Source organism: Medicago sativa, chromosome 4 (genome assembly GCF_051527215.1).
Source record: "Medicago sativa cultivar Bolivia chromosome 4, Bolivia_mono, whole genome shotgun sequence".
Lineage (NCBI taxonomy): Eukaryota > Viridiplantae > Streptophyta > Magnoliopsida > Fabales > Fabaceae > Medicago > Medicago sativa.
In genome coordinates, this window is record NC_140752.1 from 101,301,530 (window position 1) to 101,429,799 (window position 128,270).

Genomic DNA, 128,270 nt, shown 5'->3' on the forward strand with positions numbered 1-128,270 from the left:
TAATCCAATACATCCCCCTAAATTGATAAAAATTAAGATGGGGTGAACAAGTGATAAAAGTTAAGATGCAGTTACAAAAAAAAAAAATGACAAAATCAGTACTTATGATCATATAGTAGAAAAATGAACAAGTGATCAACAAGTTTGAATCAAAGTTCTGTCCAAATGAACAACCCACAGCAGCAGTTTGTTTCCTCCTCTCTATGTCCATATCAACAATCCCAATCTTCCTATTGTTTACAGATGTGCAGAAAGAGAGAAAGAGAATGAAAAGAAAAGATGTGCAGAAAAACAATTTCCAGCGGTAGTTAACTACCGCTGAGTGTTCAGCGGCAGTTAACTACCGGCGCTTTAATCAGTGGCCGTTAACTACCGTGGGGGTAATTTGGTCATTTCCATGTGTCAATAAGAAGTATTCTATGTCAAAAAAGCAACTCTCTTTCTCTATTTGTATGTATTAAACGGGGGTGTAGAAAAGTTGATGAAAGTGTGAGGCCCATAATGTTAAGCCCAAAAATCCAATCCAGTCATCCATCCATCTTCTTACCAGTGGAACAGAACAGAACAGAACAGAACAAAGAAACAAACAGGCAGCTTAGGGTCTGTGTTCTTCTAATCTAATCAGACATGGCGGCGGCAATTCAGGCTGAACCGGCGAAGCTAAGGTGGGGAGAATTGGAGGAAGACGATGGCGAAGATCTGGATTTCCTGTTACCACCACGTCAGGTGATAGGTCCTGATGAAAATGGAATCAAAAGGGTTATTGAGTACAAATTCGATGATGATGGTAATAAGGTTAAGATCACTACAACCACTCGCACCCGCAAACTTGCCAACGCGCGTCTCAGCAAACGCGCCGTTGAGCGCCGTTCCTGGCCTAAGTTCGGAGACGCCGTTCATGAAGACGTCGGTGCCCGCCTCACTATGGTCTCCACCGAAGAGATCCTTCTCGAACGCCCCAAACCACTTGGTACTTTTTCTCTTTATCTTTCTCTTTCTAGAGATGCTACATTTCAATTTCAATTCAATTGAATCTAGACTAGTTATCTAGCGACCAGGGGATTTACACAATCACACAAGAATGTTCGGATTGAATCTATACAAAATTCCTTCCTTACTTTAGATGATGAATTACTGGGATTTCTTGCATACACATGAATTTAGCTTAGTTGTCTTAATTAATTTCACTTTCAACCTAGTCTAGTCTATTGTAGCATTTGTCTATCAATCTCATCTCATGATCTGTATCAACAACAGGTTCCAACAAGGAGGATCCAAAGACTGCTGACCCACTGTCTCAATTCAATAAAGGTGCTGTTCTTATGGTATGCAGGACTTGCGGGAAGAAGGGTGATCATTGGACTTCAAGGTGTCCATATAAGGATCTCGCACAGCCGCCTGAGACTTTTGTTGATAAACCTGTTGCAACAGATGCTGCTCCTGGGGCTTCAGCTGCCTCAGCAAAGGGTGCATATGTACCTCCTAGCCTGAGAGCTGGTGCGGAGAGGACTACTGGCTCTGACATGAGGCGGAGGAACGATGAGAATTCTGTTCGGGTAACCAACCTCTCGGAGGACACAAGGGAGCCTGATTTGCTTGAGCTTTTCCGGCCTTTTGGTGCTGTCAGTAGGGTCTATGTTGCTATTGATCAAAAGACTGGCATGAGTAGGGGCTTTGGCTTTGTGAACTTTGTTAGCAGGGAAGATGCTCAGAGGGCTATCAACAAACTCAATGGATATGGCTACGACAATCTCATCCTGAGAGTTGAATGGGCCACCCCAAGAACAACCTAAGCATTGGGTGCTCTTGAGTTTTTTGCCCCCTCTCTTATCTCCGGAAGTCTACCAGTTTTTGTAATCCGAGTTCAGGACCATCTATTTCCTTTGTGTTGAATTGTATTATTCAGAAGTAAATGTTTTCTCAAGATCACTTGTTGGTTATTTATGATAATCAGTATTATAAGGATTGTTTACTCAAAATTGCTTGTTGGTTATTGATAATAATTAGTATTATGAGGATTGGTTGCATGGTTCACAAGGTGGCATTCTTTGATTTTTATACTGGGAAGAGAAAAATATGAAAGTGGTTTTGATATTTGTCTGTTTATTTTTCAAAAACATACACATTCCGCCCCTGGTTTGCAGTATCTGTGTGTTTGTCAAATTCCTGACATGATCGTTACTGTATTTGCTTGGTATTTTTTAACCCATGTTTGGATGTGGGTTTTCGTCCTGTAAATGCATGTTAATTCCTTCACCTCACGTCTGCTTTTGCTAGAAAGGTTTTTGGTTTTTCTTAGAAACAAGCAATTCTTGTTTATAGAAATGATTCTGCGCAAATCAATTCTACGTTGGCTCGTGATGTATCTTTTGCAATTGCCTTTTATTTAACTCTTCAATGACTTTAGTAATTACAAAATCCAAAATTAATTTCACTGGAAAACGAAAGATACACTTCGTTAATGATGAGATGCTGTGATGTTGTTTGTTTGTTGCTGTTCCAATATTTGATTTTAATATTGTTAGCAAAGACCAAGAGCAATTCCATCGTTTTGGCCTTAAATATCAAGCACACATAACTTATGGATGACCGTTTGAAAGAAACATGTTCTTGTCTGACACTGCAGAGACCAAAGATACATAATAAAGAGGGAAAATAACATAAATAGGTGTGGAGTGAGGACACAGCAAAATTCCAACTAATTACAATGAGGAGAAGGTCATTGCAACTCCAGATCTTTTACGATCTTCAGGTCTGTGCTCGTAAGAGCGACGGGGGAAGTGGGAGAGTTGCTTTTGAGAGAGGGGAGTGGGGTAGAGATGTATGCAGATTGGACCAAACCAATGAAGCCTGAAAATCAAACAAAAAGTTATCCGATATTTATGATTATGTTAATGTTATTATAAATTGATTTTAGCAGAATTTGTTTTCATGTATTTTTTGTTTTTTTTGTTTTCATGTGTGAATTCACAACTTTATTCTAATATTTTTATACACGTATTTGTCGTCCATGTTTGAATTGGCGGCGAGATGGTAAGAATTATGGCAAACCATTATTATATTGGCAAAAACAAAAGTAAACTCTAGAGTATTACTGCTATGATTTTGTCAAACACACTGTCCATCTAAGCATACACTCAAATAAATTGTATACAATGTTCTTCTTTGAATTAAAACAATATCTTGAAAAGTGCTAGAACTCTTTTTCTGAAGAAAAAAAGATAGTGGTCGGATTTGATAAGGACCACGGTATATCTCCAACAATAGGTGTGGAGAGAAAGGTGGAACTCCATCTAGGGTGGTGGAACATAAATTATCCGATATTTTCTAATTCGGTTTCAAAATAGGTAGTTGTTCATAACTTACCCTTAAACTCGTGTGATTATCCGAAACTGAGATGAACCTCTTTATATCTTCATCTAGGGTGGAGCAAAATAGATTTATGACAAATATATTAGTATATAGTCATTCATATTTTTGCTCTTACTTTCTCCTGTGTCATCAGTTAAAATAAAACTGAAAAAATGTACTGCAAATTTTACTGTCGTGTGAACATACTGTAATAAGATCTCTATCATCGTAGATCCAATGCCAGCTATTTCATGAAAATGTAGATTTAATGCTTTTCTCGTGGTGTTATAATTGAGCTTCTCCTGTGGTAAATATTGTCTTTTCATTTGAGGCTTCACTATCTAGTCAAACAGTATTAACTATTCAGTGAAATTAAGCCTACATAGATAAGCAATGGAGGAAAGGCATTGGATTTTATACTGTGGCGATAAGGCAACATATTACAGTAACGTGGTCAAGCGTATCTACTACCTTGAATCTAGCAGGCAGTGACGTGGTTTTCCATTCTTTAGAGTCTTGCAAATGCCTTGGTTTATTTATTCTTCCAATTAGATGCAGTTAGAAAAACATTAAATCTTGGCAATGGTTGGTGAGTGGTGGATACTTCAAAAAAGTTTTACCTTTACAAAGTTTATGGCATTGCCGTGAATGATGGTTTTATCAGTAGACTATGATAAATATACTTGTTTGATGAAAATGAAGGCTTTGTACCAAAGGAAAATTTTTAGTATTCTACAAGATAAAATTGTTATATAAAATTAACAATTACATGTTGAGTTGTATAAATTGGATGCAACAGTTTTCATTTTTTTAAGTTATAAAATTTATCTCTTCTGCTATTGTGAGTGGGTGGATGCTATGTAAAATATTCCCCAACATGAATCAAGATAATTGCAATTGAAATATCTAATTACAATCCCAAATGTGCTTCCATAGTCCAAACTAACCTGGCAGTATTGTGTGGAAATATTTACAAAACACGTGCCGGGTATACCGTGTTGAAATTGTGTCCAGTTATCAGTGTTTCACCATTAAACTGCTAAAAGTTGCACTACCAAAATACATGTAAACTAAGTATATCAGCATCATCTATTACTTTGGTTTGACAAATAGAAATTGTCATCTCAGTCAAATGACAACAGCTCGTTCAGCTGTTCATCTGTCCATTGCGGAATTGAACTTTTTGGATTCATGGTCTCCTGAGTTTCCATGTGGTTTTCCATTCCAGTTTCTGGGCCAACAGATATATGTGCCGAGTTTGATGAAGAACTATTGGCTTGAGCATTCCCCACCAGACTGACTCCTTCGCCCAAATTAGGATGGTTTTGTTGGTCTTCCATCTCACTTTCAAGCTCACCACCACAAATTGCTTTGACAGGTCTAACAATATCCTGTCTCAGCGATAAGTTTTCTCTATCTGAAGCAGTTTTTTGGTTTTGATCACCTCCATTATCAAAATGACAGCCACTTAAAACCAAAATTTCATCCCTTTGTTTACCATTACCTGCTACTTCTCTGAACCTTGAATCTACTCTGAGATTATCCAGGATTCCTTGAGTTCTTTCTTGTGGCAAAGACAGCACACTGCTTGGTGGCATCCATGACTTTTCCTGTCTTTCTGTTTGCAAATAAAGCGAACTAATGAACATATGAACTCAGTGTAGTCAACGAATAGTACGATTTCCATTCCTCTATTGAAGGCAAGAAGTTGTAACAAAAGGAACATGAGTCATATTGGTGCTACAGGGGAAATTTAAATATCTACCTGCACTGCTAATAGGTGTAGTTCGTATTGCCGAGATTTGTTCTGATGGAGGTCCACTGTCCTTGGAAAAGACCTATATAGAATGAACAAGCAATAAAGCACACAAACAAATACCTGCTAATGAATCTTATTGATCAATCAAATTGTGAATAATGTAAGCTAATTGAAATGTGAAAGCAAAACAGAAAAAATGACAACATACCTTGAGTATATTGCTGAGTGTTATATTCAGATAGCAAGTAGAGCCATTAGGTGAAAACACAGCAACCTGTATTTGTTTTGTTGAGTATAAGGAAAAAAGAAAACAAAATCAATGAATGAATCAAGCAAGAGAAAGTTAAGTACCTTTTGGAGAAGTAGAACAGAACCAACAGTTATATCCTTTCCAAATCCTCCTTCAGTGAAGACTTTGCGGTGGATACTAGCACCAATAGAACCCGTAGGATCCTGAAATTCAAACTCTTGAATCAGAAGCATATTGAATTGAATTGAAAAATGAATAGAACAGGACCTTTAGGGTAACCGTCATGTCTCCAAAACCGTTAGGAGTGCATGATTTGATAACAGCGACAATACTTGGAACTTTTCCTTCACCGTTCAGATGCTTCTTGATGGAGTTCAAAGGAGTAACAGATTCCACATGGACTATAAGAAAAAGAAGAGAAACATGAGCAACAGTTGAATTGAGAACGAAAGGGAAATGAATTAAGAAACCTTACCTTGAGCAGAGAGCCATGGATTGGAGTTGAAATCGAGATCAGAGTCATGGCCATTTTGTAGAACGTGCCTAACGAATTCTTGAGTGGGAAGGGTGTTGGAGGAACCTAGGGTTCTGCGTTGAATCATGGCGGACTGAACAGCACCGGCTGGACCGGGAATGAGAGGAGTATCGGCGGTGATGCGGTGGTTGTTGTTGTTGCAAGGGCGGAGGAAGTTGGAGAGATCAGAATCGTCGATGTCAAGAGATTCCCATGGTTCTTCCGTTTCCATCTTTGCCCCTAAATCGACAAAACCCTCGCGCGGGAAGGCAAATGCTTTTTCTTCTTTTTCTCTTGGGCTGGGCCAACCCGCACATCACTAAGATAATTTATGTAGGTGAAAATGATCAAAAACATATGGGAGAAGAACAATTATTCATCGCTAAAGGCCTGTTTACCTTTCAGACCAAAACAAAAATCCATTTTTATGAAATTAAATATCGTAATATTTAAAAAATTGCTCTTCTTCCATCAAAATTTGCTCATTCCCATACGAACTAATTAAAATGCCCCCAGCGTGGCATGTATACATCTTTGGAACTTTGGAAGGAACTTTGGAAATAGTTCGCATACATCTTTGAATTTCAATAATGCACTTGCATATGAACCCTCCGTAGGAGATTCGACCAACTTTTTCCAAGCCGTCATGATTTTTTCAACATCACAATGTTTCTCCTCGTTCGCTTCCTTCACTTCTTTCTCAACAACTTTTAAATCCTTGGGCTTCGCTTTGACTCTACAATTCGTGATGCACTTAGCTTTTACATTCTTCATAATATGAAAATAACAAAGTATAGCGTATGTTTCAGGGAGAACTTTGACAACGATATTCATCATAGCATTGTCCATATCGGTGACTGAAACGTCCAATTTTAAAGTTTTAATTAATGAACGTTACAGAAAAATATCAAAAATAATTTTGGAGAAATATACGAAAAATTAATTATAAATTGTTTGATAAACAAACTTCGAAAAATTCTGAAATAATAATTATACATCCAAAAAGCTCATAACCGATTAAAATACTCAAAATTGGGCATTCAGTAACTACTACCAAAATCGGAGTACTATGTAGGCATTTTGTCCACTAATTCTCAAACTATCAATCTATTATAATGAAGTGGCACTTCTAAAATGTCGAGCTCCTCAGCTTTCGATGTCATCAGTTGTCTTCGTCTTAGTCTCTAAATCTGAAAACAACACTCTAATGAGATACGAAATCCCACTGAATAATACACACAAGTTTAAAAAGGAGTATTGTTCTCAGCCGGCGCGGTAACCGGAAAAATCTACCATGGTATCCGCTTTCTTTCTAAAATAGTCTTTAAAACATACATAGTAAATACAATTAAATCAATCAAAATATCATTATTAATAACATTGTTATATGGAGCATTAGCTCATCTAGTATGGGGTACAAAAATCATCCATATATGGAGCACATAGCTCATCTAGGTAAGTAACTATGGGGTACAAGACCCATCTATATGGAGCACATGGCTCATCTCATATGGAGTACAAGACTCATTTATATGGAGCACATAGCTCATGTGGGTAAGTAATTGTGGAGTACAAGACTCATCCATATGGAGCACATAGCTCATCTCATGTGGAGTACAAGACTCATCTGTATGGAGCACATAGCTCATCTGGGTAAGTAACTGTGGAGTACAAGACTCATCCATATGGAGCACATAGCTCATCTCATGAGGAGTACAAGACTCATCTATATGGAGCGCATAGCTCATCTGGGTAAGTAACTGTGGAGTACAAGACTCATCTATATGGAGCACATAGTTCATCTCATGTGGAGTACAAGACTCATCTATATGGAGCACATAACTCATCTGGGTAAGTAACTGTGGAGTACTAGACTCATCCAAGTGGAGCGTATAGCACATCTCAAACACATTTACAAATAGTAGACATAATTTGCAATATATTAATTATCTCTATAAAATCCTCTTTACGTCTACATAGTATATTACAGTAACTAATACATTAGCAATCCTTCACGTAACACGTATATGTAGATTCTCATAAAACCTCCAACTAATAGGGTTAGGTTTTCATCAAATAAATCATTCAAATAAACTATAATTCTTTTCAAAATCAATATACCATGGAAGGGTTAAAGGGTGTGATTACTCACCTGTTAAAATCTAGAATGAATTGAAACTAACGGCTGATTTTCTCGTCACCGACCAAAGCATATTTTCCTCTTGTTTCTCTTCTTTTTCTTCTACGTGTTTTAGTAGCTAAGTAACATGTCTTTGTTCCTCAAAAAAAAAAAAAGTAACATGTCTTTGGTTTTATTTATAAGAGTGCTTTATAAATCCCAATAGATCCAATTTACATAATACTAGGTAACTAACTCATCTTGTTGTTCCTTTGATATTAATTTTAAAAGTTTAATACATTGTCTTTTGTTAATTAAAATCATCAACTATTGGTTAGTTTTAAAAGTAATACTTTGGAAGTAGTGTGCATAGTATTAATTGGAGGGTACAATTGAAAAGAAAAAGTTATTATTGCATTGGAAACTGAAAGTGACATTCATTTTGAAACAAATTTTTTTGGCTAAAGCGACACTCATTTTGAAACGGAGGGAGTATTATCTTAATTTTTCAAAGTTTAATAATTTATACTCCTTGATTTTGGGATGTTACATTTTCTCCCATCCTTGAAGAAATTTCGTCCTCGAAATTCTCCACTCCTTATGTTAAATTAAATCATCAATCTAATTAAATTTGAACTTTTAAATTATTATCTTAATTTTTCAAAGTTTAATAATTTATACTCCTTGATTTTGGGATGTTACAGTGACAACCAAATTAGACATATTGAGTTTTGAAGACACAAGACCAACCAACATCTCAAGTGCCACCTGCTAGTTCATGGTGGATTCTACGTGGACGAGCTGAGCAAGTGGTCTACCGTATGTAAGTAACTAGTGTGCTGCCCGTGCGTCGCACGGGTGGAAAACGGTTGACATTGGACTGCACGTCGTCCATTTTCTACATGACACATGATCATAAATTAATATTATGTGAGCTACAGCCGACGATAGGCTACATACTGAACGATGTGCATACCACACGGACACAAAGTGTAGAACACTAAAACTTTAAAATTTTCTACACAATATTCTTGCATCAATTCTCGTATTTCAAACGTGTTATCTAACAATTAATAATTTTTCCCTTGGAACATATTCATTTTTCTGGGTTAAATAAATGTTTGGTCCCTAAAAAATATAGTCAATTTTGTTTTTGGTCCTCATAAAAAAAGTAACAAACCAACAATTAATTGCGATGTTCTTCAATTAATCAAGCAATATGGCGGAAAAAAAATAATCAGTTTTTATACATTACGAACGAAAAACAACCACTACATATCAACAAAATATCATCAATCACCTTCAACTCTTTGAATGTAATATCAATATCCACCATTTTTTGCAGCAACTCCAACAAAAATCTTAAACCTGAAAATTAAAATAAGAAAACATATTAAGCAAGATTCTTATTTCATTTCCAATAATTAATACTAATATTAATAACAGACATTCAAAACTAAACCTGTCAATGATATCTTCTCGTCTTCATCCTCATCGTTTCCTTGAGACTGCGGTGTCGGAGGAGAGGAGAATAGAGAATATCAATATCCTTGACAGGTTTAGTTTTGAATGTCTGTTCACCGTAATATCAATATTTTTTGCAGTGAATAGAGAATAGAGAAACTCTTTTTTTCTGTTTTGAATAGAGAATAGAGAATGTATTACGAAAATGTGATTGATGATATCTGTCCCCGTGAGCTTAGCTCTGTTGCTAAGGACAATGCATAATATATGCAAGGTCCGGGTTCGAACCCCGGACACCACAAAAAAAATTATACCATATATTTGTTTTTTTTTTTTGAGGGAAATATATTTGTTTATTTTAAATAATTGAGTGTTTTGCCGAAGGGTCCAATAAATAAAATGGTAACAGTTGTTTTTAAAGTAGAAACGTATTTAGGGTTAAGAGTTAATTTATTTATTTATCTTATAATTTATTTTATTTTCCCTTGAAAAAATTAAATAACTCACTTAACAATATCTAGAAGCTCTCCTCTTAAAAAAAAAAAAATCCAGAAGCTTTCCCTCAAAAAATATCTAGAGACTTCTACGTTTTACCAACGTCTCTATGACTCTCTGTCTTATTTCTTTCTCTCTTCTCTCCTCTCTCTCTCTCTACATATCTCCACCAAACACAGCCGCCTCAACATTGCCATCCAGCCGCCTTCTTAGGCCATACCACCACTAATTTTGAACTCATCTCTTCCTTCTCTACAAAGCCAACCTTTTTATTGTTCAGATCTGTTAAGTTAATTTTTTGTTGCTGCTAGCCGCGTTCATTTATCCCGCCACCGTGGATCCGCCGTGTTCGTTTGAATGGAGGACATTTGTCGACGACCACTACTACCGACAACCCTCTATCAGATCGTGATATTAGACGCCTAGAAGCGACGGTGGTACCTACGACAGCTTCTAAGACCTTAACCACACACAGAGATGAAAACTGCAGACGACACCGGAGCATAGATGAAAAAAGATTCAACACCAAAGCTTAGATCTAAAACAGTGAGGGTTCATCTCTGTCTTTAGCTTCGTTTTTTGTTTTTTACTGATTATGCATGTACTTTCATTGGTCTCTGATTTGTTGATTTTTAAGTTTTGAACCTAAAAGGTTTGTTATTATACTTGTAACATAGGTTTTTTTTTTCTTCTTCTAAAATCCTAACCACCTTGAATCGATTGAACCTAATGTCGGGTTTTGCGGGAAAGACTTTTCTCTTAGAGTCTGAGATTGAGTTTTGGAACGTCTTGTTTTGGTAATACACTCCTCTTTTGGCCCATACAGCTTCAAAATGAGATTTTTATAAAATTAAATGAAAAATAAAAAAGGACGGGGAATGGGGTTTTAAAAAATAAATGAATAAATAATAATGGTTAGGGTTTTATAAAAAAGAACATGTTCTAAGTTGCATACAAACCTTTTTGACTTAAAAACTGTGATACTTCTCTTTGTTGCATTAACATATGTATCTAAGTTATACATGATTTAGGTAGAAATCGTTTTATCAATTGAGTTTTTTTGAACTTCAAAATAGAACATGTGAGTAACTTGATATGCTTTTAGATTTGTTTTGATACATGAACTGTCAGTGTTATAAATTTTTCATCAATTTAGTAGTTTTTTGCAAGTCTTGTTAATACTATGTTTTGCCATTGGCTTTGTGTTCTTCTCTCACAAACTTTATTCCCTATCGTGTTCTTAGATTTTCCCACTTTCCCTTAACTTTGAGTTCATTTTCTTTGTTTGAACTTAATTTTCCTAAGAGTTTAAGAAGGTTGATTTCTTTTGAACAGGTGTTTGGGGTTAGAACCCACGCTGGTTGAGGATGTTGGCATAGTTGGTGCTCCAATGCATGGAAAAGTACACTCTTCAGTGTTGTTAGTGCTGCAAAGTCACAGGTGACAAATTCAGGAAACCCATTCATGGAGGGGGGCATGATAAGAGACAACCATTTCTCCCCATCTAGATGGACCTTCTGTAAGTTCTCTTTCCTCTTATACTCTTCATATTTTCATTTCATGTAATAATAATAATAATAAATTCCTGAAACGAACAGTATGAAATGTTAACTTTATGGACATGGTAAGGGTTAGAAAAGGATGGATATGCAAGTGAATAAGATGGCAAGACTTTAAATACCACCAAATACTACTACATGTAAGAATATATTGTTAATATTTAGGCTTTATTTGGGGAAGGTAAGGGAATTGAAATACAATGAATACTTTTGTTTTTTACGGGGAAGGTTGAACTTGATATGGGGAAGGCTTTATATTCCTGACCTACACGGTAGCTCTTTGTTTTTTCTTCCCACATTTTAAGGCCTTTTCTGCTATAGCTGTATTTTTCTTGCTGCCATATCTGACATACAATCTGGCCCTTTTTTTTCAAACTATGTTTGCTGCCATAGCTAAAAAATGTTACAAATTTTGTCCAAGACTATTTGTAAATCGTCTTTTGTGAAACTTTTGGCATGTTTGCAGGTAACAAATACAAAAGAAGACAAAAAGTAAGATAAGATTATAAAAGTTCAGGAGAGCACGTCTTTGTGGAAGTAGTCCTGGCAGGAAGGAAGAGTAGCCATCAAAATGATGCCATTAAACTTGGAAATGAATTAGGTATATATTAATAATTCAATATTCTTGAAAAAAGTTTTTTTTATCTGTTTTTTGTGGAAGAGGTGGAAATGGTTAAACTTTATCATATGACATATTGAATTTTGAAATTCGTTGCAAACTTCAGTTGGGGGGTGAGTCCCTTTTTAAAAAAAAAATCTTATTGATGCATCGTTTTGCCTTTGGATTTGTGTTTCTGCTCTTATCAATTTTTTTTTTTAAAGCCTTGTTAATACTTTGAGTTTTGCTAGTGCAAAGCCAGAGGTAGCAAATTATCCCTTTACAACATTGCTTCTGAATCTGGTTGTTGTTTCCTTTGACTTTAACTCAAATTCTTTGTTTTACGATTCAAACTTCCCATGAAACCTTGTGTAACAAACACACTCACTTGTTATGATCTTTTTCATAACCACAAAAGTTTTCAAAAGATGGTTATGGAGAATACTTGCAAGTCAATACTTCTTTTGCCATGCCTTTTAATCGACTCTCTTAGTCAAATTGCGAACATGAATTCCATTGCATGCTTCTAGGACTTGTCATATCTTCCTTTCATTTAACAATTGAAATATATAATATTAATAATAATATATGAATAAATTACTGAAGCAAAAATTAATAAAATGGCAACATATGTTATACTTCCTTGTTGAAGCTAATATCTTATGGCAGATGCTACTTTTTTAATCTACACAAATCTGCAGGTGACACCTTGAGAAACTATGAGATGAAGGAGCTGTCAAAGCTACTGATGAGGACTTGTTTACATGCTTGCTTGCTGCTGTCCAAATACACATTATCATTGTAAGTAAATAAATGAAAACAATTGTGTAGAACTTGTTTTAGTGAATCTCTTTTTTATATTAAAGAAAGTGTTAGCCTTCCACTTTTGTGTTCTTTCTCATTTATTCACTTTATTATTCAATTGTAAGCTGTTACGAATTTGAAGAAAGTTTATTATTTTTAGCTTGCAATGGGTTATGGAGAATACTTGCAAGTCAATATTTCTTTTGACATGCCTTATAATAAACTCTCCTAGTAAAAGTGTGAACGTGAATTCCATTGTATGCCTCTTGGACTCCGCATATTTTTCTTACAATAGACACATGTTTGGTAACATTGGTAAAATTATAATTTTTGGAGACATCTTATGGATTAGACAGAAAAATGGGTAATGTTTTTTCGGAGTTTTCAAGCAACTATGACATCTTTTCATTAATCAAGTCTTGATTCTCTACTTCTTCTCTACAAATTCCATGCAAGAATCGAACCAAAATGGGTATCCAAATTTTTTTCATTTTATTTCGATATACAGTTCTGCATGCCTTCTTTTGATAACGATGAATACCTTTTTCCGGTATTCCTTTTTCATAACTGCTGCATAGATCTTTTTGTGGCAGCTAAATCCAAGGGCATCATAATGATTAAGACTCTTCAATATCCTTTTCATTTCATCAATTGAATTTGTTTGATTTTTACAACTTTGTTATACGTTATTCCCTTGATTATGTGGAATTTGTGGATATGATGTCAGTGCTGCAGAACTCTTGTTGATTTTTTTTCTCTAAAAAAGTTTGTTAATACATTGTTTTGCCTTTGGCTTTGTATTGCTTTTATCACACTTTGTTTCCTTCACTTTGAGTTTATTTTCTCTACTTTAGCTTTTAATTCTCGCAACAGTATAAGAGACGGCTGGTTTCTTTTGATCAGGTGGTTAGGACTCAAGCTTGTTGCATATGTTGGTATAGTTGATGCTTCAAATGAAGAAAAGCACAATTTTGAGCTTTGTTAGTGTTGCAAAGTTAGAGGTACCAAATTTTCCCTTTACAACACTACTTCCAAATTTGGTTGTTGTTTCCTTTGACCTATGAATCAAAGTCCGATTTATTTGTTCAAACTTCTCATGAAACCACACACATATTTAAATTAAATTTAAATTATTTAATTGGACTTATCTTTTGAATTTGTTTTTCGTTTAATACAATTGTAACCAACATATGCTCAAAAGTTTTCAAATGTTGGTTATGGAGAATACTTGCTAGTGAAACACATGACTGATAAACATGATTAACCATTATAATGGACTTGCAAGCCAATTTTTCTTTTGCCATACCTTATAGAAAACTCTCATAGTAAAAGTGTGAACATGAATTCCATTGTATGCCTTTTGGATTCCTCATATTTTCCTTACATATAATGATTGAATGAATACAAATAATAATAACAATAATAATATAGGAATAAATTACAGAAACAAAAATTAGTAAGACGACACATGTTTGCTTGTTGAAGAATTAATTTTATTAATTTTATTGGAGACACATGTTTAGTAACATTGGTAAAATTATAATTTCTGGAGACGTCTTATGGATGACTGATGCATCTTTCTTAATCTACACAAATCTGCAGATCATATTCTTGTCGACATACCTGCTTGGCTGCTATCCAAACGCTTTGCGGAATTGTCTGATGAAGGATCCACACAAATCTGCAGATGTGATGAGGACTTGTTACATGCTTGTTTGCTGCTGCCCATAATACAAATTATCACTGCAAGTAAAAAAATGAAAACAATTGTGTAGAACTTGTAATCTAGTTTTGAGTTGTTTTTCATTCATTCACTTTATTATTCAACTGTAAGCTGTTGCGAACTTGAAGAAAGTTTATTATTTTTAACTTGCAATTGGTTTTTGATTGTTTTGTGCAGGATAGGGTATCATTTTTTTCACTTAATAATATATGCAAACACACACGCACACACACACACATTTAGCCATATACCTCTGTTTTGTACTAAGAATGTTGTGAATGAAGAGAGACTCTGCATAAGACAATAATGGGTTAAAAGTATAATTATAAATATAATTGTTAGGGATAAAATAGATGTAGCTGTCAATGTAGAAAAGTATAATTCTAATTATTGTGTTCTTTTGACTTGCCTTCATACTGCTTTCTGCTGGCGTGGTTCCTCCTTCAAGAATTCTGGGAGACAAAGAAGAGGCATAAAGTTGCATGATGGAGAATGACATAAAGATGTTCATGTACACTTCTACTTATGCTGTAAAGAAGAATAAAAAAGAATGCATACCAATGAGATAAGCTCTTAGTTGTATCACATATAATATTAGACATGCATCATCAATTGTAGAGTATGAAAAATGGAAATTTATCAAACATCATGAAAATGCATAATACAGCACAATATGAAGTAAAAAGAAGCATAGATTTTGGCTTGCAAAATGTGATGGCAAGGCAAGGCTCTTGCCTTTAAATACTACATGAGGGAAGCGAAAGAGCCTTGGAGAGAAAGGAAGGGCTTGGAGCGTGAGAGAGAAAGAGCCTTGGAGAGAAAGGCCCTGCGCTGCACTGCAAATTCTGCAGATGCAGATGTTGATAGGTTCATATAGGTTTTATGTTGTGGGACATCCCCTATAAAAAATTTGAGGATACTATAAAATTCAATTTTTATTGTTTTGGATGATCCTTTTGGAGATTTACTGTATTATAATAATGCCTTTATATGAAAAGAAATTTAAAAAACGGACACAACAGTCGAAGCTCCATATTTTAATGATATATTGATCCCTCAATGTTTAAAGTGCCTCGAAAATTTAAAAAGGCCACTCGAGTTATGACATTTGCATGAAATAAGACAAGATACAAACTAATAAATTTAATCTAATGTTCAGCCAATTAATGCAACAGGACAAAAGAAATTAATTTTAAACATTTTTTTAACAATGAACAGTTTCTGCGGGTAGAAACTGTCAATCGACCATTTAATGCAAGCAGATATAAGCAATTGTAGCCATTGTGAACAGTTCTCTAAAATTTTACTCAATATTGGGTATATTGATAAGAACCGTCTAATATCGAGAGTGCATCAATCATATCATAGAAAGATAAATTAATCCTTCTATAAATAAGCATGACTTTGGATTGTAACAAAAAAAAAGTATGGCTTTGGATGGACAATGTCCTTTACTTTGCACCGTGAGTAGATAGAGAGACTAGTTGACTTATAATTAAACACAATTGTTTTTACAAAGTGACTAATAATAAGATGGTATTTAAGTTGCTTGTAAAGATTATATATTTCCTATTTGTAAGAGATGTTTTTTTTTTCTTTTTCTAATTTGGTTTGCGTAGATATGGTATGAAATGAAACAGGGAAAAGGGCTTACGTTACCCCTTCATGATTTGGGGGTATTTACCCTTCATAATATCAACCAATCAAATTGAACAATGTATACTCTATTAACTAAATCAAATATGGAAAGATTTTTTACATAGAATTTGTTATTTGCATCTTTACCCCATATTCAATTAATGTGCTTTTATTTTTCCAATCAAAAAATTTGATGAGATATTTTATTTCCACATTTCAATTGTTTAGACAAATTTTTCCTCAAAAAAAAAAAAGTGTTAGACAAATTTTGTTCTTCTCTATTCTATAATGTTTTTTGTTTCAAATTTTTATTTTTCTACAATTTTTTTGTACCAAATCTTGTTTTTTTCAACCTTGGATCCGGAAAAAAAATAATTCCAAAACATTATTTTTTCTCACATCAATTACATTTTTTTCTTAATTAGATTATTATATATTATCATATGCTTTGTTTTTAGGAAATATTATCATATGCTTGTATATATTACAATATTAGTCTAAACGTTATCTTATTTTATCTATAAGATGACCAAATGCTATTATTTTAAACAAATATTTTTTTGACAAGTTATAAAAAACGAAGACTCGTTTTAGTTCTTGAGAAAAATTATAAAACCTAATTTAGTCTCTGAAAAATATATAATTCACTTTTATATTTCCAAAAATATAAAGAGATACAACTTAGTCTCTACTTTCTTTACTTTTTTTATCAATGAAAGAAAGATAAAGGAAACAAAATAAGATACTAGTAGCAATTATTTAGTAGTATAGTATAAGAGAAAATTAAATAAAATCATGATAGGAAAGACATGTGTATTTATAAAATCGAATAAATATATTTAAACAAAAATTAGATATGATAAAAATAAAAATAAAATTTTATTTCATTACAATAAATATAAAATATATTCTTTAACAATTTTCAAAATATATCATCCAATTCAGGGGAAGTCGAACATTTTTCAATCAATGTGATAACCACAATTTTTATTGATCTTTATTTAAGTCTCATTGTTGCTCATACATTCAAGAATAAATTTCAAATCATCGTCAAAAAAGGAACAAGGCACATTTCGACTAATCACAGGTTAAGTCTCATTATAGTTCATCTGATGTACAAGTAAGCTCAAACCATTGACATAAAATAACTAACAACAGTTCGATCAAAAATGAGTTAAGTCACACAATAGTTAATCTGATTCAGAAGAAAGCTCAAACCTTTGTCAGAAGAGTAAGGCTAGCAACACTCTCTTTTGAACACCCTCCCTAATACTCACTCTCTTATTGGTTTAAATCATTGTGGGTCTACACTTTGAAAATTGAACCCCCACAAAGTGGTGGGACATACATTGATTTCATCCAATAAATAAATAAGTGTTAACCACAGTTCGAGTAATCGCGAAGGCTCGCTATAGTTCATCTGATTCATAAAAAAGGTTTAACCTAGGTTATAAAATGATATGACCATATTTTAATGAATAAACTACACTCCTCTCCCTTGAAAGATGTTTGAATTACACTCCACTCCTCTCTTATGTTAAATATACACTCCCCCGCCTCTTATGCAAAACATATTAGAAAATATTTCACATTTAAAATGTATTTTATATTCTAAGTTATAAAATTAATAACAAAATATTTAAATTTAATCATCATTGACACTTAAATTACAAAGAAATGAATTATTTTTTCTTCTTAAATGGTGTTTTCAAACTTGTAGATATTGTAAAAATATTTATTTATGTTAAAATAGATTAAAGTGTAGTGCGTTTACTTATTAAGGGAGGGGGTTGTAATTCAAGCATCTCATGGGGGTATAAGTTTTATTTTTCAAGGGAGAAAAGTGTATATTTTAACTCAAGAGGAGAGGGGAGTGTAATTCAAACTTCTTTTAGAGGATGGGAGTGTAATTTGCTCTATTTTAATTGATCGCATGTTAAGTTTCATTTTGGGTTATATGATGCAGAAGAAATGTTGAACCTTTGTCAAAAAATCAAATCACAATTTAACTGATAAAAAGTTAAGGCTCATTATAGTTCGTTTGATCCATACGAATGACTCATTATAGTCATTCATCTGATAAAAAGTTAAGTCCCACTGTCGTTATATCCACAATTTGGTAGAAAGGTCGAACCTTTGTCGGTGAATGAAAAAACCATCATTCGACTAATTAAAAGAATAATTAGTTCATTTAATTGAACATTAAGTACGACTTAATCGTGAGACTTCAATAATTATAATAGCACTATTCTTAAAGAATCCTCAGTTAAGGTTCATTGTGAAGTAGTGTAACATTAAAGCGTAAAGATCATTATGTGGGTATACTGATGATCACGTCTCACGGATCATGGTCTAATTTGATTCACTCCGATTTTAATTTCGATGGTCTAATTTGACTTATTCAAAACAAAACAAAAAACAAAAAAATATATTTCAAAAAAAATTAAAATTAAACTTATTGAATTAATTATTTCATAGTTAAAATTTAAATTAAATTACGATGCTAAAAGATAAGAAGTGATAACTAGTTAAACATTATTTAATAATTTGGATCCAAAGATAATTTGGTGATATTTCTATGCTAAATAGAAAATAAATTTTAGAAAATAAAAATCATAGTAAAATAGAAAATAAATTTTAGAAAATAAAAATCAGAGTAAAATAAAATCAACAAGGGAGCGACACATGTACATAAAAATATAAATACTCGATTACTTTTTATTGAAAATATAAAAAATATAAATTAACAAAAGAAACTAAAAGCATAACAAAATTTGTATATTTAATATAAAATACACAAGTTCCGACACAATTTTACTATTTTAAACTTCTTAATATATGCAAGTTTAACATGTGCAAACATGTACACGGTAAAAAAAAATCCATATAACAAAAATCGAGTTCTATGATTTTAGAAATTTAGGTGTTTTAAAATATATTTTTTAACAAAAAGGTGTTTTAAATTCATTAATTGCATAATGTTTAGACTAATATCTTTTTTATTCTTATCAAAGAAAATAATTTTTAGACTAATATATTCTATCTTAGGAAAATATAATGTTTATTCATCATGTCAAAAAACTGGCGTTTAAACTAGTATTGATATATAAACACACGAGAATATATATTCTTTTATGGGTGCAAGGGAGTATATAATCAAACAGTTGTAAAAGAAAATAACGTTTATACTATTTTTTTTAGATTTTTCTAGAGTAGAAAAATAATGGATTTTGTGAATTTGTAAGAGAAGAAGAACCAAGATTGAAAAAACACTAAGACACGGTGTAAAAAAATTCTAAAAAAAATGGTGTAAAAAAATTTGCAGAAAAAGAAGAGATGAAACAAAAGAACAATAAAGAAAATATAATAAAATATGCTTAAACAATTGAAATGATGTAACAAAAGATTTCATTAGATTTCTTGATTTAAAACATAAAAACCCATTAATTGAATGTGGGATAAATATGTAAATAACAAAAATATATTCAAAATACTTAAAATGTATGTAATTATATGTTTGACTTTATTTAATGTATTTCACATTGTTCATTTTAATTGGTCCACGTTATTTATCCACTAATTTAGAGAGGGTAATCTAGAAAAAACAGTAAAAAAATAGTTTTGACAAATGAGATGAGGACACAAAATTAGAAAGTGAAGAGCGTGATTGACGGAGAGATGAAAAGAGGGTCGAACACGTTGATGGCACCATGCAATTGTGAAGCCATTACCTCTCATTCATTTTCCTTCTTAGTTTTAAAACTACAAATGAAACCTTTGCTTGTCAACCTATCTCAATTTGACCCTTCCTTCCTTCCTGTGTGCCTCGCAACTCACACATAATCCCCCCCCCCCCCCCCCCCCCAACCTGAGGATTCAAATATTTTACTGTCAACTTTCTATAACAACCACCTGAAATAACCGAATTCTGGTTGGCTCATTGTTCAATATTGTTTCATTTTCCAATTCTGGATTATTATTTGATGGTAACTAGTCATGAATCATTCTGGTTTGTTTCTATTTTTTGTAGTGTAAAAGAAAACGAAAAAAATTAACTTAAGGGAGAGGGAGAGAGATATATATGGGAGGTTCGCCACATAACGGAGGGGGAGATAGCGGTAAGTCATTGATGGAAGACCTCCTCGGACTTCTAAGGATCCGCATTAAGCGTGGCGTCAACCTTGCCGTTCGTGATGTTAATACTAGTGATCCATATGCCGTCGTTAAGATGGGCAAGCAGGTTATCTTTCTATTTCCATCATCCTAAGTTCCTTCCTTTGATTTTATCTATATATATGTACGTGCATGTATGTATTGTGTAGTAATGATTTTTAGCTTGAGAGCTATTGTTGGTTTGGTGCTGAATATGTACATTACCATACCATGCTAATTAATGCACATAATTTATTTGATGATCAATTGAATAGAAAACTTTGCATAGTAAGTTTGTATAAAATATATTTTCTAAAAATACACTCAAACATGATTTTTTTTTTTGTCCTTCAGAGACTTAAGACTCATGTGATTAAAAAGGATGTCAATCCTGAGTGGAATGAAGACCTTACACTATCTATCACAGATCCCGTTCTTCCATTCAAACTGGTAAATTTTTCGTCTTTATTTATTGATGGAGACGTTGAGAATTAAAAAAGAAAAAAACTAATTTGCCTAGTTTAACTGAATATTGAATATTGCAGACTGTGTATGACTACGACACATTTAGCAAAGATGACAAAATGGGAGATGCTGATTTTGACCTCTCACCATATATAGAGGCCTTAAAGACGAACTTAGAAGGCCTCCCAGATGGTACTATAATCAGCAGAATACAGCCGTGCAGACAAAACTGCTTGGCAGAGGAGAGTTGCATCACTTATTCCGATGGCAAAGTTGTCCAAGATGTTGTCCTTAGATTGAGAAATGTTGAATGTGGTGAAGTGGAAATTCAATTGCAATGGATCGATCTTCCCGGTTCCAAGGGTTTATAAGCTTCGATTAAATGAAAATTTTCATTCTTTGCTTCATTAGTTGTTACTAGAGACTGCATATAAGGCTTGTTTTGTTGAACAAAAATATCCGTTCTCTATTGGATTTTAGGGCATTGTTTGTAGGGTTGAATATATGATTTTCCCTCATTCTCCTCTCCTCCGGTTTGTTTATTGCATGTTATTGGAAGCTTGTTCCATTGGTACTCAATTTGTATTTCATGTATTTTGCTAGTCAGTCTGCTACCGGATGTCAACAAGTATCATATTGTTTTTCATGAAGAAAAAAATATGTATCGTATTGTTTAATATAATTTGGGAAACATTATTTTGTTATTGTTTCCGACATATTTTCAAAAGTTCTTGAGAGCCATATGGTTGATCCTAAAGTTTAACTTTGTAAAGCGAGTAATGTTATAAAATTAATTATGAAGGTGAATAAATATGTGTAAAAATAAAATGTTATCACAGTCTCGCCTAGTTAGTTGCTAAAGTATTAGAAAAATAATAAGGGTTTTAGATTAGTTGCAGTCAGTTGCAAATTTATCAAACTTTATGTAGTCCCAACAACAACAATAATACAGTAGAAACTCTTTAATTTAATACTCGGTAAATTAATAAACTCTCTAAAATAATAAATTTGTCCGGTCCCGCCTTGGGCCAATGTAAAAAATTGAAAAACTCGATAAAATAATAAGATAATAATTTTTCGGTAGATCCCTTTATAATTTTCGGTCCCAAGAAAATCATAAATTAATAATTCATAGAAACTAAAAAAAATATTAAGAATACATTGAACACATTTGTTCCTCTTGTTTACATTTATTGTACTTCAAAAGTCATTATTGATTTCCAATGCATATGAACACAGTAGTTACTAATTTACGTTGAGTCCCAACGTTCGCTGCAACGTAATTCTAAAAGGCATAGACTAATTTGCCTTTTTGTTTGGTATGTACAGTATAATTACTTAAAAACTCTTTAAATTAATAATTATTAATTTATCGATAAATTAATAACTCTCTAAATTAATAAATTTCTCCGGTCCTGACATTATTAATTTATAGAGTTTTAACTGTATATGGTTTATAATCCGGCTTTAAATGTCCCAAAAAGTAGACGGTGGGATTAAATCCATCAGATTAGTCGGTCTTTATCTTGGATATTGAGTTAAAAAAATGGTTTAAAACAATCCCCTAGTTTGGAGGATAGAGATTATCACGAGTTTATTATTAGTACTAGAGAAAAGATGGACATTGACGTGTCCGTCTATCTGCTATTTTTATTGTGCTAACATTTGAAAATTATGAACGGTGTTTCTTTATGAAATTTTGATTTTGATTAAAAGTAAAAATGTAAGTGCTTTTTTTTTCTTCAAATTATAACAAATCAGACTAACCATGATTATTTATTTCAAAGACACCAACAATATAACAAAAAAATATAATTTAAGTTGTTTTTATTTAACGACACCAACAACGATCTTTATTATAGAAAAAGTTATTTAAGAGTATAATTGGGATAATTAAAAATAAGTATAAATATACCCATCTAGTTTGTTACACTTTTTATAAATAAAAAAATTGGACATATATATACTCATATCATGTTTGTCACACTTTTATTTTAATATTTTTTACTCTTATCTATTTGTTACTTATGTTATTTGTATTGAAAGTTGAGGGTAATTTTGGAAAGAGAAAAAATCAGTCCAAAAGAGCCAAAATATGTCATTTTCTTTATATATAGTATAGATTATTAGTGAGTCAAAAAAGTTTAGGCTTAAATGCAATTTTGATCCTCATATTTTCAAAATTGTTAACTTTTGATACCCCGTTTTTTAAAAACCAGCATTTTGATCCCTCTAGTTTCAAAATCAACGAAAAAATTTGGTCCTCCTCCTCTCATGATGATGTGGCATGTTCGTTAATGATGTGGATCCTACGTGTCATTGTCTACATGATATATTATTTGACACCTCATTTCCATGTCATTTTAATTGAGAATTATATATTAAAATATCATAAAATTAAATTACAAATTAATATTGAAATGAAAAAGAAAAATTGGAGGGAATAAAATTATAAACCCTAAATTATTCTTCTATTCCCAAATTGAAGAGAAAATTCTCAAATGGAAGAATACAAGAACAAATCCGGAGATGTTCATCTTCCTTCTAAATTCATTTTCGTCTTAATATTAATTTGTAATTTAATTTTATGATATTTTAATATATAATTTTTAATTAAAATGATATGGAAATGAGGTGTCAAATGATGTACCATGTAGTCAATGACATGTAGGATCAACATTATTAATGAGCATGCCACATCATCATGAGAGGAGGGGGACCAAATTTTTATTTTATTTTTTGAAACTAGGGGGATTAAAATGTTGGTTTTAGAAAATGGGATATCAAAAGTTAACAATTTTAAAATAGGAGGATCAAAATTGCATTTAAACAAAAAAAAATTATCAATGCTTCTTTCAAAAGTTAAAGTAAAATTATTAGTATTCTAAAAGCTAAAAGGCATGCACTAACATATCATTCTATCCATTTTATGTACGGAGTTAACTAAGAAAATGATCTTCATTACCTTTCATATTTATAGAGAAGACAATCATTGTATCGATAAAATTACTTCTCTTCGATTGGTTGCAAAATACTGGTTTTGGTTGGTGGGATACTACTCCCTCTTGTACATGGATTTATTTATTATATATTGATAGTAGGTTGGGCTTTTAAGATTGTTGTTTTTATTGATTTAATTTTCAGTCAATGGTTTATTATTCTCTTATTACTAATTTGCTCGGAACTATTCTTCCTTCATCGTGATTTTATCTCTATAGGTTTCATGAAAAGGTTTTTAATAAGGCATATGTTTTTTTTACCCTTGACTGTTTATGTGTTCCAAAAGTCCTTGTATTTTTCTTTTTATTTTAATTTAATTTATTATTTATTAAGGTGCTGCAAATGATAGGTGGTAGTTTTGGGATGACAACATAGTTGAGATTTTCCCTTAAAGAAAACACGGTTGGAATTTCATCATTATCATATGATGTTTTTTCACTATAATTTTGCTTAAAAAACTTGATATTGATTAATCACAACTAGTGTTCAAATACACACTTGAAATTATGGTTAATTAACGTCGGTAGAATGCTTATGTTTAGGTTCAAGACTTTAATTGTCGTCAATATTTTGGATTCTATTCTAACAAAATGAGCCAAAAGGTTCTGACAGCAGTGGCAAGCCTTATTAGAATGACAATATTAGTATATTTTCCATTTTATCTTCTATGAACTTGCATACATTTAAAAAATACATACATAAAAATTAAAGGGTTAATTATGTTTCTAGTCCCTATAAAATAGCGACCTTGTAAGTTTAGTCCTTACTTAATTTTAATAGCATTTTTAGTCCCTATAAAAAAAATTACTTATAATTTTAGTCCCTGCTAAAACAAAGTTTGATTAATTATCCTTAAACTCTTAAATTTTTGAACGATTTTTTTGAGACAAGATTAGAACACTATGAAATGTTCGTTTACTAAAATTTAGAATTTTCAGACATGAAATGAATTAAATATGAATTTTTTAAAACGACAAAAGTTAAAGATAAAAAGTAATAAAATCTGAATGTAGAAATCAAATTTTGCGATAATTTTTTGCGGAGGAACTTTTAGTAATGTTCTAAACATGTGTGCAAAAAATTGTTCAAAAATTTAAGAGTTTAAGCATAAATTAAACAAATTTGAATTGAGTAGGGACTAATACTCAGGGCAAAAAAACAAAATTAGGGACTAAAAATGCTATTAAAATTAAGTAAGGACTAAACTTACAAGGTCGCTATTTTACAGGGACTAGAAACATAATTAACCCAAAATTAAAAGACATCGTATCAAACAGTTATCTGGAGTCTCCCCCTTTCAATTCAAAATGGTTTATTTTGTCCTTTTCCCAATTCAAGTGGGATTTTAAAAATAATTTGTCTATCTTTTGTTTGTTATGTTACAGTTATATGTAGTTTGAAGAATTTGTGTCCTTTGACCAGAATATCCGTGAAATTAAATGTGTTAACTTAATAAAATACTAGTTTCCAATATAGTAGTGGTAAATAGCTAAAAACAATTTTAGATTAATTTTATAAGCAAAAAGGTGTGGAGAGGAGAGTAGTAGTGAGATGTTGGTTACAAAGCTTAAGGAATTGTCTCCAAAACAAGTTAAAAGACAAGACCAACCCAAAATGCTTTTTAATTACAGACTGAAAAATTCCATTCAAGGTAGGGGTAGAGCATCCAACCTAAAGTTATCAGATAATAACAGTAACACCTCTCTTTCTCCAAAGCATCCAAACCAAAGCTGAAAATAGTATTTTTCCTGTATTGTATTGTATTGTATTGTATTCTGCTCATTACATACAATACACATGCTCTTCTCCAATATCATATCCTCATAATTTGTTGAACTCACTCTCTGTCAATTTCATTCAAGAAAGATGATAACGTTAACAGATTTCTACCATGTGATGACGGCAATGGTGCCACTTTACGTGGCTATGATATTAGCTTATGGTTCAGTGAAATGGTGGAAAATATTCTCTCCCGATCAATGCTCCGGCATCAATCGCTTTGTTGCTCTCTTTGCAGTTCCTTTACTTTCATTCCATTTCATTGCCTCTAACAATCCTTACAAAATGAATCTACGCTTCCTCGCTGCAGACACACTTCAAAAGATTATCGTCTTACTTGCTCTCACCATTTGGGCCAACTTGAGCAAAAGGGGTTGTTTAGAATGGACAATAACACTATTCTCCATTTCAACACTCCCAAACACTTTGGTTATGGGAATCCCTCTTCTCAAAGGTATGTACGGTGAATTCTCTGGGAGTTTGATGGTACAAATTGTGGTCCTTCAGTGTATTATTTGGTACACCTTCATGCTCTTCATGTTTGAGTTTAGAGGAGCAAGAATGCTTATCTCTGAACAGTTTCCAGACACTGCTGCTACCATTGTCTCCATTCATGTTGACTCTGACGTCATGTCGTTGGATGGAAGACAGTGTTTGGAAACAGAAGCTGAAATCAAAGAAGATGGGAAGCTTCATGTTAAAGTGAGGAGATCAAATGCTTCAAGATCCGATATATACACAAATACAACACCTCCTCGAGCTTCAAATCTGACGAATGCAGAGATATACTCTTTGCAGTCATCAAGGAATCCAACTCCAAGAGGTTCCAGTTTCAACCACACAGATTTCTATTCCATGATGGGTGGTGGTGGTCGTAATTCTAATTATGATAATTCAATGTCTACGGGGGGGAATTACCCTGCGCCAAACCCTGGAATGTTCTCTCCCAAAAACGTTGCTGTTGCTGCTAAGAAAACAGAGGATCTTCATATGTTTGTTTGGAGTTCAAGTGGTTCCCCTGTTTCTGATGTGTTCGGCGGGGTTCATCATGAATATGGAACTGGAGTTCATGATCAAAAACATGTTAAATTGAATGTCTCTCCGGGAAAAGGTTGCTTCTTTTTTTTACTAATACTTGTTTGCTTGTGTGGTTGATTATTAATTAATATTGATTGATTGTTTGTTATTATCAGAGGAGCACAAGAGAGGGGAGGAAGTTAGAGCACAAACGATGCCACCAGCAAGTGTAATGACGAGGCTGATATTGATAATGGTTTGGAGAAAACTTATCAGAAACCCAAACACATATTCCAGCATTATCGGCCTAACTTGGTCACTCATTTCATTCAGGTATACATACATTTAATTATAATTAATTAATAATAATAACAATAGTAATCTTTGGTGTCCGTTGCATTGCAGGTGGCATATTGAAATGCCTGTTATCATAGCAAAGTCCATTTCCATATTGTCAGATGCAGGGCTTGGCATGGCCATGTTCAGTCTTGGTCAGTATTCAATGGAATCTGGTGTGGGAAACAATAACAATATTTAAATAACAAAAACTATACTACAACGTCTTTACTTGTTTGTTTTGTTTATTCTTCTTCCGACCTTTCTTTGCTTGCAAAAAATAAAAGAAAAAGAGGGGGCACAATTCCATCATCACTTTGAATATTATTATTTAAATGCTTTTTTGTTTGATAAAGCAAGCAAGTGTTTCACTATAGTACTCCCTCCGGTTCTAAATATAAGCAAATTTAACTTCTTAGATTCATTCAATTAATGATGTATGTGGTCCATATTATGAACCACATACATCATTAATTGAATGAACCTAAAAAGTCAAATTTGCTTATATTTAGGACCGGAGGGAGTAGTACATACCTTGTGAAAAAGCAAAGGAAACAGTGTAATTTAGTATTTTTGATAGGCTTTGTGTTGGTGGGTGGGTATGAATATGATGATGAAAGAAAGGTGTTTCTTTCACAATCACAAGACAAACAAATTGGAGAGCATGCTTGCCTTGTCTCCTTTTCCTTTACTATGTTGTTGGTGAAATGAATCGATGATGATGATGATGCATAATGATAATGACAGGTCTGTTCATGGCTTTGCAACCGAGGATTATAGCATGTGGTAATCGCGTAGCAGCTTTCTCTATGGCCGTTAGATTCCTTACTGGTCCAGCTGTCATGGCAGCTGCTTCCATTGCTGTTGGACTCAGAGGAACCCTCTTGCACGTTGCCATTGTTCAGGTACTCCCTTTCATTTCAACACAACCACCAATACAACAACATTTTCAATTGCATTCAAATATAAAGTTACATTGTCACTTTAATGTGTGAATAGAAGAAAACTCACATACCTAAGTTTGTGTTTGTGAATGTACAAACACAAACATCATAGTTGACAATTTGGTTTACTTTTCCTATGTTTGAAATCTTATTGTAGGCAGCACTTCCACAAGGAATTGTCCCATTTGTCTTCGCCAAGGAATACAATGTACATCCTGATATTCTCAGCACAGGGTATGTAGTACTACTATAATTTTTGTCTTCCATCAATTCAATTCAATCGGTTTCTTCATTTAATGCTAATCAATGGTGAATTAAATGCAGGGTAATTTTTGGCATGTTGATTGCATTGCCCATAACGCTCCTTTATTACATCTTGTTGGGGCTATGAATATCGGCCTTCATGCAAGCTTGTTTAATAGCTAGACCAAGAGAAACAAAATATCAGCAGCACTGTGTTGGATGAAATAGGAAAACATCGCCATTATTGAAAAATAGGACGAATCATCCAATTAATCAGTTTTTATTATTTTCTTTTTTAATGAATTGTCTTGCTTAGTGAAAATGTAAAATCATGCTAATAGCTAGAGGAGTAGTTAGTTTAATTTATAAAATGGTTGTGGCTATCTCGTAAAATTTCAAATTAAATTGTCCTAGATTCAACACCACTCAACTCATCAAACGAAAGAAGGAAAACAAGCAATTTAAAGAGTTGAAAATTGGAACCATTATCCCGGTTGTTTTACTTTGATTAAAAGGTCCGTTAGTTATAGCTTCTTTCTAAAATATATTTTTGTAGAGCAATATGTTTTAGTTATAATTTTTAAGGAAAGTTTAAATGAAAAATTCGTTTGAATAGTTTAACTTAAAATGTCATTTTAAGTATTTCATCATTTTGTTATAATTTTTTTTTATACTAAACTTTTCAAAAAATCTCTAATAAAAAACTATTTGAAATAGCTTTTCATAAAAATCATTTTCGAAAGATGTAATTTTGAAAAAATATTTGATTTTTACTATGTAAAATCTCAAACAATTAATATTTAAGTTAGTGAATGTCAAAATCTCTTTTTTAACTCTTACCAAATGAGTTTGAAATAACTTCTACTATTTTTGAGTAAATTTATAAAAAATCCATTTTAAAAAATACAAAGAAAAATCTTTTTTTTTTTAAATCTAAAACAAACGGGCCCTAAATTAGAACCATGAAAATTTGTCAATTTAGTCCTAAAATCTTAACAGTAAAGATTAAATTGACAAATTTTGTATATTTTAATAATGTAGTTTAGGGTTCTTTCAAACAAAAAAAATGTAGTTTAGGGTTGCTAAAAAAATTAATGTAGTTTAGGGGACTACATTTTTTGTACCTAAACTTCTTATAACATTCTAAACTTACTTGCAAAAAAAACTATTAAGAATTTATGTTGACTTGATTACTTGTAGTATAATTTTATAGGTACTAGAAGTTGCAAATCGTTTTTACATAACAGTAGAAAAAAAAATGTGGTAATGTTAAGGGGCAAAAAATTTAACCATTTTATTATATAGTAAATCATCAATTTGTCCCGCGAAATTGTAGGGATCCAACGTTTATCTCCTGGAGATTTGTAAATCTGCAATGGTGATCCATATTTTGAATAACGAAGACCAGCTTGGTCTTTATGTTAACTAGAACGCTGACCCGTGCAACGCACGAGTCTCACGGGCCGGAATAATTTGATACATAATAAAACGAAGAATTAATTAAGTTTTTAATCCCTATAAATATATCAAATTTCGTTTTTAGTCCTCATAAATTTTTTTGATAGATTTTGGTTCCTATAAAAAATTTCAGCACGTAGTTTTAGTCCCTATTAAATTAAAATTTGTTTAATTATGCTTAAAATTTTAAATTTGTTAATGATTTTTTACATACTTGTTTAAAACATTATAAAATGTTCCTTCGCTTAAACACATACTAAGCAAAGGCAAGCATACTAACTTGGTTTTGTCAATCTGTACTTTTAATTTAACCTGTGAATGCGCGCGATCTAGTTACTCAAGCCAAATCATTATTGAGTTTTCTTCATCAAGCATACCAACTTGGTGAATGACTATCTAACATTCAGAAAAATATTAACACCTTCCGGAGGTAGATCTAAAAATAAATTTCGTACATTTAGAGGTCGAAGCGCTAATAAAAGACAATGATAATAAATTTTTGAAATAATACTTATGCCAATGAATAAATTTATTTAGGTGGACTGGAAAAAGTTTCCTTAGCTAAGTAAATATAGCCGACACAGCAACTTGAAGAAAATTAAAAACCAAACTGTAAAAAACAAAAGGAAAAAACACAGATTATTTAATGTCTGATTTATGCAGATTGAAGGAATTCGATAACAAAGCAAACGGCTCCAGCATTCGAGCAAGCTAAACATCTTTGTCGTCCTTGTGCTCAATTTTGACACGAACAACTCTGGTAGGTTTTATGACCGACGTCTGGGCAGCTTCATCATCATCAACAGCCACAAAGTCAATGTTATTAGAGAACCTCTTAGCACCTGTTTTGGTGGTTGGTGTGTCAATCACACATGTATTGCTGCATGAGTCCTCAGCCTCTGGTACATCCTGCAGACATTGGCGACAAACAATTTGATCAATTGTGTTACAGATTAAACCTTTACGGACTCATGAAAGATTAATGTAATAATTACCATCTGAACATTTGAATTGTTTGGCGCAACACCATCCACACTAAGCTCAACAACAGATCCATCGTCGGGTTTCTATCACGTATACATCAATAAAGGGAAGCAATTAGCAACACGATTCTTCCTTTATGTGCATTATTCTATAACAATTATAAAACTGTAATATCAGTTATGTTCTACCTTCAAATTATACTTAAACATAAACATAAACAGCTCAATGACACCAACAACATTAGATGCCTTCTTTACGGCATAATTCCGATACTTCTTTACGACATTTCCTTCACCAACCTCAACCTTGAAAAGAATTTGCTTGTCAATCAGCACATTAAAATCAGCAGGATAATCATTGCCTACTGCTCCCTGCTCAAAAATAATAAAATGTTAGTACAAATTTTCGTCGGTAGATATACCTCATATATAGACCGCACATTTATACAATTATATAATACACGACTACCTCATCACGTTCATTGATCAAGTCTTGCACATTACACTCAATAAACTGGGTCACCTGGCGATCAAAAAGAACAAAAGTGGTGGACCCTGTGTCGTCCATCACGATGACATGCAGCTTGAACCTATCAAATAATCAACTATATCAATACAATTCCACGCATGATAAAACAAAAATTATATTCGGATAAACTTTGTTTACCTTGGGACTGCACCCTTGCAAGTTTTACACTTGCAACAATGGAGCACTCCATTGTCAACGGTGGCCAATGAAGCACACTGGGTGCATGATCGAAAGTACCAATCAACCCTGATTCGATCTCACATATAGTGGCAAGCACCGAACCTTGACAGATCTGTAAATATTTCGTAGCCTTTTGCATAAAAATATTGAACAAAAATAACAAAGATGAATCCAAAAATACATCTAAAAATTTCATTAAACAGATAGCCACCTCAGTTGACTCAATCATGCTTTCAATTGTCATTCGGTTGGTGTTGAGCAAGTCATCTGATAAAGACGCGGAGCTGTTCGTTGAAATCTGGCTGACACTTCGGGTTAATTGTATTGATGTATTTTTCATTCTAATAAAAGGGCACCAATGTCAATAGAAGAGTAGCGAGACTCAAGTAGCAAGGTAAGGGACGACAACATATAACTCATGTAACCTATTAATAATAATTGGACAATAATATTTGACAGTGTTACTATTAATATTGTGCTGCCCTTTTCTGTGTGCACATCTTCTCAAACTTTCTTACTTATTATAAATTCTAACATGCCATCAGAAAACTATTGTTAGTGGATATCTTTAGGGTCGTATGCCAAATAAGCTACCCATAAACGATGGGAGGACCTCCAGACAACTTAATTACGACCAACAAAACTTGCCTTTATTCTATAACATATAAAAATGTAAATGGTTACCCTGTCATGTACGCAGCGACTTCAGGCAAATCGCCATTAAGTATCAGCTTAGTCCCATTAAAGGCATTAGCAACTCCCATAGCACCTAATTTTTCAAAAATTCAACAGCAAGTGAACACAATTTCACATTTCATTCTTGATATCAGCAGAAAGCACAAACTTAAAACATGACATACCTAAATACATGCATGTCTTGCAGAACTGCAATATCAATATAGTAGGTGTGTGGTTGTCATGGTTGCCAAAAAAGGTCACAATTTTGTCAGCATGTTCACCCCAAAGAGAGCAATGCAAGTGGTTGTTTATGTAATAAAATATTACCAAAATATCAATTCAAGAACATAAGGTATATTAAAATTATATTACATGAACCAGCTACAAAGAAACAGACAAAACTTACTCAAGATCCTCTAAAGTGAGATCAATAACCCTGATTTTCGTTCCATCCTTTTCAGTTTCCCTTATATCACCTCTTTCAATTACATGACCAATACCATCTGAAATTACGTATACAAAAGCAAAAACAAATAACAAATGTATGAAATTCCTAAAGGAATGCTTATAGGTAGTAATAATGTACAACGCACATTCAGTATTGAAGTCTTTGAAGTCTTACCCGTAGACACTTGCTCGACAGTTGAAGAGAGAATTTCATTGAATGGCTTGAACTCAAAAACGTTCATAGGGATAGCAGGCGAGTGTACTTTGGTAAAAGTTGAATTGTGCATCATACTAAGCTTATGTTTGTGTGAAGTTACCTTATAAGGACCTTCATTAAAACCTACAATTGCATTTTCAAGCTGATATGTACCCCCTTCTTCAACCATGGACCTGAACTTTGCCACCAAATCTTTTCTAGCTGTGGCGTGAATACGTCCACCCTATTGACGACAACAACATCAGTAAACAGCTGGTTAAATTACATAACTAAAAAACAACGATGACATTAGTTTAATTTTAAAGCTAAGAGTGCAAACATGTAAAAACCTTTTCATCGACCAGTAACATGTTCATGAAAATGATGTTAGTGAGGACCTTCTTCTCTCGAATCAACCAAATGTGAGCAACTCACACACACATTTTGAGGTTCTTTCTTCATCCAGAAACAGCTGAGATTGGAGTGTATTTGGCAGACATCATTGGCCGATTTTTTCCTTTCCAAGAAAGAGAATGCTTGCTTAGATTGAGAAGGTCTGGCTAATAGGTTGTGATGTAATTATAGAAAAAGGTGCAATACGTGTGAGTATGATATGATGGTTGAGTAATAAAGAGTATTACTTATCACGTTAAGCACAAAATAGTGGAACAAAATTAGGAAATGGCCAACATTTTAGGATAAGGATTAATATGAATCAGCCTGAAATTAATATTGACATATTGTGTTTACTAAGGATTGGCATCTTAATAAGCATGAAAGATTGAAATACTCACTATTTTTAGGAAATAGCATAATTTGTTATGCACATTGTGTTGACTTCTCTGCATAAAAAATAGGCGATTTTGTTTACTAAAGATTGACATACTGATAAGCATGGAAAAATAGGACATTCTGTTAACTAAAGATTGACACATTGATAAGGATGAAACACATGACACAAATTAATATGAAAGAGTTTTTGCGTAAAACGGAAGAGATAATAGGGCCAATTTGTTTCGGAAGTAGAGATAAATATGAAATAGTTGTTTCGGAAAACAGAAGAGATAAATATGAAATAGTTGTTTCGGAAAAATAGGGCTATAGATAAATATGAAATAGTTGTTTCGGAAAACAGAAGAGATAAATATGAAATAGTTGTTTCGGAAAAATAGGGCTATAGATAAATATGAAATAGTTGTAGGGCCAATTTGTTTCGGAAGTAGAGATAAATATGAAATAGTTGTTTCGGAAAATAGAAGAGATAAATATGAAATAGTTGTTTCGGAAAAGAGAAGAGATAAATATGAAATAGTTGTTTCGGAAAATAGAAGAGATAAATATGAAATATGATCAATGGCTAAAATTGAATGGCGCCTAAATGTGCAAGATCCAATGGCTTAGAAAAGTGGAGGGAAAAATGGGGGGAAAATATTAGGGTTAGGGTTAGCTTTAGGGGTTAAGCTTTAGTAAGTAAGATTTTTATCTAATTTTTATATAATTATTTGATTTATGTAAAATTTGCAAACTTCGGTTTGTTTTCATTAAATTTTTTACGTGGATCAGCTGGAAATAAACAAGATTTCGAGATTCCATTGCATGGAATTTGCATGTCACTCATCCATGCCGATTTATGTCATCAAAATGCATTTATGTGGTGATCATCAGGGTTTAGTCACGTTGCGTCGCTAATGACAGTCGTGGTGGTCCCGATATTAATTGTAAGGTGTACCAGATGGTAAGAGAAAAATCTAAAGATAAATAACATTAAGATGCACGTCTAAGACTCATATATATTTTTGATCAAGAAGAAATGATAAAAACAAAACCAAACTACAATCTCAAGCGAGCAACTCCAAGAGCATCATCCAGAAGAGAATATTGTAGTTGAGGAGGGCAAAAAATCCAAGACTTTAGATTATCCGAAGAAGAAGCACCATGCTTAGCAAGCCAATCCGCACACGCGTTGCCTTCACGGAGGGTATGATAAAAATTAACAATCCAAAGTGAGCCAAAGTGACAAAGTGTTGGAATATTTTATAATAAGTATATTATATAATAAGTATATTAGCTATTTATCAATTATGAGTCTTGATTGATTAGTGATTGAATTAACTAACAAGGCTAATTAGATTTCTATTTGAATAGTTAATTATTTAATTAATAAACACGAGAAACTCTAATTGACCATAGCACTATAAGAGGTTATGATCCCCTATATAACAGACTAACTTCAATATCATTGTCTCTTCTCCCCATATGAAAAGTTTCTAAGGCGTTATGAGTCTCGAATAAGGAATAATTAAACCAATCGCCGCTAACTCTTGATTGTGTGTTTTATATCCTATTTACGTCTCAGATGATTACTGTTGAGAGGCCACCATCAAATATTTATGAGGTATTTCTAATATTTAATTCCTAATATCTTCATAAATCAAACATGTCGTCATAGATCCTAGCAAATACTGGAATTACTCGAGGAAACCAACATTTATTTTAATCATATAAGAGATAATTTCGAAAATCTTCGAGATGTATCTTTCAAGGATAACTTATGGGTAAAATAGTCTTTCAAAAGATAATCTTAAACCCTTTAGGATGTATCTACCTGACACATGTATTAAGGGTAAAAACATAATTTTGAAGAGTATAAGAGACATGGATGAGGCCTAAAAAGAACTCTTTCCAAAAGACTATTATATTTTTTTAATAAAAAAAAGGGTTCATCGGTTGTGTTAATGGGCCACCCATTGTGAAGATAAAAAATGATTTTTATGTCCAAATGGTTCTCTACTTTGAAAATTGTTCTTTAAGCTTCCTTGTTTGCTCTTAGACACCCTAAAATTATCCTTTTACCTCCAACGATTGTTACATGTCGTTCGCTGATCTACGATAGTTGACAGTCGTTTCAGATCCAGAGTTGTATATAAGGTATGGGTGTTTATGGTGAGGTTTGGTTCGGTTTTGAGGCTAAAAGTCATCCGAACCGCAAGATAAAAACCGAACCAAACCAGTGCAGTTTGGATTGGTTTGGCTGTTGCATTTTATTGCGAGCCAATACAATTTTTTGTTTTCAACGTTAAAATTAAGTTAAAAGTTAAAAACAACTTATGTTCAACAATGTTCCCATCAACATAGACCAAATTAATAACATGGACCAGAAAACAATTCGGTTAAGTAAGAAATTCAAAAGTATAAGAGTTTATCATTCTCTAAAATTTCTCATTGAGTTTTTATTCAAGATATATCTAACATAAACATATATCCAGAAGAGCAATTATAATTAAATTAAAGCACAAAAATATAAATTTAAAATCAAAACCATAGGAAAAACTTAACAAGAGGAAAAATATGTCGTAGTCAAAAAAACAAAAAAGGAAAAAACATGTTATTCTATAATTTTTCTCATTGAATTTCTATGAGTACTAGGTTGGTGACCTAAGTTTTAATTAGTGTTTATCTTATGTTGCGGTTTAGTTTGGTTGTTAAAATAAAAACCGAACCGAACCATGCAGTTGAGTAAAACAATGATCCGAATACATTCGAACCAAATGCGTTTTTCAGTTTGGGTTGGTTCGGTTTGCGGTTTTTCTTTTAGGTTGGTTTGGTTTCGAACACCCCTAATATAAGGAACAAAAAGAAAACACTCACGTTTTTTTTCTTTCTTTTCTTCTTCCAGTTTTTGTATATACATGTCGATCTCGAACAAACATTAACTACCGTAGACTAGTGAACAACTATTAACTGTTGTTGGGGGATAAAAAGGTAATTTCGAAACGTCTAAGTTCAAATAAAGAAGATTAAAAAGCACATTTGTAGTTTGTCAAACTTCTTTGTCCATTTTCACTCCACTACCTTAAAAACACATATTCCAGTATCTGACTCTCATCATCCATTTTTGCGACACCCATGTCTTGGCCATTTCAAACAACTTAATTCACACTTGTTTTAACATTGACAATGCACTCACTCTCAATCTAATTCCCTAATGTGTTGGCTAAGATTACAATGTCTTCTTCTGTAAAAAAAAAAAAAGATTACAATGTCGTCTAAGATGGAGAAATTTGTTGTTGCCAAAAAATATGTAAATCAGTAATTATATATCTGATGACATTGTCTTCTCCGTACTGTCAAAGTTGGCCATCAAATATTTGAAGCTATTTGAATGTGTATGCTGTATGCAAATCATAAATGCTCTTGTTTTAAAACCCTCTTTTCATGTTATAAAAAGAAAAAAAAACTTTTCATGACCATATTTTGCACCAATATCAAGGGGGTCTTGGTATAAGAGATATTCGTTATGTTAACCTTAGTCTCTTAGCTAAGTGGAGATGGAGAATTATTCATGGAGAGGAGGCTCTTTGGAAAGAAATGTTGAAGGAGAAATATGGTGCAAGGATATGTGGTTTATTGGAGGTTGAGGATGGTAATTGGCCTAGGTATATTTCTAAGTGGTGGAAAGATATAATGACTCTAGAAGATAGAGAAAGTCCTAGTTGGTTTAACGAGGAGGTTGTTAGGAAAGTTAAGAATGGTTTAAGTACTTCCTTTTGGAATACCAAATGGAGGGGAGAGGTGCCTTTATGCCGTAAATATCCTAGACTTTTTGCTATTTCCAATCAAAAAGAGGCTAAAGTGGCGGAGGTATGGCGGGAAGGTGGTTCTGGTCCCGATTGGAATTTCACTTGGAGGAGAAGGTTGTTTGTTTGGGAGGAGAACTTACTTAATAATTTGCTTCTTGATTTACAAGATTTCGGGTTGGCCCAAGGGGAGGATGTGTGGAGTTGGAAGTTGGAGGAGGGTGGTGGGTTTACAGTGAGCTCTATGTATAAGAAGTTGGCAAAAGTTCCGGTTCTAGAGGAGGAGTGGGGAGAGGCGGAGAATAGGGTCTTCACTCAAATTTGGAAAACTCCGGCGCCTTCTAAAGTGGTGGCTTTATCTTGGAAAGGCTTACTTAACCGAATTCCAACTAGAGCAAACTTATGGCGGAGAAATGCTTTACAACCGGATACTAGTCCTAATTGTGTTTTATGTAATGAGGCGGTGGAGTCAACCAATCATCTTCTACTACATTGTCGTGTGACTTGGAATATTTGGATGAAGGTGCAATGTTGGCTAGAGGTGAATGTCATCACACCTTCTAACCTTTTTGCTCATTGGTGGTGTTGGGATGGGCAGCTGTCGAATAGGAAATATTTACAAAGGGGGATGAAAATTATTTGGCATGCGGTGATTTGGGTGATTTGGAATTGTAGGAATAATATTATTTTCAATAATGTTGGTGTGGATGTGGAGGATGCAGTAGAGAATATCAAATTGCTGTCATGGAAGTGGAGTCTTTCGCGTTTGAAGATGCATCCTTGTTTGTTTTATGAATGGCAATGGAATCCGAAGTGGTGTCTCGATTATAGCCGTGCTTGAAGGCTCTTTTGGTGTAGCTTGCGCTGCTGTAGGGACGTGGAGAACCGCTGTTGTGGTTTTGACAGTAGCCTTATTGGTTGTCTGACTGTTATGCATTGGCCCTGCTGTTGTTTTCTGTCTGGGAGGCGTCTGCGGCCATTTGTGTATGTTTTGGCAGTGTATTGGAGTTTACTTTGTACTATAGTGGAACTTTGTTTTTAAGAGGTTTTTTATCGAGTGGTGTATTGGGGTTGTGTCTGTTATTTTGGCACAATATTGTACTCTTTTTCCTCCTTGCGGGTTTTGTGCATCTTGCGCTAACCTAGCCTAATAATATTTGCCGATTCAATTTTTTTTTTTTGCACCAATATCATGTCTTATTAGGATGATACATCACTCATCCTTGAGCAGCAAACTGTACCTGCCATGATGGGTGATCAAGTCCACACAAGACTCTTGAAGCTCCGGTGTTAAATTATTTTGATATCAATCTAACAATATTATTATTTTTTTTGACAAAATCAATCTAACAATATTTAAATTGTGTATCCTAAGTACTAACGCAATCTTAAAATTATTTATATTTTGATGTTGTACTCCCTCCGTCCCACAGTACATAACACAATTGACCCTATTACGCATACCAATGCATAATTTTGAGCTTAAATATCTTGAATAATATATTAGAAAAAATTATGAAAATTTGATATTTTGAAAATACTCATCGAGACGAACCTAACGACATCTTATATGATATTATTTATCTTTGTATATTAGTATAAAAATATGGTCAAAGTTAGTTAGGTCAAAATTGCAAATTTTTAAAGAGGTCGTCTATTGCGGGACGGAGAGAGTATAAGTTAAGATAGATATTTTGTGGATGCATCAATTATTGGTTATTGTATGACTCAATAGATTCTACTGCATGTGTTGCTCCAAAAACAAAAAGATTCTTTTAATCATTTTACCCGATATATAATTGGTAATTACACCCTCCGGTCACTATTATAAGCAAAAAAACTACATTTTAGATTCATTCGTTAAATGATATATGTGGTTCATAATAAAGACCACATACATTATTTAATGAATGAATCTAAAATGTAGTTTTTTTGCTTATAATAGTGATCGGAGGGTGTACTCCCTAATAGAAATAGAAAATAAAAGCTTGATGTGGCTGAAAAACCATGTGGCAAAGAACCATTGGCCCAACGGGATCCTGATAGATTCCGTTCAAGAATCGTTTGTTTCTTTTATTCGTCTCGCATCATCGCCATCGCCATCGCAATGCAAAAGAATCTTTGCCAAAAAAGATCATTATTTAACTTAAGAGCCACGTATTAGATGATTCATTAGTTTTTGTCTTAATCTTTCTCAAAAAACACCACCAATAAAAATATGTATTAACCACCCAAAAAATATCTTTCTCAAAAAAGATTTGGGTAGTCCAAAATTTAGTGAAGAGGTAAACAATATCTAGAAGTAAGAAAAAAATATATATACTTGAGAAGTTTATTCCAAAATTGTATAATTTTGATCCCTTATTTTAATTTTTGTCGACCAATTCATTATTTTGGTCATCCTGTTTAATGGTAGTTTAATAGTAATGTCGTAACAGTAAATTATTCTTTTCGATTAAAAAAACATAAATTATTTTATATCTTTTGTATAATTTCAATTGATCTTGTTTTATCTAAAGATGATTGATCGCAACCAGATTTAAAGTTTTGTTTTTAAAAACTTTCAACAATTAGGCCTTTGTTTATGTTAGATCATCTAATATACCGACACATCGTTGGATTAGGTGATCAAAATTATTGGTTAGTTAATTTTTTAAATGGGCCCAAAATTGCACATCTAAGCCCATTAGTTTTTTGAAAAAGAGGAAAACATCATTATTTATATTTTAAGGTCATGTTAACTTGTGCCCTTAGGGCCATGTTAACATCATTTTTAGGGCACAAGTTAAGAAGTTTAAAATGGAAATTAAAAATAAATTTTATATTGAAAGTATAACTTTTGCAACTTTTAAGACATTGAATGCACAAGTTACAAGAAAAACCTTCTACATTTGGTTTCTTAACTTATGTCTCAAGGGCACAAGTTAACATTTCCTATATTTTAATAGATAGATGAAATGACAATAAAGATAGTAAATTTAATTATTAACCACAATGATATAATAAATGATAAAATAAGAGAAATGATATTTGTACAACTAGTAATATTATTTAATTATCGGGGCGGGGTGGAGGTAAATGGTGTATATAAATGAAGGTAGATTGTGTGGTGTGAAGAGGTAGGCAGGCAAGGCGGAGAGAGAGAGAGAGAGAGAGAGATCGATTAATGCAGCAGAGAGGAAGAGCTTCTAACCGTAGATCCAGGAGTTTCTCAAGGTCTCGCCTCGCTATCGAAGGCACTTAATCAAACAACACAACACAACACAACACAATTCGCATTTCATTCTTCCATGGCTTCACCAGGTATTATGTCACTCACTCACTCACTCACTCACTCTTTTCTTTCTCTCTTCTTCCTTAATGTCGTAATAATAATGATTCGCATTTCAATTTTGCAGGTATGACGATGAGTGATGAACGTGAAATTCAGAAATCATACTGGATTCAGCATTGTGCTGATCTCTCTGTCGAGGCTATGATGCTTGATTCCAAAGCTTCTGATCTCGACAAGGAAGAAAGACCTGAGGTCCGTCTCCTCATCTTTCACATTTCTTAATGTTAATTTAATAATAATAATAATAGATCTAAATCTAATCTCAGCTACATTAAGATCCAATTGCACCATCATATTATCATCTTAAGCTCTGTCTCTTGTTCTCTCCCTCTTCAGTTCACCCGTGGATGTTAAGAATTATTTTCATTTTATAGGGAATATCATTTTTCTTGATTCATCTAACTCTAGATGACGTGTGTATATGAATCAATTAAGTATAATACACTTTTCCATTAATCTGATATATCATACCATCATCTACCATTTAGTAGCCGATTCATTTGGTTTTAATTTACACACACATATCGTAGTATTGTGCTCTGTCTTTCCCCGTTTTCAAACTTCCACACTTATACTTTGGACTCCTAATTTTCTCTTTGCAATATCAACAAGGAATTTCATCCAATAATGAACCAATCCAATTCATAGTCTAATCAAAATCTCAAGTAAGAGCATGACGTCAGGAAAAAGAAATAATTTTACTCAAACAAACTGGCATCAAATTTCGCCCACATATTTCCATAAAATTTGCCTGTCAATGTCATTACGTACCTTTTTCATTTCATTTTGTTTTCATCTTCATTTTTTTATTGCCAGACATTGCTTTTGTATTCATCTATTTTTTTTTTTTTATATACATAGGTACTTTCCCTGCTACCAGAATATGAAGGAAAATCAGTTATTGAGCTTGGAGCCGGTATTGGAAGATTTACCGGAGAATTGGCGCTGAAAGCTGGTCAATTGCTGGCTGTGGACTTCATTGAGAGTGCAATAAAGAAGGTAATTGCACTGTCTTACCATTCTGAGAATTGTTATTGTTGATACACGCACGTGTGCACACACACACACACACATACACAACACACTTATCATGAAGTAACTTGAACAACTCATAACGTTCTGTAGAACGAAAGCATTAACGGACACTACAAAAATGCCAAGTTTTTGTGCGCTGATGTCACCTCTCCAAAGATGGATGTTTCTGAAGGATCTGTTGATGTGATTTTCTCAAATTGGTTACTGATGTATCTTTCAGATAATGAGGTCAGTATTTTATTTTTATTTTAGAGCACACAACAAAACTTTAATAGTTTTTTTTTTCTTTTCAATTCGGACATTTTGAAGTCAGCATTATGTATGATTGTATGAACTGTGGAGTAATTGCCCATGGTTCCAATTGACAGTAAACAAGCTGTAAATAAAAAAATCAACTTTGGCATTTTTCTACATATCTTCTATCAGTGCTTTGTGGTATCCGTGAATTTAAGAACATGTTAAGTTACTAAGCAAAGCATGGATATATTTTAATTTCCATTGCAAATAATTATTCTAGTGTCATCAGACATTTTGTTTAATCTCAATTATTGGGGAGAACCGCGTAGTATTTCCCAATGCTGTTAAACACGGGTAGTGGATTGTTAAAATTCCACTACACAACAGTGCTATAGTGCTGTTATAGTAGCTATTTGACAACATTTTGTACTAAATAGCATATTGCGGAACAATAGTGGTTTGTCCAAATTCCGCCACACTATACACTTATAAGTTGGAAAACGAATATTTCATTTAACAAAACATGACTTAGTTGGCTTCGTATCACTAACCTTTTGTTTTTCCCTTGGTGCTTCAGGTTGAGAATTTAGCAAAAAGAATGATGAAATGGTTGAAAGATGGTGGATATATATTCTTCCGAGAATCCTGTTTCCACCAATCTGGGGATTCAAAGAGAAATTACAATCCTACTCACTACAGGGAACCCAGATTTTACACAAAGGTTTGTTCTTTGTAGTTATCTCTATCCCTTGGTCTCTGCCAGATTATTGTTTGATTAAAAAAAGATTGACATCAACTTTGGGCTAATTCTAGTGTATGATTTCTATCTTATGGAGATAGAACCTTTTGATTAAATAAAACAGCTTCAAAACATGTTTGAACCTAATTAACGGGAGTGTTTTGTGATGGTAAAGGTGGGCTATAGGTCATGGGTTGCTTTTCCAAATTTTACGGTTGGTGTCTCATGTTCAAACTTTTTCAAATTAAATTTTTCATTTATAATGTATTTGAAGTGTTGAGCATTCATTAGATTAGAAGTGCGTGATTAATGTGAGTTAATGTTGAGCACTCATTGGATTATATTTTGTAAGGCAAATAATACCTTTTGGTTTGGTAACTTTGATCTGTAGGCAAATAATACCCTGTTGGTTTGGTAACTTCAATCCGTCTTCTCCTTTGTTCATGCAGGTATTTAAACAATGCCATATGAGTGATATCTCTGGGAATTCCTTTGAGCTTTCTCTTGTGGGCTGTAAATGCATTGGAGCATATGTTCGAAATAAGAAGAATCAAAACCAGGTAAAAAAGCAGGATTAAATTTCGTGTAATTATTATCGTGAATTTAACTTATCCAATTGACTGATGTATACATGTGTACAATAATATTTTCATGGTGCAGATTTGCTGGATATGGCAAAAGGTTAGATCACATGATGATAGGGGATTCCAGAAGTTCTTAGATAGAGTTGAATATAGTGAGAAGCGTATTTTACGATATGAGCGCGTGTATGGCCAAGGCTTTATTAGCACTGGAGGACTTGGTATGCCTTTATATTTTCCTTTCTCCGCTTCAAATTAACATGTTAGAATGATCTTTCTTGACTTGCTGAAAAAGTGATGTTCCGTTGTCATTTACCTGGTCTAGTAATTACAAGGTGTTAGGACAATTCCCTTACCTAAAAACACAGCAGTCGCAGCTGTTCAGTATTATTTTAGATTCATGAGATAATTGACGTGTGCACAAGAAATAGTTGGCCAATATTTTCTACCTTTTCATTCTTTGGTGACTGGGGTGACTAGCTTTATTATATTATCATTACATTTTATTTTGGTGTATTTAGCATACATACATACATCATACGTGTTCAATTTTCCATTTGATTATTCTTCCTCTTATAATTATCGTGTAATGTATATCTGTCTAAAATTGAAAATTATTATGTAATTGTACCTGGTTGCTAGTATTGAAGTATCATTGTTCTTATGTTACTATATTTTTTTACAAAAAAAAATTTGTTTTTAATTTTTTCTTTTCAATTTTCAAGCTATTGGAAACTGCATGTTTACTTAAAATTTTAAAACATATTGATTGGTGTTTTTTTCAGCGAGAAGCGTGTGATCAGGAGAGATATGATATAAATTCAATGTATTTACCTTTTGAAATGCCTAGCTTTGATACTCATTGTTGAAGAATTGAACATGAGAATGAATGTTCTTCAAAGAAGATAAGAATAAAACATAACAAATTTGTCATATAATTTTTTAGAGCATGGCTTCTAATAGCACAAACAAATATATCCATTTGGATCGTATCTTGAAATTATGCCAAAGATTCACCGCTGCTTATCACTTAATATAGTTCTAATTATGATATGTTGCTCTTAGACTGGTGCATGTATGATGCCATACTTGGTTTTCTTTTCTTTTTTCACATGAAGAATCTATCATCCTGATCAAGGTTAAGTTCTTTTGTTTCAACTTATTGTCTGTGTTTCTAACTTATGAGTTGCTTAATTCTTGGGCAGAAACGACAAAGGAACTTGTAGCTAAGCTGGAACTAAAGCCTGGTCAGAAAGTACTGGATGTTGGTTGTGGTGTTGGCGGAGGTGATTTCTACATGGCTGAAAATTTTGATGTTGAGGTTGTTGGTGTAGACCTCTCCATAAATGTGATTTCCCGTGCTATTGAACGTGCTATCGGACTGAAATACACTGTTGAATTTGATTGTGCTGATTGCTCCAAAAAAACATATCCTGAGAAGACCTATGATGTAATCTACACTCGTGATGCCATGCTATACATCAAAGTAAGGAATTATCTTGTTAAGCTTTGAAATATTCAATCAATAGATAGCTTTATCCTTTTAGCCCCAGGTGTATGTAACTGTAAGCATGAATGAAGGACGATTTTATCAAATTAAATTTCCTTCCTCTGTAACAATTGCTTGGAATAAAAGAATACCTAAACTCTAGGTTGAAAGTGATTTGGCAGTGGCCATCCACCTTATTACTCGTAAATGTTATTCCTTTTCGGTTCTTACACTTGCAAGCAAATTAAACTATTGGTCTCGTTGGCTCTCCATTAAGAAGAATTCTGGATTTTAATTTTGATCAATCATTTTGTTGGCTAAAGGGATACCTTTTTATGTCTGTACTTTGTAATTCATTTCATTTAATATTTTTGTTATTGTTTTATTTGATAGTCGTGAAGATCCTGACCTTTGTATTCTGCAATGTACTCTGGATTTGTTGCAGGACAAACCAACATTATTTAGATCATTTTACAAGTGGTTGAAACCTGGAGGTCAACTTCTAATTACTGATTACTGCAAAAGTGCTGGAAGTCCATCTTCAGAATTTGCTGAATACATCAAGGAAGGAGGATATTATATCCATGACATGAAAGAATACGAGCAGGTCCGTTTGTTGTCTTACTCTCTTTCACCCATTTGATTTCAGCTGACACTACTCGAGTTTATTTTTCTTTTATGACAATCCCCTTGTGTTCTAAATCTGCTGCAGATGCTGGAGAATGCTGGATTTGATGTCATTGTTGAGGATCGAACTGATCAGGTTTGTTTGATCCTTTGGTCTAGTTTGCTTGGTATTTGCAATTTTTGTTGTGCTTCTTAAGTTCTAATAACTTCATTGTTACTTGTGGTGTTTAGTTTGTGAAAACACTGCAGCAGGAGCTAATTGCTCTCGAGAGCCAGAAGGACGACTTCATCAGTGATTTCAGCAATGTGGGTTTCTCATTATGTTTCTGATATGACTTTTGTAATACTTTATTTTAGGTATCTGTTTCCCTTAATTTAAAAGCTTTGATTGTTTTCAGGATGACTACAATGAAATTGTGGAGAGATGGAAGGCGAAGCAGATCAGGGGTGAACGAGGGGAGCAGAAGTGGGGCTTGTTCATTGCCAAGAAAATATGATTCGCTTATCATATATCCTGCTTCAGTTCTTGCTATTATATTACTCCAGTGTGAAAGTAGTTTTCCTAATAATGTGTATGTTGAACAATAAATGTGTTTTGGATGCTCTTCTTCAGTATCGTGTTTTTCTTGATTTGACATTTTTGTTAAGTTTGTTGGTAATGATTGTTCTCCTCATTTGGATCTTTGAGAAGAAAACATGTTTCCCTCATCTTGTTTTCCATCTCCTTGTTGAAAAACCAACTAGTAAGGATTTGAATCGGCTTAGATATCTATTCCCTTTCCTTTACCTCTCTTTATTTCTTTTAGAATTTCTATCAACACTCTTTTGTCACTCGTTTTCTACTCTAGCTCTATTCAATATTGATTGCTGGATATTTATGTGGGTCTTATGAATTTTTGTGATTTTTTTTTAAATTGGTGAGATCTGCATAAATTTCAACCAATATCAAAGAGAGGGTTGGTGCTTAAGCCCTTTATTACCCAATAATTATAAAATAGCGTGGTCTTTGTGCATGCTTATCAAATGTGGCAACAAGATTATACTTTTGGCAAAATTAAGTTGTTTTGGACCAAGAACCACTTATTCCTAATATCTACTATATCCTTTATTTAACTTGGAAAACAATAGGGCCTAAATTTTATAACCATATTATCTGATGAATTTAATATTGAGCACCATCAGGGTAAAGATTTACATTGTCAATCAATCTCTTTTTTACAGCAACCATCGTAATGGATAAAAACTAAGATGGTGGGACAAGCTCAAAATGGATAAATCAGACTCGAACAGTGTTATTATGAAGAATCTCGTGGACCATCCCCAACTGGAGGTTTCAAATTTTAAAGACTTGCTACCTATTACTTCATTGAGGAGAATTTTTTTGTTAACGAGTGCTCCCGGAACACTCTTTAAGCATTTTAAAAGAAGAAATTATTCCATAAAAAAGTCAAATATTTCAATTTCCAATGCATTAATTACAAAATTTAAAAAAAAAAGTTACCATTTTAAGATCTTAAAGAGTGTCCGTGCCCCGAGGCACTAGTTAACATTTCCTTAGACCTTATATAAATATTTTGCAATCTAACCAATACACTATTGGGATCTATCTATCTCATTTTGAATACAAGGGAGAAATACAAAACCTCTTATTAAGTGTTGGTTGGTTGAAGTTGAAAGGTGTTGAAAAGCGAAACCCTAACCCTAAAAAAAAAAAAAGAGGAATGGGAGGAAGGAAAAGGAAAAGTAGGAATGACTACGCGTTACTTCGATTGGAAGATCTTCATGCTTGTCTGCTAATGAAAGTTAATATCATTGCTGTTGTTATTGAAGCTGGTCTCCCAAAGTTCACTAATGGAACGGATCAATGTTGTAACCTTAGAGTGATTGATGAAACACGTTACCAAACATCTATCTCTGTTAACTTGTTTGCTCAAACTGCTCAAAGCCTTCCACATGTTTCTCCTGGTGATATCATTCTTCTTCGTAATGTTACCGTACGTATGTTCTTAGCTTTTCCTTTTCCTTTTCCTTTTCTTCAACAATATCATTCTTTTTCTCTATTTTGCAGGTAAGAAGACATGACCAGGAAGTAAATGCTGTTTTCTACAAAGACTCTTCTACTTTTGCATTATATAAAGGGAAAGATACTGCTCTTCACGATTTTGACCCTTATCAACTTTTTTCAACTAATATTATCCTCAGAGAACAGGACAAAGAGCAAATTGTTAAGCTTAGAAGATGGTTACCCAATTTTCAGATTCCTCAAGGTATTTAACTCATTTCATTGCTGATTTCATAATACTTCATTTCTTAATATTTAAGGTTTTTTATATCTTGTGTAGAACCATTTGCTTTTTCTACGCTAAGAGAAATCAAAGAAGGTTACTTAAATTTGGCCTGCAAGGTAATTCACTCTCAATTAGTTTTGATATTTATACTATCAGTTTAAGACCTTTGGATAAATACGATTTTTTTACTTGTTACCTTTCCAAGGTTCTGATCCTTAAATGTTTTTTTGTTGCTGTTGTTGTTGTTTTACACCTCAAGATACTTCATTGCTGGGAGTCTGCAAAAGATAATTGGTTTCTCTATGTTTGGGATGGTACAGATACCCCACCAAATGTAATATATACAATGTGAGTTACTTTCATATTGACTGTTCAACTACTTCTCCCCTGAATCCATGTGGTGGGTTTGAATAAAATTGTATTGTAATTTGTTGATGGAAATCTCTTGTTGATTGAGCAGTGGTGCTTTCTAGTATTATTTACACAATGTACTTTTCAAAGGCAAGTTACTTGACATAGGATAGGCATATGTATAAATTTATAAATGAGAAATTGTGTTTTATTGATCTCTAAAGCTTTGAAAAATAATAAATGTTTAGGTTCTCCGCAAGTGTCCCGGATACCTGCAAGTAATAAAACGGTCAAGATTGAAGGTTCCCTTATTTCAGGAATTAGGATTTGAATTGAAATAGAAAATTCACTGACAACTCGGAACATGAATTCTTGCTAATATGGCCATGGATTTTTGGCAGGCGATTCTGTTGAAAAAACCAGCTAACTGCTAAGAATTGTATATGGTATCTTAACGGCAGCATCTGTAACCATCCATCTTGAGATTGGAGTGTTGCTCTTTTTCATTTAATCAGTTTCAAGCCTGCGTGCTGTAGATTCTTCGCAATCTGTCTGTACAGAATACATAAATTTATGTTTGCAATCCTAAAAGGAATTTGATATGTTTGTTTATGAATGCAGGCCTGAAGATGAAATTAATTCTACACGTACATTACATCCGGAGCCTATGCCTTTGCCAAGAGATATACTACGTACTTTTCCTACCGTTGGCTCAATCTTGAGGATTACTTTTGAACAACCGATAGAGGAAGATCATCTCCGTGTCCTTAACATTGATAAATGGGTCAAGTTTGTCAATATACATCTTAAAGTGTATGCAGGACTATGGTATGGCGTTTTTACCTCACAATCAAAGATTCGATATACCTCAAATGTGGACCATCAAATTATCGAACGCCAAAGGTGGTTACCAAATTAGTGGAGTCATAATATATATGGTTTGTATAGATTAGGTCAGTTAACCAATGTCATTATATTTTTGTTATGTTTGTGTTGAACCAGGTTGTATGATGAACGAATATCGTTGAAATCAGGAACAATTGCTGTTGGCAACTTACCTGAATCTTTACGTATTACAAGTAATAATTCATTTTTCTTACACTTGTACTAAACTTCTATATCACTAAAGTTTTAGCTTTCCTTACGGGTTTCCAAACTGTGTTTTATCCTTACAGAGGTTAATCACGATCATGTCCGGCATCGTACTTTGATGGATGTACTCACTCATTCAGAGGTACTATGCTGCACTTTTGTCACTTGTACCCACACTTGACATCAACCTATGCAATGATCAATATTATGTGCCCTCTCAAAACACTATTGTTTTTTTGCTTAGTATACTCGTTCATTTATTGAAGGTCACAGCTAAGTTCACGTGTGTTGTTCGGGTGGTAGCAGCAAAGCCATGGCAAGCTGAAAAGTTATGCTCTCCTACTAGGAAGTATATGACAAGACTGACCCTAGAGGATCCAACAGCTAGAATCCATGCTTTTGTAATTGGTGAAGATGGGGTCAGAACAAATTTTATCGTCATCAATTTTAGAATATACATGTTTCTAATTATTTATTATTCGTCTGTTTATTTGTCGACCATATTCTGTGTGGCTGATTCTTTTTCTGCTATAATACCCTATGACAGGAGACTCTTTTTGATGGTTACCCGGGCATTGCAAATATGAAAAGGAAGTTAGACAGATTACTTGGAGTAACTGAATGTGGTGACGGTATTGTGGTAAAGGAGACCCCAAGAAATCCTCCATGGGTGATAGTTTGTATGAAATCATACTATACCTCCAAAACTGATGTATGGGGAAGTAGAACTTTTGGAATATTTGACACCAAAATAGTGGGCGAGGTTTGATATACTGATATGATGTGGAAAACCCTTTTGCAATAGTCTTGGGATTGGTGCACTAGAAGAAGATGCATCTTTGTCTTGTAGAGATAGAATGTGCACAAACTCTTTCCTTTTTTTATTGGTACAAGCTAAGCTCTTCTCTGTGAGAGCTGTGTTGTTACTATATTTTGAATACATTTATGTAAATTATTTGTATTTGGTCCGAGGATAGATCAAAAGCGTGAATTTCCTTTTCTAAAGTCCATTTTTTTAAAATTGTTCTCTTGTAAATCCTTCATTTTTGGTGGAGTTTTGATCTTTACTCCTCTCTTCCATTAAAAAATTTGAAAAAAACAATTTTAGTTTAAAATAATTTCTCTCCTCGTTGTTTTGGGTTGTTTATAAGCTACGATAATTCAAAACCAAACAGTTAAACAGTTAAAATACAATTATGATTGGATTAGTTTTCGTTTTAAAAATGGTGGTCAAAGTACACAACGAGCAATTTTCATTTATAAATTACAACCTGATGTTCATTTACTTTCCTCAATTCATTTTGGCAATCTGTTTTTTGTTGTAAAATGTTCTCAAGATTGTTCTCCAATAACTTAATTTTATCTTTTACTTTTTCTTTCGAATGACAAATGTTAGTATGTGTAAGTATTTTTCATTTAATTTTTTTTTCTTCTCTTTGTCATGACTGAACCCTTAACTCCTTTAATCCTTTAGCTTAAATCAATTAAGCTGTCCAATCTCTCACCCCCAATTTTATTTTTGATTGATTTGTTTAAGTTGAAATAATGCTCACTTTGAGCGGAATTTGTCATTTTGGTTTCATTCTAGCGGAAAGCTTCTTCTACATCTAGGACCCGTTTAAAAAAAAGTACCAAAAGGATAAAATACTTAAAATGACTTTTTACGAGAAACTATTCAAACTAATTTCTCATTTTTAGTTTTCTTTAAAAAAATTATAGCAAAAAGATAATCTACTATAATAAAAACATTTAAAAAAAAACTATAAAGGACAGATTTTTATTTAGACTATGAACAATCATTATTTTTAAGAGTAAATTACCCTCCTTCCATGAGAGATGCTTAAATTACATTACCCTTCCCTCTTATGCTAAAATATACACTCACTTCTCTTCTACAAAAAAAAAAAAAAAATATAATCACTTCTCTTAAACAAAACATATTAGAAAAAATTACGCTCCCTCCCTTGAGAGAACTTTAAATTACATTCCCTTTCCCTCTAATGTTAAAATTTACACTTCCCTCTCTTAATATTTTTTATTTCTATTTTTAATAGTATAGCAACGAAAATATAACGCACACAAGCAAGTGAAAAAGGGTGCGGATCCATTTTATTATAATCAAAATTCAAATCATATTTTTCTTTGTTTTTGATATACAAAATCATTAACATATAGTATATTTTAAGGTATTTTGACGCCTAAAACCCTTGCTTGAGCCACGTGACCCGTGGACTGACCCTGAGTTTATTATTATATTAATATTTACTCATTCTTCCGGGCTTAAACCCAAAACCTCCAACTTCTTTAACCCTTAGCTCAAACCAGCTGAACTACCATACCCTCAACATTATTTCATTAAAGTTAAGGAGCTTAACATCATAGTACAATATGTCAAAACATATGAACCACCCAACCTCGAAAGTGTTTCATTAAAGTTACAAAGCTTCACATTATGTTTACCCAAAAAAAAAAAGAACTTCACATTATAGGACAATATAAAAAGTTACAGAGCTTCTCTGTACAAAAAATAAATGTAGTTGCACAGCCAAATAAACTTGGGTTCATAAGAAGAGACCTTGACTCATGTGGGGACATTCTCCATTTTTTTTTTTGTTTCAGTAAAAATTCATACTGTTTCTTTCATTGAATTTTTTAAAGTCAGAGGCAAATAAAAAATTTACGAAAAATACATAGAGAGATAGAGAAGGGTTTCCTAATGAGAGGTCTCAAACACAATAGCCAACATTGTGACCAAAGAATCACAAATTTGGTCACAGCTACACTGAAGAACAACTGCTTGGAATAGGGTCTGAGAGGTAGTAGAACTTAACCAGTTGTGAGATATTGATGGTTTGGGATTGAATCGAAACATTTGGCGTTTAGGTAAATCCCCAAAATGTCGTTTGGTAAACACAAATACAACGACGATAGTAGAATATACTCCACATAGTTTTAGAAATTTACTCTTCTCACGCTGAAAAAATGTCGAGTGAGTTAACTCCCGCTGAGATAAGAGAATGAGCAATTTTAAAAGGGAAAGAAGCAATTTTCCTAGTTTTAAGCAGGAAGAGGAGGGCATGAAAGTCAAGAATGAAGAGGGATGTCAATATCAATACTCCAAACATCCAAAACAGGCTGGGCTTAAGCCCTATTTCATTAAAAAAAAAATATAACATCCAGAGCAAGATGCTTCCATCGTACGAATGCCACTGCAATGCCCTTACCAAGACTCAGAATATGCAATATGAAACCTTGATTAATCATATCAGAAAGCAAAATTGGTAAATACTAATAAAGAACTGAAGTGTCCAACTGCATAATTGTTTCTCATTTTCAAGCTATGCCTGACCAGTGATCTTGGTTTCTCTATCACAAAGTTCCATTAAAAGCAAGGCTACTTCATTTTTAACAGAGGGGGCACAATGAGAAGATTATGGTGTACTATTTCTCTGTAAAGTTCATCAAATAATCCCATACAAAAAAACTTGCACAACAGTGTATGCATCTTTACTTTTTAGCTTTCATCTCTTTACTGAATACATAAGGAATATCTACAAATCCACTTGTTATTCCCACCGCTACAAGTTCTCTATGGTACAATTTGACCTAAAGTTATAAACCCGTTTCTACCTAAAAGGAAGGAAAACCTGACACCCTATCATATATATTGCACATGAAATCGACCCCATCCAAGACAGTCTTTGTACCTTCTGAAACTGGTAGTACATGAACTAGATGGGTGCAGGCACACCAAGTTCATTAGGGCGATTTGGCTGAGCGACCTCTCCAGCTACAACAACAGCTTGCCTTCTTTGCCTCTCCCGCAGATACAGCACAGTTAGGAGGCACGCAAAGAGGGTTAGAATTGTTGCATTTCCCTCCTCCAAAAGCACATTCTCAACCCAAGCTTCTAATTTGGGATAGACATCCGGCAAAGAATCAATTATGTGGACCTAATAAAAACAATAAGCACATCACAATCAGGATCTAGAAGTGTGAAAACTGAAATATTGTTTAGAAAAAATAACACAACAGAAGGAGTCGACTTAAAGGCAAGTCAGGTTAAAGAGAACATTGAATGAACAAAATAATAAATAAAAATAATATTCATTGGAGTAAAATACAAATTGGTCAAAAAAAAAACTATTTTTCGATAAAATAGGAAAGAGATCTATCTAAAAGATCTTTTTCCTTTTTTTTTTTATTACCATTCCCCGGGAATGGTTTTTATTTTATTTATACCTAGGGTGTGTTTGTTTCAAGTTATATTTGTAGATTCCTAGGAATAAAATCATAAAAATGCATATGCCTATGTTTGTTACAAGTTTACTAAATTTTATTCCCGGGTATAAAATGTTCCTGGAAATAGAAAAGTTTTCCAAAAGAAAATGGTGGGAATAAAGTTCCCATGGAGATGGGAATAAAATTATGTGTAATTACATATTATATTCCCTATTTTTAAGGTTCCTTGGAATATTATAATGTTAACCAAACATCTTTTTTCTAAATACCTTGGAATAAAATTTCTACCATTATATTCCAAGGAATGCTATTCCTAGGAATAAATTTGGTACACTTGAAACAAACACACCCTTACTTAGTACATTTTTTGGGGGTGGGTTAGATAATCCCTTTGATTATTATTAAAAAATTTCAAAATTTCTTTCGATTTTACAGTTCATTTTCTTTCACCAGTGGAATTGTCCTATCAGACAAACGCTCCAAGTGTTCATATAAATGACTGAGTTGTGTTAAGGAGAGAGAAATTATTTCAGTAATTTTACACCGCAATATTAAAAACTTCATCAAATATGTGAGTTGCTGCCCACTACATTGGAGAAAATGTTGCGACATATTCACGTAGCAAAAATACAAGTTATGTTAAAGATATGCAAACTGCTTGATTAGCCATTTAAATAGATCATAGGTAATTGAGACAGAATATCATATCAGGATCTATAACCTAAATGAACATAAACTACAACAGGTAAGTCTAGACATGGCAACGGGGCAGATCGGGGGCGGGTTTAAGCATCCCCGCCCCCGCCCCCATCCCCAAACCATATCGGGGGTAAAATTTGAACACCCAACCCCGCCCCCAATGGGGACGGGTCTCCCGGCCCCGCCCCCGCCCCCACCTGCGAAAACTCTATTTTTTATAAAATATTTAAAAATGAATATTTTTTCATTATTTCCATAGCAACAAAACACAATAATTATATTAATAATTAAATATCTAAAAAACTTTTTTCAAAAGAGGAAAATAATTATAATAAATATGTTTCTAAGGAGTAATAATATATTAAAATAGGTTGGTACTTATGGAAATAAGATTATAAAATTTAAAAAAGTAAATTTTAAAAAGCGGGTGCGGGGCGGGGGTGGGTGCAGGGCGGATGTAAGCATCCCCCGCCTCCGTATTAAAAATCCAAATTTCCCCCACACCCGCACCCAGTTAAATCGGTTTTTCCCCGTTAAAATTGGGGCGGGGGCGGCTTTTGTTGCCATGTTGAGGTAACTGAGACGCTATAACAAGAAAAGTAGATTTAAACAATGTCAACTTCCACTTATTGGTTGTTGCTACGAAGTATTGTAGCGGGTAAACCAAAGAAACTCACCAATAAACTGTCAGCATGGTTCTTCCGAACCCACAAGCTTGTAAGAGCCAGTGTGACTGGCAACTTAGCTGCAGGATCATGCTCTAGAGCTTCATCATAGTAACGCTTGGCTAGATGAAGGTCAAGAGGAAGTCCTTGGCCATGCTCATGCATGTACCCAAGATTGAACATGGCTTGTGCATTAGATTGTGATTTGGCATGCATGTAAGCCTCAGCAGCTCGGTCATAATCTCTGGCAGTTCCCTGACATAAGAGAAAGACAAGAAAGTGAAGTTGTAGTTAAAGAGTGCACCGTGGCTTAAATTGAATGTTCAAAGCACACACATGCTTAATTCATTCCAAAGTCAATCGCATACCCGGCCATAGTAATATGCATCTCCAATTAGTAAAGCAGCATGTTCATTACCCTGCTCAGAAGCTTGCCACCACAAAGAATGTGCCCGCTGATGCCTTTCTGCATCAGTGCAAAATCCAGATTCACCCATGCACATGCTTCGTTCTCCATATTTGTCGAGAATCCAAGCAGCATTGCTCTGTGCCACCTCATAGCCCATCTCAGCCATTCTTGAGTACAACATATAGGCCTTGCCAACATCGCCTTTTAAGTATGCTTCTAGGGCCCATCTGGACAAAGAACTCCATGGACCTCTTTCTGCAACTAATTTGTATAGGGCAGTAGCCTAAGATCACAAATTTAATATTATTAGCACGTATATTTGTTGGCAAAGACTTGTTTTATGATATAATAGTCATTAGGGAATGGAAAACATAACGATTCATAAATTTAATATTGGGATAGTACTCTAGATCCAATAATGACCATCATAATTATGTTCTAATGAATTATGTGGTACAGACCGGAGAAAACACAGACAATATAAACAGTGAATACTGAATTAATGGAAAACAGCTGATATATTACTTCAAAAAGTGAGAAAACTACAGTTGAATGAAAGAAATCGTACTTCCACAGAGCTACGCTCCTACAGAGAGCAAGTTGTCTTCCGCCCATAACAACTTACTAATTCCCAAAAGATGCCTCCTAGGGGTGTGAATGGTTCAAGAACTAAACCAAACTTATAGTTCGGTTCAGTTCTTAAACCTCTTTCATAAAAACTTTTTTTTTTGCAAATTCGGTTCGAAACCGGATCAGAACCAGTGTATAATACAAAACAAAAAAAAATAACCTTCAATATCATTTTTAAAGACACGCTGCCACTGAAAAACTCACGATCACATCACGTAATAGATATGAGTAGGAAACAAGGTAATCAACAAGTCTAGTAAAATATAGTATAGTATAGTATACTAAAATAAATTGCAGAGGAGAGTATCATATTGACATCAGGCTCTTACCTAAGCTAATCAACAATTTTTCATTAGCACTTGCATTAATAAAAGAAGACAAATTAAGAATTAGCTTACCAACGGAACGTTCTTCTTGAACCCAACACCAAGATGGAAAATCTTTGCGAGCTGGTAGAAAGCCTTTGGTTGACCGTGGTTGGCAGCCACAATAAAGAATTTACATGCCAACTTGACATCTCTTTTCACTCCAATCCCTTTGAGATACAAGACACCCAGGTTATAATGGCCTCCAACCTCTTCGTTATCAGCAGCCTTTTCAAAATACTCCTTTGCCTGTAACTCACACAAGAAACTGCAAATTAAGCATAGACATACAAAGATAAAAAAAATCTGTCCCCTTTGCATTCCCCAAATAATATTAGTCTTCATTCCATACAGAATGAATGTTATGTAAATAAAGAAAGGAAAAAAAAATGTAAGGATGTATCGTACTTTAGTGTAATTTTTGCTGTCGACTCCATAGCCTTTGACGTACAAATAACCGATGCCATTATAAGCAGAATAGAGGTGGTGTTTGGATGCAAGAGTAAGCCATTCAAAAGCTTTGGTGTAGTTTCTCTCAACACCTGCTCCCCTGGCATATATCTCTCCAAGAAGTTCCATAGAGCGAGGCTCTCCTTTGTCGACAGCCTTAAGGAACCATGAGAGTGCCTTAGAATGGTCACGCCTCAAACCACGAAGGCCAAAGTAGTAAAAGAGACCGACTTTGTACATAGCAGCAGCATTCCCTTTCTGGGCCTGATACTCGAGAATCTGAAAGTCTTCATCCTCTTCCCCTTTAGACTTTCTGAGTGCTTCTTTGTTCTCTTCAGCTCCATTGTGTAGCCTAACAGGTTCGATGACAGGAGAATCTTTGGAAATGAGAAAACTATTTACAGCAACTTCTGCCAATTCAGCATAAAGCTTAACGGATTTATCAAACATCTGCAAACATTTGAAAGTTCAAAATTTGATTCATTAATTAAGAATAGGATAGAATAGAATAGAATAGAAGAGAACTGACATCTTGGCGAGTGTAGAGATAAGCGAGAGCCATTTTAGATTGCATATTGCCACCCTCTGAAGCAAAGTGATGATAAACAAATGCTTTCTGTTTGTTCCTCTCTCTGAAAAGACCTATTCCCCACAAAAACCCTAACACTGATTGTGCAGCCGGGTGACCAGATTCTGCAGCTGTTTCAATCTCGCCGGAGCCCTCTTCTATGATCCTAGCATCCCCAGTCATTAGCTTAGCCACGGCGGAGTAGTAGAGAGCGTCGGTATCGGATTGGGATTGGGGGTCGGTGGTTGAGGGTTCGAAGATTTGGCGCCATGAGCCAGGATCGAGATCTTCTTCGGATTTGTGGGAGTCAGAGTCACCGAATTCATCCCACTCGGCGGAAGAGGAATCGGAATCAGCGGGGACTTCCTCTTTGAAGTCTTCCTGGGAAAGGACGAGAACGTAGGGACGAGCGGCGACGGAGAGGGTGATGAGAGAGAAAGTTAGAAGAGAGAGAAACAACTTGGGTGGCATTGCTCTGATAATTACAACATTCATTCAGAGAAGAGAATGAAACAAAGGATTTTGGAAGCAAATCAATCAAATTCAGACGACAATGCAATTCAATTCAAATCACGAACGAGAGAGAGATAATAATAATAATAAATAAATTGTACTATATTGTTGAAATGTGAGGGCCATGACACGTACATTTGCGTTATTCCCACCAATACCAACCGTCCAACTCATCACTCTTCACATATTTTAATTTTAATCACACAAACACAAAACAAAAGGTAAAAAATTAAGTGCATTTTGTTCCTATGATTCTCACTAGTTTAAAATAATTTTATTATGAGAATTTAATTAGAGTCTGTTGTATTTTTGGTACATAAAAGGGAAAAGATAAAAGAAAATTAATTATAACACTTACTCCCTCTGTTTCAAAATATAAGCAAAATTTACTTTTTAGGTTCATTCATTTAATGATGTATGTGGTCCATAATATGGACCACATACACCCTCCGGTCACTAATATAAGCAAAAATCCAATTTCTAGGTTCATTCAATTAATGATGTATGTGGTCTTTATTATAGGCTACATACATCATTTATTGAATGAACCTAGAAAGTGGATTTTTGCTTATATTAGTGACCAGAGGGTGTACATCATTAAATGAATGAACCTAAAAAGTAAATTTTGCTTATATTTTAAAACGGAGTAAGTCATTACTCTAGTATATAGTATTAAAGAGAGACTTCATCTTCATCATTTTTCTTTATATTCTTTCTTTTGGTTGATGGTCCATTTTATAGATGGTTAAGAGTATTTTTTTTTTTGTTAGTTTCATTCCCTTAACCATTAATCAAGCAAAACATGCCTCATGTGCTATTTTGAATCATAACATATGATTATAAAAAACTTTAAAAAATTATAGATTTTAAAAAAATATCTCGCTAACAAGTGCCTTAAGATATTTTTTAACGAATAAAAAAAATTATCTCAAAAATATAAGTCAAATAAATATAAAACGTCATAACTACACAATTCTCAATATAAAAAATAATACATTTGGATGCTTAAACCATGCTCGAAAGGCACTTTAAGATATGAAAAACCTAAAAACTAAAAAGCATCTATTGGTAAAATAAACATAAAAAAATCTAAATTTGTCCAAATATTAAAGTGATTAATTGTATAAGAATTACTCCCTTCGGTCTTCATTGTAAGAGAAAATTCAATTTTTAGGTTTTTTCAATAAATGATGTATCTAATTTAGAAAATAGATACATCATTTATTGAATGAATCTAAAAAATGAATTTTCTCTTATAGTTGAGACCGGAATAGTGGTCTCTAATTTTGCTAACATTTTATATTCTTGACATTCTATTGTTAGCGATTTCCTTACAATTATGGTGGATGAAACTTCAATATCTTGCTATTCTACTTCCTCCTGTATGAAATTCAAAGTTTGTTCTTAATCTTAATCTTGATAACTTATTGGTTTGGGAACATGTTGTTTCAGGTGATTATTCTACCAAAAGTTTTTATATTTGATTGATCCAGCAAGATTTCCTCTCTTGTGTCTAAAGAGGACTCTAACATTTTATTTGACTCATCTTTCCTACCAATGCAGTTATATATGCCCTCAGTCATAAAACTTAGGATTGTTCTTGTTGCATATGTGAGGATTCTTCTGAGACTATTATGCATGCATTGCGAGATTTCCCCTTCTCTATGGGTATTTGGAGATTGCTTGATGGATGATTTATAAGTCTTGAAATCAAGAGTTTTTTTTTTTTTTTTTTCCTCATAATAGGTGGACAAATTGAGAAATTACAAACTATATTATATTAACTCTCTAATACGTTCTTTCACGCTTTTTATTCGGCATAAGCTTACCATTTGTTATAAGTTTCTTCAATAAACATAAACTTGCTTATATGTCCCTGAACTCAAACCAAGAGCTAGCTGAAGGCGAAATATACAACGACTTATAAGAATAATCATCAGAGTCATCCATTTTTGTGTTGGCCAATGTGTGCAAGATAATAGACAAAGTAGCACGTATATATTTTTTGAATAAAGTAGCACGTGTATAGGATTGAAGCACTCAACAACTTTCTTTTTTTTATAGACTTTCTCTAGGTATATTTTCTTTAGACAAATTCGATGGCTATACTTGAAGGTGTAATTTAGAATTTTTATACTTTTAAGCAAGTAATTAGAGATTAGTCTTTGACTAAAATAAAAATTTATTTTACTTAAACATAGTTTTTTTTTTTCATCCTTCGGTTCCTAACTTAATTCCTATATGTTTAATTCCATTTTTTTTTTGAGAGGGTTTAATTCCATGTGTGTGTTCTCTTTATTTTGTTCTAACGTTTCTTGCTCTTTTCTCTTGCTTTGTTGTGTTTTTTTTTTTAATATTAACAAGCCTTTTACTAGTTTCTTGCAATTCGTGTCTTAATTGGTTATTTTTAATTATTACAATTTTTTAAGGAAATAAGATTTTAGCAATAATATGATTTTGAAGGAAATTAAAAAGTTATAATTTGTTTCATTTCATCCACATTTTAAATAATATAATGAAAACATTTCACAACATATGCAAATAATGTATTTCTATTATGTTGGATTCCATTTCATTTTATTTCATCAATTCAAAGAGAACCTTAAAAAAAATAGAAAAGAAATATTGTAGGGGGCCGGGGAGGAGTTTATTTCATCAATTCAAAGAGAACCTTAAAAAAATCTAGCATAAGAATCAGATATGACCGGGGAAGGTTGTTTGTGGTGTGGCTCTTTGGTTTCACATAAAAAATTCATATTCCTATATTCATATGGTCACCATACAATAATACATTCTCATTCTCTCAATCACACGCCCAACCCAATTATGTCTTCCGTCTTAGGTAAAGAAAGGTTGAGTCACTAAACGATTCAATCTCTAATAAAACTTGATTTGATTTCTTCTTGTTTTTTGTTTGTTTGTGTTAATTGACAGAGCACTTGTTGTTGGATGTGGAGGAGCAGCAGCAACAACCGAAAATCAAGATAAAAAATCTGAGAAAAGAATCGGATGATGGGAAGCTTGAAATACTGAAAGGCATCACCGTTGACATCCCAAAAGGTATGGTTGTTGGGATCATAGGTCCTAGTGGCAGCGGCAAGTCAACCCTCTTAAGGGCCTTGAATCGCCTCTGGGAGCCATCTTCCTCCTCCGTCTTCCTCGATGGCGTAGACATATGTAACCTTGACGTTCTTTCCCTCCGCCGTAAGGTCGCCATGCTCTTTCAGCTCCCTGCTCTCTTTGAAGGGACAGTTGCGGACAACGTGAGATATGGTCCACAACTGAGGGGAATAAAGCTAACGGACGATGAGGTGGGGAAGTTGCTTTTAATGGCGGATCTAGATTCTTCTTCTACTAATTTCAAGGATAAGTCAGGTGCTGACCTCTCTGTTGGTCAGGCTCAAAGAGTTGCACTTGCCAGGACTCTAGCTAACTCACCCGAGGTTTTGCTGCTGGATGAGCCTACTAGTGCATTGGATCCAATATCCACAGAAAACATTGAAGGTGCCCTCATGAAGTTGAACAAGAATCAGGGCATCACACTCATCATGGTTTCTCATAGCATCAAGCAAATACAGAGGATGGCTGATCTAGTGTGCTTGGTTGTTGATGGTCAAATTGTTGAAGTTCTTAAGCCTAATCAACTCTCTCAAGCTCACCATCCCATGGCAAGGAGGTTTCTTGAACTCAGTTCTTAATTTATTCACTTTCACTTTCACTTTCACTTGTTGGGTAAATTAACCCCATATGTTCCTACTTAATTTATTACTGCTTTATCAGCCACATATATATATATATATATTTGCTTGCTTTAAAGGCATTTTTTTGTTATACTCCCTCCCTCAACTGACATGTGCATAAGTGGTAATAAGAATGGAAAGTAAACAATAAATTTTTAAAGATTGTGTTCCAGCACTAATTATTGGTACTTTCTGTCAAAATAACAAGCAAACGAAAATGCTTATTATTAGTACTAGCATCGAACTTATAATTAAGCATTTTTCTTTTCAGAACTAAGAGAAGACACCAATGCAATACAACAATGACCGTGAGTAAAATCAACGGATGAAAGTCGAGTAGGGTCTAAATCCTTCCATATGTCATAAAGATTTTAAATTAAGAAATTATCCATTAAAAAAAATCAAATACTTTTAAGTACAGTAGAATTTTAATTTAAAAGCGTTATGTACTTCAATCTTTAATACATTTTTTTAACGATTCAATCTTTAATACATTGATGATTGAATATATAAATTTTTATAAAAAGTTACTATTTAAGAATTTTAAAGAGTTCTTATAGGACACTCATTAACATTTCTCATATATTAATAGTAAGAAGAAAATACAAATTATATAGTTTGATCTAGAAAATTGTACAATTCTTTTATTTTACAAGGGAAAATATGAAATGGTTATTAGGGAGTCCAACATTTGGGTGAAATTGTTCGGAGAGGCAGATACTTGAGATAGATATTTTATCGAAGGGATGACCATTAAGAGAGCGTTCAGAGTTGTTGAGTTAACGCATCTTCTTCCACAGCCAAAGGATCCTCAAAGTGAACTTCTTCCACTTCGATTCGATCATACATGAGTATCGCCAAATTGTTTTTTTGGCCTAAGGGTGTGCCTAGCCATTCACTTGGAGGAGGCAGTTGTGTTCTTTGATAAACAATTGCTTTTAAGAGTATTGCATCGATTTGTTATAAATTTTTTAAAAAATTATAATATAAAAAAATCTAAAAACAATTTCAAATGAGAAGTTGTTAGCATGTTAAGAAGTAACTTTTCAAAAATTAGATATTTTAGAGGAGAGAGAAATTCAATGTCAAAAGAATGAAATAATTTGTAACAAAAACATTCCTTTTTATATAACTGTATCCTTAAAAAACTAAATCATTTTTTTAAATTTTTTTTTATTTTTGTTTAGATATACAAACACAAAATAGATTCTGATGTTTTTTAGGGGAGATTTTGATTTTTTTTTTATATAAAACATCTAAAACATAATCTCAAAATTATTTAGTGTAAAAATTACTTTTATTTTAATTTGTAACAAACAGACTCTAAACTCTAAATAGAACCATTATAAAGTAAAGCACGTGTGCTATCATGATTCATAATATCAAATATGATTTCTATCATTTACCGTAGAAAAGTAAATCTATCATTTATAATTATAGTAACGATATCCTATTTATTAAAAGTGTTGATAATATAAAATTTAATTTTTCTCAACTTTTACTCACAATAGTGAATATTTATTAATTTTCACAATAAAATGTATTTTTTAGGGGAATAAAATATAAAATATATATACTATATATAAAGAAAATACATGGATGATTTAAGCTTGCTTTTTTATCTTTCCAATTTTATCCTTCTTCTAATGTATTTTATTTACTATTTTATCCTTTTTATAATATTACTTAAATCATTAATTGAAAAATAGTTAAATCATATTAAAATAGTAACAAACTCATTAGAATAACAAGCGAAAAGACGGGCACTCACGTGTCCGTCTTTCTGCTCTTTTTATTGAACTCGCGTTTGAAAATTATTAACGGTGTTTGTTTTTTTATGAAATTTTTATTTTGATTAAAACTAAGAATATAAATGTTTGTTGCTTTTAAATTATAACAAACCACACTAACCATTTTTTTTAACAACAAACCAAACTAACCATGATAATCTAATTCAATGATACCAACAATATAACAAAAAAATATAATCTAAAGTCTTATTTTTTAGTGACACCAACAACAATCTTTATTATAGATTTGCCAAAAAAAAACAATCTTTATTATAGAAAAAGTTGTTTAATGGTATAATTGGGATCATGAAAAAGTAAGTATAAATATACTCATCTAGTTTGTTACACTTTTTAAATGATAAAGAAAAAAATCAAATATTTATATATTTATATCGTGTTTTTTACATTTTTTTAATATTTAAATTTAGGGTTAATAGTGTTTTACCCCCTGCAATATAGGACACTTTTGGTTTTGCCCCCTGTAAAAAAAAACTTTTAGATTCCGTCCTTGTAAAAGTGAGATTATCTAAAAATACCCCCTAGACCATCTGACTCACCAGATTCCCTTACGTGGCGCTGATGTGGCACATGATTGTGTATATCATTTTTTTTTTACTCCTTCCACATGTGTTATTAAGTGCCATATCATTATGCAATTTAAAAATAAAATCTCTATTATATATATTTGCGCTATTTTTTTTTCAATAGTACACGTGTCATTCTCTCTATGCTAATTGTCATTAATTGTTATGATCTTGGCATATGTTATGGTAGTATCAGTGCGTTATCATTGATTTTATTAATAAAAAGTTTTAATTAGTGAATTCTTAAAAAGGTACCAGATCATTGTTTTTATTAAGAAATGATTTTAATTTTTGAATTCTTAAAAAGGTGTGTATGTAAGGGATACAAAAATGGTACAATAATGTTTGACTTATATATCATTAATTAAAAATCTTTTTTTTTGGGTACAAATTAAAAATCCTTTTATTTTGTATCTCTTATTTATCTTCATCTTCATCTTCATAGTAAACATTTGCTACGGGTGGCATGTTTATTTGCTTATCAACATGGACTACTTGGATTATAAAATAAAACCGTGTATTATTATCAAAGTTGATTTTACAGGTGTTTGGAGTGAAAGGAAAATTATTTCGTGTATTTATAGAGTAATCAATATGCAAATCACAAATACGATTCGAATTTGGAATGTCATTGAATAAAAAGATTACAAAGATTACAGGTGTTTGAAAAGGCATATTCATTCACTCATTTTTTTTCTTCATTTTTCATAATAAAAGAGGGGTGACACCCGATTCTTTGGTGCACTAAACAAATGAAATTAAGAGGGCTGAAATTGCAGATCACAGATTCCATGAATCACGCATGAATCATGTTCTTCATTTTTAGTGTTTAGGGTGCTATATATACATACCACTATTTACTCATCTCGCACAATAATTCATCATTCATCTCTCAGCATTAGCAGATGCACACACAACAACAATTTTTTATTCATGGATGCATCTTTTTCTGTATTATTATCACCTTTGAAAGAAAAAAAATTGTCGAGCATTTTGGTATCTCAACGGTGTATGTTAATGCTATTTTATTGGGAGTTTAAGGTTATATAATTGTTGTGCATTTCTATTTGGATCTAGATGTATGTTTCTCTTTAGCTATGTAGTGAGTTTGAAATGTTCAATTTAATTTTTAATCTTCAGGTGTGGAAAAGAAGTTTAAAAAGCCGGAGAAGAGATACCCACTTCATTTTGTAAACCTGTTGATAATTGAGGAATAAAGACTGATGGACTTAAGGAGTTGTTCATGTCACGATAGCAACCACTCTAATTTTTTTAGAGGCGGCCACAAATGGAGCACAATACGTTGTGTGAAGACGATCATCAAAAGTTTTGCTAGGATTCACAATTTTACAAGCTTTTTTTTTTTTTTACAAAGATGGTCATATGTTTTTACTCCTACATTTTGATCTATATATAGGTTAATTCTTAACGCTAAGTTACAAATTCTAATGATTTTTCCATGTGTGTTTTTGTATTCTGATATATGGAATGAAATCAAAATAACAATTCTATGTAATTTTCTATTTGAACGTTGATATTAAATAAGAGATTAAGAAAAGATTACGAGGTTGCTGAATTTGTTTTAATGGTTTTCATTGTAGCTCTTTGACAAGAAGTTCTATGAGTAGATAACCAGGAACATAGTTTAGCAAATATAGAGTCTGTATTTCTACATGTTCTTTAACTATATGGCTGCTTAGTCCGATCGCTTTTTATGGAAAAACCTACACCATAAAATGAATCAGTAATATGTGAAAAATAAATTAAGCGATTATTGCTTCTTCTTTTCTCTTTTTTTTTTGTAGAAGAGAGTAGTAAAACAATGATATGCACCTGTAAAAAATATAGAGGGCAAAATTATTTAGTGAACCACGTTATTAATCATTTTTCTTTCAGCCGCGCTATTTATCGTGACACCTTTTCTCGCGAATGCATCACAAATGCATTGTGAATATGTGGTCAAACTTTCAACGAGAAGAACGACCTTGCAAATTGTTTTAAATTTTTTTGACATTTTTCTTTTATTTTGATCAGAATGTGATTTTTCAAGCATCTCTCTTTATCCATCATCACCTCTTTAGACTGGTGTTGTGCTTTTTAGGTTTAATAGAACGTTTTCCTTTTTTTTTACTTTAAGATTTCCACGCTTACCAAAAAAATTAGTGTAATATTTGTCGAAACTTATATATTAATTTGGCAATTAGATTAGTTAAAACTTAATTTAAACTTATTGTACAATCTTGACTATGAAATCGCCATCATATTAATTTGGCAACATTATGAATTCATTGTACTATTTCTTTATTTTTATTGATTTCTTTAACTAACCGTGTCTTTTTTTTTTCTGGGTACAAACTAACCGTGATCTTTATTTTGCTAATAATGGATACTCATTTTTTTTATGGGTAGAGATACTCATTTTTAAATTGAAAATATCAATTTATATTAATATATCAATTTCAATATATATTTATACTACGATAAATATCTTCACCATTTTCATATCATGTTTTGTTAAAATGATATATTAATATTAATATTAATATAAATTAATATAAAAAATGCGATATTAAGATTGAAAATAGATTAAATAGATATTCAAATGGTAAGACACTTTGTGATGCATTCCCGAGAAAAGTTTCACGATAAATAGCGGTTGAAAGAAAAATGATTAAAAACGCGGTTCACTAAATAATTTTGTCATCTATATTTAAATATATATTAAAGTATGTCCAAAATATATTTAAGAAAATTGAAAATATCTTCACCATTTTAATATCTATTTATATTAATATATCAATTTTAAATGGGGTTTCCTTGCTAAAAATGTGATTTTGAATCTCCTTTACGATTGGATGTAATATGTTTATTGTCTTACAATAATCGGTTTAAAATTAGGGAAATTCTAACCGGTTTAAAATTTCTAAAGTACACATGACACCTCTTCTTTCTAATGAGCATTAAATACTACTCCATCTCATAAAAAGAGTTTTCACTTGTGATTCAAATAATCGGTTTAAAATTAGGGAAATTCTAACCGGTTTAAAATTTCTAAAGTACACATGACACCTCTTCTTTCTAATGAGCATTAAATACTACTCCATCTCATAAAAAGAGTTTTCACTTGTGATTCATTTGGCAAGGCAATGTATGTAGATTAATTTGTTACCTTTATTATGTCTTTTCATCATTAATTTTTGCTTTGTTATTAAAATAATTTAGGGTTAAATATGTTTTTAGTCCCTATAAAATTGTAAACAATTTTAAGTTTAGTCTTTACCTAATTTTAATAGGTTTTTTAGTCCCTACAAAAAAAATTACTTCTAATTTTAGTCACTGTTAAAACAAAGTTTGTTTAATTATCCTTAAACTTTTAAATTCTTGAACGATTTGTTTGAGACAAGTTTAGAACACTATGAAAGATTCATTTACTAAAATTTAGAATTTTATAACATGAAACAAATTAAATATGAATTTTTTAAAACGACAAAAGTTAAAGATAAAATTAACAAAATTTGGACTTAAAAATCAAATTTTGCAACAACTTTTTGCAAAGGAACTTTTACTAATTTTCTTAACACGTCTGTAAAAAAATTGTTCAAAAACTCAAGAGTTTAACCATAAATTAAACAAATTTGAATGGAGGAGAGACTAATACTGAGTGCAGGAAAAAACTAGGGACTAAAATAACAATTAAAATTAAGTAAGGACTAAACTTAAAAGGTCCCAATTTTATAGGGACCAAAAACATATTTAACCCAATAATTTACTTCAATATTTTAATAATTATAACTAGGAAAAAAAAATGGTTTCAAAATTTACATTAAGTTTTGGCTTATTGAAAACCATTATTCTTAAGAATTTGTGTAAGGAGTTCGAACGAATTTATGACACATATGTTTCATTTAAATCCACTATTGTTTTCTTTTGGTGAAGATTGATATAACGTTGTTGAATTGTGTTACTAGCTTCGTTACAAGAAGGATGAGATATATTTTTCACAACTTCAAGGATGCCATGTAACTCAAATTGAAGAGAAATATAAGATTTTATCAAATCTATGGTTTGAAGGAGAACAAAATATGCAAGAATTTTAAATGATAAGAGATTGAATAAAAAAACATAGCATCAAAGTGAATGACAGCCAAAAAATAAATTTTAGATTAAAAAATTAAACAAATGACATCCAAACACTAACAAAATAATCCATCATAATGTTGAGACTTCGGGATGGAGTCTGCATTGGGTTGGACCATTATATTAGGGTAAAAGTAATCACACAAGTGATATTGATACCATGTCTTCACTTAAAATGTCTAAGAAACATGTATTTTGTAAACTCAGCATAATACATCTATATTTTGACATTGTTAGATCTCATCAAAGACAAAAAATGAAGGAATTTGAAATAATGGAGGTGGGATAAAAAAATAGCATAAAAACGAATGACATAAAAAAATAATTTTTTTTTTTAAAGTTCATCGGGGGGGGGGGGGGGGGGGGGGGGGGGTTTAAACTAGGTTGGATAATCGCATTATGCTAGGCGTAACAACAAAAGTGAAATTGACACCACATCTTCATCCAAATTGTTGATGCATTAGACATATGGGTCATTTAACTTATATGTTTGTCACCATCTACTCTTGCATCTAATGTGAAATTTTAACTCACATATGACTTATTGACATTTCTCACTTACATGTGAGACTGTACATATGTAATCTGGTAACATAGTCAAATGAGATCAAGGAATGCATAACAGTGTAAAAAGATGGGTTGGTGATGAATTAATAGAGGGAGGTTTTTGTTCATTTCTTTCATGCGAAGAGAGAAAATAAATTAGAAATAAAGATTGTCTGTAAAAGTATATAAAATAAACTGAATATATGGTAATTTACGGGATTGTCGAAGGAGTTAGAAATTTTTGAGTAAATATTTTACCAAAAAAATAAACTAAATATATAAAGCGCCATATTATTTAAAAAATTCTAATAACCATTTATTTTGTCAAATTAGCAAAACTCATATAGAGTTTTCCATTGTAAAATCTCACCAAAGACCAAAAGTGAAAGAATTTTAAATGATAAAGGCTGAATAAAAGATTTAATATGAAAGTGAATGATATCCAATAACCAAAATTTAAAATAAAAAATTAAACAAATGACATTAAAAAACTAATAAAACAATTTACCATAATGTTGGGATAATGTTAGGACTTTTGGGTGAGCCTACACTGGGTTGAATCATCATATTAATTATTTTACCAAAAAATTAGACTCAATTAAAAAAAAAGTCACATCATTTTAAAATTTCTAATAAGTATATATTTTTATCAACTCAGAATAATAAATATGCATTCTTCTAGGGGATTCTACACTGAGTTTGATCAAACATTATATTAAGAGAAACCACACAAGTGAGATTGATATCATATCTTCGTCTAAAACCTTTAGGTATCAGGTATTTGAGTCATCACACTTATATGTTGTTCAAAGTCTACTCTTCCATTCAATATATATAGAACTTTTTAACCCACATTCGACAGATTAACATCTCTTAATCAAGTGTGCAACTATCCACATCCGTAATTACAAGACATATTTAAATCAGGTCAAATTAAGGCACGATTAAACAGTTTGGTTGGTGGTGGTTTCATGGAGTGAATTTTAAGTTCATTTCTTCCATAAGAAGAAAGAAATAAAATTAAAAGGAAAAAAAATATGGAATTGAAAAAGGAATTTAAACATGAGAAGATAGGAGAAAGACAATAAATATTATGTGTTTTGTTTTCTTAAAAAAATAAAAATATTATGCGTTTTATTGTGGGTGTATAGGGAATAACGTGAATTGTCGGTTATTTTATGGGTTTGTTGAAGGAGTTGGAGATTTTTCGGTATGGACAAAACTTAGGTACAATTCTTTAGGTGCTTTTCGTATGGTTCTTAACTAAAAATACACCTTTTTTTGGATATAACAAACTTTGATAAATTATGGATTTAAGGAAATCATGGTAAATTTTTTTTTTGAAGAAATCATGGTAAATTTAGTTAAGAACCATACGAAAAGCATCTAAGGAATTGTACCTAATTAAGTTTTATCCTTTGGGTAATTAGTTTACCAACAAATTAGATTAGTTAAATAATTTTAAATTGTCTAATAAGCATATATTTTTGTCTACTTAGCATAATGCATCAGCATTTTACCATTTTCATTTGCCACCAAAGTCCAAACGTGAATAAATTTGAAATAATAGACTTTGAATGAAAAATTTCTTATGAAAGAGAATGACATCCAAAAATTAAAAAAAGAACGGTTCATAACAATGTTTTGACTTTCAAAGAATACTACATTGAGTTTGACTATCTCATTAGATAAAGAGATTCCACACGAGTGAGTTTGACACCACACCTTAACCTAAATATTAACGAATTAGGTATATGACTCATACCACTCATATGTTTCTCAATATTTACTCTTGCCTCCAATGTAGAACTTTAGTTGACACTTAAAACACTAACGTCTCTCACTCATGTTTGAGACTCTCTACATCTGTAACACCCGGAACCATACATGCTTCCTCCGTAAAATTGAATTAGGATATTATACCATCGTTGAACCTTATAGAGGGAGCCAACATTAGTGTGGATCAATCTATTGGACATAAAACAACTATATAAATGAGAATAATACCACATCTTCATCCAACATTTTAATTACAAGGGAATTCTAGCCCGTGCTTGGCACGGGTATCCATACTAGTAAAAACACAAATGCATTAATTAAAAAAATCTTCTCTCTTTAATCCTCTCCTACTCTCTCGTTTCTTCTCTTCTTTTCCTCTTCTTTTCTCTTCTCTTCCACCTCTCTCTAACAATGAATCAAAAGAACAACAATAATGATTATATGCTAAATCAATTTTTTCACTTCAACTTCAATAAAAAAAACCAATTTCTTTCTTCCATAAACCAATTTCTTCAAACCCTAAATCCAATCTTGAAAACATTGCTCCATCAAATTCAAACATTCCCATCAAATTCAATTACAAAGATGAAGAATTCCAGATTCAATAATTTTTCAAAAAATCAGACAACCCATTTTTTTTTAATAGACAAAGAACACATTTTTAATTCGTAAGAGTAATATGTGTTTGGGTTGCTCAGATATGGTAGTTGTTTTGGCAATTCTCAAAGGTTAGACCTGGGTTCAAATTCAAGTTGATGGCGATGTTTTTAGAGAGATTTTTGGATTTTTTGGACTGAAATTTAAATCTTCAAAATATATTTAGAATTGATGTTTGAGTCTTGTTGTTATTGTTGTTGTTGAGTTTTGATGTTGAAGTTTTGTGAAGAAGATGAGAGAAGATGCATATGAAAATCTGGGGATGAAAGGGAAAATAGAAGAGAAGGAAAAAGGTTGAGGAATATAATTATTTTTTTCTATTTTCGAAAATCAATTTTTATAATTTTTAAAATGAATTTAATTATTATTTAAAAAGAAATTGTGGGAAAATGCCAAGTGTATAAAAAAATTAAATATTTTTTAATTACACAATCACCATGCCACGTAATCAAAAACCGCTGACTCAGTGTTGCCACGTCAGCGAATCTGGTGAGTCACATGGTCCAAGGTCTATTTCTGAAGAATCTTGATTTTACAAGGACGGAATCTAAAAGTTTTTTTTTTACAGGGGGCAAAACCAAAAGTGGTCTATATTACAAGGAGGTAAAACCCTATTAACCCTTAAATTTATTCTTTCTATTTGTTACATGTGTTTTTTTTACAGCAATTTGTTACATGTGTTATTTGTATTGAAAATTGAAGACAGTTTTGGAAAGAGAAAGAGTTAGCCCAAAAGGAGCTGAAATGAGTTATTTTCTTTATATATAGTATAGATAACAATATTATCTATAACAGTGTACAAAGAAAATAGAAGATTTTGTGTTACATTATTTATTATTTCAATTATACTCTTATACAAATTTTTCAACAGTAACGCTATATTGTTGGTGTAATATAAAACGATAAGCTTGTTGTTATAATTTGAAATCACAAACATCATATATAAAACTTTAATCAAAATCTAATCAACTTTTTAAAAAATATTGTTCATAATTTACACGCATTAACGTAACAAGAAGAGCGGATAGACGACCATAGAATGCCTGTCTGAACGCTAGTTTAGCATAATATTTATAAACAATAAAATAATTGTTTTAAAGGTAGCATTTTTTTTATGAAACGATATTTTCTAAAATATAAAAGTGGACATATAACTTTTATTTTATAAAAAAAAATGATTTTTTAAGAAGCTGAGGACTTAAGCCCATTTGTTATAGCTTTCTTTAAGTAAAAAATCTCTTTAAACAAAATCACTTTTCAGAGTTTTGCATCCGTTTGTTACAGTTTAAAAAAAAATCAGAATTTAAAAAAAGAAAATCTAAAAATAGCTTCAAATGAGAAGTTATTAAGGACCCGTTTGTTACGGATTAAAATAAAAGAGATTTTGACATAAAATAGTTTAGAGATTATTTTTTAGAGATTTTATGAAAAATCAGAATCTATTTTGCGTTTGTTTACCGTAATAAAAATCACTTTTTGTAAAAAATAATTTAGTTTGTTTGGATATAGCTATATAAAAGCAAATTTTTTGTTACAAAAGTGGTTCAATATTTAGATCCATATTTTCTCTCTCCTCTAAAAAAAATCTATTTTTTGAGAAGCTGCTCTCAACAGCTTCTCATTTGAAGCTGTTTTTTAGATTCTGATTTTTTAAAAATCTATAACAAACGGATGCAATATTCTTAAAAGTGATTATTTTCTTAAAAAAAGTGATTTTTTTCTAAAAAAAGCTATAACAAACGGGCTTTAAGAGCAGCTTCTCAAAAAATAGATTTTTTAGAGGAGAGAGAAAATATGCTTTAAAAGATTGAGGGCCCATTTGTTACGGATTAAAATAAAAGTGATTTTGATATAAAATAATTTAGAGATTATATTTTAGAGATTATGGGCCCGTTTGTTACGGATTAAAATAAAAGTGATTTTGATATAAAATAATTTAGAGATTATATTTTAGAGATTATATGAAAAACCAGAATTTATTTTGCGTTTGTTTACTGTAATAAAAATCACTTTTTTTAAACAAATAATCTAGTTTGTTTGGATACAACTATATAAAAGGGATTTTTTGTTACAAAATTAGTTCAATCTTTTAAATTATATTTTCTCTCTCCTCTAAAAAAAAATCTATTTTATTTTAAGCTGCTCCTAACAGCTTCTCATTTGAAGCTGTTTTTAGATTATTTTTAGATTCTGATTTTTTTAAAAATCTGTAACAAACGGATGCAAAACTCTTAAAAGTGATTATTTGTTTAAAAAAAGTGATTTTTTTATTAAAAAAACTATAACAAACGGGCTCTATATGAAAAATCAGAATCTATTTTGTGTTTGTAAACTGTAATAAAAATCACTTTTTTTAAACAAATAATCTAGTTTGTTTGGATACAACTATATAAAAGGAATTTTTTTGTTACAAAATTAGTTCAATCTTTTAGATTATGAGCCCGTTTGTTATAGCTTTTTTAAGAAAAAAATCACTTTTTTTAAACAAATAATCACTTTTAAGAGTTTTGCATCCGTTTGTTACAGATTTTTAAAAAAATCAGAATCTAAAAATAATCTAAAAACAGCTTCAAATGAGAAGCTGTTAGGAGCAGCTTAAAATAAAACAGATTTTTTTAGAGGAGAGAGAAAATATAATTTAAAAGATTGAACTAATTTTGTAACAAAAAAATCCCTTTTATATAGTTGTATCCAAACAAACTAGATTATTTGTTTAAAAAAAGTGATTTTTATTACAGTAAACAAACGCAAAATAGATTCTGATTTTTCATATAATCTCTAAAATATAATCTCTAAATTATTTTATATCAAAATCACTTTTATTTTAATCCGTAACAAACGGGCCCTATATTTTCTCTCTCCTCTAAAAAAAATCTATTTTATTTTAAGCTGCTCCTAACAGCTTCTCATTTGAAGCTGTTTTTAGATTATTTTTAGATTCTGATTTTTGTTAAAATCTGTAACAAACGGATACAATACTCTTAAAAGTGATTATTTTTTTAAAATAAGTGATTTTTTTCTTAAAAAAGCTATAACAAACGGGCTCTGAATTAATTTTGTAACAAAAAATCTCTTCTATATAGTTGTATCCAAACAAACTAAATTATTTGTTTAAAAAAATGGATTTTTATTACGCTAAACAAACGCAAAATAGATTCTGATTTTTCATAAAATCTCTAAATTATTTTATGTTAAAATCACTTTTATTTTATTCTGTAACAAACGGGCCCTTAAGCCACTTGGATTCGAGGAAAGGAGTATTCCCCATCATTCAAGCCATCAACCAAGTGAATTTTATATATAAAAAAACTATAGTTGATTTATTGATCTACGAACGAGTGTAGTATAAACTTCAATTTAACATGTGTTTAGGGGAACAAGTTAACACTATTTAATCATATGAGAAATGCTAACTTGTGCCCGCACAAGTCAATGAATCAAATACAAAAATAGTTTACTGAAATGTGAGTCTTATATTTAAATATTTAGATTTTAATGAATTGAATGTACACAATTTTAGAGAATATTTATTATTTTAGATTTTTTAACATGTGCCTTAATGACACAAGTTAGTACTACCCTAATCTTATAAGCTCCAATAAAATAAACATTTATAACTTTAAAAAAAAATTCCATGAATCAAAGTATTAAAAAAAAAGTTTTTTTTTGGCGCCGCCGCTTTTTACGCTACACATGCGGACCTCCAAGGACTACAGAGGAACGACATGCAGACATTGTTTGCTGACAAAAGAGTTCTTCCGCTGTCTATCGTTGACGACGGACCATCCACTTAGGGAACTCTTTGAGTCCGTTTGGTTCGGGGGTTTTGATGGGGAGGGGAGGGGAGGGAATATTTTAAATTTGTTGTGTTTGGTTCAATGTTTAGAAGGGGAGGGGAGGGAGAGGAAGGGGAGCAAAATCCCTCATAAGCTCATTTATTGCTCCCCCTCTAATTGGAGTTTTTTGGAGGGGAGGGGAGAGAAAGATAAATGAGTTATTGCAATTTTAATTACATTGACATAATTATCCTCATATTTATTTTTAAATGACAAAATCGTCCTTATTAAAAATTTAAGTGTTTTAAATATATTGCTTATTACCCTTTTTTCTTAACGTACCTATATCATCATTTTCTTCCTTTTTTTAGTAGAACCACATATTCTTCTCTTCTAATATTTTTTTACGAGATTTTTTTTTGTACTTACGTTGTTCTCATTTTTTTTATTTAATATTTTTTTAATTGTATTATATATTAAAACATTATCAACAAATTTTGTGCTGGATTTTTTATAAATATATTTTATAAATAAGTTCTAACAATAATTTTTTATAAATATTTTTATATTTTCCTAGATTATTTTATAAATATATTTTATAAATCAGTGCTCTAATATTTATGAATACCTAATATCTTGTCAGAAGTTTTGTGTATGATTATTTATGAAGTTTTCGGTTACTGAGTTTTCATGTTTAATTTTTTATGAAGTGAATAATTTAAAAATCATGTACTATTTTAATTGAAATATCTCCATTTCCCTCCCCTCCATTAAACCCCTCCCCTCCCCTCCCCTTCGTTGAACCAAACGGACCGTTTGTAGCAGATGTCCGGTTTCCCTCGCCGGAATCTGTAGTGGTCTCGCTGGATGAGATCAAGTTTAATTTTTTATTTATTAGTAAATTATACAAAGACTAAAAATGGCTCTTTTTTTTTTGTGATTGAAGGATGGCCTTTTTGTTTAATTAATCAATGGTATATTGTTACAATTAGGCTTATGCCTGTGAATTACATGGAAAAAATAATTGCTTGCAATTTCATTTTACTTTCTTAGCATTGACTTCTCAATAAAATGCAATCTTTATCAACGTGTTTTGTAGTGTTGGCGTATCTTGAATGTGCTGCTTTCAAAGCTTAAATTCGATTCTCCCCAACTCCAATTTTAATAACTAGTGTAACTTCTTAAAAAAATGTAATCTTTATCGTAATTGATCCAACAACTATCTAAATTTGTCCTAACAATAAAAACCTAGTTGCTTGATATTTCAAGCATCTATCGTAACTTGCATAAGGATCATGCAAATATTCAATTTACTAGTCATTTTGGCCATGTTAATTTGTCAGACACATCCCTCTCAGGCATTGGGTACAAAATTTCTTTAATTTTGACGAGATGATCCAATATATATTTTTTAGAATTTGGGATCCTGAATTATTAGCTAACTCATTAGCTTCACGTTTTGATTCTCAACGATGGAGTTTAGAGCAGAATCTTATCTATATGGTAAAAAATTTGAGCAAAATCTTTTGCATTAAATTTTTGGAAAAGTGCCGACCACCCCAACCCAAATATACTCACCTATTAGGGAGAATTAATAATCAAGCCCTCCATGTTAGATATATCTTCGTAAAAGAGGGATTTCTTGCGCTAGATGTGAAACGAAAATTGAATCTGTAGATTAAACCTTCAAAGAGTGTGTTTGTGCTAACTCCTTAAAACTAATTTTGAAGAGGTCTAAACTAATTTTATTTCCTGACTTGAGGTATATATTGTAAACCCATGCACTTTTTCAGCCTTAGAAGGTTGAAATACCTTTCATTTAGTTAGTGAGTAAGACAATCAGCTATCTATCTTGCTTCGCCTTCAAGGAGGGGTTGAGATGTTTTTCCTTTTGCCCCTAAGCCCTGTTCTTCATAGAAGAATTCAAACCCTAGCTCAAATCAAGTTTTGCGTTGGATTCCCCCCACCCTTGATACTATGAAGAACAAGGTTTATGTTGCGCATCATATTTCTATTTGGTGGGGTTTTGGTTATGGGATTAGAGATTTTGTTGGAGGTTTTTTGGATTTTGTATATTGGACTAAAGAGTTCTCGTTTTATTTATTGTTGAATCCCTTAGTGCGTGTTAGGTCTCTGTTTCGCTAGTGACATTTTGGGAAAGAATTACATTTTGAAACTTGACTATAAATCAATAGTTTAGGGATTGAAAATAGGAAAGAATTTCGTGGTATATGTTCATTCTTTGCTTTTGGAGCGTTAATCACTCATGAATAGTTTCAAGTCTTCACACTTTAGTCGTGCGAGAAGCGGTAGTGATATTCTATAGTAAAATTTTCTCTTATAGTATTTGAGAGAGGTGTGATTAGAATATATTCTCACCTTTCAGGGCCTTCTTTTGTTTGCGATGTACACTAGCCCATATTGAGTTTTTTTTTTTCTTTCTTTTTCTTTCTTTCAATATTTGAGGTATTTTAAAAAATAACATATATCCATGAATGAGGATGAGTAGTATAACTATTGCAAAAATATTTCAGGCACACCCACCTTTTAATGCATCCGCGCAACTTGGTTAATCACATGCAAAAATACGATTAATTCAATTGAAAATATGATTAGTTCAATCCAAGTTGAAAATTGTGGTTAATTCATGCAGTTAAATAATACACAATTTTTGTCATGGATTGGATTAACAATATATTTTTTGAACGTGATTAATCATCTGTCGTGAAAGTGTACAAAAAATGAGTGTCCGTATATCACTAGTGTAACTATTGCAATGGCACATAATCCAGTTGAAACCCTAAAAGAAAAGCAACAGTTTGCTTATACCATAAAAACCCGCATGGAGTTGCACTTAATAGCTATTGAAGCCTCTAATCTCAAAGCTTCATCAGTTTTTTCCTAGCAATACTAACATGATAGTGCTACGCCTACAGCCACCAACAACTCAGGTTTCCAGAAATAGAAAAAAGATAGTACAAAGTAGTATTACACATTTCTTGAGTGAAAATTCCAATAATTGTTCCGTAACTAAACAAACTATGGAGAGACTACAGGGAGGATTTACATCTCAAGTACGGCTCAGATATTTTGGTTACGCGAACGCCAGTGGCGTAAAAAATCATATGGACTAACTCTAACTTAATCTTACAAAAAATACAAGAATTTCTACCAAACACAAATGAAGCAAATTGAGGGAAAAAGAAAAGGAAAGGGAGTTTCATTTATTGCCTTGATGGAGTTTCATCAATGGTCTCCAATGCAGGTCTCCAAGATCTCTGCTTGGAGTACCTTTTAACAGGTTCAGCCTCCCTTAGCATCTCATAATTATCAGATTCTAATACTATTTTCTTTGCCTCCGAAGGGAACATGCAGAACTCACTAAAAACAGGAAATATCTTTCCCAAATTGTTGAAACTCGCATGCTTGGTGGCCCTTGACGCTTTGTAGTTAAGAGCACTCATTTCTTCATGGGTTAACACAGAGTATAGCAGGTCCATTGGTAGAAGAAAGTAAAACTTGCGTGTTTCAAGTTCTTCATCGGCTAATAGTCCTTGAATTCGATGGCCAACTTTGAGGTAGCTTGAGTCACAAACAAACTGTCCAGGGTATTCTACCATCAGCTCTGCAGCTCTTAATGCTTTTGAGTATGCCTCTATTCTCCCATCTAAGAGTAGCACCTTAAACACCCCTTTGGTTGGAGTACAAGAAGCGACATTGCCCATTTCAAAGAAGCAGCTTAATTAGAAATTGGATGGTTGGAGTTGAGTTGAGTTGGAGGTTGACAGAGTTTCTTATTTATTAGACAAGCTGCCTATCAGTTTAAGAAAACAAAGAAAAATAGTTGATTGTCTTTTTGTGGCCAAAGTTTCATAGTTGGTAATCAGTTGGCATATCTTTTAATGTTAGTGATTAAATTTGTCATACTCTAAATGATATCTTCAAAACAAAGTTTCCCAACTGGCAGCAGCTTAGTTTTATTTCGTACTAATATAATAATATATACAGATATAAATAATAAGAAATTGAGAGATACTACTACTAGTAGGTATGTTTGTTTGTGTGTTTAGACCTTTCAAATGTTTGTCACTTTAAATATTGTCTGTCTTCCTTTTTAATTCAAATCATCAAAGGTTAGTAAAGCCACAAATGAAGGAAACAATATTATTATTATGGACAGACTGGAAAATTTGGCCTATTTTGACTTTATGTGTGTGGAAAAAGAAACTAGGCACACAACTTTGCAATTAGGGTGCACATGGGAAGATATGGTGAGAATGCAACCGGATACAGATAACCGCACTTAACGACAACACCAAACTAATCATTAATTTATCTGATTGCATATATATAAAACCATTATAATTAAATAAAGGTCTTCCTAAATCTTTTAATAATTTATTTACACATGCACTTTTATTTTGGACTAAATGAAAAAGGTTGATGGAAAACGTCAAATCTTTGCTTGGTATACAGTCACTATCCGATGTTAGCTTGCAATATATCCCATGAACTCATATTATATTGTTGGGTCATGGTCTCTTCTGGTACTAGCAATATTTTCCACATCATTGGTAGATTTTGGAGCTAATTCGTCTCTGCTTTGTCAAGTCTTGGGAGTAATAATCGATCTCTCACATTAAGGATATAATTTATTGATTTCAATAGGTGGCTAAAAGTTAAAACCAAAATTCATTGGTATAGAATTTGATTGAAATAAGTTGGTACAACAGAGCGAGACTGGGAAGTATTAAATTTGCTGGCATTAACAACAAATTGAAGAATATTTTATAGGACAACTAAATGATTGGTGGTTCATAATGAAATTAGCAAATAATTATCCAGTTGTTAAAGAAGCTGAATGTTTGATTTGGTGGATTTTCTGCTTGGAATGATAACCAAGTAGTAGTTGAGTTGTTGCTTAGATGGTTGACATCAACATCAACAAAGACAAGCGCGCCAAACATATCAACTAGCTGTACTAAAGGATTACAACATACTAGACTTTTCACCCGTGCGATGTAAATGTAGTATGGAGGCGCAAAAATACATCTTATGGTTCGAACTTAATATTCAAATGCCATAACTTTAAATTCAACGATAAGGAAGTACTATCAATGCAAGCACCGGCTTCATCTGTTAGCAAAATTTTCAAACCGTTTCTTATGCCATGGAATTCCTTACTTAGATCAAAAGCCAATATATACCTGTCAAATTAAAATTACAAACTCATATTCCAATGAGAGGAGCATCTTTTATTGTTTATTATAAGTTTTATTTTGGTCTGTTAAAAAAAAAAATCTAACACAAACACAATCCTAAGTAATGTGGTCAACAAAACAATAAGAAGCTACTACACTATTATACATATTAAATCTATCATTGCTTCCATGATAATATTCTTCAATTTAATCAATCTTCAAGTTTATTTAGAATACTAAGGTAACACGTATCAATTCTAACATTCCAGCAATGTAAGTGAAATAAAAGCCAAGTAAAACAACGATATAAAAATTATACATGCAGAATTAAGTCAATAAATTATAAAATCATTAACAACATGAATACAATGAAATGCTACCGAGAGTGAGGAACAATATAATACCCCAAATTTTATAACAAATGACATCATAGTATACATGAGCTCAATCTAATAAATTAAGTTGCCGAGAAAACACTCATTAGAATATGTGTAAGTTTGAACAATCATATTAGAATGTATTAAGCTCATTTTCATTGTATTTAGCAAAGGACATCATCCTTTCAACAAAAAAACAAAGGACATGATATACATCAACAAAAAGTTTAGAGCAAAAGACTCATCCAAACATGTCCAAATTAAAACCAACATCATGAAGAAGATTATCATAACTATTAGAGAGAAAAATAAACACAAATTAGATGATAATCTTAACATCATCTAATAATTTAAAAATAAGCATTTTTTCAATATATTTTCATTTAGCTTTGAAAGTTATACATTAAGTCGCAAAAATTTCAGTAAGTTTTCTTAAACAATTCATACTCTTTATTTGAAATATTTTTCATTGTCCCACCAACAGTGCGACACCCTTCATGATAGCTCTTCAAGAAATGCCAAGGTTGATTAATATTATAGACATGCAAAACATAAAAATAGAACAATGAGCCTTAAAAAACAATGATCATTAAAAAAACAATGATTTCATGCATAATACAACTAACAAATTATACAAAAAAGTTGTGTGATGAAAATAAATGAAAATTTCAAGATGCTGTTTGTTAAACCATGCCTCTCAAACTTCAAATTTTACTTTTTGTGATTCATCCTTAAAATGTAAATCACTTTATCAAACAAATATAAAGTGAGAGAAAGGAACAACAACAAACCGTTACTTGGACTCCATCTCTAGCAAACGCCTCATTCACTACTGCAAGCGAAAGGGATGGGAAACCAAGTTAAATGCATAAATAGTGCAGAGGAAAACACAAAACCAGCGACATGATCATCAAACAATTCATATATAGAGGAGAAATATGGGTAGTGTATTAAAAACAGTCTTAATTGTGTATTCACATGGTAGATGGTTTTGTGGGGCAGAGTGCTTTGTAAACTGTAGAGCAAGCATAGAGCCCATCAAACTTTTGCAATCAAAACTGCAAGTATGCTTATAGTCAAGCGATGCACCGTTTTGGATTTTTTATTTCTTAGATTTACGATGGCATGGTAATTCTCCATAACCAAAAGTGTAACAGGTGGCATTTATTATATGTCCAGTAGCTGTCAGATTGGAATTATACCTAAGAAATATGAAAGGGCTGATATGCATTTGGTTAGTGGAAGAATTTTGGAATTAATTTGAATTTGAAATATTGCAATTAATGAGCTTAGCCATTCGTGTGAGTAGGTTACACATGGATCAGTTGCCGTTAAATCAGCTAGGTTTAGGGTTTTGTAATTAAGGTATGCATTGTACCTTAGGATTAGATATAAAATAGATAGACATGGAATAAGCATACCAACACTCTAGCTAGGTCCATGAAAATCGCAATGATCATACGTTTTCGATCCTTTATTTCCATTTTCTCTCATTCCCTCTCTAAATTTTACTCTCTCTTCATTCAATATTATCAAAATAACCAAAAGAGAGAGAGCAAGATTAAGAGAGATAGAGAGTTAAGGGTGTCATTTATAATACACAAGTGAAAGAATTTGTGTATCATACGCAAGTGTAATATCAGCCATTGATCTATAATCTAACATTATGAAACTAATAATAAATAGGCCAAATACCTCCCTGGGTCCTTTAAGTTTCACGTTTGTAACAGATAGGTCCTTTAAGTTTCAAAGGTTACAGATAGGTCCTTTAAGTTTCTAAGGTTTCAGATAGGTCCTTAACGGAGGTTGATAGAAAGGACCTATCTGAAACAAACTCGAAACTTAAAGGACCTATCTGAAACCTTAGAAACTTAAAGGACCTATCTGTAACCTTTGAAACTTAAAGGACCTATATGTTACAAACGTGAAACTTAAAGGACCCATGGAGGTATTTGGCCTAATAAATATTATGATATATAGATTAATTATTTCTTCTAAAGGAAATTTGAAAAAAAAACAATATAAAATTATTAATAAATTTAATTGTAGTACAGATTTTATTAATTATTGTGTTTTATGAGGTGTTTATTTAGTGGCAAAAACTTGAATTTATAACATCAAACTATGCAATTAAATTCAACAACACAATAGAAAAATGATAACTAGTGTCACCATTATCGGTAGTTATTTCCAACGGTGAAAAAAAAGGCATTGAACACGTGATTTAGTAAACAAATTAGATTGTGCTTATGGAAAATGATAAATAATATTTCGATTAAATTATATTTTTGGCCCCCTAAATGTTATAATTATGTGAATTTGGCCTCCTAAATATTTTTTATGCGATTTTGATCCCCTAAGCTTTCCCTTTTCTGATTTTGAGGCGCCAAATAGTGTCAAATTGAAGGGGGATAAAAAATGAAAAAAATTTGGAGGACCAAAATAAAAAAATAAAATACGTGGGGCCAAAAATGTCAATTACAAGTTTTGGAGAGAAAAAATGCAATTAAATCTAATATATAATCATACTACTCCCTGAGTCTCATAATAATTGTTTCTTTACCATTTTTTTTTTCTTCTCAAAATAATTGTCACTTTAGAATACCAATGCAACATTTATTATTATTTTCCATTATTATACCCTTATTTATTGAATTTTATCAAACTTAACTACTCCACTAGCTACAATTAATAAAGGTGTTTTAGTAAATGAAACAAATTTTACCATCAAAATCAACACAATTAATCATTTCCTTAATAATCGTGCATAAATCTTAAACGACTATTATTTAGAGACAGATGAAGTAGTAGTATCTTGGGGTTAAAATCTCTTCGTTAATTATTCTTTCAATTTCTACTTTTAGAGAAATAAAACTACAAAATAAAATTTAAACAACAAAAATAATTAATGGTGGTGAGATTAGGACACACCGAATAATAATAAAGTGGAGATGATATTTTAGTAAGTATCTTGGGTGGGACCGGTGAAGAGACAATAATGAAGTGACACGTATGGAGGAGGAGAAACACACAAATACACGCGTTTGTATTGTTTGGTTGGATTGGATTGGATTTTGAAGAAAACCTGATCTCATCTTCTCAACTCTTCAAGCGTTCTAACGATGATGGCTTCTGCTAAATCTTTTACAATTTCTGCTTTACCATCATCTTTCTTACTACGGCCTGCTTCTTCACCTTTCAATGTTATTAACACAGGTACAAACTTCATTTTTGTTTAATTTTTAATCTTAATTTGCCACTCTTAATAATTTATTTAAATTGAATTGCTCATCATCAGGAACACTCAGAAAGAGCTTCAGTGGCACCAAGTTGTTTTCAATGAATCATCATCATCATCATCGCAGATTCTCTATCCCTTCTTCAAACTCCTCCAATGATTTGGATCAGGACACCTCCTCTAATAATAATCAGACTAAGGCATGATGTATCTTCATATATTGTATTAATCGGAACTTGCTTATAATAATAATAAATAAATACTATTTATTTGTTACAGACTAAGGCACCATTTGGATATTCAAGGAAAGATGTCATATTAATCGGACTTGGAGTTACTTTCCTTGGCATTGCCTTAAAATCCGGACTTGAGGTATCTCAACTCAACTCAACTCAACTCTGCTATAATACTCTTATTTTCCAATTACCACACACATTCAGAAATAGGCACTTATGTTTGTAATAAAACTGAGATTAATAATCATGCAACTATTCTTTCTTGGATATATATATATATATATATATATATATATATATATATATATATATATATATATATATATTTTGCAGTTTGCCGGATTTGATCCACTACAAGCTGGAAATGTTGTTCAACTTGTGCTGGTTTTGGGCCTCACTGTTGGATGGATCTCAACATATATCTTCAGAGTCTCAAACAAGGAAATGACATATGCACAACAGCTACGTGACTACGAAAGTAAAGTCATGGAGGTAAAATAATACTAACATGGTTGCCTTTTATTGTTTTAAGCATGCCTGGGCTTCTTGTTATTCTTTGTCAAATTCTTGTTCTTGCACAATATGTATGTAGTAGTCTGCGGTCTTCAAAATGCTGAAATGTGGTGTCCCAAAAAGGAAAATATCATGCTAATTTGAGCGCTAGTCATAAATATGTTTTGTCCTAAAATTGTTTACAGTAAATATGTTTTGGCCAGAGATAATCAGGCCGTAAGTCAGAAGATATTATTCATCACTTGTTTTGTACCTTTTTTTTTCGCATGGTACATTTTATGACCAAAGTTCTTGCGCTCTCTGCTTGCATTTTGTTATGAACTCATGATATACTACTGCTCCTTTTCATTATTGATTTATTTGGGAAATTATTCTTTGTGCTAAGAGTAAAAATGAGTTGAATAGATGTCCAACCTTATTCAAAATGTTTTACATTTTCCTTTGATATCTGAGTTAATAAGCTTATTGAAAATATCTCAGTGACTGATTGAAAATTCTCAAACTTGAAGCATCTGCGCACCATGTATCAACCCTGAGAGACTGTTAAACATTCAGATGTAAAAAAAAAAAAAAAAAACTTATAATGAAATATTTCTTTCCGAAGGTATAGATGACTGAAGTTATAAACTTGGGTCTGCAGCAGGATGTGTGTTTACATTGTTTCTCATATAAAATGCCATAGAATAATTTTACCTCTATTGAATCTGCAGAAGCGGTTAGAGTCCCTAACAGAAGCAGAGCTACAAGTACTGCTTCAAGAAGTCGAGGAAGAGAAGAGTCGTTAGCTAGTAATGAAGAGGTGAATTGAAGTAGCTTGTTTGTATATAAACACTGCAGTTTTACAGAAGTATTTAAACCGAAAACATAATATATATGGACTAGTTTAGAAAGATCTGCTATGTTTGCTACAGTTCACTCTTAGACAATGTAGAGAATTCCAAAACTACAGTGCTTATGAAAAACTCCATATGAAAATAACTCTAATGATGTATGAATATATAATTTAGGACTTTTCTTATTGCTGGTCACCTGTGGCAGTGCACCTCATGCCATGGTGGAGCCATGTTGAAGGCAGCATTGGAATTCGGCAATATGTTCATGCACTGCCATTTATTTGAAGCGATTATTTACAAAACAAATAAACAGAAGCTAATTCCATGGAATTCATAAATGAGGAAAATGTCCTCTGAAGTGAACAAATAAATCAAGCGCTTTGTTGCATTTGCAATGAACGGTATTGATTATGTGCAGATGTAAATTACTATCATTTGGCATTTCTTAATCATTGCACTATGAGAAAATGAAGTTTGTCATACACTTGTTGATTTTCAAATATAAATAAATATGCCATAATTATTGGTTATATACCAGAACCAATCACTTGCAGATGCACTATCTCTTTTGTTATCACTCGCCTTTCTCATAAACAGGAGGACAGAATCATTTCATGTGCGCGTGTTGGTTTGAGGGACATTTGGTTCCATCCTTAATAAACCAAAAAAACAGAACAAATTCAACATGTTACTATTTGAGTATTTGTCGCAAGATACTGTTCTTTACAGTTTTCAAGATTTTTTATATTCGGTCATATCTATAGTATTCTAACGTCAAAAAAAAAAAAATATATACTATTAGACAAAACTGTTTTAAATTTATTTTTTGGAATTATAGACCGTTTTATGTTGATTTTTTTTTCCTTTTAATTATACTATTAGACAAATTTGACTATAAGAATGCTCTTTTTTAAATGTCATTCAAAAATATAAGAATTTATATTATATTTGTTATACTGTTGTTATCATTAAAAAAGACAAGTATAATTTATTATAATATAAAAGTATAAAACATTTATTATCTATACTTATGATTTTAATCAAAATTTCATAAAAACTAGCGTGGACAATTGATACGCATTAACACAATCAAAATTTTAATCAATATTTACCCACAAGTTTCAACTTAAAACGAATGGAACTACTTTTATTTGCCATTTGTAATAATGATAAATACATTTCTAATGGAGTTGGAATAGAATAATATTAATAATTGATGTTACTGTTGCATCAAAAAGAAAATTTTATTAAATTTAAATTGTTAAAATGTTATTTGTGATCTACTACTATGTTTTGATTTGTATTGAAAATAATTTCTTACAGTACTCCATAATAATTAAAAAAATAAAAATGAGAAGGACAGCATTGATTATTGAAGGGAAAAAGATGCAAGGGCATGCCACGTGACATTTAGAAGGACAGTATTATTGAAACAGCAAACATCAATGATGAGAATTAGCAAAGTATAGTTGCATCACGACACTAATAAACTAAAACCACCACTTCAATTTAATTACTACTACCAAATAAAGACGTAGGTGACAGAGTTGTGTGAAACATTTGATTTGATTCGTACCGATGGGCGTTTGTGTTTGGCTAATCATCAATCATCATCCTCCTCCCTCTGACTGAATTGAATTTCCATTCATCCGTACACGTGTCGATCAATTGAATATGGAATCACCGATTATTATCATCATCTCTCTTAAAACCCTAATTCCGCACTGATTGATCCATATGGCGATTGTGACCGGAGATCGTTATCTGGAGAAGCTTGTCAAGTTCGTCGAAGATCAGGCGGGTCCTCTCATCGAAGGATCCTTCGTCTTGAAGCTAAATCCAGCCGGCCTTCACTACGTCCAATCAAGGCTCGAATCCCTTCACGAGCTTGAGAGTCTCCTCCTCGGTGCCCCCGTCGATTACCTTCGTGCCTACGTCTCCGACCTCGGTGATCACCGCGCACTCGAGCAACTCCGTAGGATCCTTCGTCTTCTCACTTCCCTCAAGGTTGTTTCTGTCTTGCAACCTCCCGTTAGGGATCCCACCCCTTTGTCTTTCTTGCCTTTTGGGAGGTTGAAGGTTCTTGAGCTCAGAGGTTGTGACCTCTCTACTTCCGCCGCCAAAGGATTGCTCGACCTCAGGCATACTCTCGAGAAGATTATTTGTCACAATTCTACTGTAAGTTATTATTTCTCAACTAACTTCATTATTATTATTATTATCGTTTTCTGATTATTATTATTCATTCTTATTGTATAGGATGCTCTTCGGCATGTATTTGCTAGCAGAATAACCGAGATAAAAGATTCTCCCCAATGGAACCGATTATCATTCGTATCTTGTGCATGCAATGGTTTGGTTCTCATGGATGAGTCTTTGCATCTTCTCCCTTCTGTCGAAACCCTTGATCTTAGCAGGAACAAGTTTGCAAAGCTTGATAATCTCAAACATTGTACCAAATTGAAGCATTTGGACCTCGGTTTCAATCACCTCAGAACACTTGCTCCCTTCACCCAGGTATGTCTATGTCTCTCTTTCATTACATGTTACAAAACTCCATATTTCACATAAATTAGCCTCTCAACATTTAACACAATAGACTAAAAACTCAATTATAAATAATTTTATCCTTCCTGTCGGGATTTAGATTTTCCCTCTAGCCACCTTCATTGAGTATACTATTAGTTACATTGGATATGGTTTTGTAAGGTGTCAGGGACTCCCCAAAAGCATAATCTATTAGGTGCAGCTGCAGCCCAAGAATGTTTTATCTCAAACAGAAAACTAGTTATATTTGACGGATCGAACCCATGATAAGGCTGGTTTGGTTATATTTTTTAAATTCAAGATGAGTTCTTCATGTAATTTGAGATTAAAAATGCAGTATTAAGGTCCTGCTGATCCCATCATAGGCAATATATAACTTTTGAAGTAGAAACTGTTACAGCCTTGGATCAGTTAAGCTGTGACAATATTTTTAGTATTCTTTAGATACAATAATGATGATTCTAGTGAAATTTTAGATGAATTTCTATTCAGAGTAATTTATGGTTAGTCTAAATGCTCACAATATGGTCATTGCAAAGCTCTAATTCGATTCTTGCAGAATTGGCTCAGCACAAGTTGTAAATATAGGTTTAGCATGAGTTGTGATTGCAAATTATTATGGGAAATTAAAGAATGTCTGACAATGACATAGTTTGTGTGTCTTTTTCATGTTGATCAAATCATATAAGGAGTAGATGCAAACATGCGCACACTCACCTGGGTAGACCCATAAAAATCACCATGCTCCCAACTTTCCATAATTGGCTGTCGAGCTATATTTATTTTCCCCAAGTTTCATTAATTTCACCAGCCCCATAAAGAGCAGCAAGGTCTTCATAAGATAATCTGCTTGCAGTCCCGACTTCTGTGATTCATGGAACATGGATTGACTGATATTTTGGAACTGTTAGTTGAATGATGTTTGCTCGTGACTTCAAATTTATTGTTCTTAGAACGGCCTAATTGAAGAGTCGTCTCTTTTTGCTATCTAGTTACTTTGAGTACTTAAATGTGAGGAAAGCAAATTATTTGTAGGAAAGTTCTCAAGACATTTTTTGTTTATTGAATGTCTTTCAGTTAGCCATTTGCTTTGGGCCCACATACCTATTTTGTTGGATCATGCAGGTTTCTTGTCATATTGTTAAACTTGTTTTGAGGAACAATGCTCTAACTACTCTGCGAGGGATTGAGAATATGAAGTCACTTGAAGGACTTGATGTTTCCTACAATATTATTTCCAATTTTTCAGAGCTAGAGTTTCTTGTGGGTCTTCTGAATCTAAAAAGCTTGTGGATGGAAGGAAATCCTTTATGTTGTGCCCGATGGTATAGGGCACAAGTATTCAGTTTCTTCGCCTACCCAGAAAAGGTAAGTTTTAGATATTTTGCTTACACCGACACACAGACACACACTGTCTAAAACTAGGTCTCATCTCTGTCTATCTATTTGACAGTTTGCTCTCGTTTGAGGGTGTGATTGTCCATATTTTTTCCACTCAATGCTGTGTATCACTGTGTTGGTATTTTATATTTTACCGTACCTCTATTTAGATGCCATTTGATTTCTGAAGTATTTCTGTGCGACATATTCAGCTTTTTTGGTGTCCTTTTATTTTTGCCTTTTTAAACTTACACAAGTTATCCTTTATTTTGATCAGTTGAAGTTAGATGAGAAGGAAATTAACGCTACGGATTTTTGGAAGAGACAAATAATTATTGCCAGTATGCATAAGCAACCTGCCAGTTTTGGGATTTATGTACCTGCCAAGGATGAGGCTATAGTGGAAGGTGGCAATAATAGAAGGGTATGTAATATTGAAATTGAACATGTAGATGTAAAAATGTTAAAGTGATGAATTATTTGTTATGCACCTCGGTTTTGTTTTAAATGATCTCATTTTTTGAAAATTGAACTCGAGATAAGCATCACATTGTTGAAAAAATCTATTAGTTTCCTATTTGGATCTACATAGAGATAAGCATCATATTGTTCTTGTTTTCTCAAGCAGAGAAAGGTCTGTCGTGTTGCTAGCATCGAGAGTGAAGAAGAGATCACTAGTATATGTTCTGATCAGGAATCTCAGTCATGCGTGAATGAAATTCAAAATAACGAGGATCCTGATTTATTTGATGACGAAGCTGAAATAGATGATTTGATAAATAAAGTGGAACATATGAAGAAAGAGCGTTCTATTCTTTGGTTGCGGGAATTTAGAGACTGGATGAATATTTCTTCTGAAAAATCAGTAGAAACTTGGAAAAAAGGAAGAGGTACATCACATCATCAGAAAGAAAATTTACCCAGAAACCATACAAATAAGGAGCAACATGGTGAAGTCTCAAGATATGCATCAGATTCTGTTCTAGCTTCAGGAGATGAAAGTAGTATGAATATTTTAGAATCTGATAGTTCTTTTGCAGATATGTCTGCTTGGTTTCGTAGACAGCAATACTTTGACTACAGAGGATCTCTTGGTAATGCTAGTGGGGCCTCTCTTTCTGACTCAGGGGGAGTGGATGTGGAGCGTTTCAAATCCTTTTCACTTCAGGGAATTAATAGTTCCCCCTCACAATCTAAAAATTCTCATTCCGACACCGTTGCCCCCCAAGGAGCACATAGAATGACTGGAAATGTCAACACCTCACCATTGACCACTATTGATGATATAAATGGGTCTCAGTCATCATCTACATGTCCCACATCCCCTCCTCACTTTCAAAAAGACCTTCTTCATCGCCGCCATAACTTGGTAGAGGAAATTTTGCAGTTGTCAGCTGATTCCTTTTCAGTGGCGTCTTCTGATAGTAACACAAGCTGTAGTGATGTTGATTGCAGTGAATTTGAACAATCAGTTCCCATAGTCGATTGTCACCCATATAAAAATCACGTGAATGGGAGTGTCGATGGACTTATATCTCCAAATCAACATGAGGAAAATATTTGCAGCCCAAGACAAGGAAGTATTCATGCAGGACAAAATGGCATTTGTTTATTTGGTTCATCTAGTGACCAAACTTCTAAGCAGGGTTCAATTGATTTTGCTGCTGGTGCCGGTGATGATGACAGTTCACTTTCTGCTAGCCAACAAACTGATTTTTTCGGGAAAAAGAAAATCAGAAAGAAAGCCAAGAAGAGAGTTATTTCAATATTAGAAGAGAATGCAAACATCAATTCAGGTGCTCATGAACAAGAGCCGATAAATCAAGGACAGATTACAGCAAATTTAAGGCAAGAATCAGCTGTTGATGATTTCGCTGAATTTTGTTGGCGTAATTGCTCTACCCAAGAGAATGATGATTTTATCGTGACATATTTCAATTCAAATATTGCCGACTCTGAAGCCAATGAAGGCTGTAATCATTATATACGCTGCAATTCCATCCTTCAGATGGAGACAAACTACAAAGAAAGGTAATTTTCAGTCGATATTCACGAGCATTTGAGTGGAAAAATCTAATGGACATATCTTCACTTTATGCAGTTCTGTTGGTTAGGCATCTTTTGTTATTCCTATATTTTAGGGATACAAGTCATTTATTGTTCATAATCTTGATTTTTACATTTTAACTTTATGGTGTCCTTTTCCTTTTATCATTTTTACATTTATTGTTTATGATAATGATTTCATAATCATGATTTTACAATTCAGCTTTTGCAAAAAAAAAAAAAAAAACTTTACAGTGTCCTTTTCCCATGTTGAGCTTCTCATCTTCAAAAAGAAATTGGGGTATGCTCAGATGTCTATTTCACTGAAATCTGAGAATAATAAGTTGCCTACTCATTGAGTGTTTAACCTCTCACATAATCACATATGATGTTAACTCATGATTAATATTTCTCTTCTAATTGACCAGTCTTTCCTGTAGTTATCTATTGATTACATTCAGCAGTGTCTGCAAAGAGTTGCAAAAATATCTGGATGTATCTAGTGACCTTGCTTCCCTCAACTGTTCAGCTAGAAACTTCTTTCTATTATCTACACCAAAAGTATAAAAAATTTCAAACTTTTTTCTCAGAAAATTTAGCTATTAATCAAGTAAGTGGAGATGAAGATGTTGCGTTGGATTAGTGGTAAGACTAAAAGGGATAGGATTAGGAATGACACCATTAGAGAGAGAGTTGGGGTAGCACCTATAGTAGAAAAGATGGTATAAAATAGACTTAGGTGGTTTGGGCATGTAGAGATTAGACCTGTAGAGGCTAGTATGAAGAGTAGATCAGATGGAGGAGAGTTAGATCTGAAGAGGTAGAGGAAGACCTAGAAAAACTATAAGAGAAACTATTAGGAAAGATTTAGAGCTTAATGAGTTTGATCCAAATTTGGTTTATGATAGAACATTATGGCGTAATTTGATCCATGTAGCCGACCCCACTTAGTGGGATAAGGCTTGGTTGTTGTTGTTGTAGTTTTTATAGCAAGGATATTAAACTAGTACCCCAGATGACTTAAAAACCATATTAAATCTCTCAAACTTAACCTTTGGGTGTACCCAAAAATTTGATACTTGTTTTGTAAATCTTTCTTTGAGAATAGTGAATGATAATTGAAAATAAGTATCATGTCTTATAATAACAATCATGTGAAACTACTTAAAATTTAAAATCTAATCAACGAGCAAAGACCAAGTAATTTTTATGTAAATGAAATGTACAAATAGTACCGATTCTTTCCAGAGATTGTTGTTAAATATTTGTTCTAGAGTTGTTAATTTTTATCGCTAAACAAGATCATGTAGATACAAGATATTGTTAAATCTTCTGGAACACATTTCGTAATTTGTTTAATTTATAATATTGAAGAGTTTCATGATAACAAAAGGAGTATAATCCATTTCCGCTTACAAGATTCTTACTTTTTTTTGTTCTGTTTCTCGTCATCTTAAAAAAAACAATCCTTCACCCAAAAGTTTGGTTAAGATGCATTACTGGTATCGGCAATAGAGATGATATGATACTTCCAAAACAAACACTTGAAATGATTATTGCTAAAAGCATCCCTATCCACATTATTCAGCACTTTCATATTATGCACTTGATTTTTTTGTGTGTTCCTCTGTGGCATGTTTAATTTCTTTATTTCTCACATGTAGAGAAGTTGCAGTATTACTGAGCAGCCTTAAGAAGCTCTATGTGCTGCTAATTAATGTTGCTTCTGATGGATCAGGTTCGGCCATTGCGTTTCTCTTTTGTTAGCACAAGGAACTTACTTTTTATTTTGGCATTAGTACATTCATTTGGCTCTTTTGTCCATGCTTACCATATTAATTTCTGTAAGAATATGAAACCTACTTTTCTGCATCGAAGGCTACATAATTCGGTGTGCTTTAGTTTTGAATTTTAGGAGACTCAAAATTCCATTTGTGTTTTGTGAAAACAAGCTTCCATAAAATTATTTACAATGGGTAAACTATTCACCGTGTTGCTTGAAGAAGCCCTCAATACAACCATTCATATACATGCACAAGATTTACATAATAATCCAGGAAAGTTTATAGAAGAGAAAATCATAAAAGAGGAAACTAGCACAATACAAAATACTCTCCCCAAATAGGTGATACTTTCCAACAATGTTCATCTTGTTTGGCTGCTTTATTGCCGAAAACAAACTTGATAGTTGATACTGCATCGGTAGAAATAATTTGTGACTCTGACTCCAAGGAACTTTGACTTTCTCATTGCTCAAACATGAATCGACGATTGACCATAATACACTCTTTTATTCATCTCTATATCATAATACATTATTTTGGTTTACTTTATCCCTTAAATGATTTTACCTTACCCAAACAAAAGCAGTTCACTTGAGCTAATTTTTAAATTATCATTCCCAAACACAAATAAATTATTTTTAAGTCCTTTCTGTATTAATTTTTTAAAATCAATTCTACAAATATCTAAACCCAATTTGTGCTTCCTCTAACTTTGAACAAGGATTAAAATACATCCCATTATATCCGTTTTTCAGATTGAAAAATGAACACCACTTTTTAACTAACCTGTATTATTCAACAACATAGAGAAAGCCTTGTTTATTTCAACAAAATAGATTAGAAAGCTTTGTTGACACTCAGTTGCTTTTATAGCTTTCTAAAATCCATTTTAAATACGCCATCCAGGGGAACTTTTGAGCGTATTGAGTTGCCACAAGATGGAAGAAGCTCGGGAGGTGCTTGTTGGAATGGGACTTCAGGTTTTAAGGTTAGTGAACTTGTATATTTACATTAACTAAAGAAGTAGTAAGTTTTTAACTGTGGTTCTTTTGGCTCATCAGGGTAAATTTCGAGGGTGGGGAAACATACCTTTTTGTAACAAGAAGCATTGAAATGTCAAGAGAGTTACTATGTACCATACAAGTGTTTGATTCATGTGGTGGAAATTCTAGATGCTCAATAAGAAGGTGGGTTTCCTTTCCCTTGTAAATTATTAATTTAGGTGGCAAAGCATGTCTATATTTTTTTTGTGTAAAGTTTGTCATTATGCACATAAGTATATGTTTGATATTTGGCGTTGATATTAGTGATTCCTTTATAGTTATGATTTATGTTCAGTTCCTTTCTATTTTCATTTTTTCCTTCTATAATAGACTGGGGTTTTGGAAATTTAAATGGCAGTTTGGAGCAGGTCCAGGTTGAGTTGTTTGGCAACCAAATATGCGGTGGTTCAAATGTCAGCATATATCAGTATGCAATGGTACTTGTCTGTTGTAATCATGGCAATGGTATGCTCTCTCTAGTCATTTAATGTTGCATATTTTTCCTTTTTATTCTGTTCTACTAAAAATAACAGTAGTGATTTCTTGTTTATTTTAGTCATAAACCTTTATCTTCGAGATTAAATTACTGCACTGACTTCTGAAAAATGAAACTTTATAAAATATCTCTCGGAACTAATGTGTGAATGCTATTTTGTTTTCAGAAATTGTTTTCTTATATGGTTGAAACAATGTGTAACTCGTTTAGTTGATAATAACTTTGGGAAGGCTTTTGAAACTATCTGGCATTCTTAATTGTACTGGATATGGAAGTCTTTAAAAAATGTCTTCAATTGAAATTTGCAAGGATATTTAGATTCTTCTATTAGCTATTAGTTTGCGGCGATAAAGTTGTTCGTTGTCTTACACTTACAGAAGAATCATGGCTCTCAAGATCGCTGTTTGTGATCGGAGGTTATGTGCTTTTATGCATCGAAGACATCAAGCAACTGTATTCATTTTCGTCAGATGCCTCTGTGTCTCCATATTACAGAATCGATTCATGTTGCTCAATTGCTGACATTACTGAGATGGTAAGTATTATTTTTTGGGGCTAAGTGATGCAGAAAATACCTGACATTATAAACAATCAAAACAAATGGATTTTCAATTCATGAGGTGATAGGAACCCAATATAAGAAAAAAAGTGTATATGTTTGGTTCAATGGAGGAGAAGGGAAGGGGAGATGAGAGATTTAAACATTGTAATATTTAATGTCACATTTAATTATAATTTTTGAACATATATCTTTCCCCTCAGAATTTCCACAATTTAGGAGGGGAATGAAAATTTGCTCCATTTCCTCTTAAAAATGAACTAAATAACTAAAGTTTAAAATAATTTTTCCCTCCCCTCACTTTCTTTCTATTTTCCTCCAACTAAACAAAACTTAAAGCTTCTTCTGCCCAGCAGTGGAATTCCATAACTTCCTTTCTCACTCTCACCTGTCCTCGTAAACGTGTATTCCCTCCCAATTCTCTAACTGACACTACAACTCAGCCCTCTTTCTTCTTCCCAAGCGTGCATCTTATCATGAGGTCATCCCAAATTCCCATTCCTCCTTGTTGATAATGCATAATTATTTGGGACATCATTGTAGAAGAGAAAAATTAGTATGTATGAAAGATTTTTTCACAAGTAAATGATTTTCTAAAAATCCTACCTCCATGGGCCAATTATATGGAATAAGGGCTGTTCTTTCTTTCTCTTCATTTCCCCCTTTTAAATTAAGCATATATGGCTTGCTTATTGTTTGATGTTACTCTTTGCAGGTGATTGTGGCTGGTGACAGCTGCTGTGTTACTTTAGGTCTGAAATGTTCATTGACAGAATTTTATCCTTCTACCCAATTGAACCTTGTAACTGTCAGCCATGGAAACACGGCCCCAGGCTCTCTGAAATTGAAGCTTCGGTGGTTCTCCAAAGATAACCTTTTGAAGTTTGTGTCTTTGCTGAAGGCATTCCATGCAGAAAAAGTGGCGTCGCCTTTGGTAGTAAGATGTTCATCGTAAATCTTTTTTGCTGTTCATATTGATTTCATTCATTTGATTTAGTTTTTGTATTCTTTTTTCTTTTCCTTTCTGGTTTCTGGTTTTTGGTTCAGTGTGTCGAGTTTATGATAGCTTTCTGCCTTTAATTCTTTGATTTATATCCACGCAGTGGTTGTTCTTTTCAATGTATAGAATTGTACAGTGTTAGTGTACTATTGTTTTGTAATAACTTTACCATAGTTAGTCTGTTGTTACCTAACTAACTGTTGGTTTGGCTTTAGCTAGTTTGCTCAGCTCACTATAAGTAGATGTCATGTCTATAGCTGATTTCTTCAACTAATTCATATTGTTACCTGTCAGTTTTACGTTTCTCGATTTCTTTCTAGCTTCATCTGCATGCACTATTCCTTCTCACCATATATTTCTTGAACCCTCACTTACAGTATTATTGCACATTTTTAACCTTTTTTTTTCTTTCTTTCTTGCCCCCTCTTCACCCGACCGGAAAAAAATGTAAGGCTTAATACATAATTTGGTCCCTTAACTTATTTTCGGTTTTTATTTTGGTCCCCTAACTATAAAATGTCTCAATTTGGTTCCATAAATCTTCCGCCGTTTACTATTTTGGTCATCTCCGTTAGTTTTTAACCTTAAATGTCTAAGGTGAACCAACTTTATAGGTGGTCCACCATAGACCTTATTAAATCATTTATTTTTAATGGTTTGATCTTTTTTTTTTAAATGGAGAACGTTGGATCATGGAGGTATCTATTGTAGCTTATAATAAACCACAAACACCTAATTTTTTTTCTTATTTCTTCTTCTTCTTCCTTCATCTCATTCATCATCACATTCATACTCCTTAGTCAATCTTCATATAAACCAGAAAAAAAATCATAAAATAAAATAAAATAAAATAAAATTCTCTTCATCAAAATCAAACCATTTTCATCAACAATACATAAATATCATCATCAAAATCAAACCCATAAAATCAAACAACAACCAACCCTTCCAACCCATAAATTCAACTTTTTCAAAGTCATAAAAAATCAACCCTTTTAATCTTCATCTTCAAAATAAATTCAAAGAAAACAAAAAAAAAAAATCAAAGAATAAACTGCTAATTTTTTTTTTAATTTCTCTCCAAACTTTCAAACTCAGCATCGAACCCAAACTTTTAAACTCCATAGGTAAATGTTCATCACTTCTTTCCAAAATCCCTAACCCCTATTTTTAAGCTATATTTCTTCTTCTTCCTAAATCCAATTTCTTCATGAAAAAATTGGCACAAATCAGAGCTCATCTTAACAAAAAAGAAGGTGAAGAGTTCAGTGGAAGCATCAAAGCATTTGAAATCATCAAAAGAAAACTCAGATTTCTCTCTCTTTCTCTTTCCGGTGCGTCTCTCTCTAATCGGCGGTGGCCTTCCGGTCCATTTTTTCGTTGTTGCTGTTATGTTTTTTGATGGACAACGGAGTAGAAGAGTTGAAATTCAAAATATATGATGAACTCGAATTTTGGGTTTATGGAGAAATTCGGATTCTAGGTTTTGGATTTTTGGATCAAGATGTTGTTTTCTAACTTTTGATTTGTTGTGATTTGTATGGATTTATAATTTTATGGATCTTGATTTGTTTGGGTTGCATAAATTTGATGATAAAATTATGAATGTGAGGAAGATGAAGGAAAAAGAATGTTCCTGGAAACATGGTAGAGAAGAAGAAGGGGTCTGTTTTCTTTTTTAATTTTTGTATGAATGTTGATGAAGATGAGAGAAGAAGATGAAGAAAATAAAAAAGATTAGATGTTGGTGGTTCAGTGTTGTGCACAGTAGACTTGCAATAAAACAGTTGAAATTATATCAAAAATATTAGACATTAAAAAACTAACGGAGAGGACCAAATGGTAAACTGCATAAGATTTATGGGACCAAATTGAGACACTTTATAATTAAGGGACCAAAATGAAAACCAAAAATAAGTTAAGGGACGAAATGATGTATTAAGCCAAAATGTAATGAGAAAGACCTCACAAGATATTTTAGAGTTATTTCTTTTCCAAGATGCCTACTATATATATATATATAGTAGTAGGGTTAAAGAAGTAGGGTTATTGGTGATTTATTAGTATTGGAAGACCGTTAAGGCAAAGGAAATGAACTGGGACTTGTCTATATTGTTCTTGACGTTCTCACGAGATTTAAACATAAAAAAGTTTGTCGTAGAACTAGTGTATATTATTAAAGATTAACAAAAAAGGTATAGTCAAGTGATTGTACTTAAGTGGTTAATGAGTTTTAAGAAAGGGGCTTCTGTGTGGAACCATTTACCAAGAATACTAGGTCATAACCGAACTCCAGATTATCAAAATCTTTTTCTCTAAGAACATGTTAACACAAAACAACCAAAATCAGTGTCGAACAAAATCAAAAAATTGTCTATTCTGCTTAATTTTTTGGGGCTTAGTACCCAAAAAAGGAGAATGATAAATAGCTAGGTAGAACTAACGTGAGTGCAATTTAATAGCTAGGTAGAACTAGAAAGGAAATTGTTAATTAGGAGAAAACACATGTGATATTGGCGCGGCTCAATCAGATGACAGGGTCAAGATGACTTATGATTAATTGAAGCTATGATCAGTTTGAACCGTTCCAATACCACTGGTTAGTTGCTGCCTAACATTTTTTCCCCCAAACACTTTATAGTTGCTGTTTGGGGACTGAACTGAAGAACATTGTGTATATATAATGCATCACAATTTGTTCAGTGACTCCTTCCTTATATAATAAGTTAGTTGTTATATACTCGCCAGATTTGCTTGTTTGTTTGAGTCTATACGTTAGGCCATTAATTGATTTTGTGGGTTGACAAAACAAAGACAACTCTCCAAACAAATGTGTACTAATCTCTTCCCTCTAACATTGCCGGCCTGTTTCTACATAACATAATTACATTTGGAGCTCCCCCGCCGGCCTTTATTTATTTATTTATTTATTTATTTTTTGTGGTGACCGGGTTCGAACCCTGAACCTTGCATATATTATGCATTATCCATACCAACTGAGTTAAACACACGATGACCCTTTATTTTTCTTAAGCTTAATTAATGATTTGGTCCCTTAAGTTATTTGTTGGTTACATTTTGGTCCCATAAGTTATTAACGTTACAATTTGGTCCCTTAAGTTATTTGTTGGTTACATTTTGGTCTCATAAGTTATTAACGTTACAATTTGGTCCCTTAACTTACTTTTTGGTTTCGTTTTGGTCCCTTAACTTATTTTTTGGTTTCGTTTTGATCCCTTAACTCTAATAACATAAAGGACCAGAGTGGTTGACGGAGGAAGAGTTAAGGTACCAAAACGAAACCAAAAAATAAGTTAAGGGACCAAATTGTAACGTTAATAACTTATGGGACCAAAATGTAACCAACAAATAACTTAAAGGACCAAATTGTAACATTAATAACTTATGTGACCAAAATGTAACCAACAAATAACTTAAGGGACCAAATCATTAATTAAGCCTTTTTCTTAATATCTCTATTCTCTACTTTAATTTCAGAATTGACATTCTCCCACTTTAATTCTTTAAACACCATAATTCATCTTGAATTCTAACTTCGTAGTTTGCTGTGAGATTTTCCGATTTTTAAAAAGCTAAAGTCTACTTTCTATGGGTGAAAAAACTCGTAAAAATAATATTCTATTGAATGCAATATCGACATCGACCATGTTAAAGAGTCTCACATCGGATAAGAGATGGTCTGAAAATGTGTTTATAAACGGGGACAATCATCACCTCACAAACCGGTTTTGTCGGGTCGTGTTAGGCCCAACCACGATTTCTAGGAGACCATGTAGAAAAATTGACCTAATCATCATTTGTCAATATATTAGAAGAATATCAAGAATGTCAACACTGCAAAGAGATGGAAAAGTGTAGTAGTTGCGTCATTAACTAGCATCATTTCATCTAGTTTTTTTGTTATATTAGTTCTTCTATTTTAATAAGTGTAGTGTCATTTTTTATTAACATATTTGGGGTCCAACAAAAGATTTACTCCCTTCATCCTTTTTTTTTTTTGGGAAAAAAGAAGCCTTCTTTAACATAAGTTTTTAAGGTTATTAAAAATTTACGGTTATTAAAAAAGTCGTGGAGATAAATTTGTCAAAAATTGCAATTTTGAAAAATGTTTTATATTAAGTAATAAAAAAAATCTCAAAAGTCGGTCTTATAGTAAAAGAGTATAAAATAAGTTTTTTTTTTAATAAAGCAGTTTAAAATAAGTCATACACCCTTCTTAAAAAAAATAGTAAAAGAATTTGGGTTGAGATATAAAATAAGCTTCATTTATTCAAGTACTTATAAGTGAAGTTGGGTTGAAATATTCAATAAATACGAGTATAATAGTAAAAAAGAAAAAAAAAGTAATAGTTAAACAAAGTTGTCCTAAAATAAGTGTCATTTTATTTTTACAATGCAACATTAATTAATGTTTTCTTCCTTTTAATAATATTATTTTTATATCAATTATAATTTATACATAAATAGAAGATAAATAGATAACAAGTTGCACCAATAATCTTTTTTTAAGGCAAAATCAATTCTCTTAAAATCAACGTCTATAGACGTAGGTGACACCACATTGATATGCATGACACTTTGAACTCTTTGTAAAAGGTCAATTGTCTATAGTGTTAAGAAGCCAAAAATGTCAAACGTAAATGGTATGAAAGAATGTTGATTGTCAAAAAACACTTTCTCGTGTTTGACCATTTTGCTTGTAACGGCTTTGAGGGATGCATGTCCTATAAGAAAATCCTTGATCCCACTAGTGGGGAGACTCACGACCCAGTCAAGTCCACACATGCATGTTTTCCTCCTATCCACTCGTTCATCAAAACATCTGCTGACATAAGTGTTGATCTTCTTTCTTATGGGCCAGTCAAGAAGTTCACGTACGCCTCCTTCTTCACAAATATTCTCACCAGCCTAATTATATAAAAAAGAACATCCCTATCAAATTCGTGTTTGTATTTGAAGTCGGAAAGCTCCTTACAATGAACAATGTGCCCCCCAAAGGTATTTAGGTACACCTTACGGCAAACAGGACACACCTCATCAATAGGAAATAATGGAATCATAAGGCAATATATGAGGATAATACAATACTATATTAACGGCATATGTTGACCTACTTCATCAATAGGAGTAGCTAGAAAAAAAATCTTGAGTATGAGGTACTCGCAAACACCAAAAAATCCGCTTTCTATTTCTTGAGCATGGCCTAACCCATTAATTAATTATTCAATTAATATTTCATCCCAAATTATTATTGCTTACACAATTTTTAAGTTATTATATCTCAATATGCATTTCGACGATTATTAATAGTCAATAGATAATGAAAATAGTTTCGTAAAATTTCTAGACTTATTCATTCATTTATTGTCTTTTTAATTGTCAATTTTTCATTTTTCTCTGTCTCAGAATAATTGTAATTTTAAAATATCAATGTTACATTTATTATTATTTTTCACTAATATATTCTTTTCTATTGAATTTCACTCCACCTAATTTCTTTATATATGACTAGCAAACGTGCCTGTGTTTACGCTCTTTTTATTTCGCTAACATTTGAAACTTATTAACGATGTTTTTTTTTATGAAATTTTGATTTGGATTAAAACTAAAAATATAAATGTTTGTTGCTTTCAAGTTATAACAAACCAAACTAATCATGATTATTTATTTCAATGACACCAACAATATAACAAAAAGAATATAATCTAAATTCTTTTTTTTTAATGACACTAACAACGATCTTTATTATAAAAAAATTGTTTAAGGGTATAATTAGGATAATGAAAAAGTAAGTATAAATATACTCATCTAGTTTGTTACACCTTTTAAATTTTTAAATGATAAAGGGAAAAAACCGAGACATATATATATTCACACGATGTTTATTACATTTTTTTAATATTTAAATTTATTCTTATCTATTTGTTACATGTGTTATTTGTATTCAAAATTGAGGATATTTTTGAAAAGAAAAAGTCAGCTCAAAAGAGTTGAAAGAGGTTGTTTTTTTATATATAGTATAGATACTAACTTCACCATTGAAATCAAGTCAACTAACCATTTGATGAACTTGACGCAACTCTAAATGTGACAATTAATGGGAAGTAGAATGGATGAAGTACTCTAATACTAGTACGGATCTTGTTAACAAGTGTTTAAGAACACTATTTTGAAGGTGAGACAAACACAAGAAGGGGGGTTGAATTGTGTTTTGAAAAATTGTTCGTTTCTCCTAAAACTGAACACACTGATCAGAAGCTAAGTGAAACAGCTTCTGAAGTGATAATCAGAATCTGAACGCAGCGGAATAAAACAGAGAGAGAGAGAGAAGAAGAAAGACACAAAGCAATTATACTGGTTCCTTCCACAAACCGGAAGTAGTCCAGTCCCCCTTGCACTTCCAAGGAGATTTCACTAAAATGTAATATCTGATTACAATTGCTCAAGCACACCTGCAAGAGACTTCCTTTGCTCAAGCACACTTTGCAAGAGTCTTCCTATGCTCAAGAACACAATCAAGAGACTTCCTTTGCTCAAGCACAACTGCAAGAGATTTCTATGCTCAAGCACAACTGCAAGAGACTTCTAAACAAAATTACACAGAAAATTGTTTAAGGTTGAACACTTGATATACAATCAGAGGTGCTCACAATACAAATCAGATACAGACTCTAAGACTTAAGAATTTCTAAGATATGACTTTGAGACACAGAAATTCTAAGTGAATGCAGAACAATTTCAGCAGAGGTTTGGCAATTGTAAAAATGTTGTGAGTCTTTCGTTCAGCATTACCAAAACTCTAAGTCTTCACTCCTTTATATAGAGGTGTGAAAGAGACGTTGTGAAATTGTCAGCACATCAAAGAGTCGTTGTTGAAGCTTGATCTTTCCCCAATGATCTTTTGCCTGATTTGGTTGTTGTCCTATGAAGAACCAATTTGAAATCCATTCCTTATCCAAAGGAACATCTATGCAGGCGAAGCCGTATTCTGGATCTGTTTTCTTGTCTTGTAGTGTGGACACAAAACAGAGTAGTGGAGAAGGTGGTTGTACAGTTCGTACAAAAGTACAATGTCAACGCTTTCGTCCAAAATTGCAAGCACATGTCTTCAAACACCTTTGAAATGACCGTTGCAAAGTTCCACTAATCTTTTGCTGCCCTTTGATGAATTTCGATCCATGACACAACTCTTGAATCCTTGAATTTCTCAAATTCAGTTGATCTTCAGCTTCTGGTGAAATGGCTTCTGATGAGGCAGCTTCTGATAACGCAGCTTCTGATGATGCAGCTTCTGATGATGTGGGGCTTCTGGACCTCTTGTCTTCAGGAGCACTATTCTTCAGGAGCACTTTACTTTCTTCAGGAGCGGCTTTACTTCAGGAGCGCTTTTTCTCTTCAGGAGCAAGTTGCCTTCAGGAGCGTCTAAGCTTCACTTTTGTTGATTCCTTTTGCTCTTTATTTGCTCATTCAGAACCACTTAATGATGTAACTTTTTAATTATGGTCTTGTACACTTGAACAAATATTAGCTAGTCCAATTTACAATTTTTAATACCTTGTTATCATCAAAACTCTTTAAGGTTCATTGTTAAACACATTTTGTTCCAACATATTTAAGGATTCCATATTAAGTAATTATTCATCGAATACATAAATTTACTGTTTAGTAAGGATCTTGTTAACAAATGTTTAAGAACACTCTTTAAAGATTCCATATTAAGTAATTGTTCATCGAATACATAAATTTACTGTTTAAAATTAGTATTAAACAATACTCTAAAAACACTCATCAAGGACACAGACAAATAAGGGTCATACTAACTTGTTTCTTAATGACAAATGTAAAGCAACCCAAAAAAACAACTTTACATTGAAAAACATAATACATTAACTTTTAAGAAGACTTTTAATACGTATATTTTTATAATTATTTCCTTATCATGTGTCTTTGAGGGCACAAGTTAGTATCGGCCAACAAATAATTCAAAGGTGACATAATATGAGCGGGGAGAGAACGTTTTTGTGAATTAAATTTTGAACCAACCTTGAAATTCTAAGTAACTAATTTCGAGTTTGGTGTGAAGTACATGCAGAAGCGGACAATCATGATTGCTAGCTGCCATGCCAGCTCTCTGTGTTAGAGTTGAAGTTCAAGAGAAACAACAATTATAGGAAGTTAATTTTGTCTTTGGTGCTGAGTGAAACAAAACTACGTCATTCTTCGGTAAAATCAAAGAAAATTTAACGACAAACCCAAAGGGAAACAGAAAAGGACCCCATCAAAGTTGCCGCCATGATATGGTTGATTTTAACCATTACCTTTTTGTCCATATTTAATCACCTGCCTCTCTTTTTATACCTTTCACAACTCAACTTTAGCGCTTTAAAGTCCCTTAACATCAGCAATCAAACAAAGTGCCATAAGAAGTGATTGCTTTGCTACTACGCAATGGCAAGGCTTGAGAGAGATGGCACAAATAAAAGTCTAGAGAGTCTAATGGACTCTCACAAGCCAGGAGGAACCACAACAAATGTGAACCAACTCAGGACCCAGAAGTCCATTCCTGGCTACGGCCTAGAATTCACTAACCTCTCCTACAGCATCATTAAGAAGCAGAAAAAGGATGGAGTTTGGATCAACAAAGAAACATATCTGCTTCATGATATCTCTGGCCAGGCAATTAAAGGTGAAATCATGGCAATCATGGGGCCTAGTGGTGCTGGAAAATCTACCTTTCTTGATGCCTTGGCCGGACGAATTGCTAAAGGGAGTCTACAAGGATCAGTTAGAATTGATGGAAAGCCGGTAAAATTAACTCCTCTTGTTTCATGTTGTTTTGTTACTTTTCTTCAGGAAATTAAAACAAATATTTTTCACTTTTCTTTCAAATTGAAGAATTCTCATGGTATGCTCTAATTATGCAGGTGACTACAAGTTACATGAAAATGGTGTCATCCTATGTGATGCAAGATGACCAGCTTTTCCCTATGTTGACAGTTTTCGAAACATTTATGTTTGCAGCTGAAGTTAGGCTTCCTCCTTCTATTTCCAGGGACGAAAAAAAGAAGAGGGTTCACGAGCTTCTCAATAAACTGGGCTTACAGGTAAAATAAGACTTTGTCTCTCTCACTTCCCTACACCCATAAAACGATAGATTAATCAACTTGATGATTGTCCATGTTCAGAGTGCTACACATACCTATATTGGTGATGAGGGAAGGAGAGGAGTGTCTGGAGGGGAAAGACGAAGGGTATCTATCGGCATAGAGATCATTCATAAGCCATCACTTCTGTTTCTGGATGAACCTACCTCAGGACTTGATTCTACAAGTGCTTACAGTGTAGTGGAAAAGATTAAAGACATAGCTCAGGGTGGTAGCATTGTTCTCATGACCATACATCAGCCTTCATTTAGAATTCAGATGCTTCTCGACAAGATCACCGTCCTCGCAAGGTGAAAATTTCAAAACTTATATTCTTATAGCTAGCTGATAAGCCCTAATATAATGTTTATCTGACTTTCTGTAGAACCCGAAATGAGGAGATGTATAAATCCTCCTCTTAAAGGCCATCTGAAACTGACAAGGGAACCCAAAAAATATAGTATATTGAACACATTTATGACATGAATTATGATAAAATGTTAAAAACTGTATGCTAGAAACATAGAAAAAACCATTCTGGGACTCTTAGCTCACTGTTAAGATTATAAGTCAACTGGACCACAATTTGATGCTGCCTTAATACTATAAAGAAGTCTTTGCAGCAAGTCTATGCATATTGTATAGTCCACAATTTGAGTCCAAGGATTTACTTAAAGTTGCACGATAGGGATATAAATAGTTAATGACAAAAAATATCAATAAAGAGTAAATGAAATGCACATTGTAGGTTCATTCAGTTTACTTAAAAACGAAAAAATATATCTTGACCATATTTGTTTTGCTATTTATAGGGGAAGATTGATATACACTGGGAGGCCAGATGCACTTCACGCTCACCTTTCCGGATTTGGAAGGCCTGTACCTGATGGAGAAAACAATATTGAGTATCTCCTAGATGTTATAACTGAATACGATCAAGCGACGGTTGGACTTGACCCTCTTGTCCATTACCAACATGATGGCCATAAACCTGACCCAGCAGCCATGACCCCTGTTCCCAAACCTCAGAGAACACCTTATAGAAGGAACACCCCAGCATCCAAACACATGATTAGCCTGCGCAGCCAAGGATTTACCGCTGGTACCCCACAACCTGATTCTGCACAGTTTGGCCTTGATGATGATGACAATGATGACGACGAAAATTTTGATAACTCCCTTGAAAGGAGAAGTGTTCAAACATCAAGAAACATTGTGACCAGTGGTGTTTATCCACGTTTAGCTTCTCAGTTCTACCAAGATTTCTCAGCCAAAGATTTCTCTGTCTGGCTTTACAATGGTGTAGTAGGAACCCCACGTCGCCCACCATCATGGACTCCGGCAAGAACTCCAGGATGGACACCTGGGAAAACGCCCTTGTCAGGACCAAGAAGTTTTGTTTCCAACCAACATTCTGCATCTTATCAGGATCCTTATTATATTCAAAAAACTAATACAGTGGTTAGTCAGTCTATGGACTACTCTGCAACTTCATATGCACCTTCATACGAAGAGTTTGAGATTGAGGAAGTGCTCGATGAGCCGGACCTTGGGCCTAAGTATGCAAATCCGTGGTTGCGTGAGGTTGCAGTGCTCTCATGGCGAACGGTACTCAATGTAATTCGCACTCCAGAACTCTTCGCCTCCCGTGAGATTGTGCTGACTGTTATGGCACTTGTCTTATCCACCATTTTCAAAAATCTGGGTGATACTACTTTTAAAGACATCAATAGGCTCCTCAATTTCTATATATTTGCAGTGTGCCTTGTTTTCTTTTCTTCCAATGATGCAGTCCCATCTTTTATCATGGAAAGGTTCATATTCATAAGGGAAACTTCCCACAATGCTTACCGTGCTTCTTCATATGTAATATCTTCCCTCATTGTTTACCTCCCATTTTTTGCTGTTCAAGGCCTCACATTTGCTGTCATAACCAAATTAATGCTCCACTTGAAAAGCAATCTCTTCAATTTTTGGATGATTCTATTTGCCTCCCTCATTACTACCAATGCATATGTGATGCTTGTTAGCGCACTTGTGCCTAGTTACATCACGGGGTATGCAGTAGTCATTGCCACAACAGCACTCTTCTTTTTGACCTGTGGTTTCTTCCTCAAGCGAACTCAGATACCCGCATACTGGAAGTGGCTCCATTATATTTCTGCAATCAAATACCCATTTGAGGGGTTGTTGATAAATGAATTCAAAAACAATCGCGGCTGCTACTCAGGAAACAAAGCAGATTTATCCCCCGGACCTTTAGGAGATGTTAAGCCCAGCAAACACCACAACGCCAGTCTTCCGCTTAACTGCTTATTAGGGGAAGATGTCTTGTCCACAATGGATATTACAATGGAAAGTCTATGGTATGACATCTTAATCCTGCTAGCTTGGGGTGTTCTTTACAGGTTCTTCTTCTACTTGGTTTTGAGATTCTACTCCAAAAATGAAAGAAAATGATAATTTACCAACCCTAATTTCTTTGGATAACCTATTACTTAAATAGCCAAGGCCACAGTGATCACATTGTTTCTTGTATTATTACTATCATATTCATGTCGACACATAATATTTTGTTGATGAACTTCACGAGTTTTCTGCTCTGAGAAAGCGAATAGCAGTTCTTTCTTATGTTTATGGCAATTTCTTTGAAGAAGTAAAAACACATATTAGGTGAACATGTTGCAGAAAGCTGGATGCAAACCCCCAGCGCTCATCAGCAGATGAAGAACGCTATTAAAATCAAACTACTATATCAATTACCAATTTTGCATCCTAAAGCAGCGTGCCAGAATGAAGTTTCCTAAGAACAAGGCCCTCACTTCAATAAAGACAAAAAAAAAGTGTGTAAAACTGATCATTCTAATTCAACAACTCTCGAAATAATAACCATTTCATACGTTACAATTTTTTCCCAATATTACAGTTATAAAATCAATAACGGAAAGAAACAACAAAAACCACTATATTGGAACTTTCAATTTTGACCGACACTATGGGCATGTAAACAGAAGACACAACATGGAAATAATATTACATTAGAGTTCTAACAAGGTAATAACTTAAAGAGAGCCGGCATGTTGAGCAATCTTCCTTTCAAGTGTATTTTTGTCTGCCCCCACCACACTGTCAATCTCTTTGCCATTTTTTACAAAGAAAAATGTTGGAACACTGCTAACATTCCAGCGTGCTGCGACATCCACTGCCTCATCTATATCAACTTTTAAAAAAACCACTCTCTGATACTTCTCGGCCAAGCTTGTATAAAGTGGTGAAATGTAACGACAAGGGCCACACCATGTTGCAGTAAAGTACAGAACTGACAAGCGAGATGTCTTCGATGCAGCGCTCAACTTCGTTTCCAGTTCACTAACAGAGTGAATACCAATCACTTGCCCTTTTAAATGCCACCAATGCAATAAGTCACTTAATTGATATAAATCATTCAAGTTTCAAGTTGAATACCAAGTAATGGCAACAAAAATATATAGATCTCAAAGATGCCTCTTAACTAAATAGATCAACTTGTCCAAAAACAAAAAACTTAGTAGATTAAGGGAAGAAAAATAATCAGGTGGCAAAAAGGAAAAATAAAACAAAAGACAAATAGACAGTATTTAACTTTTGAGGAATAAAAGTAAAATGTCACGATCAACAATGTGAAAAATTACTCTCAAGGGTTCAGCTTTTGTACTTGTTAAGATTATTTGTTACATGAACTTATAGTTAATTTGGCAACGTATTGTCTTCCTTCCCTACACCCTATCACTAAATTTATGCAAAATATGCAATCTTCTCTTCAAATCACTGACCAAGCATGGTTTGCGTTTTATCAAAATTCAAGCCAAAATGTAAGCATTGCCACAACACAGCAAACAAAGGAAAACCCTAAATTTTATCAGACCTTTCATCTTTCAGCCATGACAATTTATTACCAATAGATGTTGAACTAAATGCATGGAGCAAGGTTCAATGTTATTTTTCTTTAGAAATTACTCGCAGAACATCCTTATTTATTAATTTTGTTAAGTCTGCAGCAATTTAACCTAATATTTTCCCGCTCATTTGCTGTATTAGGTTAGCAGTAATTTAACCTAACAAATTCCATCTAAAAAAATGCATCGCACCAATTTCATTCCTATCCTCTTGCCTGTTTTTTTGTACACTTATTTAATACTAAAAAAATGCATCGCACCAATTTCATTCCTATCCTGTTGGCTATATCCTTATTCGTATGTCAATCCCTTTACAATAAACTTGTGCGGAGCACGGGTCAAATATCTAGTTTGATGGTAAAAATTAATAAATATTTCTAATTATCCAAACCAGAATATCTAACACTGGTCATTATCTATTGTTCAAAAAGCTTTGAGATACCCCTACAAACAAAATACGATGATAAACACAGACCTAAACAGGGATTTCAAGTAGTTCAATGCAGTTCATATAAAAAATTTAGGCTGTGAGGCAGGTAAGAATTATAACAATATTCAGACTAAATCTTCTATAACAACTTCTGCGTGTCATGAATAGCATGAGGCGGTAATAGGATCAGAGGTATAATATGGAATACTGTTTCTATTTTTGACATAGCCAGAATAAGCAATTCAACGACAAGATTTGGCAATTTCAATTCCATAAGGCAGAAGGAAAGACATAGACGTACCATCTTTTAAAGCAGACAATGCATCTTTATCCTGCAAAAAGGTCATGAGGAATTTCAGATATGAAATATCATCAAATAGCAATGTTTTTGAAGTGCATATATAGGAAGCCAACAACTTGCCATTGCCGGAACTTTGATGACTAGAAGAATGAATTGTAGGAAATTAGGAATTGTTTTTATGTTATATCTCAACAGTCGCATTAATAGTATTCTAGACTACAGAAACCTACTGCAAGAAAACTAGAACATGGCAAGGCAGCCCAAATAAGCTGAAGTTATCAGCTTCCTTTAAAATTCCATTTCACACAAGCAACAAACTCCAACTAAGACCCAAAATGCCGCCCAGCAAAATATGTTGATTTGTCCACCCCTAAATCTATTGTTACCCAACAAAGACTAACTATGAGAAAGTTTTTTCAAGGATAGAAACTATTAGAATTTGAGATTGGGTCTATCTCAACCTTATAAAACCGGCATGAAAGGTGAGTATTGCACTCACTTATAAACCCGTGTTCAGGACACATCTATTTTGATGTGAGACTCTTAAAACATACCCTAACACCCAAGATTGGACAGCTGGAGCGTAACCCGAGTGGCCAAATAGAACTTGGATAGACTCTGATTATCATATTAGAATTTGAGATTGTGCATAACTCAACTTTACAAAACTAGTTTATAAGTTGAGCTTTCAATTCAATGTGAGACTCTTAACAGAAACTCAGGACATATCTCTTTCAATGTGAGACTCTTAACAGAAACTATATACCTACTAAGTCCAGATATTTGATCCAAGACAGATAGATCATAGATGGGTAGGAAAATTCCTTGAAAACTATAATTTTTAAAAACAAACTGAAAGGGTACTTTGTATCCAGTAGTATAGTATGCGCATCAGTTATGGATAGGGACAAAACAGCACTATTTTAGTTTGGACTCGATAGCTATGAACTATACTTACTTGAGCTTCATTTTGTGGTTGCTTCTTCGGTTGAACTCTTTTCTGCTCCTTTTGCTTTCGTAAGCGTTCATACTTTTTCCTATGCTCCTCAATTTTATGGGCATTTGGCTCAACCTGTGCAGTAAAAAGTATAAGAAAAAAAGCGACAAGATTGATTACTTTAATCTCGTCTGAAGAAAGTAGGCAAGTTACCTTTTTAAGTGCCATAGCAATCTCTTCATCATAATCTATCTTTGAAGCTACATGAAGATCAGTCAATGCTTCTGTCCAGAGTCCCAACATAGCCCTTGATAATCCTCGTATTTTGTATCCTTTGGCTGAGTCTGGATTGATCTGGAAGAAAGAAATGGATGTGATATAGAAAAAAATTGTGTTTGTGTGGAATGGAACAAGTTAGGAGAAATGGAAGAAACGAACCTTCAAGGCAGTGTCAGAATCACGGATAGCGGCATTTGGTTTCTTCAACTTAATAAAAACACTAGCTCTGGTGGCATAGAGTATGGATGAATGTGGATTCAACAAAATGGCTTGAGTGAGTAAGTCGAGCGCTTGATCGAAATTACCTTGGGATATAGCATCAATTGCTTTTGATTTTGATAGTTGTGCAGCATCCCTTTGGTCTTCAGTTACTTGAGCAGAAGGATCACCCATCTTTTGAGGAGGGTCATTGTCAGGTTGAACAACATCTTCAGTGTTATCAAACTCAATATCAGATTCTATAATGTCATCATTATCATCAACATCAGGTTCCGTCTTGGGTTGGGGAGGGATGCGAGCACCCAAACTACACAAAACAAGAGATTGAAATGGGAATAACTGAATTGAAGAAAATAAAATAATAATAAATAATAATAATACCTGAGAAGATAAGATTTGAAGAATTGAAGGGAAGGAGTATGAAGAAGAGAAGGATTTGATTTGCATGATTCTATGAATTCTTTTAGCTCGCTTACTTTTCCAATATCCATTTAGGGTTTGATTCCACTCAGTCAGTAGACTGCTTTCTGTTCTTCTATGCTGCTCTATCGCTCTCAAACCTTAACTTTTTTCTTTCTTTAAGGGGTCTTGTCTTGTTGACGACAGTGGCGGATCTTGAAAAAAGAATTAGGGGGATTAGTGGCGGATCTTGTTGACGACAGTGTGCCAAAAAATATTGAATACATTCTTATTTATTAATCTTCTTATATATATATATATATATATATATATATATATATATATATATATATATATATATATATATATATATATATATATATAAAAGTTAACCCATGCCAATTTTGAAGCCCTAATTTTTCCTAAACCCTAATGACTAAAATTCCCATTTTACCCTAACCAATAAACATAATAACAATTAAACCGATAAACAATTAAAACCATATTACTATTTTGTTGCTCATAACAGAAGTTGATAACAAAACACCACAACATACGTGTTTTCTCTTTCCCAAAACAAACACGGTTTCTTCTTCTTCCTCTTATCATCATCACCACCGCCAACCCTAATCTCCTCACACCTAATCTCCTATTTTCACACCTTTATTTCTTGCTTTTCTCCTCCGCCATCATCATCTACAAATTTATATGCTTCTCCCTTTTTCAACGACGGCCGATCCGTGCCTCCAAGTCGCTGAACTCGACGGCCGATTCATACATCAAGACCTTCGATCCCTCGGTATGCGTTTTTAGTTTTGTTACGTTTTGATCGATTTTGATATCGCGATTAGGGTTTTTGTACCGCCGGTGTTGTTTTCATTGATTTTTTCGATTTGACAGGAAAGGAGCTTGAAGAAGCTAGAATTCTTAGTGAAACACGGTTGCGGAAGGATTTTTTGGGGGAAATTGGAATTCAGCGAAATTGGAATTATTTGAGTGTGAGAATTAAAGCTCTCTCTTTCTTTCACTCAATTTAGTACGGTTTGCAAATTTCTTCTACCACCTTATCTTTTTTAAACATGTTCTCTTTCTCTCAATTGAATCTTGAATTCCTGTTTTCGGTCATAATTCAGTGTTGGTGGATGGATTGCAGAGATGCACTAGATTCTCTAGGGCTGGTTCGATATTGCTGCAGGCGCATGCTTATGACCCATGTTGAACTTATTGATAAGCTACTGAATTACAATCGTAATTTCCAATCCCTATAGTTTCTTTGCATGTGTGTGTGTCAATTTTTTGGTATCATTGGGTTTGTAATGATCATACATTCATTTGGTTGCAGCTCTGGAAAAGCATTATGCCAAATAAGGATTCTTAATTAAGGAGCTAAAGATGGCCAAGATGTTTCAGTTGCGCTGCAAGTCCTGTACCCATATGTTGATGGTTTTTTTTGGTCCTTTTCCTTCTTTAAATTGTGTTATAACAAGCAGTTTTAGATTTTGTTCTTTAAATAATGTAGCAGTTTTTGTTGTTGCTGATCAAAGGGGAATAGTTTTAGTTTTAGTTTTACGTTTCAAATATCAATTATTTTTATTTTAATAATATGTTGGTTTTGCTTTTGGTAGTTCTTCAATGGGCGAGTCCTCTGTTGATGCTTGAATGGTTGTGTTCTTTCACTCCTTATTTGGGGTCTTTCCTTATCTATTATCAAGTAAGTTTTTTATTTGTCTATCCGGCCTTTAGTTTCTTGAAACTAATGTGGAATTCATTTTTAAGTTTTGTTGTATTACAGACTCATATATACAATTACGTGTCTAGGGATTTCATGTCCAACCAACAACTATATATAGTTTCTTATGCTAAAAATGATAACAAGAAATATGGGCATCTTAAGCTTTGAAATAGAGACAAGTAATTAATATTTCAGATTACTAATAATTATGCAGATTGATTTAATAGCTGAGATGATGTATAATTTCTAACATCATAATTTCTAGCATGAGATAATGTATTTTTTGGGTGTGTTTGTTCATATGTTTAACTCTGTATTTCCCTTTTTTTTTTTGTTACTTATGGTGGTTGTTAAGGTTTTTGTTCTAATCATGGCAAATAATTTGAGTTCAGTGTTTCAAAGTGAGCTTGAAATTCTATAGAAAGAGGCTATGAGAGCAATACAACTCACTTGCTTTTTGAATTTTCCTAGAGTTTGGTGTTCTATGTTAAAAAAATTTAAAACCACTACCATATGATGAAGCAAGAGTTTTAGAATCAAGTGTTGTTTGACATGAAGATATCTTTGTAATCGAAGACGTCTTACTTGATGCCACTGCGTTTATTGTTATGTTAGATTACTTTATCATATTTTATGATTAATTATTTCCTTATATTTTTTATAGTTAAATCTGCAATCTGTTTTTGATGATTCCAAAACATCATGTTTACTCCTATGCATAATAAGAATTTCACTAATTGAATTTGGTAGATAATTATCAACGACAATTATAATAGATCCCTCCTTCTCTCAGTACCCCAAAGTTTAACTGCAAACAATGGGTGAGAGAACAACTTGCAGCAGCACTAGCCATCAAGAACTGAGGGAAGAGTGACCATAAAAATTGTTCATCTTCAAAATTGAATGAACTGAAGGTGCTTTCTTCGTTTTCATGTAAGATTCGGTGCTAAAAATTGTTCGAATCGGTGCTAACTGTTCACGAATTTGTTCGGTTGAAGATTGATTTAATTCTGACGAGTTTCATTTTTTTTCTTTACATTTTTTTTAGCTTCGGTAAAGTTCGAGTCGGTGATAAATGTTTACGTTATGAATTTGTTCCGTTGAAGTTCGATTTGATTCTGGTGATTTTTGTTTTGTGATTTTTAGGTCTGAATTCAGAGAGAGGTTTAAGATAGAGAATCCAAGCAACAAATCCGTTGTTGTGGTGAGTTTTGTGAAGCGATATAGTTTTACCGTTGAATTTGATTTTTAGGAAATTTTGAATGTTATTGAGTTTTCTAACGTGATTTACAGTGATTTTGAATTAGGTTGGGAAAGCTGGTAGAAAGAAATGGAATGGATATAAAGGTTGAATTAGGTTAGGATGTTGTGATAATTTCACCTCTGTTTCACTGAATAAAATTAATATAAATCTTAATTCGTGTTTTGATTTTAAATTCATTTTTGTGATTTATGTGTATTTTAAGATAAGGCTCCATTCATTGCTAAGGCTGAGAAGTTGAAGGAGGAGTATGAGAAGACAATGCGTGCTTACATACAATATGGGAATTGTAATTACTTCTATAACTTTTCTGTTACTGTGAATTTTTACTTCTCTTATTTTACTTGAATTTATATTAACTTTTTACTGATTTGATCTAATTTTGATGTCATAGACTGAGAAGAATGCTTTGGAGGAAGAAGGATCTGATAAGTTTAAGTCTGAATTTGATGTCTTAGACTGAGAAGAATGCTTCAGAGTTGAAGAAAATTATGGCTAATGAGAAAGTTTCTGAGATTGTTATGGCTGATCCGAAGCGGGCCAAGAGGTGCTGTAATTGAATTATTCAACGTTTTAGTTAGTAATGTCAATATGGATGGTTAATTTGACTTGGATATTTTTTTGGGTTATTTCAGGATTTTGGCTAACAGACAATCTGTTGCGCGTTCCAATGAGCACAAGATGCGATACATTTCGGAGCTAGAACACAAGGTTCAGCCACTACACTTTCTGCACAATTTACTTTGTTGTAGGTGGGAACATTTATTTATGTTTGTGAAACCGTGTTTTAGTTTGGTAATTTGAGCTTAGTTTCTTTTTTTACTAAGCCTTCAATTGATATTGTGGTGTGTTTTGTAAAATTGTGGTGGAAATCCACGCTGACGTGAAAGCTACTTATTGTAGGTTCTTTGTTTCCACAATGATAATGTTTTCGGACTACCCAAAATAGTAAGTTGAAGTTAACACAGATGCAGGATCAAACATGCGCTAATTTTATTCCTTTCATTTTAACCTACTTTTGTATTTAGATAACATGAGCAATGGAGTAAACTCAATATGGAGTGCAGAATTAATACTTGGTTTAACTTCAAGTAGTTTTTGTGAGTCCAGTTTGTGTGGTAATTTCATTTAAGTTTATGTGTTGTTCTGGTATGGTACTGAGTTGGTGAAATCATGTTGCTATACAATATATTTGGTTTTTTACACTACAGATTATGACACTAATTTCTTTATGGTGTTTATGATCCAATAATTTGAAGAATCTCATCTCATTGGAATTGATATATATGTCGCTGAAGCTAATGAGTTCTACCATTCTTTAACAATAAATTCAATATACAATAGATTTTATGAAATTGATCCTTATTGATTTAAAAAGAAAAGAAAATTTATTACTTTTTTTAGGTTTAACAAAGATGCTTATGAAATTTCTTCAATTTGTTTGTTCATTGATCTGTTTGTTTGCTTAGTTCAGGGTATGTTCACTCCTCCACCCATACAAACTCTATTATGATTTTCCATATCCTACTTCACATGCCTTCTTTCCTAGATCAATTGTAGTCTCATACAGTTCTATTCTATAGTTTGACGTGAGCATCTTATATTATATATAACTGTTATTAACTTTCTGATAGATTGGTGTTTTGCGTTTAGAGTTGATGTTGTCCTTAGTATCAACACACTCAAACTTTAGTGATAAGAATGTGAGGAATGAGTAAAATATAGCTACTGCTTAAATTTATGATAGATTAATGGAGATAAGTTAAGTAGGTTTTAACTACAGAATTGGTGCTAATCTTGCTTTTAGTGTACAAGATAAGTATGTACATTCTGCAGATAAGGATGAATCGAATAATGAGAAAGACTACTCATCTACAAGCAATTGTTGACATTAAAAGGTAAAACTGAACCTTATTTGTTACCTTAGTCCAATATTATTAATTGTAACCCGTCTCTTAATATTGATATTTATTCATTTATAGAATTTTTAACAAGAGTCATATGGCTTCATACCTAATAAGAAGAATGAATTTTTAAATTCTCACTTCATCGAAGATTTTGGTCATAAAAGACAAACATACTGCAATGAAGCCAAATATTTTAGTTCTTAATCTTAGTGTATACAGACTTCATCACCGCATCATGTCATGTCTGATATGCATATATATTTTGATTACATGAACCTTTTTTCTTTAATGCTCTTCATGTCTAGCATGCATGAATCTTTATTCTTAAAATGTTCAATCACTAAAATGTTCCTACTTAAAATGGTCAATCACTAAAATGCATGAACCTTTTTTTCCTTAATGCTCTTCATGTCTAGCCATTGTTATTTTCATATACAATTGCTCATGTTTGTAAGAAAGATACAAGTTATTTACTTACTGCCTCCTCTTGCTTTTGTATTTAAAATTTTTTGTTCAGGTGATCACTGAATATTCCAACCACAATGTTAAAATAAAACATACTTATTCTAAATGTTGATTTACCCCAAAGTAGGCATGGCAACAAAACCTATACCCGCGGTTACTCGCCCGAACCAAACCCAATTTGATGGGTTTTCCCCGTTTTGACTGGGTTTGGGTATGGGTATGGGTTTTCCCCGATTTCAAAACACGGGTATGGGATGGGTAACGGGTATATAGGTACCCACCCCGAACCCATACCCAAACCCGTCCCAAATGTAAAAAATTACTTTATGTTGATATGTCATGTTATTTTGTTTGATAATTGTCATGCTAATAAAAACTACCATTGATATTTAAAGATCAACTAAATCATTCCGTCTAACAAATGTTAAAGTGAGCGCATTTTTGGATAATGTATTACAACATTGCTCTTGGGGATGCCAAAAAACTTCTATTTTTTAATAAAGAAAATTATTCAATGCGGGGATGGGGATGGGGTGGGGATACCCGAACCCGCCGGGGACGGGGATGGGATTCAATTTCTCATCCTCGTTGGGTATGGGTAGGGTAACGGGTAAGTATATGAGAATCGGGTATGGGGACGGGGAAGGTAAAACCCGTCCCCACCCCGCCCCATTGCCATGCCTACCCCAAAGTCAACAAATATCGGATAAAGTAAATGGTCATTTCTATTGTCTAATCATTGATTTGTCGTGTCCATTTGTCATACAACTGATGGGATACATACTAATCTTTATTTGGAATTTCAGGACAACATAATGGACTGAAGTTGAACTATTTAACTCAAATTTTGATCCAAGTGAGCCATCCTTCTAAAATATCCTTATTATATAATGATTAGCTTGGTGGTGGGACTGCTTTTGGGCCTTCTGTGCAGCTGTTTAGATCTGTTATGACAGCATTGTGCGGCTGTGATGTTTTGGTGCGGTTTTGGGTACTGCTAAGGTGTTCAGTTTTATTGATTTTCTGTCCTGCTTTTCCAGTTTTTAGGGGTTGTTGCAATTGTATGATGCTGTTTTTTTATATATGGCTATGTCGACTAATTTAGGATATTTTAGAGATACACTCATCATTAATCACTAATTTAGTGACATATATTCTTTTTATGAAGGTTATGTATCTTATTGATATGTCACATGGTACTACAAACTTGATTATTGTCTTCCTCGACTTTTTTATGACACAGTTGAGTATCTCAACTTGAGATTATAGTTGCTTCCAAAAGTGAAATATATATGTACAAAAGAGCAACATGTTTGAAGTTTTCTATCCATTATCTTTACATATCTACTTGCAAACAATCTACTTTGTTTTGGTACAAATTTAAAATTTTAATTGTCATAGCTCTTACATGTCCTCCACGATCTGATGATTGCATCAAAAAGTCAAAATATAGCTTATTTTAATTCAATTGGTGTTAATTAATGGTCAGTGGACAATTGAGGTGTGAATTCTACCAATAAGAAGATATGTAACTTAATGAGATTTATAGAGATGTTTTTCATAATTTATAATAAACAACGTTGAAAGCATATTTACATAATATTGACTATTTGTACAAAAAATTGATGATATTAAATTTATAAGTTGTAATTGAGCTATTAAACTTTTGCTTTGACCTACTACATTTACAATTTATATGACCCGTGCGGCAGCACAGGTGGAAAGTCTAGGAAATATTATGTTACGTTACGGTACCAAGGACGATGTCATGGAAATATTATGTTATGGTACAGTATCAACGTCTATGCTTCTTAATATTGTGAAATACTATATGACAATCATGACATTCCTCTAAACTATTTTGTTACCTATTGCCGTCAAATATTACCTTCGATATGACCCGTGCGTTAGCACGGGTTGATGGTCTAGTAAAAGTTAAATGGGTGAATATTTTAGCCCTAATTTTAACTTAAACCTATTGCATAGATTTACTATTTTAACCCTAATGCTTATTTTCTGGTTTAACCTTATCTGCTTCCTACTCTTTCTCTTATTATTATTATTATTATTATTATTATTATCATCATCATCATCATCATCATCATCATCATCATCATCATCATCATCATCATCATCATCATCATCTTATTATTATTATCTCTTATTTATTAAAGTTAACTCGGACGCTAACTGTTGCCCTAATATTAACCTAAATTTTATGCTTACTTTTAATGTATTACCCCTGTTTAATTAAACCTATTTAATTTAGTTAATTTAATCAAATTCTTATTTTCAAACGGAGATATCTCTTATCTCTTATCTCTTAATTAAACTTATTTAATTTAATTAATTTAATCAATTTAATCAAAATCTTATTTTCAAACTGAGAGATATCTTATCTCTTATTTATTAAAGTTAACCCGGACGCTAAATGTTTCATCCTATAATCGTTCCTCCTATTTTCAACTCATCGTGCTACTTTGTTTTTACTAAACGGAGTCCATCCTATAATAGTTTCCTCCTATTTTGTTTCCCTACTCCTACTTTGTTTGCAAGATAAACGATAACAAATATATATACTACTAAATCTTGAGGTGTGGCGGTACTTGAAATTTTTAGAAATTGCAACTTTAGAATATAATTGTTCTTGAATGTATGATTTAGGGTGTCTCTATCACCCCTAATTTCCCAAATGTCGTTGGCTTCTACTTGGAAATAGGAATAAAACTTAATAGACTGATCAATTCAATATGCTATATTTATTATTATAAAATAATATGAGTGGATGGTAAGAAAAAAGAGAACATGAGTGGACCTTTAATTAAAAAAATAAAATTTAGTATAAGTGAAACAAGTGGATATGAAAGCATGGGTGGCGAACGGTTAATATGCACATGAGTCCTATAGGGGTCCTATATATTTCATGGGTGGCGGCTGTCCCTTTTCATTAGTACCTAGCTTCGTCCCTGTACTTAACATATGATGTTACGTTACGGTATCAAGGACGATGTCGTGAAAAATTATGTTATGGTACAGTACCAACGTCTATGATTCTTAATATTATGAAATACTATATGACAATCATGACATTCATCTAAACTATTTTGTTACCTATTACCGTCAAATATTACCTTCCATATGACCCGTGCGTTAGCACGGGTCGATGGTCTAGTTTTGTTAAGTTTGCAATAACTAAACCTAATATTTTCCATCCTAATACTAACCCTAATTTTTTTAGGTTTTGTTATTTTTACGTTTTGTTACATCCTCAAATATATCTTTATTTATTAATTTTGTTAAGTCTGCAACAACTAAATCTAATATTTTCCCTCCTACTACTAACCCTAAATTTTTTAGGTTTTGTTATTTTTACGTTTTGTTACATCCCTCAAATATATTCTTATCCTTATTTATTAATTTTGTTAAGTCTGCAGTAACCAAACCTAATATTTTCCCTGCTAATGCTAACCCTAATTTTTTTTAGGTTTTGTTATTTTTACGTTTTGTTACATCCTTATTTATCCTTATTTATTAATTTTGTTAAGTCTGCAACAACTAAACCTAATATTTTCCCTCCTACTACTAACCCTAATTTTTTTAGGTTTTGATATTTTTACGTTTTGTTACATCCCTCAAATATTTTAACAAGCAACAAATTTTACTACTAGGAAGGGATTTACAATTTATGCAAATTTGTTTCTGTCATATCTAATTGTTTTGGATTTTTTCGTTCTTCTATTCTTATATAGTTTATGTATAAGTTATCAACTTACCATCAATCTAATTTATTCAGCCATAATTATGTTAGTTGTTTTGGGAGTTAAACATATTACTAGAACAAGCAGTGGTAGGATGATTTACGGTAGGATAGTTGACGTATGATAATTTACAAGGAAAATTATCATTAAAACTAAGTGCACAATATAAATGACATAAATATAGAATCATGACAGATATTTTAAACTTACATACAGAACTGATAGGAATCAAAATACATTTGCTTTGTTTCAGTAATTTATAATTTGTGTGGTGTTTTTGCCAAAATTTCTTTCGTTAAAAAATTATGGATTGCTGCTCAATGTCGCTAAAAATATTTTGAATCAATTGCACAATCTGCTTTTATAGTTCTATTTAAAATTATGACATTAAAATTATAAGTTAGGATTGTACTATAAAATTTTGCTTTTGTCTACTACATTTATAATGTCCTAAAAATATTATTAACAGATGACAATGAGGACTGTATTAACACCACTTCAAATGTAGTGTATAAGGAGATTTTCCAAAATGTGTGAACAATCATTGTATGTTCTTAATTCTTTTATTATCTATGTAATGGATCATATCACAATATATTAGCTTCTCCCTTTTTATGACCCGAGCGGTAGCACGAGTAAAAGTTCTAGTTAGTGTAATTAATTTACCTTAGAGGGTGCCAAGTGGTTTAGGTTTTGAGAGTTTGTTATTTAATAAAAAAAATTATGGATTGCTGCTCAATGTCGCTAAAAATATTTTGAATCAATTGCACAATCTGCTTTTATAGTTCTATTTAAAATTATGACATTAAAATTATAAGTTGGGATTATACTATAAAATTTTGCTTTTGTCTACTACATTTATAATGTCGTAAAAATATTATTAACAGATGACAATGAGGATTGTATTAACACCACTTCAAATGTAGTGTATAAGGAGATTTTCCAAAATGTGTGAACAATCATTGTATGTTCTTAATTCTTTTATTATCTATGTAATGGATCATATCACAACATATCACAATATATTAGCTTCTCCCTTTTTTATGATCCGAGCGGTAGCACGGGTAAAAGTTATAGTTAGTGTAATTAATTTACCTTAGAGGGTGCCAAGTGGTTTAGGTTTTGAGAGTTTATTATTTGTTTTGAGAGTTTATTATTTAGGGTGCGTTTGTTTCATGGATACACAATTTATTCCCAGGAATTATCTTTCCCTGGAATATAAAGGTGTGATTTTTATTCCTAGGAAAATATGAAAAAAGTGTTTGGTTAAATAGTTTTGTTCCTTGGAATTTTGTTAAAAAAGAAACCGGGAATAATTGAAATGTGTTTGGATTGCAAAATCTGTTCCTGGGAATGAATGATGTAATTCCAATTTTACCCGTTTAATAAGAAATAGAAAACCAAATTAAACATGAACTGGAAAAAGAAAATTCTACAAAGAAACATTCAAGGAAATCAATCAGCAAGTAACCACATGTAAATGATGTCAATCCGATCCTTTCTGCATTATTATTTTTATGCATATGCTTTACGAAAATGGAGCCTAGTCCATGATGTAGACAATAAAGTAACTTATAGTATGTATTTTTTTTTTGGGTCAAGAACTTATACGTACTCTATTATTTATACACTGGTGATGCAATTGCACTCAGTATTAGAGAGTTTTCAATCACTTTATTGTCTCATTAACTAACATTAATTCAACAATATAAGGGATCCTCATCATTTCAGTATCTTAGTATGTTACGATGGTGAAATTAAAGGGTAATAATGGGTTTTCATTTCAGATCATGGGTTTATGGTTACCGGGAATAAAATTTTCCCAACCCCATCTCATGGGAATAAAATTGAGGAGAACGTGGGTAAACATGGGTGTTTTTGTGTTCCTGGGAATTATTTATTCCTGGGCTTATTTTTTTGTTCCTATCTACCAAACAAAGGCATGTTTAATTCCAACGTAAGAATCCTGGGAATATTTTTTTTAGAAGGGAAACAAACGCCCCCTTAAGTTTATTATTTTACCTTAGAGGGTGCCAAATGGTTTAGGTTTTGAGATTTACCTTAGAGGGTGCCAAGTGGTTTAGGTTTTGAGAGTTTATTATTTGTTTTGAGAGTTTATTATTTAAGTTTATTATTTTTTTACATTTTACCTTAGAGGGTGCCAAGTGGTTTAGGTTTTGAGAGTTTATTATTTAGAGGGTGCCAAGTGGTTTAGGTTTTGAGAGTTTATTATTTAATAATCTAGCACAGGTGAGTGGGAATCGAACCCACAACCATCATGTTATCACGTTGTTAAAAAACCTATGTTACCACTAAGTTGGGAAGCATTGTCATTCTATGTGTAAGCATATTTTGTATATATGTAAAGTTATATGGGGAGCCATCCGCCGCTGGACGAGGGTCTCGCACTCCTTAAGCATTCCAAATTTAACAATTACTCTTTTAAAAAGTCCACTATTACAATTTCATATGCATTAAATAAACAACTTTTCATAAAAAAAATTTACTATTTAAATTGTTTAAAGAGTGTTATAGGAGCACTCGTTAACATTTTCCTTTTTTTTTTAAATAGTACATATTATGTTAATAATAAAACATTGAATTTTTTTTCAAATTAAAATAGTTTTTATTATTAAATTGGTACACTAAAACTATGTTAAAATATTACAAAAAGATAAAGATGATTTTAATAAGCCCGAGGTTTCTGTTACGTATCATTGAAAAATATTTATCTTTTTATTTATATAAATGTATCAATAATATATACGTTTATGAATTTTATATTATATTTATAATTACTATACTATAATTACTCTAATAATTATTATTATTATTCTTATTAATTTATATAAATGTATAAATAATAAATATGTATCATGTGTATAAATTTTATATTAAATTTATAATTACTATACTATAATTACTCTTATTATTATTACTCTTATTATTATTATTATTATTATTATTATTATTATTATTATTATTATTATTATTATTATTATTATTATTATTTAGAATATGTATAGAAATTCAATTTAACTAAATAATTAGTGATCGACAGTTGTCCCGTACATGAATTATAAACAATATTATTTAGTGATTCAATAATAAGTGACTAACATTTATCCAGTATTTTTTACAGTCATAAATCCAAACGATATTAATAATAAAATGCAATGACAAAAATAATTCTATTATATGACATTAAGATAAACAAAAAACAGACGCAGACTACTTTTTTTTAATAAGATGCATACTACTTTTATAAAAGAAGAAATTTAGAAAATGTATAATTTTCTGAAAAGTAGTCGTATGTTTTAGAAGATACATAAAAACAACAATTAATTAATTAGTGATTGATTGTTGTCTCGTGTATGAACTATGCAACAATATTATTTAGTAACTTATTGATAGGTGACTAACATTTATCCGATATAGTATACTTTTAAAGGGATATAATTAATAATTAATAATCAGTAAAAAAAATTATTACATGACATTAAGATAAACTAAACAGAGGTAAACTATTTTTGAGAAACTCTTACATAATCACAAATGAAAAATTAAAAGAGAAATAAATTAGTCATAATATTTTTCACTTCTATTTTTAAATTTTTCTTATCTGAGTGTGTGTGCCTAAGTATATTTTATTTGTGTTTGTGACCAACTTAGACTTTCTCACTATTTTTAAAAATGTTGTATATAAGTTTTTTTTTAGGGGAACTTGTATATATGTAATTTTTTGAAAAGTTGCTGTATGCCTCATAATAAATAGTAATCCCTTCTATAATTTATATAAGAGAGAAATGTTTTGCATCAATAAGAAATAGTCCTGTGATTTTTCTTTTTGATTGTTTAGTGGAATTTTTTTCCCACTTTTGTTAAGTATCGGTGATAAATCTTTCTCTCATATTTTTTTGGCTAAATTGTATTAGAGGTCCTTTTTAGTTACTCAATTGTAACAAGTTAATCATTTAAGTTTTTTTGTACAACTTAAGTCTTTTTTTTTAAGGAGCTAAATTAGCCCACCTAAATTGACATTAGAGAGAATCAAACCTGAGACTTCAAGGAGGAGCACACTCCCAGATCCCAAGCCAATACCACCAGGCCAACCCAAGTGGGTTACAACTTAAGTCTTTTAAATTGTTTGATTGTAACTTTTTTTAAGAACAGGCCGCCCTAGCAAGAGTGTGAGCAGCCATGTTCGTTTGTCGCCTAACAAACTTCACCTCAAAGTTAGGATGTAAAACTAAAATAGACTTAATAGGAGAAACTAAGGCATGAAACTCGGATTTGCCACGTGTTGGGGAAGAGATACAATCCACAAGCGTATTTGAATCTGATTCAAAAATTACTCTATGCCAATCTTTGTCAATGGCTACCTGAATAGCATGCTGCAGAGCCCAAGCTTCCCATTCGAGAACTGTCAAATTCGCAACCTTCCACGCTGATTGAGCATGAACAAACCGCCCTTAGAATTCCGGAAACAACACCCTATGGAATAAGCACCTCCAGTTTGATTGTAACTTTTAAACGTCTAATAACTTACATTTTTAAGATCTAAAATTCTCTCTTTAAAAAAAACTAAAATTATCTGAATTGTTACCATCAAATAACTTAAAAACATGAGTGATACCAAAAAAATCTTAAAAAGGACTAACATATTACAATTAGGTTTTGTATTTCTCACAAATAATTTCGGCCCAATAAAATACTAATAATTATAGATAAATGAGTCTCTACAGGAGACAAACGAATGTATAAAATGTTTTGGGATGACAATCTTTGTTTTTCTTGCACCATTGTCGGATTCTTTTGATTTTAACCTTTTGTTGTAAATGTATCCCTCACACACTAACAAAAAAGGTAACCGGGGGCTTGATGGGAACAAAAACGGACAAGAACTACAACTACCATGTTTAGTATATGGCTTAATAATCATTTATCCCTTAATTAATTTCAAGTTTTTATTTGGGTACTGTAATTAATAAAACTCACGTTTTGGTCTCTTAATTTTCCCTCCGTTTGTCAAAAAAATCTCTTCTGTTTAGGCATCCGTTAGTTTTTGCCATCTTCATCTCCTTCCTCCATCTTCTTCCTCATCTTCATACCATCTTCATCAAAAATCCAGAAGAAAAAAACCCAAACAACAACAACATTCAAATCACTCGACTTCTTCAAAAACACATTCAAACTCATAAAAGAGTACTGTTTCGATTTCTTCGTCTGATAATTAGCCCTTGCAATCCCTTTATCTTACTCAATCGAAGAAGTTGGAATTTTTTTTTCTCATAAATCCATTTCAACTTTTTGAATCCCATTTCAATTTTATGGCTCCATGTCTCATTCCAGTTTGCCACACAATATTTATAAAATTCACAATTGTTTGTTATGAGAGAGTTCGTAAAAAAATAGGAATTTGTCGGAGAAAAAGATAATAGCGGACAATTGTTTGTTACGAGAGAAAGATAACATATTAAATTTATTGGAAAGATAAAGTGTGTGCAAAAAAATAGGAATTTATTGGTGGATTAAAATGAGAGTATAATAGGAAGAAAATATGCAAAAATACACTTCGCTATTTTAGTGGTAATTTTCTTAAAAGACACTTAAAAAGAACGGAGAGAGTAGTAAAGTCTTGTTCAATTGTTTTTTTTTTTAAATCAAGACAGACACGCAAAAGTATGACAATAGGGCAGAAGATCCAACTATGTTGCCACCTAAAGCTCTAAGACCATCTCCATATGTTTTGTTTCCAGTTCAAGTTCTTCATGGTTTAACTTCACTTTAGATTACTCATCTTAATGAAGTTAAATATTTTGATAAAGAACCTTTGAAATTTACCTTTTGATAAAAAGTTTCTAAACAATAATGGCTAATAGAAAAATATTTTTTAAATCTAAAAACACAATTCAAACTCCCTCTTTATTGTATTTTCCACCACTTCCATTGTCATGGTCCAACTGCTTGTCGTGGAATCTTTAGAAACAAAGTGTGATGAAAATCTTGGCTGTTTTGCAATAAATATTGAAGGTGAGAAAAACATAAGAAAGGGATTGAATTGTGTTGGATTTTTCTAAAATTTTGTAAGTGTTTATCTAAAATAGTCCAGAGTCTGATCCGAAACAAAGTTATATCAGAGTCTGAAACAGAGTATGCATCGAAATCAAATTAAATACAACGAGATAGAGAAAGAGAAAGAGACAACACAAGTAAATTATTATGATTCCCATCACAATTCGAGGGTAGTCTAGTCTGGTTGCTCTTCCAAGGTATTTTTCATTATAATCACAAGATTACCATTTGCTCAAACACGCAGTAAGATACTTCTTTACCTCACACAAGAGGACTTCTACAACCAGAGTTTAAAAAATAAATAAGACTGTGTTTACACTTGATGTACAATCAAAGGTGTAAGAAACTTAAAGTGCAAGCGACTTCTGAACACTTAAGAAATTCCAAGATTGAAAGTTTGTAAAAACTTTTCTCAGTGTTTGTGCGCTATTGATTTCTCAATGAGTTGGATCCAAATATGGTGTTTGATAGAACACTATGGCGGCATTTGATCCATGTAGCCGACCCCACTTAGTGGGATAAGGTTTGGTTGTTGTTGTTGTTGTGTAATGACACTAGTAGATGATAGAAGTCTTGTTATTTTTCTTCAACTACTCAGATCCTTATATACGAGAGAATGAAATGGTTGTTGTTGAAAAGGTGCCATCGCATCAATTAACTCCTTGAGAAGCTTGATCATAGATATTTAAACTTTGCCTCTTATGGATAATGTTGTTGTATATTCATTCGAAAATCCTTTGGTTCTAAAAGAATGATGTATTACATTCTCTTTGTCTTTGAATTTTCTTATTTATTTCTGCACATGGTCAAAAGAAGACAAACTATACTATTTAGAGTCTGATAGCGACATTCCTTCAAAAGATGACAACCCTGTTCAACGTCTTTTGACTGCTAACGTCATCCTCATATGCTTTATCCTTCATAGTCTTTTTTAGGTTGATTGAATAATTAATATATACAGTCTTCATTGTATATCAAATACATTAATTATTCAATAAACCTTAAAAAAGAATCTTTTTCTGTATAAGAGACCGTAGAAAATAATAACTTTATGCTTAAAGAAGTACGGTTCTCGACGATGTGCAGTTTAGAAATCACCTTCGTAAATGTGTGAAGTTTTACAGAACCAATGTGGTGAAAATAGCGCTTAGAACGAAGTTGATAGCCATACCGACGGAAGGAGTAATATCTTAATTTATTAGTCTCTCCATTTAGATATAATATAGAAAAATTCTATGGTGTATATAAGAGGGAAAAACAACGGTGGTGTTTTTGGAATGTTGGGAAGGAGTGTTGGAAATGAAAACTAGAACATAAACGTTTGAAAGAGAGTTTGTTGTGATACTTAAGAAAAAGAACGATTTGATGTGACACCTTTAAAGAGACTAAATTGCTACGACGTGTTTGATAAACTGGAAGTCATGTGAGTTTAGTTTTCAACTTTCTCTAACGTTTGGATAAAAGAAGAACAAGCGTGAACCTTTTTAAGAAGATAAATGACCAAAACATCTTAAAAATAGGATAAAAGATCAAAACACATTTTTGATAAAAAGATGAAGGACCAAAAGTATATT

General features: G+C 32.6%; 16 protein-coding genes and 3 long non-coding RNA genes across 28 annotated transcripts; 12 read left to right on the forward strand and 7 right to left on the reverse strand.

Annotated features, from left to right (window-relative positions):
* The first annotated feature begins 571 nt into the window (after positions 1-571).
* On the forward strand, positions 572-1,979 carry EIF3G1 (eukaryotic translation initiation factor 3G1). Its single transcript, XM_085706764.1, has 2 exons — positions 572-970; positions 1,258-1,979. Exons 1-2 carry the CDS (start codon positions 628-630, stop codon positions 1,791-1,793), a joined length of 879 nt encoding a protein of 292 aa, XP_085562890.1. The 5' UTR covers positions 572-627; the 3' UTR covers positions 1,794-1,979.
* A 2,240-nt stretch (positions 1,980-4,219) lies between these two features.
* On the reverse strand, positions 4,220-6,237 carry LOC146934819 (nuclear localized protein). Of its 2 annotated transcripts, XM_085706767.1 has the most exons (7): positions 5,836-6,237; positions 5,628-5,761; positions 5,462-5,563; positions 5,319-5,384; positions 5,117-5,189; positions 4,856-4,969; positions 4,220-4,768 (listed from the first exon to the last, which is right to left on the reverse strand). In XM_085706767.1, exons 1-7 carry the CDS (start codon positions 6,104-6,106, stop codon positions 4,476-4,478), a joined length of 1,053 nt encoding a protein of 350 aa, XP_085562893.1. In that variant the 5' UTR covers positions 6,107-6,237; the 3' UTR covers positions 4,220-4,475. The 2 variants fall into 2 exon arrangements, with proteins under 2 accessions (XP_085562893.1, XP_085562892.1); XM_085706766.1 differs by having other exon boundaries at positions 4,220-4,969.
* A 3,765-nt stretch (positions 6,238-10,002) lies between these two features.
* LOC146934820 (uncharacterized) lies at positions 10,003-15,280 on the forward strand. The gene is made up of 6 exons (XR_015007912.1): positions 10,003-10,498; positions 11,288-11,471; positions 11,978-12,112; positions 12,811-12,910; positions 13,817-13,914; positions 14,516-15,280. It is a non-coding gene; the product is annotated as an uncharacterized LOC146934820 (long non-coding RNA).
* A 4,776-nt stretch (positions 15,281-20,056) lies between these two features.
* Positions 20,057-21,470, forward strand: LOC146934821 (protein C2-DOMAIN ABA-RELATED 4-like). Its single transcript, XM_085706768.1, has 4 exons — positions 20,057-20,205; positions 20,305-20,514; positions 20,781-20,876; positions 20,972-21,470. Exons 2-4 carry the CDS (start codon positions 20,356-20,358, stop codon positions 21,260-21,262), a joined length of 546 nt encoding a protein of 181 aa, XP_085562894.1. The 5' UTR covers positions 20,057-20,205; positions 20,305-20,355; the 3' UTR covers positions 21,263-21,470.
* Positions 21,471-25,438: 3,968 nt separating this feature from the next.
* On the forward strand, positions 25,439-28,698 carry LOC146934822 (auxin efflux carrier component 1-like). 2 transcript variants are annotated; one of them, XM_085706770.1, is made up of 6 exons: positions 25,439-26,781; positions 26,864-27,020; positions 27,093-27,178; positions 27,771-27,928; positions 28,125-28,201; positions 28,292-28,698. In XM_085706770.1, exons 1-6 carry the CDS (start codon positions 25,758-25,760, stop codon positions 28,356-28,358), a joined length of 1,569 nt encoding a protein of 522 aa, XP_085562896.1. In that variant the 5' UTR covers positions 25,439-25,757; the 3' UTR covers positions 28,359-28,698. The 2 variants fall into 2 exon arrangements, with proteins under 2 accessions (XP_085562896.1, XP_085562895.1); XM_085706769.1 differs by having other exon boundaries at positions 25,443-26,781; positions 27,093-27,199.
* Positions 28,699-30,144: 1,446 nt separating this feature from the next.
* LOC146934823 (uncharacterized) lies at positions 30,145-31,222 on the reverse strand. Its single transcript, XM_085706771.1, has 4 exons — positions 31,121-31,222; positions 30,841-31,023; positions 30,664-30,735; positions 30,145-30,577 (listed from the first exon to the last, which is right to left on the reverse strand). The coding sequence occupies exons 1-4, from the start codon at positions 31,217-31,219 to the stop codon at positions 30,380-30,382; spliced, it is 552 nt and encodes a 183-aa protein (XP_085562897.1). The 5' UTR covers positions 31,220-31,222; the 3' UTR covers positions 30,145-30,379.
* A 34-nt stretch (positions 31,223-31,256) lies between these two features.
* On the reverse strand, positions 31,257-33,890 carry LOC146934824 (uncharacterized). The gene is given in 7 exon segments (XM_085707945.1): positions 31,257-31,472; positions 31,572-31,701; positions 32,045-32,129; positions 32,221-32,348; positions 32,445-32,541; positions 32,661-32,925; positions 33,032-33,890. Coding segments are annotated over 7 exon segments (1,074 nt in total). The 5' UTR covers positions 33,185-33,890.
* A 3,159-nt stretch (positions 33,891-37,049) lies between these two features.
* Positions 37,050-38,099, forward strand: LOC146934825 (uncharacterized). Its single transcript, XM_085707947.1, has one exon. The coding sequence runs from the start codon at positions 37,050-37,052 to the stop codon at positions 38,097-38,099; it is 1,050 nt and encodes a 349-aa protein (XP_085564073.1).
* Positions 38,100-40,379: 2,280 nt separating this feature from the next.
* XPL1 (S-adenosyl-L-methionine-dependent methyltransferases superfamily protein) lies at positions 40,380-46,086 on the forward strand. The gene is made up of 12 exons (XM_085706776.1): positions 40,380-40,561; positions 40,657-40,784; positions 41,454-41,591; positions 41,718-41,855; positions 42,442-42,585; positions 43,053-43,163; positions 43,264-43,405; positions 44,390-44,670; positions 45,119-45,280; positions 45,386-45,436; positions 45,532-45,606; positions 45,699-46,086. The coding sequence occupies exons 1-12, from the start codon at positions 40,549-40,551 to the stop codon at positions 45,795-45,797; spliced, it is 1,482 nt and encodes a 493-aa protein (XP_085562902.1). The 5' UTR covers positions 40,380-40,548; the 3' UTR covers positions 45,798-46,086.
* An 865-nt stretch (positions 46,087-46,951) lies between these two features.
* On the forward strand, positions 46,952-50,036 carry LOC146934827 (protection of telomeres protein 1b-like). 2 transcript variants are annotated; one of them, XM_085706775.1, is made up of 9 exons: positions 46,952-47,298; positions 47,369-47,567; positions 47,643-47,704; positions 47,848-47,936; positions 48,561-48,842; positions 48,942-49,018; positions 49,115-49,173; positions 49,298-49,450; positions 49,579-50,036. In XM_085706775.1, exons 1-9 carry the CDS (start codon positions 47,188-47,190, stop codon positions 49,798-49,800), a joined length of 1,254 nt encoding a protein of 417 aa, XP_085562901.1. In that variant the 5' UTR covers positions 46,952-47,187; the 3' UTR covers positions 49,801-50,036. The 2 variants fall into 2 exon arrangements, with proteins under 2 accessions (XP_085562901.1, XP_085562900.1); XM_085706774.1 differs by having other exon boundaries at positions 46,952-47,294.
* Positions 50,037-52,454: 2,418 nt separating this feature from the next.
* On the reverse strand, positions 52,455-57,626 carry LOC146934828 (ERAD-associated E3 ubiquitin-protein ligase component HRD3A-like). The gene is made up of 6 exons (XM_085706772.1): positions 57,021-57,626; positions 56,450-56,941; positions 56,075-56,290; positions 55,006-55,329; positions 54,650-54,892; positions 52,455-52,984 (listed from the first exon to the last, which is right to left on the reverse strand). The coding sequence occupies exons 1-6, from the start codon at positions 57,552-57,554 to the stop codon at positions 52,763-52,765; spliced, it is 2,031 nt and encodes a 676-aa protein (XP_085562898.1). The 5' UTR covers positions 57,555-57,626; the 3' UTR covers positions 52,455-52,762.
* A 2,424-nt stretch (positions 57,627-60,050) lies between these two features.
* LOC146934829 (uncharacterized) lies at positions 60,051-61,472 on the reverse strand. Its single transcript, XR_015007913.1, has 2 exons — positions 60,244-61,472; positions 60,051-60,173 (listed from the first exon to the last, which is right to left on the reverse strand). It is a non-coding gene; the product is annotated as an uncharacterized LOC146934829 (long non-coding RNA).
* Positions 60,273-61,403, forward strand: ABCI17 (non-intrinsic ABC protein 3). The gene is made up of 2 exons (XM_085706777.1): positions 60,273-60,414; positions 60,507-61,403. The coding sequence occupies exons 1-2, from the start codon at positions 60,273-60,275 to the stop codon at positions 61,268-61,270; spliced, it is 906 nt and encodes a 301-aa protein (XP_085562903.1). The 3' UTR covers positions 61,271-61,403.
* A 16,104-nt stretch (positions 61,473-77,576) lies between the features above and the next one.
* On the reverse strand, positions 77,577-78,483 carry LOC146934831 (uncharacterized). The gene has a single exon (XM_085706778.1). The coding sequence runs from the start codon at positions 78,304-78,306 to the stop codon at positions 77,806-77,808; it is 501 nt and encodes a 166-aa protein (XP_085562904.1). The 5' UTR covers positions 78,307-78,483; the 3' UTR covers positions 77,577-77,805.
* A 4,735-nt stretch (positions 78,484-83,218) lies between these two features.
* On the forward strand, positions 83,219-85,164 carry LOC146934832 (uncharacterized). The gene is given in 6 exon segments (XM_085706756.1): positions 83,219-83,375; positions 83,458-83,597; positions 83,677-83,769; positions 83,967-84,125; positions 84,857-84,926; positions 84,929-85,164. Coding segments are annotated over 6 exon segments (582 nt in total). The 5' UTR covers positions 83,219-83,281; the 3' UTR covers positions 84,955-85,164.
* A 1,272-nt stretch (positions 85,165-86,436) lies between these two features.
* On the forward strand, positions 86,437-96,127 carry LOC146934833 (Outer arm dynein light chain 1 protein). 2 transcript variants are annotated; one of them, XR_015007902.1, is made up of 11 exons: positions 86,437-87,157; positions 87,239-87,496; positions 88,652-88,894; positions 89,184-89,330; positions 89,535-90,937; positions 92,617-92,690; positions 93,643-93,724; positions 93,798-93,923; positions 94,148-94,244; positions 94,653-94,810; positions 95,550-96,127. XR_015007902.1 is itself a non-coding variant. In XM_085706757.1 (11 exons), exons 1-11 carry the CDS (start codon positions 86,717-86,719, stop codon positions 95,787-95,789), a joined length of 3,279 nt encoding a protein of 1,092 aa, XP_085562883.1. In that variant the 5' UTR covers positions 86,437-86,716; the 3' UTR covers positions 95,790-96,127. The 2 variants fall into 2 exon arrangements, 1 of the variants encoding a protein (XP_085562883.1); XM_085706757.1 differs by having other exon boundaries at positions 94,138-94,244.
* An 8,053-nt stretch (positions 96,128-104,180) lies between these two features.
* On the forward strand, positions 104,181-107,641 carry LOC146934834 (ABC transporter G family member STR). Its single transcript, XM_085706754.1, has 4 exons — positions 104,181-104,660; positions 104,780-104,959; positions 105,041-105,309; positions 105,811-107,641. Exons 1-4 carry the CDS (start codon positions 104,304-104,306, stop codon positions 107,456-107,458), a joined length of 2,454 nt encoding a protein of 817 aa, XP_085562880.1. The 5' UTR covers positions 104,181-104,303; the 3' UTR covers positions 107,459-107,641.
* Positions 107,642-107,842: 201 nt separating this feature from the next.
* TDX (tetraticopeptide domain-containing thioredoxin) lies at positions 107,843-111,764 on the reverse strand. The gene is made up of 6 exons (XM_085706755.1): positions 111,481-111,764; positions 111,040-111,406; positions 110,815-110,955; positions 110,623-110,736; positions 109,665-109,695; positions 107,843-108,395 (listed from the first exon to the last, which is right to left on the reverse strand). Exons 1-6 carry the CDS (start codon positions 111,588-111,590, stop codon positions 108,061-108,063), a joined length of 1,098 nt encoding a protein of 365 aa, XP_085562881.1. The 5' UTR covers positions 111,591-111,764; the 3' UTR covers positions 107,843-108,060.
* Positions 111,765-112,035: 271 nt separating this feature from the next.
* On the forward strand, positions 112,036-118,013 carry LOC146934836 (uncharacterized). Of its 6 annotated transcripts, none has more exons than XR_015007903.1 (10): positions 112,036-112,297; positions 112,399-112,746; positions 112,841-112,941; positions 113,124-113,209; positions 114,377-114,434; positions 114,538-114,587; positions 114,697-114,780; positions 114,886-115,038; positions 115,127-116,389; positions 117,670-118,013. It is a non-coding gene; the product is annotated as an uncharacterized LOC146934836 (long non-coding RNA). The 6 variants fall into 6 exon arrangements; XR_015007909.1 differs by lacking the exon at positions 117,670-118,013 and adding an exon at positions 114,024-114,163 and having other exon boundaries at positions 112,841-112,951; positions 115,127-116,540; XR_015007904.1 differs by lacking the exon at positions 117,670-118,013 and adding an exon at positions 114,024-114,163 and having other exon boundaries at positions 112,037-112,297; positions 115,127-116,540.
* Positions 118,014-128,270: the final 10,257 nt, after the last annotated feature.

Coding starts and splice junctions, on each gene's coding strand:
- LOC146934822 (XM_085706769.1), top strand. CDS start 25,758: ATGATAACGTTAACAGATTTCTACCATGTGATGACGGCAATGGTGCCA. Junction 27,200..27,770: donor TCAGTATTCAATGGAATCTG/GTGTGGGAAACA, acceptor TGATAATGACAG/GTCTGTTCATGGCTTTGCAA. Junction 27,929..28,124: donor TGCACGTTGCCATTGTTCAG/GTACTCCCTTTC, acceptor ATCTTATTGTAG/GCAGCACTTCCACAAGGAAT.
- LOC146934828 (XM_085706772.1), bottom strand. CDS start 57,554: ATGAATGTTGTAATTATCAGAGCAATGCCACCCAAGTTGTTTCTCTCT. Junction 55,330..56,074: donor TCAAGAAGAACGTTCCGTTG/GTAAGCTAATTC, acceptor TTGTGATCTTAG/GCTACTGCCCTATACAAATT. Junction 52,985..54,649: donor ACCATGCTGACAGTTTATTG/GTGAGTTTCTTT, acceptor TGTTTTTATTAG/GTCCACATAATTGATTCTTT.
- LOC146934833 (XM_085706757.1), top strand. CDS start 86,717: ATGGCGATTGTGACCGGAGATCGTTATCTGGAGAAGCTTGTCAAGTTC. Junction 87,158..87,238: donor TTATTTGTCACAATTCTACT/GTAAGTTATTAT, acceptor CTTATTGTATAG/GATGCTCTTCGGCATGTATT. Junction 90,938..92,616: donor GAGACAAACTACAAAGAAAG/GTAATTTTCAGT, acceptor TCTCACATGTAG/AGAAGTTGCAGTATTACTGA.
- EIF3G1 (XM_085706764.1), top strand. CDS start 628: ATGGCGGCGGCAATTCAGGCTGAACCGGCGAAGCTAAGGTGGGGAGAA. Junction 971..1,257: donor CGAACGCCCCAAACCACTTG/GTACTTTTTCTC, acceptor TATCAACAACAG/GTTCCAACAAGGAGGATCCA.
- LOC146934827 (XM_085706774.1), top strand. CDS start 47,022: ATGGGAGGAAGGAAAAGGAAAAGTAGGAATGACTACGCGTTACTTCGA. Junction 47,568..47,642: donor CAATTTTCAGATTCCTCAAG/GTATTTAACTCA, acceptor TATCTTGTGTAG/AACCATTTGCTTTTTCTACG. Junction 47,937..48,560: donor CCAAATGTAATATATACAAT/GTGAGTTACTTT, acceptor TTATGAATGCAG/GCCTGAAGATGAAATTAATT.
- LOC146934825 (XM_085707947.1), top strand. CDS start 37,050: ATGTTGAAGGAGAAATATGGTGCAAGGATATGTGGTTTATTGGAGGTT.
- XPL1 (XM_085706776.1), top strand. Junction 44,671..45,118: donor ATGCCATGCTATACATCAAA/GTAAGGAATTAT, acceptor GATTTGTTGCAG/GACAAACCAACATTATTTAG. Junction 45,607..45,698: donor TCATCAGTGATTTCAGCAAT/GTGGGTTTCTCA, acceptor GATTGTTTTCAG/GATGACTACAATGAAATTGT.
- LOC146934834 (XM_085706754.1), top strand. CDS start 104,304: ATGGCAAGGCTTGAGAGAGATGGCACAAATAAAAGTCTAGAGAGTCTA. Junction 104,960..105,040: donor TCAATAAACTGGGCTTACAG/GTAAAATAAGAC, acceptor GTCCATGTTCAG/AGTGCTACACATACCTATAT. Junction 105,310..105,810: donor AAGATCACCGTCCTCGCAAG/GTGAAAATTTCA, acceptor TGCTATTTATAG/GGGAAGATTGATATACACTG.
- LOC146934823 (XM_085706771.1), bottom strand. CDS start 31,219: ATGGACGACACAGGGTCCACCACTTTTGTTCTTTTTGATCGCCAGGTG. Junction 31,024..31,120: donor TGATCAATGAACGTGATGAG/GTAGTCGTGTAT, acceptor ATTTTTGAGCAG/GGAGCAGTAGGCAATGATTA. Junction 30,736..30,840: donor TGTTTAAGTATAATTTGAAG/GTAGAACATAAC, acceptor TATACGTGATAG/AAACCCGACGATGGATCTGT.
- LOC146934831 (XM_085706778.1), bottom strand. CDS start 78,306: ATGGGCAATGTCGCTTCTTGTACTCCAACCAAAGGGGTGTTTAAGGTG.
- ABCI17 (XM_085706777.1), top strand. CDS start 60,273: ATGACCGGGGAAGGTTGTTTGTGGTGTGGCTCTTTGGTTTCACATAAA. Junction 60,415..60,506: donor AATTATGTCTTCCGTCTTAG/GTAAAGAAAGGT, acceptor GTTAATTGACAG/AGCACTTGTTGTTGGATGTG.
- LOC146934819 (XM_085706766.1), bottom strand. CDS start 6,106: ATGGAAACGGAAGAACCATGGGAATCTCTTGACATCGACGATTCTGAT. Junction 5,762..5,835: donor TCCATGGCTCTCTGCTCAAG/GTAAGGTTTCTT, acceptor TTTTTCTTATAG/TCCATGTGGAATCTGTTACT. Junction 4,970..5,116: donor TACACCTATTAGCAGTGCAG/GTAGATATTTAA, acceptor ATTTGCAAACAG/AAAGACAGGAAAAGTCATGG.
- LOC146934821 (XM_085706768.1), top strand. CDS start 20,356: ATGGGAGGTTCGCCACATAACGGAGGGGGAGATAGCGGTAAGTCATTG. Junction 20,515..20,780: donor TCGTTAAGATGGGCAAGCAG/GTTATCTTTCTA, acceptor TTTGTCCTTCAG/AGACTTAAGACTCATGTGAT. Junction 20,877..20,971: donor CCGTTCTTCCATTCAAACTG/GTAAATTTTTCG, acceptor TGAATATTGCAG/ACTGTGTATGACTACGACAC.
- TDX (XM_085706755.1), bottom strand. CDS start 111,590: ATGGATATTGGAAAAGTAAGCGAGCTAAAAGAATTCATAGAATCATGC. Junction 111,407..111,480: donor TTCAAATCTTATCTTCTCAG/GTATTATTATTA, acceptor TGTTTTGTGTAG/TTTGGGTGCTCGCATCCCTC. Junction 109,696..110,622: donor AACCACAAAATGAAGCTCAA/GTAAGTATAGTT, acceptor ACCTTTTTGCAG/GATAAAGATGCATTGTCTGC.